Source organism: Triticum urartu, chromosome 2 (assembly GCF_003073215.2).
Source record: "Triticum urartu cultivar G1812 chromosome 2, Tu2.1, whole genome shotgun sequence".
NCBI lineage: Eukaryota > Viridiplantae > Streptophyta > Magnoliopsida > Poales > Poaceae > Triticum > Triticum urartu.
Genome location: NC_053023.1, coordinates 612,868,012 through 613,012,190, shown reverse-complemented (window position 1 = coordinate 613,012,190; position 144,179 = coordinate 612,868,012). Strand labels below are relative to the sequence as shown.

The 144,179-nt window shown below is 44.4% G+C and overlaps 2 protein-coding genes and 2 pseudogenes across 3 annotated transcripts; 2 read left to right on the top strand and 2 right to left on the bottom strand.

Annotated features, from left to right (window-relative positions):
- Positions 1-22,902: 22,902 nt before the first annotated feature.
- LOC125537510 lies at positions 22,903-24,212 on the top strand (annotated as a pseudogene).
- A 6,648-nt stretch (positions 24,213-30,860) lies between these two features.
- LOC125539181 lies at positions 30,861-32,221 on the top strand. Its single transcript, XM_048702551.1, has 3 exons — positions 30,861-31,172; positions 31,283-31,437; positions 31,837-32,221. The coding sequence occupies exons 1-3, from the start codon at positions 31,010-31,012 to the stop codon at positions 31,999-32,001; spliced, it is 483 nt and encodes a 160-aa protein (XP_048558508.1). The 5' UTR covers positions 30,861-31,009; the 3' UTR covers positions 32,002-32,221.
- Positions 32,222-33,399: 1,178 nt separating this feature from the next.
- LOC125539180 (probable inactive beta-glucosidase 14) lies at positions 33,400-46,292 on the bottom strand. Of its 2 annotated transcripts, XM_048702549.1 has the most exons (12): positions 45,997-46,292; positions 37,318-37,384; positions 37,127-37,185; positions 36,952-37,027; positions 36,782-36,856; positions 36,614-36,701; positions 36,271-36,523; positions 36,027-36,142; positions 35,428-35,680; positions 35,237-35,339; positions 34,464-34,572; positions 33,400-33,925 (listed from the first exon to the last, which is right to left on the bottom strand). In XM_048702549.1, the coding sequence occupies exons 1-12, from the start codon at positions 46,132-46,134 to the stop codon at positions 33,703-33,705; spliced, it is 1,560 nt and encodes a 519-aa protein (XP_048558506.1). In that variant the 5' UTR covers positions 46,135-46,292; the 3' UTR covers positions 33,400-33,702. The 2 variants fall into 2 exon arrangements, with proteins under 2 accessions (XP_048558506.1, XP_048558507.1); XM_048702550.1 differs by lacking the exons at positions 36,027-36,142; positions 36,271-36,523.
- Positions 46,293-48,008: 1,716 nt separating this feature from the next.
- On the bottom strand, positions 48,009-121,721 carry LOC125533780 (annotated as a pseudogene).
- Between the last annotated feature and the right edge of the window lie 22,458 nt (positions 121,722-144,179).

Here is a 144,179-nt window from a genome sequence, read left to right as displayed (position 1 = left end):
CCCCGTTCCCTTGAACGCTTCCGCGCGCGATCTACAAGGGTATGTAGATCCACTCCTCCCTCATTGCTAGATGACTCCATAGATTGATCTTGGTGACACGTAGGAAAATTTTGAATTTATGCTACATTCCCCAAAAGTGGTATCAGAGCTAGGTCTATGCGTAGTTTCTATGCACGAGTAGAACACAAAGTAGTTGTGGGCGTTGATTTTGTTCAATATGCTTGCCGTTACTAGTCTTATCTTGATTCGGCGGCATCGTGGGATGAAGCGGCCCGGACCGACCTTACACGTACTCTTACGTGAGACTGGTTCCACCGACTGACATGCACTAGTTGCATAAGGTGGCTAGCGGGTGTCTGTCTCTCCCACTTTAGTCGGATCGGATTCGATGAAAAGGGTCCTTATGAAGGGTAAATAGCAATTGGCATATCACGTTGTGGTTTTTGCGTAGGTAAGAAACGTTCTTGCTAGAAACCCATAGCAGCCACGTAAAACATGCAAACAACAATTAGAGGACGTCTAACTTGTTTTTGCAGGGTATGCTATGTGATGTGATATGGCCAAAAAGAATGTGATGAATGATATGTGATGTATGAGATTGATCATGTTCTTGTAATAGGAATCACGACTTGCATGTCGATGAGTATGACAACCGGCAGGAGCCATAGGAGTTGTCTTAATTTATTTATGACCTGCGTGTCAACATAAACGTCATGTAATTACTTTACTTTATTGCTAACCGTTAGCTGTAGTAGTAGAAGTAATAAGTTGGCGAGACAACTTCATGGAGACACGATGATGGAGATCATGATGATGGAGATCATGATGATGGAGATCATGGTGTCATGCTGGTGACAAGATGATCATGGAGCCCCAAGATGGAGATCAAAGGAGCTATATGATATTGGCCATATCATGTCACTATTTGATTGCATGTGATGTTTATCATGTTTTTGCATCTTGTTTACTTAGAACGACGGTAGTAAATAAGATGATCCCTCATAATAATTTTAAGAAAGTTTTCCCCCTAACTGTGCACCGTTGCGACAGTTCGTTGTTTCGAAGCACCACGTGATGATCGGGTGTGATAGATTCTAACGTTCACATACAACAGGTGTAAGATAGATTTACACACGCGAAACACTTAGGTTGACTTGACGAGCCTAGCATGTGTACAGACATGGCCTCGGAACACAGAAGACCGAAAGGTCGAGCATGAGTCGTATGGAAGATACGATCAACATGAAGATGTTCACCAATGTTGACTAGTCCGTCTCACGTGATGATCGGACACGGCCTAGTTGACTCGGATCATGTAATCACTTAGATGACTAGAGGGATGTCTATCTGAGTGGGAGTTCATAAGATGAACTTAATTATCCTGAACATAGTCAAAAAGGATTTTGCAAATTATGTCGTAGCTCGCGCTTTAGTTCTACTGTTTAGATATGCTCCTAGAGAAAATTTAGTTGAAAGTTGATAGTAGAATTATGCTGACTAGGTCCGTAAACTGAGGATTGTCCTCATTGCTTCATAGAAGGCTTATGTCCTTAATGCACCGCTCAGTGTGCTGAACCTCGAACGTGGTCTGTGGATGTTGCGAACATCTGACATACACGTTTTGATGACTACATGATAGTTCAGTTAAACGGTTTAGAGTTGAGGCACCGAAGACGTTTTAAGACGTCGCGAAACATATGAGATGTTTCGAGGGCTGAAATTGGGATTTCAGGCTCGTGCCCACGTCAAGAGGTATAAGACCTCCGACGATTTTCTTAGCCTGCAAACTAAAGGAGAAAAGCTCAATTGTTGTGCTTGTGCTTAGATTGTCTGAGTACAACAATCGCTTGAATCGAGCGGGAGTTGATCTTCCAGATGAAATAGTGATGGTTCTCCGAAGTCATTACCACCAAGCTGCTAGAGCTTCGTGATGAACTATAATATATCAGGGACATATATGATGATGCTTGAGATATTCGCGATGTTTGACACCACGAAAGTAGAAATCAAGAAGGAGCATCAATTGTTGATGGTTGGTGAAACCACTAGTTTCAAGAAGGGCAAGGGCAAAAAGGGATGCTTCATGAAACGGCAAATCAGCTGCTGCTCTAGTGAAGAAACCCAAGGTTGAACCCAAACCCGAGACTAAGTGCTTCTGTAATAAGAGGAACAGCCACTAGAGCAGAATTACCCTAGATACTTGGTAGATGAGAAGGCTGGCAAAGTCAATAGAAGTATATTGGATATACATTGTGTTAATGTGTACTTTACTAGTACTCCTAGTAGCACCAGGGTATTAGATACCGGTTCGGTTGCTAAGTGTTAGTAACTCGAAATAAAAGCTACGGAATAAATGGAGACTAGCTAAAGGTGAGCTGACAATATGTGTTGGAAGTGATTCCAATGTTGATATGATCAAGCATCGCACGCTCCCTCTACCATCGAGATTGGTGTTTGCGTTGAGCATAGACATGATTGGATTATGTCTATCGCAATACGGTTATTCATTTAAAGAGAATAATGGTTACTCTGTTTATTTGAATAATACCTTCAATGGTCTTGCACCTAAAATGAATGGTTCATTGAAATCTCGATTGTAGTGATACACATGTTCATGCCAAAAGATAGTAATGATAGTACCACCTACTTGTGGCACTGCCACGTAAGTCATATCGGTATAAAACGCATGAAGAAGCTCCATGTTGATGGATCTTTGGGCTCACTCGTTTTTGAAAAGTTTGAGGCATGCGAACCATGTCTATTGGTGTATATGCATGAAGAAACTCCATGCAAATGGACCGTTTGGACTCACTTGATTTTGAATCACTTGAGACATGCAAATCATATCACATGGGCAAGATGACTAAAAGCCTCGTTTTCAGTAAAATGGAACTAGAAAGCAACTTGTTGGAAGTAATACATTTTGATGTGTGCAGTCCAATGAGTGCTGAGGCATGTAGTGGATATCGTTATGTTCTTACTTCACAGATGATTTGAGTAGATGTTGAGTATATTTACTTGATGAATCACGAGTCTGAATTATTGAAAGGTTCAAGTAATTTCAGGGTGAAGTTGAAAGATCGTCGTGACAAGAGGATAAAATATCTATGATATGATCATAGAGATGAATATCTGAATTACGAGTTTGGCACAGAATTAAGACATTGTGGAAATTGTTTCACAACTAATACAGCCTGGAACACCATAGTGTGATGGTGTATCCGAACATCATAACTGCACCCTATTGGATATGATGCATACCATGATGTCTCTTATTGAATTACCACAATAGTTTATGGGTTAGGCATTAGAGACAACCACATTCACTTTAAATAGGGCACCATGTAATTCCGATGAGATGACACCATATGAACTATGGTTTAGAGAAACCTAAGCTGTCATTTCATAGAAGTTTGGGGTTGCGACGCTTATGTGAAAATGTTTCAGGCTGATAAGCTCGAACCCAAAGCGGATAAATGCATCTTCATAGGACACCCAAAACAGTTGGGTATACCTCCTGTCTCAGATCCGAAAGCAATAAGGGATTGTTTCTAGAATCGGGTCCTTTCTCGAGGAAAAGTTTCTCTCGAAGGAATTGAGTGGGAGGATGGTGGAGACTTGATGAGGTTATTGAACCGTCACTTCAACTAGTGTATAGCAGGGCACAAAGAGTTGTTCCTGTGGCACCTACACCAATTGAAGTGGAAGCTTATGATATTGTTCATGAGACTTCGGATCAAGTCACTCCCAAACCTCGTAGGATGACAAGGATGCGTTCTACTTCAGAGTGGTACGTAATCCTGTCTTGGAAGTCATGTTGCTAGACAACAATGAACCTACGAGCTATGGAGAAGCGATGGTGGGCCCGGATTCCGATAAATGGCTCGAGGCCATAAAATCCGAGAGAGGATCCATGTATGAAAACAAAGTGTAGACTTTGGGAGAACTACTTGATGGTCGTAAGGCTGTTAGGTACATATGGATTTTAAAAGGAAGACGGACAATGATGGTAGGTATCACCATTAAGAAAGCTCGACTTGTCGTTAAGATGTTTTCCGACAAGGAGTTGACTACGATGAGACTTTCTCACTCGTAGCGATGCTAAGAGTCTGTTGGAATTATATTAGCGATTACTGCATTATTTATGAAATCTTGCAGATAGGATGTCAAAACATTGTTTCCTCGACGATTTTCTTGAGGAAAGGTTGTATGTGATACAACCGGAAGGTTTTGTCAATCCTGAAAGATGCTAATAAGTATGCAAAGCTCCAGCAATCCTTCTAGGGACTGGAGTAAGCATCTCGGAGTTGGAATGTATGCTTTGATGAGATGATCAAAGATTTTGGGTTTATACAAAGTTTATGAGAAACTTGTATTTCCAAAGAAGTGAGTGGGAGCACTATAGAATTTCTGATAAATATATGTTGTTGACATATTGTTGATCAGAAATAATGTAGAATTTCTGGAAAGCATATAGGGTTATTTGGAAAGTGTTTTTCAATGGAAAGCCTGGATTAAGCTACTTGAACATTGAGCATCAAGATCTATAAGGATAGATCAAAACGCTTAATAGTACTTTTAAATGAGCACATTCCTTGACATGATCTTGAAGGTGTTCAAGATGGATGAGTCAAAGAAGGAGTTCTTGCCTGAGTTGTAAGGTATGAAGTTAAGACTTATAGCTCGACCACGGCAGAATAGAGAGAAAGGACGAAGGTCGTCCCCTATGCTTAAGACATAGGCTCTACAGTATGCTATGCTATGTACCGCACCTGAAGTGTGCCTTGCCATGAGTCAGTCAAGGGGTACAAGAGTGATCCAAGAATGGATCACAGGACAGCGGTCAAAGTTATCCTTAGTAACTAGTGGACTAAGGAATTTTTCTCGATTATGGAGGTGGTAAAAGAGTTCATCGTAAAGGGTTACGCCGATGCAAACTTTGACACTAATCCAGATTATTCTGAGTAGTAAACTGGATTCGTATAGTAGAACAGTTATTTGGAATAGCTCCAAATAGAGCGTGGTAGCTGCATCTAGGAGATGACATAGAGATTTGTAAAGCACACACGGATCTGAAAGGTTCAGACCCGTTGACTAAAACCTCTCTCACAAGCAAAACATGATCAAACCCCAGAACTCATTGAGTCTTAATCACATGATGATGTGAACTAGTTTAGCGACACTAGTAAACTCTTTGGATGTTGGTCACATGGCGATGTGACCTGTGAGTGTTAATCACATGGCGATGTGAACTAGATTATTGACTCTAGTGCAAGTGCGAGACTGTTGGAAATATGCCCTAGAGGCAATAATAAATTAGTTATTATTATATTTCCTTGTTCATGGTAATCGTTTATTATCCATGCTAGAATTGTATTGATAGGAAACTCAGATACATGTGTGGATACATAGACAACACCATGTCCCTAGTAAGCCTCTAGTTGACTAGCTCGTTGATCAATAGATGGTTACGGTTTCCTGACCATGGACATTGGATGTCGTTGATAACGGGATCACATCATTAGGAGAATGATGTGATGGACAAGACCCAATCCTAAGCATAGCACTAGATCGTGTAGTTCGTATGCTAAAGCTTTTCTAATGTCAAGTATCATTTCCTTAGACCATGAGATTGTGCAACTCCCGGATACCGTAGGAGTGCTTTGGGTGTGCCAAACGTCACAACGTAACTGGGTGGCTATAAAGGTATACTACAGGTATCTCCGAAAGTGTCTGTTGGGTTGGCACGAATCGAGACTGGGATTTGTCACTCCGTGTAAATGGAGAGGTATCTCTGGGCCCACTCGGTAGGACATCATCATAATGTGCACAATGTGATCAAGGAGTTGATCACGGGATGATGTGTTACGGAACGAGTAAAGAGACTTGCTGGTAACGAGATTGAATAAGGTATCGGGATACCGACGATCGAATCTCGGGCAAGTGTCGTACCGATAGACAAAGGGAACTGTATACGGGATTGATTTAGTCCTTGACATCATGGTTCATCCGATGAGATCATTGTGGAACATGTGGGAGCCAACATGGGTATCCAGATCCCGCTGTTGGTTATTGACCGGAGAGTCATCTCGGTCATGTTTGCATGTCTCCCGAACCCGTAGGGTCTACACACTTAAGGTTCGGTGACGCTAGGGTTATAGAGATATTAGTATGCGGTAACCCGAAAGTTCTTTGGTGTCCCGGATGAGATTCCGGACGTCACGAGGAGTTCCGGAATGGTCCGGAGGTAAAGAATTATATATAGGAAGTGCTATTTCGGCCATCGGGACAAGTTTCAGGGTCACCGGTATTGTACCGGGACCACCGGAAGGGTCCCGGGGGTCCACCGGGTGGGGCCACCTGCCCCGGAGGGCCACATGGGCTGTAGGGGGTGCGCCTTGGCCTACATGGGCCAAGGGCACCAGCCCCTAGAGGCCCATGCACCAAAGGGACAAGAGGAGGGGAGAGTCCTAAAAGGGGAAGGCACCTTCGAGGTGCCTTGGGGAGGATGGACTCCTCCCCCCTTGGCCGCACCCTTCCTTGGAGGAAGGGGCAAGGCTGCGCCCTCCCCCTCTCCCTTGGCCCTATATATAGTGGGGGGAAGGGAGGGCAACCATACCTAAGCCCTGGCACCTCCCTCTCCCTCCCATGACACATCTCCCTCCTCCCGCAGTGCTTGGCGAAGCCCTGTTGGAATCTCGCTACTTCCACCACCACGCCGTCGTGCTGTTGGATCTCCATCAACCTATCCTCCCCCCTTGCTGGATCAAGAAGGAGGAGATGTCACTGCTCCGTACGTGTGTTGAACGCGGAGGTGCCGTCCGTTCGGCGCTAGGATCATCGGTGATTTGGATCACAACGAGTACGACTCCATCAACCCCGTTCCCTTGAATGCTTCTGCGCGCAATCTACAAGGGTATGTAGATCCACTCCTCCCTCGTTGCTAGATGACTCCATAGATTGATCTTGGTGACACGTAGGAAAATTTTGAATTTATGCTACGTTCCCCAACAGCGATTCGGCACCCCGAACCGGCTCACGATGCCCTTGATGAACTTGACCGCGGAACCCGCAGGAATGGTGTGGACAGCCTCCACTTCAGCCCACTTGGTGAACTTGTCTACAGCAACATAAAGGTAGTGGTAGCCCCCTGGCGCCCGAGGAAACGGACCCAAGATGTCGAGCCCCCAGACTGCGAATGGCCACGAAAGGGGGATAGTCTGCAAGCCCCCTGCCGGCTGATGGATCTGCTTGGCGTGGAACTGACAGGCCTCACAAGATTTCACTAGTTCAACGGCGTCATTGAGCGCGGTGGGCCAATAAAACCCACTGCAGAACGCCTTGCCGACGAGGGTCCATGACGATGAATGATGTCCGCAGTCCCCGCCATGTATATCTTCCAGTAGTTCCTTCCCTTGCTCCCTGGAGATGCAGCGCGGGGATACATCGTTTGGTCGCTTCCGGTAGAGCTCTCCATCTCTGATGCAGTATGCCGTGGCCTGGCGTGCCACTCGCTCTGCTTCCTCCTCCTTCTCCGGCAGGGTCCCTTGCGTCAAGTAGCTCCGGAGATCTGTGATCCAACATTCCTCCTAAGGTTCCATCGTCAGGAGCAGGCGTGCTCCTGAGGCTGGGCCACAGGCTGGAGCTCCGGAGGTAGGTGGCTGGGGGAGCTCCTCCCGGGGCTGAGCCGTGTTTGATAGTGACGACAAGGCTAAAGTCTTGAAGAGTCGTTCCTCGAAAACGCCAGGCTCCTGAGGTAACCGCCTGGACGCGCGTTTGGCAATGTCATCGGCCTCTTGATTGGTTCCACGGGGCACATGCTGCAACTCCAACCCCCAGAACTGCTTCTCCATCCTGCGGACCTCTGCAAGGTAGGCCTCCATATGCTCATCCTTCAGCTCGTACACCTTGTTGGAGAAATTGACAAGGAGCTGTGAATCGCCCTTGATGGTGAGGCGTTTCACCCCCAGGGCAGCTGCGGCCTTCAAGCCTGCTATTAAACCTTCATACTCCGCTATGTTGTTGGAGACCTTTTCGCCTTGCTGGAAACAAAGCTGCATGGCATAATAGAGTTTGTCCTGGGTGGGCGATATAAGCACCGCCCCAGCCCCTGCGCCGTGTCTGGAGAATGCCCCATCGAAGTACATGACCCAGCCTTCTGGAGCCTCGCTTCCCGGGGACAGGGACCGATCCTCGTCGGCCTTGAGGCCTGGCGCCTCCGTCCATTCTGCCACAAAATCCGCTAACGCTGCTCCCTTGATGACTCTGGTCGTGCTGAATTCGAGCTGAAACGCTTGCAGCTCTATGTTCCACTCAGCGACTCTCCCAGCTGAATTGGGGCTCCTGAGCACCCTCTCCAGGGGGTATGACGAGACGACCTTGATGGGGTGACCCTGAAAATAGTGCCACAGCTTGCGCGAGGCCATCAGTAGCGCGAGGAGGAGTTTCTGGGGCATAGGGTACCGCGCCCTTGCATCCCGCAACACTGTGCTGACGAAGTACACTGGGTGCTCAACGAGGTGGAGTGCGTTAGTGCTGGCGGCTTCCTTTGGAGACCATGGCGCCTCTTGAGACAATGAGGCCTCCTGAGACTGGCCACTTGGGAGAGGGGCCTCTCCTGCCTCTGGTGCACCCCTCTGCGGCGGCTGGTCCTCATCAGCTGTCGTGGCGGCTTCTGTGGGCCTTCCTCGTACCAGCTCTGCCTTATCCCGGGCTGCTGCCACGGTTTTGATTCGACGCTCCTCTCTGACTGCCACCAGGGCTGCGCTGGCGGAGTAGGGAGTGGCGGCGAGGTAAAGCACCAGGGGCTCTTGAGGGCGCGGAGCCACCATGACCGGTGGGCTGGTCAGGTATTTCTTGAGATCCTGGAATGCCTTGTCGGCCTCTTCAGTCCACTCGAAGGGCCCCTTTTTCTTCATTAGCTGGAAGAAGGGTAGCGCTCGCTCCCCCAACTTGGAGATGAAGCGCCCTAGCGCGGTCACGCGCCTCGTGAGCTTCTGCATTTCTCTGAGGGTCTTTGGCGGGCTCATGTCTTCCACTGCCTTGACCTTCTCCGGGTTAGCCTCGATGCCTCGGTGAGACATGAGGAAACCCAAGAGCTTTCCCGAGGGGACTCCGAACACACATTTCTCTGGGTTGAGCCGTAGGTTCACTGCGTTGAGGCTCACGAAGGTTTCCTCCAGGTCTTGTATCAAGGTCCTGGCCTCCTGAGATTTTACCACGATGTCATCGACGTAAGCTTCAACATTCTTCCCGAGCTGCGGGCCCAAGGTGATATGCATCAGCCGCTGAAAGGTCGCCCCTGCGTTACGCAGCCCAAATGGCATGCAGGTGTAGCAGTACACCCCACATGGGGTTAGGAAGGCTGTCTTCTCGACGTCTTCAACCGCCATCTTGATCTAGTGATACCCAGAGAAGGCATCCAGGAAGCATAGCAGGTCGCATTCCACAGTGGAGTCGACGATCTGGTCGATGCGGGGGAGCGGGAACGGATCTTGCGGGCATGCTTTGTTGAGGTTGGTGAAGTCGACACACATGCGTTCCTTCCCTCCCTTCTTTGGCACAACGACAGGGTTGGCCAACCAATCTGGGTATCGGACCTCGCGAATGACCCCAACGGCCTCTAATTTGTGGGTCTCTTGGACGATGAAGGCCTGCTTTTCTGTGGACTGCCGCCTGGCCTTCTGCTTCACAGGGCGCACGTTGGGGCATACGTTGAGGTGATGCTCGATTACACTCCTGGGGATCCCTGCCAACTGGTCTGGCTCCCAAGCGAATACCTTCTTGTTTGCGCGCAGGAACCCGACCAGGGCCTCCTCCTGCTCGGGTTTGAGGTGGGCGCCTATGGTGAAAGTGGCGTTGGTGGATCCGTCCTCATCGACGGGTATCTGCTTGGTTTCTGCCTTGTCTTGGGTGAACAACTGTTTCTTCTTGGCGGGCGCAGCCCCCTTGGGCTCGAGGGCCTCCAAGGCGGCGGGCTGTGCCAACGCTGCTGCCTTGAAGACGAGCTTGAGCACCTGCAGAGCGTCCCCAGTGTCCCCGTGCACGGTGAGGACACCGCTGCTCCCGGGCATCTTCATGAGGTTGTACGCCGGGTGCGTCGCGGCCATGAACTGGGCCAGCACCGGGTAGCAGAGGATGGCGTTGTAGGGGAGGCCGATGGGGGCGATGTCGAAGTCAACCAGCTCCATGCAGAAGTTGTCGTAGGTGCCGAAGGTCACTGGGAGCCAGATCTGTCCCAAGGAGCCGGACGACCTGCCCCCAACGCCTGAGAAGGGCCGGCTGGGCTGCAGCCGTTCCAGGGGTATGCAGAGGAGGTTGAAGGCCTCGACTGAGAGCACGCTGAGGCCTGCCCCGCCATCGATGAGAGTTCTGGTGACGGCCACCTGGCAGATGGTGGGGGTGCACAGCATGGGGAGCGCGCCCGAGCAAGCCGAGTTGGAGGGGTGGTCCTCCGAGCTGAAGCTCAGGCTGGTCTCGGGCGCCGCCCGATCCAGGGGAGCCCCCTGCCGCGTGGAAGCGGCGCTAACCCGGCGGATGAACGGCTTGATGTGGTAACTTGTAGGCGGCGCCTGCGAGCCTCCCAAGAGGGCCACGACGACTGGGGGTGTCGGTGCAACGCGATAGGCGGGGTAGAGGTTGCGGGGGCCCATGGGCGCGCGGAGCGCGCAGGACGAAGAACCAGCTGGGGCGAGCGAGGGAGTTGCGGTGCGGCCGTCTTGGCGCACGGATGGATGCTGAGACGATGCTTGCCGCTCGTCCCCCGCCGGGCCGGTGGCGGCGTTGATGGCAGGTGACGGGGAACGACATGGATGCCCGCCGACAGGGGCCGTCTGGGCGACGCGGGAAGCGAGTGCGGCCCGGCGCTCGGTGCGGGCCCGATGAGCGTCAGACATGGGCGTGACGGTCGGAGGAGAACAGGGCGGTGGAAGACGAATTCCGGCGCACCCCTACCTGGCACGCCAAATGTCGGATTTCAGGTTCCGGCAGACCCTTGAGGTTCGAACACTAGGGTGCGCGCGGAGATTTCGCCTCCTACCTACCTGCACCTCTCCGCCATGCTAAGATCTAAACCAAGGAAAGAACAACACAAGAGACACAGGGTTTATACTGGTTCGGGCCACCGTTGTGGTGTAATACCCTACTCCAGTGTGTGGTGTGTGGATTGCCTCTTGGGCTGATGATGATGAACAATACAAGGAAGAACAGCCTCGCGAGGGTCTGTTCTTGGCTGAGGCGATGAACTGTTGGGAGGAGTTCAGCCACCTTTCTCTCTCTCTCTCCCCTGCTGTGTGGGTGGCTGGTCCTATTTATAGAGGCCCTGGTCCTCTTCCCAAATATTGAGCGGGAAGGGAGCCAACAATGGCGGGCTAATTTAAAGGGGGACAGCAAGTATCAGCTATCCTGACAAAAGTAGTCTTTGCCTGCGCAAAGCTCTGGTGATGACGCCGTCTTGGGCTCCACGATGACCTCTGTCTCGTAGTCCTCCTGGTCTTGGTCTCGTTGCACCGAAATGGCAACCTTTGCCTGATGCCTCGGTACTCCGCGGCTGCGCTTGCCCCCTTTGCACCAAGGAGGAAAGGAGGACGTTGCGCGGGCTGGCACCCGCCTGGCGCCCTGAGTTGTCATGGCTTGCGTCATGGGCACCTCGTGAGGTACCCCGCCTTGATCTCTCCGCCTCCTCATGAGCCAGCCTGACGAGGCCGTGCCTGAGGAAGCTTCGCATCGTCCGTCCCGCGAGGCTTGGCCCCTCGTGAGGGTCTTGGGTTTGTGTTGGTGAAGATGGGCCGTGCTGGGCCCCCCTTTGAGCCACGCCGCAGGCCGTAGGCAGGCAAGTCTGGGGACCCCCATTCCCAGAACGCCGACAGGATGCCCTTAAGCGACCACCCCTACCTCCGCCACAATCCAACTATGACCATTGTATTGAAAGGACATATGATGAAGCGCGGCGGTCGGGAAGTACTACGAGAACTGCAAGATTAGAAGCAAAAGGAAGAAGTGGGAAAACAATTCCCCAGCTCGGCTTACAGGAGAAGCAGTTGTGCCCCCCGCTCAAGGTGTCTAGCGATATTGCTAATCATATGGGGCTACTGCCCGGTACCACTCTTGGTGATTACGTGGGCGATGATGTATAGTTTGAAACGGCTGACGTAGTAGAGATCTTTAGATACGAGCATGTGAAGCCTCTCCTGATATCAAGTAATCATTTTCTTTGCCTGGCAGGGTTTGGAAAAAGTTCACCGGAACGGTTCCGGGTCTGTAGAAGGAGCTGCGATTTACACACCCCAAAGTAAGTAGTACCAGCTAGTTCCGCGCATCTCTCATTGATTCTAGTTTCATCAATACCATTTTGTTGGGGAACGTAGTAATTTCAAAAAAATTCCTACACACACGCAAGATCATGGTGATGCATAGCAACGAGAGGGGAGAGTGTCGTCTACGTACCCTCGTAGACCGTTCGCAAAAGCGTTATATCAACGCGGTTGATGTAGTCGTACGTCTTCACGTCCGACCGATCCAAGTACCGAAAGCACGGCACCTCCGAGTTCTGCACATGTTCGGCTCGGTGACGTCCTCGCCTTCTCGATCCAGCAAGAGGGGCGAAGTAGTAGATGAGTTCCGGCAGCACGACGGCGTGGTGACGGTGTTGGTGAAGAACAATCTCCGCAGGGCTTCGCCTAACACTATGAAAACTATGACGGAGGATAAACTAGAGGGGACGGGGTTGCCGGCACACGGCTTGGTGTTTCTTGATGTGTCTTTGGTGCTAGCCCTACCCCTCTATTTATATGTTGAGCCCTGGGGTCGAAACTTGGAGTAAAAGCCTCCTCAAAGTCGGTTTCACCCGAAAGGCAAGAGTCCTTCTCGGACTCCAGGGCTAGACGCCAGGGTTCCCGGCGTCTACCCCCTAGACGCCAGGGTTCCTGGTGTCTAGCCTCTGGTCTCCGCAAAACTTCCTTTTGCACTTTCCAAAAGCCTCGTGGGCTTTCCCCTTTGGCCCAGATAAAGTGTTCTCGTGCCCAAACATTTCGGGAAACATCCGGAACCCCTTCCGGTGAATTCCGGAACCCTTCCGGAGATCAAACACTACTATCCCATATATCAAACTTTATCTCCGGACCATTCCGGAGTTCCTCGTCATGTCCGTGATCTCATCTTGGACTCCGAACAACATTCGGTCATCAACATACATAACTAATATAGTACTATATCGTCAACGAATGTTAAGCGTGCGGACCCTACGGGTTCGAGAACTATGTAGACATGACCGAGACACCTCTCTGGTCAATAACCAATAGCGGGACCTGGATGCCCATATTGGCTCCTACATATTCTACGAAGATCTTTATCGGTCAGACCGCATAACAACATACGTTGTTCCCTTTGTCATCGGTATGTTACTTGCCTGAGATTCGATCGTCGGTATCTCAATACCTAGTTCAATCTCGTTACCGGCAAGTCTCTTTACTCGTTCCGTAATACATCATCCCGCAACTAACTCATTAGTTGCAATGCTTGCAAGGCTTATAGTGATGTGCATTACCGAGTGGGCCCAGAGATACCTCTCCGACAATCGGAGTGACAAATCCTAATCTCGAAATACACCAACCCAACAAGTACCTTTGGAGACACCTGTAGAGCACCTTTATAATCACCCAGTTACGTTGTGACGTTTGGTGACACACAAAGTGTTCCTCCGGTAAACGGGAGTTGCATAATCTCATAGTCATAGGAACATGTATAAGTCATGAAGAAAGCAATAGCAACAAACTAAACGATCAAGTGCTAAGCTAACGGAATGGGTCAAGTCAATCACATCATTCTCCTAATGATGTGATCCCGTTATTCAAATGACAACTCATGTATATGGTTAGGATACTTAACCATCTTTGATCAACGAGCTAGTCAAGTAGAGGCATACTAGTGACACTCTGTTTTTCTATGTATTCACACATGTATTATGTTTCCGGTTAATACAATTCTAGCATGAATAATAAACATTTATCATGAAATAAGGAAATAAATAATAACTTTATTATTGCCTCTAGGGCATATTTCCTTCAGTCTCCCACTCGCACTAGAGTCAATAATCTAGATTACACAGTAATGATTCTAACACCCATGGAGCCTTGGTGCTGATCATGTTTTGCTCGTGGAAGAAGCTTAGTCAACGGGTGTGCAACATTCAGATCCGTCTGTATCTTGCAAATTTCTATGTCTCCCACCTGGACTAAATCCCGGATGGAATTGAAGCGTCTCTTGATGTACTTGGTTCTCTTGTGAAATCTGGATTCCTTTGCCAAGGCAATTGCACCAGTATTGTCACAAAAGATTTTCATTGGACCCGATGCACTAGGTATGACACCTAGATCGGATATGAACTCCTTCATCCAGACTCCTTCATTTGCTGCTTCCGAAGCAGCTATGTACTCCGCTTCACACGTAGATCCCGCCACGACGCTTTGTTTAGAACTGCACCAACTGATAGCTCCACCGTTTAATATAAACACGTATCCGGTTTGCGATTTAGAATCGTCCGGATCAGTGTCAAAGCTTGCGTCAACGTAACCATTTACGATGAGCTCTTTGTCACCTCCATAAACGAGAAACATATCCGTAGTCCTTTTCAGGTATTTCAGGATGTTCTTAACCGCTGTCCAGTGATCCACTCCTAGATTACTTTGGTACCTCCCTGCTAGACTTATAGCAAGGCACACATCAGGTCTGGTACACAGCATTGCATACATGATAGAGCCTATGGCCGAAGCATAGGGAACATCTTTCATCTTCTCTCTATCTTCTACAGTGGTCGGGCATTGAGTCTTACTCAACTTCACACCTTGTAACACAGGCAAGAACCCTTTCTTTGCTTGATCCATTTTGAACCTTTTCAAAACTTTGTCAAGCTATGTGCTTTGTGAAAGTCCAATTAAGCGTCTTGATCTATCTCTATAGATCTTGATGCCCAATATGTAAGCAGCTTCACCGAGGTCTTTCATGGAAAAACTTTTATTCAAGTATCCCTTTATGCTATCCAGAAATTCTATATCATTTCCAATTAGTAATATGTCATCCACATATAATATCAGAAATGCTACAGAGCTCCCACTCACTTTCTTGTAAATACAGGCTTCTCCAAAAGTCTGTACAAAACGAAATGCTTTGATCACACTATCAAAGCGTTTATTCCAACTCCGAGAGGCTTGCACCAGTCCATAAATGGATCGCTGGAGCTTGCACACTTTGTTAGCTCCCTTTGGATCGACAAAACCTTCCGGTTGCATCATATACAACTCTTCTTCCAGAAATCCATTTAGGAATGCAGTTTTGACATCCATCTGCCAAATTTCATAATCATGAAATGCGGCAATCGCTAACATGATTCGGACAGACTTAAGCATCGCTACGGGTGAGAAGGTCTCATCGTAGTCAATCCCTTGAACTTGTCGAAAACCTTTTGCAACAAGTCGAGCTTTGTAGACAGTAACATTACCGTCAGCGTCGGTCTTCTTCTTGAAGATCCATTTATTCTCAATTGCTTGTCGATCAACGGGCAAGTCAACCAAAGTCCACACTTTGTTCTCATACATGGATCCCATCTCAGATTTCATGGCTTCTAGCCATTTTGCGGAATCTGGGCTCACCATCACTTCTTCATAGTTCGTAGGTTCATCATGATCTAGTAGCATGACTTCCAGAACAGGATTACCGTACCACTCTGGTGCGGATCTTACTCTGGTTGATCTACGAGGTTCAATAATAACTTGATCTGAAGTTCCATGATCATCATCATTAACTTCCTCACTAATTGGTGTAGGTGTCACAGAAACCGGTTTCTATGATGAACTACTTTCCAATAAGGGAGCAAGTACAGTTACCTCATCAAGTTCTACTTTCCTCCCACTCACTTCTTTCAGGAGAAACTCCTTCTCTAGAAAGGATCCATTCTTGGCAACGAATGTCTTGCCTTCGGATCTGTGATAGAAGGTGTACCCAACAGTATCCTTTGGGTATCCTATGAAGACACATTTCTCCGATTTGGGTTCGAGCTTATCAGGTTGAAGCTTTTTCACATAAGCATCGCAGCCCCAAACTTTGAGAAACGACAACTTTGGTTTCTTGCCAAACCACAGTTCATAAAGCATCGTCTCAACGGATTTCGATGGTGCTCTATTTAACGTGAATGCGGCCGTCTCTAAAGCATAATCCCAAAACGATAGAGGTAAATTAGTAAGAGACATCATAGATCGCACCATATCTAGTAAGGTACGAGTACGACGTTCGGACACACCATTACGTTGTGGTGTTCTGGGTGGCGTGAGTTGCGAAACTATTTCGCTTTGTTTTAAATGTAGACCAAACTCGTAACTCAAATATTCTCCTCCACGGTCAGATCGTAGAAATTTTATTTTCTTGTTACGATGATTTTCAACTCCACTCTGAAATTCTTTGAAGTTTTCAAATGTTTCAGATTTATGTTTCATTAAGTAGATGTACCCATATCTGCTTAAATCATCTATGAAGGTGAGAAAATAATGATATCCGCCACGAGCCTCAACATTCATCGGACCACATACATCTGTATGTATGATTTCCAACAAATCCGTTGCTCTCTCCATAGTACCGGAGAACGGCGTTTTGGTCATCTTGCCCATGAGGCACGGTTCGCAAGTACCAAGTGATTCATAATCAAGTGATTCCAAAAGTCCATCAGTATGGAGTTTTTTTATGCGCTTTACACCGATATGACCTAAACGGCAGTGCCACAAATAAGTTGCACTATCATTATCAACTCTGCATCTTTTGGCTTCAACATTATGAATATGTGTATCACTACTATCGAGATTCATCAAAAATAGACCACTCTTCAAGGGTGCATGACCATAAAAGATATTACTCATATAAATAGAACAAGCATTATTCTCTGATTTAAATGAATAACCGTCTCGCATCAAACAAGATCCAGATATAATGTTCATGCTCAACGCTGGCACCAAATAATAATTATTTAGGTCTAAAACTAATCCCGAAGGTAGATGTAGAGGTAGCGTGCCGACCGCGATCACATCGACTTTGGAACCATTTCCCACGCGCATCGTCACCTCGTCCTCTGCCAATGTTCGCTTAATCCGTAGTCCCTGTTTCGAGTTGCAAATATTAGCAACAGAACCAGTATCAAATACCCAGGTGCTACTGCGAGCTCTAGTAAGGTACACATCAATAACATGTATATCACATATACCTTTGTTCACCTTGCCATCCTTCTTATCCGCCAAATACTTGGGCAGTTCCGCTTCCAGTGTCCAGTCTGCTTGCAGTAGAAGCACTCAGTTTCACGCTTAGGTCCAGATTTGGGTTTCTTCTCCTGAGCAGCAACTTGTTTGATGTTCTTCTTGAAGTTCCCCTTCTTCTTCCCTTTGCCCTTTTTCTTGAAACTGGCGGTCTTATTGACCATCAGCACTTGATGCTCCTTCTTGATTTCTACCTCTGCATCCTTTAGCATTGCGAAGAGCTTGGGAATCGTCTTATCCATCCCTTGCATGTTATAGTTCATCACGAAGCTCTTGTAGCTTGGTGGCAGTGATTGAAGAACTCTGTCAATGACACTATCAACAGGAAGATTAACTCCCAGTTGAGTCAAGTGATTATGATACCCAGACATTTTGAGTATATGTTCACTAACAGAACTATTCTCCTCCATCTTGCAGCTATAGAACTTATTGGAGACTTCATATCTCTCAATCCGGGCATTTGCTTGAAATATTAACTTCAACTCCTGAAACATCTCATATGCTCCATGACGTTCAAAACGTCGTTGAAGACCCGGTTCTAAGCCGTAAAGCATGGCACACTGAACTATCGAGTAGTCATCAGCTTTGCTCTGCCAGACGTTCATAACATCTGGTGTTGCTCCTGCAGCAGGCTTGGCACTTAGAGATGCTTCCAGGATGTAATTCTTCTGTGCAGCAATGAGGATAATCCTCAAGTTACGGACCCAGTCCGTGTAATTGCTACCATCATCTTTCAACTTTGCTTTCTCAAGGAACGCATTAAAATTCAACGGAACAACAACACGGGCCATCTATCTACAATCAACATAGACAAGCAAAATACTATCAGGTACTAAGTTCATGATAAATTTAAGTTCAATTAATCATATTACTTAAGAACTCCCACTTAGAAAGACATCCCTCTAATCTTCTAAGTGATCACGTGATCCAAATCAACTAAACCATAACCGATCATCACGTGAAATGGAGTAGCTTTCAATGGTGAACATCAATATGTTGATCATATCTACTATATGATTCACGCTCGACCTTTCGGTCTCAGTGTTCCGAGGCCATATCTGCATATGCTAGGCTCGTCAAGTTTAACATGAGTATTCTGCGTGTGCAAAAACTGGCTTACACCCGTTGTAGATGGACGTAGAGCTTATCAGACCCGATCATCACATGGTGTCTGGGCACGACGAACTTTGGCAACGGTGCATACTCAGGGAGAACACTTTTATCTTGAAATTTAGTGAGAGATCATCTTATAATGCTACCGTCAATCAAAGCAAGATAAGATGCATAAAAGATAAACATCACATGCAATCAATATAAGTGATATGATATGGCCATCATCATCTTGTGCTTGTGATCTCCATCTCCGAAGCACCGTCATGATCATCATCGTCACCAGCGCGACACATTGATCTCCATCGTAGCATCGTAGTTGTCTCGCCAATCTTATGCTTCCACGACTATCGCTATCGCTTAGTGATAAAGTAAAGCATTACAGCGCAATTGCATTGCATACAATAAAGCGACAACCATATGGCTCCTGCCAGTTGCCGATAACTCGGTTACAAAACATGATCATCTCATACAATAAAATTTAGCATCATGTCTTGACCATATCACATCACAACATGCCCTGCAAAAACAAGTTAGACGTCCTCTACTTTGTTGTTGCAAGTTTTACGTGGCTGCTACGGGCTTAAGCAAGAACCGTTCTTACCTACGCATCAAAACCACAACGATAGTTTGTCAAGTTGGTGCTGTTTTAACCTTCGCAAGGACCGGGCGTAGCCACACTTGGTTCAACTAAAGTTGGAGAAACTGACACCCGCCAGCCACCTGTGTGCAAAGCACGTCGGTAGAACCAGTCTCGCGTAAGCGTACGCGTAATGTCGGTCCGGGTCGCTTCATCCAACAATACCGCCGAACCAAAGTATGACATGCTGGTAAGCAGTATGACTTATATCGCCCACAACTCACTTGTGTTCTACTCGTGCACAACATCAACGCATAAAACCTACGCTCGGATGCCACTGTTGGGGAACGTAGTAATTTCAAAAAAATTCCTACGCACACGCAAGATCATGGTGATGCATAGCAACGAGAGGGGAGAGTGTTGTCTATGTACCCTCGTAGACCGTTCGCGGAAGCATTATATCAACGCGGTTGATGTAGTCGTACGTCTTCACGTCCGACCGATCCAAGTGCCGAAAGCACGGCACCTCCGAATTCTGCACACGTTCGGCTCGGTGATGTCCTCGCCTTCTCGATCCAGCAAGAGGGGCGAAGTGGTAGATGAGTTCCGGCAGCATGACGGCGTGGTGACGGTGTTGGTGAAGAACAATCTCCGCAGGGCTTCGCCTAAGCACTACGAAAACTATTACGGAGGATAAACTAGAGGGGACGGGGTTGCCGGCACACGGCTTGGTGTTTCTTGATGTGTCTTTGGTGCTAGCCCTACCCCTCTATTTATATGTTGAGCCCTAGGGTCGAAACTTGGAGTAAAATCCTCCTCAAAGTCGGTTTCACCCGAAAGGCAAGAGTCCTTCTCGGACTCCAGGGCTAGACGCCAGGGTTCCCGGCGTCTACCCCGTAGACGCCAGGGTTCCTGGCGTCTAGCCTCTGGTCTCCGCAAAACTTCCTTTTGCACTTTCCAAAAGCCTCGTGGGCTTTCCCCTTTGGCCCAGATAAAGTGTTCTCGTGCCCAAACATTTCAGGAAACATCCGGAACCCCTTCCGGTGAATTCCGGAACCCTTCCGGAGATCAAACACTACTATCCCATATATCAAACTTTATCTTCGGACCATTCTGGAGTTCCTCGTCATGTCCGTGATCTCATCTCGGACTCTGAACAACATTCGGTCATCAACATACTATATCGTCAACGAACGTTAAGCGTGCGGACCCTACGGGTTCGAGAACTATGTAGACATGACCGAGACACCTCTCTGGTCAATAACCAATAGCGGGACATGGATGCCCATATTGGCTCCTACATATTCTACGAAGATCTTTATCGGTCAGACCGCATAACAACATACGTTGTTCCCTTTGTCATCGGTATGTTACTTGCCCGAGATTCGATCGTCGGTATCTCAATACCTAGTTCAATCTCGTTACCGGCAAGTCTCTTTACTTGTTCGGTAATACATCATCCCGCAACTAACTCATTAGTTGCAATGCTTGCAAGGCTTATAGTGATGTGCATTACCGAGTGGGCCCATAGATACCTCTCCGACAATTGGAGTGACAAATCCTAATCTCGAAATACGCCAACCCAACAAGTACATTTGGAGACACCTGTAGAGCACCTTTATAATCACCCAGTTACGTTGTGACATTTGGTGACACACAAAGTGTTCCTCCGGTAAACGGGAGTTGCATAATCTCATAGTCATAGGAACATGTATAAGTCATGAAGAAAGCAATAGCAACAAACTAAATGATCAAGTGCTAAGCTAACGGAATGGGTCAAGTCAATCACATCATTCTCCTAATGATGTGATCCCGTTAATCAAATGACAACTCATGTATATGGTTAGGAAACTTAACCATCTTTGATCAACGAGCTAGTCAAGTAGAGGCATACTAGTGACACTCTGTTTGTCTATGTATTCACACATGTATTATGTTTCCAGATAATACAATTCTAGCATGAATAATAAACATTTATCATGAAATAAGGAAATAAATAATAACTTTATTATTGCCTCTAGGGCATATTTCCTTCACATTTATCACGCTTGATTATCAGTTTGATTGAACTCTATTCTCGTAAAGTGCTTGTGACAGGAAGGCGGGAATAATTTATGTGGATACTATGTTTGCGAGTTCATTCGCCACTCGACCTCTGAGCGGGGCTACTCTGACAAACAATATAAAGTACACAAACAATATTCACAATTTTATTTTATTACCATCAATTGTGTTGAGTTTCATTCTTCATATATATGTATTGACCCCCTTCTTTAAATTAGATCTGGAAGATGTGGAATGAACTCTATCACATGATCGCATACGAACAATTCAAGAGGAATTAGCGGGATTCTTTCTTGACCACGTCATACATGAAAAGGAAGAATACCATGTGGAAATTCAAATGGATTTTCGGTAGATGATGTCAGGGATTGTAGAGATGTTATATTGTATATATGTAGTAGCGTCGGATATATATACGAAAACTTGTTGTTCGACCAAGCACGGAGAAAGAGAGGTCACTTCTCTCTATATATGTTCATGATCATGATATTGTGTAATTAATGGTACCTTCATTTGATTACTAGCTACCATTTAGTTCTCTCTATATGTAGTAGCTACCGTCGACCAAGCACGAAGAAAGAGATGTCACTTCTCTATATATGTAGTAGCTATAACTAACACAATATGAAACACCTAAACCCTCCAAAACCCCTAAACCCCCCTTTAAAAAAAACCAACGCCTGGAAGTTGCTGACGCGTGGCTACCTTTTAGTCCCGGTCGGTGTTACCAACCGGAACTAAAGGTCCTCCTCCCTGGGCGCCCCACAGCGGCCACGTGGAACTCCTTTAGTCCCGGTTCGTAAGAAAACCGAGACTAACGGTTTTGGGCATTAGTCCCGACAGTTTTGTCCTGGATCCAGAACCAGGACTAAAGGCCCTCTGAAACCGGGACTAGTACCTTGTTTTCTACTAGTGGGACGAGTCTGGCCCATTGACAGTGATCAACCTTTCGTCGTCATCGGAGGAGGAGTTCACCTCCGATCAAGAGGGGACCCTGGCGTATTGGAACACAGTCGACACCGACTATGTGTCGGACGACTAGAGTAGTAGTGATCTTTTATGTTTGATCAAAGTAGAATGGTGAAGTTTGTGTTTAAGGTTTAAATCTATACAATGTTTAGATGTTTGTTTGAATTGATTTATGCAATATGCTTTCAACAACAATAATTTGTTTTTAGGGCATCTACTAAAGTTGGCAGTCTTTGGTATTGTTTAAAAACAGTTTTGTGTGTTGCAAAATTTACTTGAGCCATCTTTTGGTGCCCTATTGGAGATGCTCCAAAGGAATAAGTGTAGAAAAGAAGAACACGAAGTAGGATGAATGTACAATTGTATTTGATCTTTGGAACATGCATTTATACTATAAGCATTATATATGTCCAGAGAGCACGGTTTCATAAGTCATGCAAGCGACGGAATTGCGCGGGATATTCAGCTATACACCATGTTCAGTAGCGGGAAAATGCATTGTATTCGAAGAAGGCAGCCCTTGAAAACGGTCTAATTCAAACATGATACATACTACGCATGCAATTCTGGCACGTGAATCGAAATTGATATTTCGTGCACGTACACATTCGCTTGCGTGTTTCTTTCCGCATTAGTATATAGTAACAGATGGCGCCTTCTTAACCCTAAGGTTAAAGGTTGCCAAACTTGTTGTGTTTCTTTCCGCATATAACATAGTGGGGCCTCCTTACAGTTAAAGGTTACCAAACTAGCTTTGTTTCTAACTTCCTATATAAGGGGAGCAATGTCGACGGGGAAATGCACCAGACACTCTCCTTACGGTTTCACCGGTCCCTCCCCTCTCCAATCACCATTCTCCACCTGCGAAGCAATCCTACTTACGTGCTCATGGCCTCCGCTGGCGCTGATGAGTCGAGCAACGTCATGACAAGCGGCGGCTCCACCTACCGCCACAACGACCGCACGGGCTCTGAGTCCGGCGGGGCGGGCAGCCGTCCGTCGCCCCAGCACAAGCGTGTACGCGGCCCCGGCGATCTCCTCTTCGGACACGTCCCGTTCGTCGCCGCCGGCTCTGCAGGTCCGTCCTCTCCTCAACACCATCACCAACGCTGCACTAGGCAGCACTACGATCCGGCAACGACATGGAAGCCCCAGCCTGTTGTTGAGAGCCCGGTTTTCAAGAACACAACGATAGTAAATATGATGAGGCACATGAACTACGAGGTCGGGTCCGGCTCTGGCCTCGGCAAGCACGGCCAGGGCATCACATCTCCTGTGAAGGTGGTGAAGCGGCCAGAGAGCGCTGGTTTCGGTACGGTCGGCGCCGAGGGAGAAGGATCATACGACAACGGACTTCCCAACAAGGTCCCGGAAACCTTGCCGACCAAATGGGGAGCTGACCAGTGCGCGGACGAAATCTCTCAAGCGGTCTACAACGACTGGGAGATGGGCGACGCCGACGGATCGCGGCAGCAAGGCCGGGAGTTCTGCGAGAAAATCCTCGCTGAAGTGCGGGAGCTGCAAGATGATGCCCTGGACGACGGCGAGCATATGGTGGTGGACGCGGCGGAGGTGATCATCACGGTCGTGACGCTGGTGCACGAGAAAAGTGCATCGGGAGAGCTGACGGCGGGCGACCTCATCTTGGAGTTTTCAAGGCTGAGGAAGAAGTTCCCGGAGGAGTACCAGACGTACTGCCTCGCGAACATGGCGGGCGTGCTCGTGGCGCCGCTCATTCGCCCGGTGCTCCAAAGGTGGCAGCCTCTATGGGACCCGGCCATGTGGCTAGACGTGTTCGTCTTCCTGAAGAATTCACTGGACGACGGGTCGGCCATGTCGCCGTACGCGGAGCTCGTCTACGACACGGTGGTTCCGGCTATCCAGGCATCGGAGTTCAAGGCCACGGACTCCGAGCGGATGCGCCGCTTCCTGGCGCAGTGGAAGGACACGCTGCCTCCTTCCGCCGTGCAGCGCATCCTCGTAGAGCTCGTCATGCCGGAGCTGACCTCCGAAGTGGAGTCATGGGACCCGCGGGATGCCTGGCAGGCCGACTGCTGTCACCTCCTGCTTCGCCCGTGGATGCCGCTCGCCGGTCCACTGCTGGAGAGCCTGTGCGTCACCGTGAGAAGCAAGCTCGAGAAGGTGCTGCGGGAATGGGACGACGACAGCCACGCCTTGCTCTCCAAGTCCAACCTTAACCTGGTGGCGCCCTGGAAGAGGAAGACCATGTTCAGCCCGGCGAGCTGGGAGGAGTTCGTCGACGGGATCGGCGTCGTGCGGCACCTGGAACAGCGCCTGCGGAGCCTCCGGATCACGCCGCCGAAGCAGAATGACGACGCGTTCTGTGAGGTGATCATGAAGTGGGCGCCGCTCGCGCGGGCGGAGGACATGGTGCGGCTCATGGAGGCCGAGTTTTTCGGCAGGTGGGGCTGCTGGCCGCGAAACCCGCCACCCCAGAGAAGCCGTCGAGTGGTGCAACGGGTGGGGACGCGCCTCACGCCGGAGCTGCGTGAGGATGAACGCGTGCATTGCCCGCCTCGAGGCTGGCCATAGACATGGTCAAACCGTGCGGCGCAGGGGCTGGAGATTTAGCGGCCATGATGAAGTTGTGCTGGGCGCTTTCTGAACTTCGGATTCTTCTTTTTGTGGGAACTTCGGAATTTCTTTTTATGATTACAACATATAGTAGTGTAATTTGTGTGTGTGGGCATTATGTTATTTGAGAAAAAAATAGAGACATGAATGATCCAGACATCTTATTTACTTCAAAAGTCTGCCACTATGTATGCGTGTTGTGGTCAAATCTCAAATGCAAAACACATATTTTCTCTATCAAACTGCCAGTATCAAGTTTGAGTACAGATTTTTCTTATGCAAAGTTTTCTTCATTATAAGGCATGTATAGCTCAAAATCTCAGACCTTGCATACCACATTTCAGAAGAAAATGTAAGGCACCAAACAATGCAATGAACTCCTTCCAGAGCAAGTCTTATAGACAAAAAATAAGCAGAAAGCAAAAGAGATCGACGCAAGAAACCAGAGCGAGTCTTGTGATCCAACTCTAAGTAACCACTTCCACATCAACGAAAATGCATAGGAGCTCTAGGGTGCTACACCCCCCTATATTCAAAAATAATTTAGTAATTCAAAAAATTCAAAAATCCCGGAGCTTTTTATGGAATCAAACCTGACCAGGTATTGCACTCGTATAAAAAGATTTAAATAGGAAATGACTTTTATTGTATCCGGGGTCAAAGATTTCCCAAAAAATGCTAGAAACAAGTAGTATTCGTGCTATATTGTCGTCATAAATTTGTTTTTTTTTGCCCTGAAGACAACGAGAATTATTCCATGGCCAAACATTTTATATGAGTACAATACCTAGTCATATTTGGTTCAAAAATATATCCAAGATTTTTTTTGGCTTTTTTGAATTATTAAATTATTTTTTAATATAGGGGGTGGAGCACCCGAGTGCTCCTAATCCGCTTCCATCAACGAAAATGCATCTAGATACATCACTGCTATACACAATCCTCAACATATTGTACTCCCTCCGTCCGGAATTACTTGTCATTGAAATGGATGAAAATAGATGTATCTAAACTAAATACATCTAGATACATCCATATCTATGTTCAAGTATTTCCGGGCCGAAGGGAGTATAATATTATTACATGCAAATGTGCTGGGGGCTGGAGATTTAGGGCGCGTGAGAAGGCAGCTCATTGACTGGCCATGATAAAAGTTTGTCTGGGCGTGGGAAATTCTGCAAAACTATACTTCTGAACTTCGAATTCTTTTTATGATTATTATACATGTGTGTGGTATATATTATTTCTTGAGAAAAAACAGGAGACATATCTGCCACTTCTAAACTACCAAATTCTTTTTATATGATTATACATATAGTATATTATTTTTTTGTTGGGGTGTATGGGGAAAAAAAAGTGTGGTCAAATGCAAAACACATAAGTTCTCTCTGTTAAACTGCAATCTCAAGTTTGAGTACAGATTATTCCTATGCAAAGTTTTCTTCATTACAACTTACAAGGCATGTACTGCTTAAATATGAGAGTTTGCATACACATTTCAGAAGAAAATATACGGCACCAAGCAATAAAATTCCTTCCAGAGCGAGACTCATCGACATGAAATAGCAGAAAACGACATCCACATGAGCTGAATTCAGTTGATATCATTTACCATGGGATATTATTAACCATGTCGCAAATACCACCACAAGGGTTGCAAAACATTTTTGCCAATATGATCCTGACTCTAAAGTAACACCGGTGTCATTCCACATTCATATCCACATCCAGATCACTGATATACCATCACTAAAAATTATTAATATTACATTATTCTCAAAAAATTACATTACTATTTACATTTTGTTGCTTGCTTTATCCAATGTATCCAGCTTCATAATCATTACTCTATGCAAACAAGATCAGTCTCATGCTCATGACCTATTTGGATCGAAACCAGTCCGCTGATTTTCTCTAAAACAGATAAACAAGTTGGAGCATTCTTCATTACATGTATTAAGTAGAAAGAAACACTAGTCATTGCCAAATACTCCCTCTGTCTATTTATACAAGGCCACTTGCAACAGGGCATTGTTTTCTCTGAAGTACATTGCTGGATGTCTGGTAAACACTAAACCTGTGGAATTTGTCTGAAATAATAGCAGCTGCAGGAGATGATTACCACCACAGAAACCCTCCATTTTAATAATTTGGAGGGCTGGGAAACTTGCTGAGTTAAGCAGATGTTCACAAATTATTTTTTGCTCATGGATTTCCAGTGCCTGAATCTTTTGAAAGACCTGCGGCTTGCTAGCATGTCAGAATGGCAAGATGCTGAAGTGAAGGGGAATTTGTGGCTTCAGTTTCCTCTCCCATTGTTCCCAAACACACCATGTTTGTGAACTTCAGTATCTCCAACATAAGAAAGACTCTGTTATGCTGGATCCACGGCCACTGTAGCCAGTATCACCATATCTGTAAAAGAAACATTGATCTCACATTTTCTGCCTGCGAGTGATGGATCAAAAGATGTTCAAGACAAAGCAATTGACGAAGAAAGTCGGTTCATTACAATTCTCACAAGCATTCAACAGTAAAAAGGAAGCTAAGTATGTAACGATTCCCATGCAATAAGGAAAACCGAGGGCAGAAAGACCAATGATAACTAGTTACTCGTGGTCACTATGATGTTTAAGAATATCTAACATAGCATAGATGCCTCAACAGTCATCAGCATATATGAGTATTTGTCTTTGATCTTATGAGCTTGATTTTCTTTTATCTTTGATCTGGATGCTATCTTCTATAAGTATATGCACTCAAGCAATATTCTCAATTCATGAGATGCGTAGGTCACATCTAACCCTCTAAGCTTGACCAAGTCAACAGTTCTGCAACTACCTGAATCACTACCAACCTTGAGCATGCACATTCTTTGGGGATTTGATAATTCCCCAATTCCACATGGCATGCAGAAGTTCAAACTATCCAGGTATAGTTAAAGATGCAATATATCAGCGAGGAACTTCACCCTGTGAGCTGATTCGCTAAAACAGTTGGGACATCTGACCTTCATCATATGCAACTTGACTTAGCTCTGGCAGTGGCAGACACTTGATTTTGGTGTTCTCAGGAGTCAAGATGAGGTACATAAGATGTATCTGTTCACCAATAGAGTGTGGCAGGCCCTATGTGTTTCTATTACTCTAACCGGGAGTACCCAAAGACACAAATGACTTGAACAGATTACCGGGCAAGTTTATGCGCTACTATCATTTTCTTCAACCTTTCTATTAAGTAAAATAAATTTGTCATCATGTTGTAAACAACCAACAAGGTCCACAGGCAAGAGAGATTTGATTCTTTAATATTGGTTTTGGGATGCACGAAGTACAGGTTCACTGTAATGAGCCTCCTTTGGAGCTAATGATACGTATCAAAGATCTTCATCTACCTTGCACAGCATTGTAATTTCCTCTAGTCTAGCATACTCCTTGGTTGACACATATTCCACAAGCGATCATGCATGGCATAGTTGTCGTAGGAAGAAGTGCTAGGGTACCCTCTGAAGATTCTTAAAACAGCGTAAACCCTTAAAACAGGAATATCATTAGAGAATGTCCTCATTACCAAACATTAAAACATCATAACACCCACAAAGAGCATGATTAGCATTGATTGTCATTACCAAACATTAGACAAATTAAACAGTAGAAACATATAAATTGAAGAAAATATGGTTAGACGGTGCTGTCATAACCTAACATGAAGACAGGAAAGCATGAATTAGTAAAGCTACATAGGGAGATGCGTATGGCTAAGATAAGTAAATGTTGAGGCCATTCAGTTATAACCATATGGTGTGAACCTATGTAGCAGCAATAAAAATGCCAACTAATTCATTGGGTTGAAGAATGGATAGAACCAACATATGGAATATTATCAAAATGTGTCAATTTCAGTGGTGCTCATAATTACTACTCCCTCCGTCCCAAAATTCTTGTCTTAGATTTGTCTAGATACGGATGTACCTAATACTAAAACGTGACTTGATACATCCGTATTTAGACAAATCTAAGACAAGAATTTTGGGACGGAGGGAGTATCAGTGAGGACACAATATTAAATTCAAGGTCGGCCGCCTCGCGTTTTAGAACTATCTTGTATGTTTTTGTGGCACACCTCATGAACGCAAGGCGACCGGCCTTGTTCATGAGGTGCGCCTTCCAAGTAAAATAAATTTATCATCGTGTTTTAGAACTATCTTGTATGTTTTTGTGGCACACCTCATGAACGCAAGGCGACCGGCCTTGTTCATGAGGTGCGCCTTCCAAGTAAAATAAATTTATCATCGTGTTTTAGAACTATCTTGTATGTTTTTGTGGCACACCTCATGAACGCAAGGCGACCGGCCTTGTTCATGAGGTGCGCCTTCCAAGTAAAATAAATTTATCATCGTGTTTTAGAACTATCTTGTATGTTTTTGTGGCACACCTCATGAACGCAAGGCGACCGGCCTTGTTCATGAGGTGCGCCTTCCAAGTAAAATAAATTTATCATCGTGTTTTAGAACTATCTTGTATGTTTTTGTGGCACACCTCATGAACGCAAGGCGACCGGCCTTGTTCATGAGGTGCGCCTTCCAAGTAAAATAAATTTATCATCGTGTTTTAGAACTATCTTGTATGTTTTTGTGGCACACCTCATGAACGCAAGGCGACCGGCCTTGTTCATGAGGTGCGCCTTCCAAGTAAAATAAATTTATCATCGTGTTTTAGAACTATCTTGTATGTTTTTGTGGCACACCTCATGAACGCAAGGCGACCGGCCTTGTTCATGAGGTGCGCCTTCCAAGTAAAATAAATTTATCATCGTGTTTTAGAACTATCTTGTATGTTTTTGTGGCACACCTCATGAACGCAAGGCGACCGGCCTTGTTCATGAGGTGCGCCTTCCAAGTAAAATAAATTTATCATCGTGTTTTAGAACTATCTTGTATGTTTTTGTGTCTACTGTAGATCGCATAATGTGTACTGCCCATGTGCCCGAACATGAATCAGAAACATGGCATGCTTCCAAAACTGCAGAACCTCTTATCAACTAGAAGACCTTATATTCAAAATCAATGAAAATTAATGGCCCACCATTAGAATAGTATATCTTGATGATTTTTATGTAGAAACAGTATTCTGAGTAATAGTCAATTTAAACCAACTATCATCAGATGCTGGTCAAAGCTTCTCATGTGTGTGCCATCTATTTCAATATTCTGTTTGGTTGGTTTCTTGGCAGAAATGTTTAGCATCCCCATGGGATAGGTTCAATCAATATACACATAGTTCAGCTTAATCAATATATCAATAATGATTTATCCTCAGGAAGATATCCAGTGCCCAGTGGAAACCACCCTCTCCATGAAAACTCCGCTGTTTATAAGTAATAACCTCATCATAGATGCACATTTTAGAAGTTTTTAGTACTTGTACACATGATTTTGAGAGTTTTCATGAGAAGGTGGTTTTCACCAGATATTTATAAAGCTTTTATCCATAGGATGATTGGGATAAGCCCTTGCAGAAATAAATAGTAACCTAACAATACCTTTCCGCAAGATGGCCACCTCTGAAAACTCTTGACAACGCCATCAGAGTAGATGAAAGCAATATCTTCAGCACCATCTTGTGCCTTGTAGTCTTACGCACACCATCTGGCCCAACTATGCAGTTAGTTCATCTCAGGTCCTCCAGCGAGCTACAAGACGTCAAACTGTGGCAGGCCCAGACCCACATCTCATTTCAGGCTCGGAGCTGGCGTTCCTCTGATCCTATCATTGTATAAGTTCTGAACTAGAGTCATAGTCTTGCCCGCACGATGACATGTACAACGGAATCGGCACTGTAGCCGCTGGCTTCTTCAGAGCATAGCAAGATATAATCACCTGCCTGCTTGGCTCTTGTCTCTCCCCCTTCCATGAAGCCGTCATTTCGTCAAACAGCTGGTCTGCGCCAACGGGCTGACCACCTGACGCCTCTTCCCGTTGCTACTTCAGAGTGACAGAGCCGCAGCCCGCAGCAACGCTCAATGCCTTGCAAGCTCGCCGTCGAGGCGATGGGGGGAAGGAGGGGAGCAGCGAGCTGACCATGCGCTTCGACTTGCCGGCGCCGGTGACTGCGAGCTGACCATGCGCGAGCGGTGTGCCTGGCAAGTGGCAAGTGGCAACGGCTTGAGGACGATTTGTTTTGGGTGTAATTACCGGACTGACCCTGTCTCTGCCCGTGTGCCGTGGTACACCAGCCAAGGGAAAAAGATACTCCCACAGAAGACAAGCGTATTTCGGTTTCCTCGATTGCCCCCAATCCGTGGCTGCGCGTCCGCCGGTGGCCGGGGGTTCTAATCCGAGCGATTCCCAATCCCAACCGCCGCTGGAAGACCCCGCAGCTCCACGACAGCGCGGGCAGACATGGCGCCCGTACTACCTGCGCCGGCGGCGGCGGCGGCTCCTCCCACCTTCTGCCGCGTCTCTCTCCCGGCCCGCAGCGCCTTCCCCTCCTCCCCCGCCAAAAGCCTTCGCAGGTTTGCGGCCAGGAGCAGCGGCGGCGGCGGCCGTCCCGAGCCCAAAGCAGGTACATCCACCTCCTCCTGATGCGCCCGCCGTCCTTTGGATAGTTCGAGAGGGGCATTTCGGGCTGGGTCGCTTACTCCATCCCCCGTTGTTCTGCTGCTCATGTGCCAGGTGATGACGAGAGCAAGGCCGTCCTTGACGCCTTCTTCCTCGGGAAGGCCTTGGCGGAGGCGCTGACGGAGAGGGCCGAGTCGGTGGTGGGCGAGGTATTCAGCGTCGTCGGGCAGTGGCAGGCGGAGCAGCAGAAGCAGGTCCAGGAATTCCAGGTACTGCACAGCCGCGGCCCTTGCTTTGCTCCCCATGGTTAGTATACTAGTGTTTAGCTTTACCTTCAACCTGGCTACTGGACAACCAGATATGTTCCTAGGCCAGCTGATGGCAGATAGGCCTGTGAATTCTCAGTGCCAACTTAGTAAGTTCTTGTACATTCAGATGTCACACAACTAAAAACTAAATGATGTTATTCTTCTACATCCAGAAGTGCACACGCTTTAGCTTTTTGAGGTCACATAATCTAACTGCTTTCCATGATTAATCATCATTGTTGATCGATTCATAGTTTATAGCTACAATTTATTGTGGACATACTTTTAATTTTCTTCTCTTAACCTCAAAGAACTGCACTCACTTCTAAATTGCATTTTGGGGGATAATTGTAACTACAGGAGGAAGTAGTTCAGAGAGCCCAAAAGGCTAAGGAAAGAGCTGCTGAGGAGGTCGTTGATGATAAGGGACCAAAGACTCTAAAGGGACCTTCAACAACAATCGTGACGCCTGCACCTATGTCTCCTCCTTCTCCTAATATTCCCACACAGGCAGAACAGTTATAAGCGGCGATGAAGAGTTAGTGCTGCATGTAGACTCACTTTTGTGCTCCAAGAAAGTGATGAAATTCTCCTATGAGATATGTATTGATCAAGTTGTCCTTTCTTTGATAGTGAATATCCAGAATATCAACTAGAAAAATCTATGGTACAGGTTCCGAGATGGGTGGAATAAAAATCTGTTAGTTTGCTACAGATTCTGAAAATAATAATTTTATTGCCTGTATGATGTCGTTCTATATAATAATATGTTCTCAGGAAACAGCTTCAAAGAACCGTTACAACCAGAAACAATAGTTATCTTAATTTACATTTTTCTTTCTTGAGAAAACTTCACAAAGGACATGTGAAAGGGTGACTGTAGCAGTAGAACTCCAAACTTGGACTCCTACTCCCTTTTACTGGTGGCCTTTTGCATCTGGTTCTTGGTGTCTTTATTCTGTCAAATAAACTGCTATTCAGTTCCCAGAGAAATTATGTGTGCACTGTGGCTAACTGAATATTCTCTTCGAGAGAAGTACTAGCTGGATTATGTATGCAACACATTTGTGACATGTGCTTTCCGTGATTTCAAGAATTTGTGTTGTGTCATAATGCTTTAGTCCATTATGAATAGTTAAATACGTACATAGAATGCAGGTCTTCAAGGGAAGAGCAGAACTGCAGACTATCGCAGATTATGTTGGGCGTTCTTGCCTAAAATGCAATGTATTCCAACTGATGCACTGAACTTGCCAAAATCATTGTGAAGATAGACAACAGGTAATTATGCAACTAAAGTATTCTTATTATTTTTTTTACGTACTATCATTAAATTGTAACTATTTTTCTTATACTCCTTCCGTTCCTAAATATAAGTCTTTTTAGAGATTCCAATATGGACTACATACGGAGGGATCTCTAAAAAGACTTATACTCCCTCCGTTCCAAATTACTCGTCGTGGTTTTAGTTCAAAATTTGAACTAAAACCACGACGAGTAATTTGGAACTGAGGGAGTACATTGCATACCTGCAGAACCGCGGATGAGAATGATGTTGCAACTTCTAGTTTGCTTTGTTGATTCTTTTTTAGATGCTTATGTGATGAATTGTTGGAGTTAGAGCATAGGTATACAGCGTTGTTAGGAATTTGCAAAGTAAATTTTTATATGAATTTTCTCTAGAGTAGAACACACCATTGGTCGTGCAGTTTAGTCACACAAGTTGCAGAATATTTTAAACTGGTTAAATACTTCTGATAATAAAATGTTGCAGTTTAGGGTGCTTTATGCCAAACTCTGTTAGATACTCTCTATCTGATTGGGCAAAGGCTGCGCTATGCATGGTTTATTTATAAACATAAATATCTCTACATTCTTACGATAACAACCTTAATATTGATCATTTGTTCACACGCATAAAGATGTCTTGCAACTCACGACCTTGCATAGTATTCAGGCACGGGAAATAAGGTACGCCTTTACATGATATTCCTGACACATATGGATGGTACAAGCATAACCAACCAATCCCCCCCTTGAGCAACTGTGAACTGGCTCAGTGGCTAGGGGAGGTTTTAACACCCAATACGTTGTGGGTTCGAATCCTAACTTGCTCATTTGTTTCGCAACTTCTTAGTATCCAGGATTACAAATCGTGAGCTGAATATGTGAAATGTCATTCATATATTTAGATGATATTGACGCGCGGGCAGAACCATCAGTGGCTCAGGAAGTATAGTACTGCTGCAGCTGGGATCCATTTTGAAACTCTCTCGACACAAGTGAACCTTTGAGGAACTCCCTGAACCATTCAGCTGATAATTTCGGCGTCCTCTTCTGCGTCTTAAAGTCGACATGGTAGAGCCCGAATCTGTCCTTGTATCCCGAAGTCCACTCGAAGTCGTCAAGGATAGACCACACAAAGTAACCACGTACGTCAGCTCCTTTCCTTCAAACATTTCAACAAGGTTGGTTGGTATTCAGAGACTGATGCAATAGTAGCCATAATCATAATTTGTAGATAACATAAGAGCATATCATCAGCTAACATTTCAACAAGGTTGGTTGGTATTCAGAGACTGATGCAATAGTAGCCATAATCATAATTTGTAGATAACATAAGAGCATATCATCAGCTAACATTTCAACAAGGTTGGTTGGTATTCAGAGACTGATGCAATAGTAGCCATAATCATAATTTGTAGATAACATAAGAGCATATCATCAGCTAACATTTCAACAAGGTTGGTTGGTATTCAGAGACTGATGCAATAGTAGCCATAATCATAATTTGTAGATAACATAAGAGCATATCATCAGCTAAGGTCTACCATATGGTAGGGTCAGCCCTGCATTGTATCGAATTCCCTTTTGCGTTCTCAAGAAATGGTTAAACGGCCACAGAACATGCCGGGAACCCATATAATATTCTAGTGCAAACAGTTGGAAACCAGATCTATGCATGAAGCGTCCACAGCATATGTTACCTTATTGCCGAGACTAAATAAGTGAGGTAGCCACTGATGTAATCAATTCTTTCTGTGTCACCGGTAAAATCCTTAGCAGTCATGCTGCTATTGCTTGCTTGAGCATAACCTGAAAATGTGAATTAGCCTCTACATATTGTTACACACATTATTCTCTGTAACAGAACAATAATAGACAGACTAGTGATGCTCTTTTTTTTAAAAGGAAAACCGTAGGGGAGGCCCGACAGTCCATGATATGTACAAGCAGGTGTGGAGTTAACAAAAACCAGCATAAGACCGACAAGGGATGGTCACAAATGATGGGCTCTTAGCCTCTAAGAGAAACACATAGCTTACTTTGGTGTGACTACTATATGATTCAAAATCTCTGAGTTTTTTTAGAACACACATCTATTGCACGTCACGTTGTATTAGAGAAAAAGAACACCAAGAGGCAAGAGGTACAGCTGTCAAACAACCTAACCCAGATATGACACAAGAATTATACCATAAGAAACATAATCGTTGGTTGACTGTTATTCATGCATATAAGCCACAAGCAGGCCAGTCTCTACTAACACTAGCTCTGATATCATTAGATGTAATTCTGGAAGGCCAGACGAAAAAATGATTTGTTTCCGAATGAGATAAAATGCTCCGATTGTTTATGAACATGTAGACATGTGCCAAATAGGCAGTGTCCTACTCAGACGACACTCGTCAAAAGTGTATAACAAGTTCAAATACTAATTATTTAAGCTTCAGAATATAGAAAAGACAGAGAGTCACACCGTTTTCTGTAATATATGTTGGGGTGTTGTTGTATCTTTGTTTGTAATACATGACCGCCTTTTCCATCCCATGTGGAACATCATAGAAGAATGGTGCTCCTGTCTGCATGAGTGAGACAGCAATCACTATTTGTTATTGTTCTTTTATTAATGACTTAACATGAATCAGTATTTAGCAATCTCATGTTTACCTCTTTACCGATAGGCACCCCATCTCGTTCTACTAAACTTAACACTCGCGCATCCCCATCCATAGGATCCATTTCACATGGTGAAAAGATGCAGTCCTTCGCATACCATGTCGAATAATGATTTAGTCCAATAAAATCCAGTTTGGTTGCATGTAGTTTCTTCTTCTGCTTTAATGTGAACTCAGGTAGGGTTGGACCCAAGATTTTGCGCATCTCTGCAGGATAATCACCAAGAATTATAGGGTCCAGAAACCTATCAAAAACAAACAAAACAGGTAAAGTAAGAAGGTAGTAATTGAAGATCATATTTATTTTGTTCCAAGAAATAATTGAAAAATAAATCTTTCAAAGTTCTGTTACAGAAAAGAGAGTCAGTTTCTCTGCCTCCGTGTAGTGAAACAAAAAATCATGGTGTTGCTGTGAATTATATCAGCCTGTTGGCCTGTTTGTTTGTATTAGACACATTTATTATCTTGTTTAAGAACACACTTGTTCTGAATTTATGAGGAAACAAAATGCTAATTATCCTGCAGCTATCATCTTATTGGATAGTATAGTATAGTACCTATTCACAAAAAAGAAGAAGGATGGTATAGTACCATGGAACATTGAAAGATATAGCCCGTTCAACTGCTAGTTGGTCGATTGTGGTATTTCGCAATGGTTCATACCATCTTGCGCTGACAGCAATTCCAATATATCCACCTTGTCTCTCCTATTAAGTGGCATAGATATTAAACCATACTAAAAATCCTCAGTTGATGGTGTTATATTATTAACTTCTATGGGAAAAAACACACGAGGTGATGGTGTACTCGTATCCAAGAAGGATCTAATTTGTACCTGATAGTTATTTCTGTAAATGCTCACAACGTTTGCGTGTGAAAGTATCATATTGTGACCTGCTATGTATGGCTCTATTGAAGAATTTCCAAAGGCACAATTCCCAAACGGCTCCGAACAATGACCAGGAGGGAACCATCCATTCAAATAAGAAAATTTTGCCAATAAGTTAGGCTGATTCATTGTAAGCCAGAATTTCACTCGATCGCCAAACAACTTGAAGCATATGTTTGCAAAGTAACCAAAGTCCTTCCTGAAAAGCACTTGGAAGTATGATAATTTAAGTTTTTCTTTTTTAATTCAGAGAAGTAAAACAAACTGAGGGGCACAGACATAGACATACTGGATTTCTGGACTCAACCATCCACCATATCGCTCTTCAAGCTCATGTGGAATGTCGTAATGAAATATTGTAACAAATGGTTGTATGCCTGGTTATGCATGCCATTAACAAATGCATATTAGAACCTTAAAAAAATTCTCCCGATGCCTGGAATTTTCTGTTAAATACCTTTGTGCAGAAGAGCATTGATGATGGCATTGTAGAATGCTACACCATCTGGATTTACATGTCCAAATCGGCCTCCTGCAGCAACAAACAATTTCTGGGACAGTCTATATATAACTTTAACAAATAGCATAATCCCTAAGAAAAGCAAATTACATTGAAGTCAAACTCACTTGGTAGAATTCGTGCCCATGCTATGGAGAATCTATATGAGTTCACTCCCAAGGAATGCATCAACTCGATGTCTTCCTGAAGTAGGGAAAAAAGTTATTCGTTAGTCTGCACAAGATGAATTGGAATAGAGATGCATCGAACAGTATCAACAGTATGCTTTAGCAGAAAACATACCATGTAACGATGGTAGTGATCAGCAGCAATATCACCATTGCTTCCATCCTCAATTGTGCCTGAACCACGGGATAAGCAAGAAAGGAAGAAAGACAGGTAAGAAGACATATAAAGAAATCAAGTTATTACAAGATAAAAGTGAACTATGTCTAGATTGAAACTGTGCAGTAATATGAATTCTGAATCTTCACCTTGCTTGTGGGTGTAGACATCCCAATTACTTAGGCCTTTCTTACCCTCCAAATATCCACCTTCAATCTGATGTTTGGAAACAACATGCTATCAGCAAACACTTGAGGTTGCCTAAAAGAGGCCGGTGTATTATGTAACTAGATAGCTCACATTACGAATTATAAATAAAAATTTAAAATGCACCAAAAGTCCAAAAGAGTGTACAAATTTCCCAGGCCTTTCCCAGCAATCAGAACAGAAGATTTTTCGTTTCTCACATCAAAAAATTGGTATCCCTTGACAATTGAGGGCGTTATTCATATCAGATTTGTTGATGTTCACCAGAGAGCCTGATAATGCGAACATTAGGTGTGCATTCCCGCTAAAAAGTTTTTTGCAGGGAAGTGATCATTCTCGCTAATTTTACAACCACTTCCAACAATCCATCAATGGACGACCTTGCACCGCATTTTCACGGGGAAGACGATAATCTTCTGGCTCTCGGAAACTTGGAAATCTAGATAAACTATGCTCCAAATTTTGAAGAAATAAAGTAAATCACTCAACTTGAAGGCCTCCGCTTTAGCAGATGCTTGCTCCCTCCTCCAATGCGCCTACCTCGTCGGTAGAGCAGGGCAGCCTCCTCCTCATCCTAGCGGTGATGGCTTTTCCTATTCCGCGCATAGGGTGTTGCTGGTCAAGCAAACGCGCACTCCGGTGTTGATGGCTTTTCATAATTTGTAAACATTTTTAAAAATCCGGGAACACTTCTCAAATTCATAATTTTTAAAAAAATTAATGTTTTTTTAAATCCATAAACTATCCTTGATTTTTTTAAATGGTGAATGTTTTTGAAATTCAGAAAAAATTCCAAAAACATGAATAATCTTCTAAATTTTAGAATCTGTGAATATTTTCCGAATTAGTGAACATTTTTAGAGGGGAAAATCAGGCATGGCAAACGGTTTGCTACACTAATGGCTAAGAAAACAGGAAATAAACTATTGTTAGGAAAGATAATGGGTCGAGCAATTAATGGGCGACCCATGGTGGGAGCGCCAAGGTGCACATTTGCTCCCTAGTAATGCCCTATGCACGGACTATGTGCTTCATCATAATGGTATCATGGCCCGCGCTGTCGTCCGCCATGACCGGAGCTCCGCCTCCACAAGCTCCTAGTGGCGCCCACGCCCCCTGCGCGCCCCTGGCCGAGCCACAGCCGCAGCGCCCAGCGCCCGTCTGCATCCGCCTGCTGCTGCTTTGGCCAACGCTGCCTAGCGCCGCTGCAGCGTCTCCGGCTAACTGCTGCTCTTAAAACTGCTCTGCCGATGCTTGCATTTGCTCTCTGTAGCCTGCTGCTTGCTAGCGCTACCGCCGCCGCTGCTAGTCAAGGCCGAAGCCCCGACAGCGCCCCCAACCCCACTCCTCGTGCCGCTGCGCCTCGCCGCGGCCCCGGTTTGCCGCGCCCGGGGCCAACGCCCGCGCTCCCCCTTCTCCTGGGGCTCTACTCGCCGCGGCGCCCGACGGATGCCCGCACCCGGTAGCCCGCCCCAATTGGCCTCTGGGCCAATGACAGTGGGGCCCAGCCCCTTAAAAATAGAAACAAAAATGTAAATAAAAAAGTATATAATTAATTAATTAGTGAATTAATTAACTTTATTAAAACTAGTTAATTAACATAATCACTTAGGTTAGTTAACAGGACAGGCAGGACTCACATATCGGTTTGACCAGTCAACGGTCAACGTTGACATCTGACGTCATGATGATGCAATAATAATTTTTTGAATTAGATTAAATCAATTAATAAAATAATATAACATAATCAGTAATTCGGATGAAAATACTTTATATATGAAAGTTGCTCAGAACGACGAGACGAATCCGAATACGTAGTCCCTTTGCCAGCCACACGTCCCTGGCATAGTGAACATGCAACTTTCCCCCTCCGGTCCGTTTGTCCGAAAATGTGAAACATCGGGAATACTTTCCTGGATGTTTCCCTCTTTCGCCGGTAGCACCTAGTACTGCGTTAGGTCACCCCTAGCACCGCGTATTGCCATGTTATGTTTTGTGATACTTTGATTGCTCTGTTATTTATTGTGTTCCCCCTCCGTTACTTCTTTCCGGTAGACCCCGAGACCGCGGTTGAACCAGTGATCGACTATTTCACCTTCGAGGGTTCATTTCTGTCTGCAGAGCAACCAGGGAAGCCCCCCCTGATCACCAGATATCGCCTATTCCTTTCCTCTACTGCTTGCATTAGAGTAGTGTAGCATGTTACTGTTTTCGGTTAATCCTATTCTGTTGCATAGCCTGTCATTGTTGCTACAGTTGTTGATACCTTACCTGCAATCCTAAATGCTTAGTATAGGATGCTAGTTTATCATCAGTGGCCCTACATTCTTGTCTGTCTGCCATGCTATACTATCGGGCTATGATCACTAGGGAGGTGATCATGGGTATATACTATATATCTTATACATGATACATGTGGTGACTAAAGACGGGTCGGCTCGTAGAGTACCCGCGAGTGATTCACGGTTGGGGGCTGAAAGGACCTTTGTCTGACGGCCCTCTGGGTGAATCTTTGTGGCGGAGCGACATGGCAGGTTGAGACCACCTAGGTGAGAGGTGGGCTTGGCCCTGGTCGGCGTCCGCGGATACTTTAAATAACAGTCTTAACGAGATCTTGGTATTTGATCTGAGTCTGGTCACTGGCCTATACGCACTAACCAACTACGCGGGAACAACTATAGGCACTCGACATCGTGGTATCAGCCGAAGCCTTTTTGACGTCGCCGACTGAGCGGCACGCGCCGGGTTGGACTGGAACGCTTGCTCTTGTATTAGGGAGGCTAGGTCTGCTTCCGGCCGCGCTCGCAACGTGCAGGTGTGCAATGGGCGATGGGGCCCAGACCCCTGCGCGCATAGGATTTAGACCGGCGTGCTGAACTCTCGGTTGTGCCTAGGTAGGGCTGCGGCGTGTTGATCTTCCGAGGCCGTACATAACCCAGAAAAGTTTGCCCGGCCAGAGGGATCGAACGTGTTGGGTAATGTGGTGCACCCCTGCAGGAAAGTTTATCTATTCGAATAGCCGTGTCCGTCGGTAAAAGAACGACCTGGAGTTGTACCCTGACCTTATGACAGCTAGAACCGGATACTTAATAAAACACACCCTTTCAAGTGCCAGATACAACCCGGTGATCGCTCTCTAACAGGGCGACGAATAGAGGATCGCTGGGTAGGGTTATGCTATGCGATGATACTTGGTTAACTTACCATCTACTCTCTTCTACTGCTTCAAGATGGAGGTTGGCGGAAGCGTAGTTTTCGATAGGACTAGCTATCCCCCTCTTATTCTGGCATTCTGCAGTTCAGTCCACAGATACTATCCATTTCATTGATGCCAATGCATATGTAGTATAGATCCTTGCTTGCGAGTACTTTGAATGAGTACACACGGTTGCTTTGCTCCCTCTTTTCCCCATTTCCTTTCCTCTCGGTTTGTCGTAACTAGATGCTGGAGCCCAGGAGCCAGACGCCACCGTCGACGACGACTCCTACTACACCGGAGGTGCCTACTACTACGTGCAAGCCGCCGCCGACGACCAGGAGTAGTTTAGGAGGATCTTAGGCAGGAGGCCTGCGCCTCTTTCGATCTGTATCCCAGTTGATGCTAGCCATCTTATGGCAACTTGTTTAACTTATGTATGTACTCAGATATTGTTGCTTCCGCTGACTCGTCTATGACCGAGCACTTGTATTCGAGCCCTCGAGGCCCCTGGCTTGTATGACTTATTTATTTTTAGAGTTATATTGTGATATCTTTCCGTGAGTCCCTAACCTTGATCGTACACGTTTTGCGTGTATGATTAGTGTACGATTGAATCGGGAGCCCTCGAGGCCGCTGGCTTGTATGACTTATTTATTTTTAGAGTTATATTGTGATATCTTCCCGTGAGTCCCTAATCTTGATCGTACACGTTTGCATGTATGATTAGTGTACGATTGAATCGGGAGCGTCACAAGTAAACAACCCAGATCATGAGTTAAGGGGTACTTCTTCTAAAGGTCACTTTCACCTTTTCAGACGTTGACAAATGGCGTACTACATGTGCGCAATTTGTTGTAATTTGAGAGTTTTTTTTATAAACTCATTTAAAATGTTTAATATTTTGAACATACGTCCAAATTCCGAACCATTTTCACGGTTAGATTTATCGCGTCGATCTTCGACGCTAGATCCCATGTTAATAGGTTTCAATGAACTTTTTTTTTCACAAAAAAATCGGATGAAATATAACCAGAGCGGCAAGAATGTTTTTTCCTTCATTTTTTCCCTTTCTGAAAAGCACAACTATGCTTCTCGCGGAAGCAAATTCATGCTTCTCGTGAAAATACATATTTTCCCTTTCTGTGAGGCACAACTATGCTTCTCATGGAAGCAAATCTGTGCCTACACGAGGAACAAATCTGTGATTCTAATGAAAACAAAAAAAACGCATTTTCTTCCTTTATGAGAGATACAGCTTCTTGCGAAAAAAATATGTGTGTCCACGAGAAGCGTATTTGTGCTTCTCATGAACGCAAAAAAACATGCTTTTTACCTTTTGCGAGAGGTACAACTATACTTTTCGAGGAAGCAAATTTGTGCTTCTCTTGAAAGCAAAAAAGCAAGTTTTTTCCATTTTCCAAGAGGCACAGTTGTGCTTTCTCGCGAAAGCAAATCTATAGTTCAACGAGAAACAAATATGTGTTTCTTGTGAAAGAAAAATATTTTTTTAAAAGCATAACTGTGCTTCTTGTGGAATCAAATGTATGCCTCCATGAGAAGCAAACATATGATTCTCGTGGAAGCAAAAATAAACCGTGTAATTTTTTCTGGAAATGTTAACTGGCGTACGTCAACCAAGAGCCAGGTTCTAGTGAACCCTCTTTCTCCCGTTGGACTTTTGTTGCATGAATCTTGACACATGAGCGAAGACACGTCAAACTTTCTAAAGTGTCCACTGAGGCACAAAAGCCGAACTATGGCCTTTCCAAAACCTCACCATCAAACCAAACTAGTTATGTTCCCGAGTCTACATCGAGGGGACTTGGGATCGAATACTAGTCTCAGCCTTTCTCATATTAACATGACAGGTTTTATTTTGTTAAGAGGATGTTTTCTCAGTTAGTTACATGGTAGTTTTAGTAAAAAAAAAATAACATGGCAGTTTTTATTTTTACGAAGATGATTTTTCACTTAGGTACATGACAATTTAACTAAAAAATTAATATGACAGTTTTTATAATTTTTTGTACGTGGCATTTTTTATTGTAAGAGGATGGCATTTTTATTATTAATAACATGACGTTTTTATTGTAAGAGGATGTCATTTTTATTATTAATAACATGACATTCTTATTGTAAGAGGATGGCATTTTTATTATTGGACTATGGCAGTTTTGTTTATAAGAGGATGGCAGTTTTGTTTATAAGAGGATGGTATTTTTAGTTTTATAATAGGATGGCATTTTTTAAAGAGAACGATATTTTTTATTTTGATATGTGGCATTTCTATTATTTTTAAAAGGGCGGCATTTTTAATTTGAGGGGATTGCATTTTTTATTACTGCCAACTTTTCCTGATTTTTGTTCATGGCATTTTCTCATAAAAAACAATTTTAGTGGGCTTTGGGCCAATTGGAGGTCGCCATGGCCATCCAGCTGGCGAATGAGCGAAACATTCGCTCGAGGACCTCTCCCCTAGCGAATGGAAACGTTCGCTGGAGGATCCCTCTCAGCTGACGTCTCCCTAATATGGGGGTCCTCTTTTTGAATTGTTTTATTTAAAACCTAGGAAAAACAAAAATTCATTTTTTTTGAAAAAAACCCATCTAAAATCCGAAAACGCATACAGAAAAATAAAATAAAATTCTGAGGAAGAGCCTAGCACGCGACACGTGGCGGTGGCTGGACACATCACTTTGCGCTTCCGGCCCAATAAAATGACCCTTGCGGGGTCCCGCATGGTACCCCTTGCTATCCAAAACGGCGGGAGCTCCTAATTGCTGCTTTAAGCGCCACCGAGCGAAACCGGCACTCACGCCTTCACTAGCGTGGGCCGGCCCATTTATGCTCTCGTGCGAGCAGGAGCTGCTGCGTTTGATAAAAAACCAAACCTGACTCGTTTGCTCAGTCAACAATCGACCCTGTTGATAGCTGACAGTTGACTTTCAAGAAAAAAAATCACTAAAGTCGAAAAAAGTTCACGAATTAAAAAAATCATGAATATAAAAAAGTTCATGAGTTTGAAAAAAGTTTGCTGATTTCAAGAGAAAAGTTCACGGATTTTGAATAACTCAATGATTTTTAAGAAAGTTCACAGATTTGAAAAAATTTCATTGACCTTCAAAACAGGCTCACAATTTTGAAAAAAATGTTCATGAATTTGAAAAATATACACAATTTTGAAAAAAGTTCATCAACTTTGAAAAACAATTACCGACTTTCAAAGAAAGTTCAGCAATCTTGAAAAAAAAAGTTATCGATTTTGAGAAAAAAGTTCATCAATTCTAAAAAAAGATCACAAATTTTCAAAAAGTTCATCAATTTTGAAAAAATTTAATGAACTTTTTAAAAAATAATCACGAATTGAAGAAGAAAAAAGGGAAGAAAGGAAGAAAACAAAAGAAAGAACAGAAACAGGAAAAGGGGAGAAATTATCACAACAGGTGTTGTGTTCTAGCTGGTTAGTGCAGCTTATCTACGAACAAAAGATCATGAGTTCGAATCACCGTGGCGCGCATGCTTCTCACCGTTTGACAGAGAAAATAAAGTTAAACGGGTTAGCCCACACAAAAGGGGGAAGGGGGCTATGCGTTCGAAATCACTAATTAAGGAGTACTCATCGCAAAGATCACTCCCACCTTCTCAAGTTGTAACAAGTGACGCGCCGCATGTGTATCACTTTGTCGAGAGTTTTTCCTTTTTTTCATACATCCTTTTATTCAAAATATTTTATCTCTTAAACCGTGCGTCTAAATCTCGAACTGATTTCATTGTTGAGATTTCTAGCCATGCTTATAGGTTTTGACGATTTGTTTTTCACAAGAAAAAGGACAAAAAAACCTAACTGGGAGCACGATTTTTTTCTCTTTCTAAAAGAGGCACGGCCGTGCCTCCCGCGGAAGCAAAAAAAAAATAAACGTGTTTTTTTCGTTTTCGAAAGGCACGGCCATGCCTCTCGTGAAAGCACAACTGTGCCTGTCGCGAAAGCAAAACCATGCCTCTCGCAGAAGCAAAAAAAATGCGTTTTTTTTCGTTTTCAAAAGGCACGGCTGTGCCTCTCGCGAAGCAAAACTGTGCCTCTTGCAGAAGAAAAAAAGAAAATGTGTTTTCTTTTTCATTTCTGAGAGGCACGGTCGTGCCTCTCGTGAAAGCAAAACAGTGCCTCTCGTGAAAGCAAAACCGTGCCTCTCGTGGAAGAAAAAGAACGTGTTTTTTTTGTTTCTGAGAGGCACAATCGTGCCTCTCTCAAAAGCAAAACCGTGCTTCTCGTGGAAGAAAAAAGCACGCATTTCATGCAAAAAAAATTTAATTTTTCCCAGAAGCTAAGGTCCAGTGAAAGGCCAGAATATACAAAAAAACCAAAAAAACCATTTAAAAAGCCGATAACACGTGCGAAAATAAAATTAAAGAAAATGTTCAGAACACGACACGTGGCGGGTGGCTAAGAGCGCGCCAAGTAACGCTGATCGTTGTGGGACTCCCGAAGGATCGCTCGTCAACTAGTTGCTTGCGGAAACTATATGAAAAAGGGCGCGCGCCCTGCTTTTGGGCCTCAAGTATTTGCGAGATATAAACAAGTTTCAGGTACAAGTGGAATCAGACTGTGCTGCTGACGTTGCGGCTGTGAATACAGAAGAAAGAAACAAATCTAAGTGGTGGGCTACTTATGAAGAAGCAAAGACTATAATGCGGGATTTCAGTTCGTGCATGGTGAGTAAAATTGGAAGAGAGTGCAATGTGTCCGCACATGAGATAGCAGCTCATGCTAGAGCTCATGGAGATTTTTATATACTGCAGCATGTGCCACTGAATGTCCTACATGTAATTGAGAATGACTGTAGACTTGCTATGAATGAATGAATGAGAAAGCTCTCTTTCCCCTCAAAAAAAAAAAAGGGCGCGCGCCGTTTAGGACTCACCCAGTTTGGCTCGGGTTGGGTAGACAAATTGGAATGGGCTACATAGCTCAACTGGGGTTTGGTTGGGTACTCTGATGTTGGATGACAGGACCCAGCCCATAGACAGGGCCGGGCCAGCCATTCTTTTACGAGTGTTTTTTTTTTCTTTTTGAGTTGCATTCCTTTACAAGCTGATGTGCAGCTAGATACCCAAAAAATAAATGTGCAGCTAGATATTTCTTCATCAGCGAGTTGTTCTATAGGGAAGCTATAGACACTACGGAGTTTTTTTTTTTTAAATGTATGGGGTTGCCTCTATCGAAGACGATGCTAGATTTCTTGAGGACTTCCCCAAATGGGCAGTTAAAATTTTCTTGAGCAACGTAGTGTGTAACGATTGCAATTAAACGCCTACTGATTACTGAATGTTTGGAAAAGAAGAGGATGCATCAAGTCATCCAAGTAGCCCCAATCGAGAAAAGAGGAGGACGCAGCCACTCGGTGCACAATTCGGGTGGGGGTACCTGGTAGGCAGCGGTGGATGTCCCAAACAGGAAGCTCGTCGGAGGAGGGAACTGGCCGCGATGGATCGCCGAAGCACGTCGGAGGAGCAGGTGAGCAGACAAGAGCAGGAGAAGCCACAGGGCCGCCTCGCGCGCCATCCGTCCACGGCCGGCGCACCCCCTCCAATGTGAGCTGCCTCCGCTCTCAAACCCAGCAGGCAGCAAGTGTGTGGAGTCTATTTTGGGGCGAGGCGATTGTAACGTCTAGGGTGTAGACTCATGAGACGGAGGGACGATGCACATGTTACGCCCACAGACCGGCAAATGTTGCGCCTGTGCGCACAGTCAAACAATGACCCTTGTAGGCGGCATGGTAACGACAGGCAGGTAAGGTGTTGTGCTCGCCTAGACTGTGTGTTGATTAAGCTGCCGCAACGACGTGTTTTGTTTTCTTTATAAGGTATATATAAGGCGATTTTTTTTATCAACTAATCGAGATCAAGACGTTTTACTCCGAAATGGTCTGGACGTGTACGGATATTTTTCAAGTGTTCACACGAAAATCATTAATTAAGGAGCATTTTTTTGCAAAGGTCATTCCTATCCCTCAGATTGCGACATGCAGCGCATTGCGACATGTGCGTCTTTTTTTTCGTTTCCAAGAGGCACGATCGTGCCTCCCACGAAAGCAAATCCGTGTCTTCACGAAAAGTAAACCGTGTCTTTCGCAGAAGGAAAAAGAAAAGAAAACATGTTTTTCGGAAGCAAATCCATGTCTCTCGCGAAAGAAGAAAAAAAACGCGTTTTCCTCATTTTTGAGAGGTACGGTCGTGCCTCTCGCAGAAATCAATCTGTGGCTCTCACAGAAGGAAACAACAGAAAACGTATTTTTTTCATTTCCGAGCGGCACGGCCATGCTTCTCGCGGAAGCAAATTCGTACCTCTCGTGGAAGCAAATTCGCGTCTCTCACGGAAGCAAAAGAACGTGGTTTTTTTTGCGCAAATTTTTTTGTCCAAAAGCGAGGGAGGCGGCGAGGGTGGGGAAGCTCAAGCACAAGCAAGACCGCGTCGTCCGGCGATTGCAAGGCTTCATCGTCATCTCCGATTTCTCCTTCTCCGACGGGTCGGACGGCTCCGACATGGACCCACCTCCTGCCGCGGACTCCTACAGTTACGCCGGCGACCGGAAGGGCAAATGCCGGCAAGGAAAGTGGTGAAGATCCGTCTTTATTTCAAGTTTTAAGTTGTAGTTTGAACTTGTCTGCTATATTATGTATTATGTGAACTTTGCCTATCTTTCATGATCCGACTGTGATCTTTTGATGAACTGATTGTGCATTTGTATGTCCGCTCATGATCTACGTAGTTCTTATCAACGTTGTATGGTTTAGTATGAATATAGGGGACGGAATATGAGATACGTGGGTGTGGAGACGCAGATATAGGGAATGCCCGGCCAGTGTCCGCGGACGCGCCGGCGTTTGAGGGGCTGGGTTTGCTGAGTCCGGCTGTAGATACTCTTACCCCAAAGTGATGACAATCTCCAGAGTTTGTAGTATACACCTTTAGAGCATATCCAACAGACATGCGGTAGCGCGGCACGCTAAAAAAGTTTTGTAGCACCGAAATAGTGTTTTGCGCGCGGGAGGTTTACCCACAAAAACATGGCGTCTAATGCGGCGGCCTCACATGCATCTGCTCGCGCGAACAATCCAACGCCCCAAATTTGCAGCACCGGAGACCGCGCTCACACCCATGCGCTAAAGTTTTTTTTAGCGCGCTCTACTTTACAGCGCCTGCTGGAGCGCTTTTTTTTGCCTCTGGCGCACAATAACGCTGGGGTTTAGCGCGTGTGGTAGTTTTGGGCGCCTGTTGATATACCAGGCAAAGACACTATTAGGGAAGTGTTGGAACGATGTGTAGCAAACTAGGAGTATCTGTTTTTTTCCTATAAAAAACAATATCTATATTCACTGGATCCGACAGTTTCATTTCAGGGGTAACCGGATCTGACAATATAATGGTTGCAAGCATCACGAATCTGCTCTTAGCGTCTGTGCTTGGTCGACCGGTCTAGAGCCCGTGAGGAAGTCTCGGTACCACTTCCCTGACATCTTTGGAGTCCTCTCTTGCATTTCAAAATCCACGTGATAGATCCCGAACCTCACGGTGAAACCGAAACCCCACTCGAAGTTGTCCATGAGGCTCCACACGAAGTAGCCACGCACATTTGCACCTCTCCTGTAATAAGCATGCCAGATGTTCCGGTGGATGTTGTGTCAGAAAAAAAGGTAACACATTCAGAATGCAGAGTTGCACGCGCTGATTCACATTTCTTCAATCTCCTTTTTTACTACATATGCTACTGAATGATTTACTATTTTTAGTAAGGTTTATGGTCTATTAAAGGTGCCACCGGTAGATAATGGAGTAAATTGCAAAAAACCACCACATTTGGGGACGCGAAATCAAAAAACCACCACCTTTCGTTTTTTTGCAAAAAACCGCCACTTTTGTGCTAACAGTTTGCAAAAAACGCTGATTACTCGATCAGTCCCGTTTGAGGGCAAACCTGACGTCCAGGGCCCGCTGTCAGGTGCCACGTGGCCTGTGTGCACACGGCGCCCATCAAGCGCCGTTAGACGGCGCAAGACAAACTGGTCGAACCCAACCGGGTCAGCCATTCCCCACTCCTCGCCTGTCGGACCCCGCCGCTCCCGCCCCGCCGTCGCACCTTGCCCCCGCCGCCGCCGACGGCGACCACAGCAGCCATGGTTTCCTGGAACGACGGCGAGACTAGTGACTCGTCTATTTCTCTCCCCTCGTACGAATCGGAGCCCTACGTGAGTTTTCCTCTCTGTCAGTTAGGGTTAGGGTTCTTCCCGAATTCAAGTTTGATTTCACCGATTTGATTTTGTATTTGACTGTCACGTTCTTCTCTGGTTCTAATAATGTAGATACCACGGACCACTGTGGATCCCGAATGGTGTGGCATTGTTTCTGGAGGCCCGATCTGCAGTCATAAGACGCCGGTGGAGAGGGGAGTTGCATTTCAAAGCATCCACACCGCCGTAGGTTTTTGGGGTGTTCGGAGCAGGTTAGTAATTGTTAACTGTTAGTGATTATGTATACAACTCTGTTTTGCCTTCTACTCCTTACTGTTAGCAGTAGATGTTAACTGAAGAATTAGGATTGTTAACTGAAGCAATAGATGTTACAAGTGGTTTATTTAAATAAATTATGAATGGTCAAATCCTGAGTAATTATGTTTAATTGGCATGGTTTCTAGCTGCTTGTAGCAAGTAGTACACGCATAATTATGTTTGTTAACTATATGAACTGCTTAAATCCTGAATAAATGATTAGAATTTTTGTTGTAATATTTATTTGGTTAATCAGGGAGGTTACAGCTGTGGTCTTGTTGAGTGGGTTGACCCAGAATGGCCAGAGCCACTTAAGAATGCCCTGCGCAAGCTTTGGGATATGTATGAGCAGAGCCAAGAGCAGATCAAGGTTAAAGAAGATGTGATTGCCCTGCTAGAAGAAGAGAAGCGTCTGTTGCAGGCAAAACAAAAGAGTGTTCAGGAAAGTGGCGCTGATCAGGTTGCACCTGATGCTAATGAAATCAAGACTGATCTTGAGAAGGAGAATATGTCACTGAAGGGAGATGTAGAGCTGCTGAAGAAGATCCAGGCCACTCAGGCTGAACTCATTAGCAAATGGAGGAAAGATGCACATGTTGATGAAGTCAATCAGCAGAAGAAAAGGCTTGAGTTTGCCATATCTGACCTTTTAAAGGATGGAGAGGCCAACAAGTCTAAGCTGAAGAGAATCAAGGCTATATGTGATGAGTGATTGCAATAATTATGTATGGTGCTTATTTATAATAGTAGGATGGCACTGCTGTAATAGAAGGAGGGGGTTGGAAAATTATGTATGGTGCTTATTTATGGTACTTGTTGTAATCCAAGATTTGGTATTTGATGGCACTGGTTCCATTTTAATCTGCCATGTGATGCTACTTGTTGTAATCCAAGATTTGGTATTTGATGGCACTGGTTAAATTTTAATCTGCCATGTGATGCTACTTGTTGTAATTCAAGTTTTGGTATTTGATGGCACTTGATAAAGTTAATATGAATTATGATGGTACTTGTTAAAGTTTAATATGAATTTTGATGGCACCGTCGAGGATGCCACCAACTCATGTAGGGTTAACCCTACCCCTCGGCAACCGTCGAGGATGGCCTCAACTCATGTAGGGTTAACCCTACCCCTCGACAACCGCCGAGGATGGCCTCAACTCATGTAGGGTTAACCCTACCCCTCGACAACCGTCGAGGATGGCATCAACTCATGTAGGGTTAACCCTACCCGTCGACAACCGTCGAGGATGGCATCAACTCATGTAGGGTTAACCCTACCCCTCGATAACCGTCAAGGATGGCATCAACTCATGTAGGGTTAACCCTACCCCTCGACAACCGTCGAGGATGGCATCAACTCATGTAGGGTTAACCCTACCCCTCGACAACCATCGAGGATGGCATCAACTCATGTAGGGTTAACCCTACCCCTCGACAACCGTCGAGGATGGCATCAACTCATGTAGGGTTAACCCTACCCGTCGACAACCGTCGAGGATGGCATCAACTTATGCTAAAATCTAGCAACACCATGATCATTTCAGCATGGTCATTTAAGCAAGATAAAGTATCATATGGATCGTAATAACAGTGCATAACATCATATGGATCATAATAACAGTGCATAAAGTATCATAACAACAAGATCGTTACATGAGTTTCTTGCTCCATAACATCAGACCAACATAAGTTGTTCCAAAATAACAAGTTTAGGCAGACCAACATCAGACCAACATGAATAATGATCAACAAGGAAGCATTAGCTCCCTGAAGCATAAAAGTAATCTCTGAGCCTGGATGGTTTTTTCCTCTGTCTTGGTGGCAAGAAGGGTGCTGCTGGGGTAGCTGCTGCTGTTGAAGCTCTCCTTGTTGCTGCACCAGATGTGCTTGCCCTTGCTGCTGGAGGTCTTGAGCTGCTTGCCCTGCTTGCTGGAGCTCTTGAGCTGCTTGCCCTGCTTGCTGGAGCTGCTGAGGTAGCTGCCCTTGGTGGTGCTCTCCCAGCTGGTGATCCAGCAGATGGAGCTACAGCAGAAGATGGTGCAGCCCTTGGTGCAGAAGATGGTGCACCCCTGTTTTCCTGCAACAAGAATAAAATGGCAGATCAGAGCATTAATGGTACAATTTGGAAATCTATCTAGGGTCACATGTAATGCAAGGTACCTTGTGTTTGTTCTTCCTAGCAACAAGTGCTGGCTTCAAAGCATCCTCACAATTTGTGTATCTGTGGCCCTGCTTGCTGCAGTTACTGCATGTAATTGTCCCCATCCTTGATGTTTCCTTAGGTTTAGGCACTTCAAACCTGCCCTTCCTCCTCTTTGTTTGTTTCCTACCCTTCTTCTTATGGAAAACAGGAGGGTCAATGTCTCTTGTAGCAGTTTTTGTCCATAGATCAGGTCCAGGAACAGGGTATATCATTGGCTTGTAGGCTTCCAAATACATTTCCTTCTTAAAGAACTGATGCACAAAATCTTCTGAATGCTGTTTGGATTTATAAATTGCAGAGACAGCATGATTGCAAGGTATGGCTGTCATGTCCCATTTTCCACAGCCACAAGTCCAATCCTTTAAATTGACTGCATATGATTTCTCCCCACTATTGACTTGATACAAATCTGGGCCTGCCATCAAAGCTTTGCAGTTCCTAGCCCATTCCTTGGACTGTGCCAGTTTTTCTAAATATGTAGGGGTAATTGTCCATCTAGCAATCTCTCCCCCAATTCTCTTTTCATTAAACTTGACCATCAACTTAGACCTTACTCCTTCAAGCATTGTTTTAATGGGTTTTCCTCTAATATCTAAAATCATCCTGTTGAATACCTCACTAATGTTATTAACTACTAGGTTAGTTTTACAATTCTTGTCCATAGCATGTCTAGCCCATGTTTCAACAGGAATTCCCTTTAACCAAGCCCAAGCATCCTCACTTTCTTTCCTCATTTCTTCCATTGCAACATTAAAACCATCCTCAGTGTATGAATATGCAGCTGCATCCATATATTTCTTAAGTTCATCTCCTCTAAACCCAGCATTTTGGAAATTTGCATAAATGTGCCTTAGACAATATCTTTGTGGGCAGTTGGGAAAAATGTGTGTTATGGCATTAAGAAGGCCCTGGTGAAACAATTAATACCTAAGTTAAGATGCTAACTAGGTGGTCAAACTAAGGTTGCAAAGAATAGCAATCTAAGGTTAAGTAAATTTGCAAATGGAGCAACTCACCTTCTGCCTGTCTGAGATTATTGTGTAGTACCCAAACTGTCCACATTCTCCACCAATAGCAATCTTTAGTTGAGTTAAAAACCATGACCAACTTGCGGTGTCTTCCTTTTCAACCACTCCAAAGGCCAATGGAAAGATGTTATTGTTTCCATCTCTGCCTGTAGCAGCCAATATTTGTTGTCCTGTATTCAGCTTCACAAAACATCCATCCAGACCTGAAATCAACATGGTTTAATAGAATGCAGCAGAACAAATTAAAAATGCAATGAAAGAGAATAAATGAAGTGGAATAATTCTGACAAGAACATACCAATGAAAGGTCTACACCCTTTCAAAAATCCTTCTATTTGTGCTCCAAGACACATGAAAAGTCTATGAAATCTTGGATTGGGACTAGGGTGCTCTCTCACAACTCTTGTGGTGACAATGCATCTGCTCCCAGGGTTGGTGTCCAACACAGTTTGTAGATAGTCTCTGATCCTTGTGTATTGTGCTTCTTGATCACCTTGGACAACTGAAAGAGCTTTCTGCCTTGCCCTATAGGCCTTGTTCTTTCCAACCTCCACACCAAATTTCTCCTTTGTCTTCTCTATGACAGTTTCAACTCCTGCTCTAGGATCTGTCCTCATGCTATCCTCAATTGCTTTTGCTACAAACCTTGTTGGAACCTTGCAGTTCTCACCAGATGGAGCACAGGTGTGCTCTAGTTGCAATTTCCTAATACAGAAAGTTTTTTCATTACCAATTACAGAAGCAACCATGTGAAAGGGGCATCCTTTCTCAACACAGTCAACTATAATCCTGTCTTTGTTGTTTCTGTGGTAATGAAAATTCCTCCTTTGAGTCACATGCAAGTTAACCAAAGCTCTTCTGAACTGGTACACATCCAGAAAACACAAATGCCAGCAAATTTGCTCCTGTGGGGTTAACCTGCTCTCATCATACCATTGTCTGGCCTTCCTCTTCTTTGCCCTGGATTTTCTACCATTTGAGGGCAAATAAACCTCCACTTCTACATCAGAATCATCTGGATGTGGTTGATATATATCTTCATCACTTGAGGGGATATAGTCAGCCTCAAGTGCAGATTGAGAGCTGCAATGAGATCTACTTGTTGGGCCCCTCCTCACTGGCAATTTAAGCAAAGGTTCTGGTGGAACAAATTCCTCTTCCTCCTTAGACTCACAGAACAAGTCCTCTGGCTCTGAATCCCCTTCAAATTCTCTTTTCCTCTTCAAATCTTTTATTTTCTGGTGGAGATCAGCATCATCATCCACTTCCTCTCCAGCTATATAATCAGATTCTGAACTCTCATCATCATCTTCAGAGCTGTCAGCATTTGTAACTTCTTTCTCCACAAACATTTCCTCCTTCTCCATTTGAACTTCTTGCACTACTGGCATGTCATCAGCAAACTCATTGAGAAATGCATCTAGCTCATTGACACCTGCAATGTCCTTCCCCTTTCTCACATTGCAGCTCTCCTGAGTGAAAAGGTAATCTCCAATAGAATCTTGTGTATAAATACTTATAGTAGGAACAGAGCACTCTGCTCTTTCACTGGACTGACTTGGATAGAGCACACCTGCATCATCTATATCAAATACTTTAGGTGAACCAATCTCTGAAATAGGTATCTGCTTCTCAACTTCATCTCCATTGTTGATGTGCAACTGTGGCCTAAGTGATGTTCTTCCTTTCATAACTGTGATAGTGATACACCTTTTCTCCTCATATAATTCCAGCATTTCTTCTACATCTTCAGTACATTTAATCAGCTGCATTCCTTCAATTCCTAAACCATCTTCCTTCACATAGTACATGGAGTCCTTCTCATCATACCCCTCTGTCCCAATAAGAGCTAAAAGATTGATGTACTAATGTTGCGAATACGTGTAGGTGTTGGGGAACGTAGTAATTTCAAAAAAATTCCTACGCACACGCAAGATCATGGTGATGCATAGCAACGAGAGGGGAGAGTGTTGTCTACGTACCCTCGTAGACCGGAAGCGGAAGCGTGACAACGCGGTTGATGTAGTCGTATGTCTTCACGGCCCGACCGATCAAGCACCGAAACTACGGCACCTCCGAGTTCTAGCACACGTTCAGCTCGATGACGATCCCCGGACTCCGATCCAGCAAATGTCGGGGAAGAGTTCCGTCAGCACGACGGCGTGGTGACGATCTTGATGTTCTACCGTCGCAGGGCTTCGCCTAAGCACGGCTACAATATTATCGAGGTGGATATGGTGGAGGGGGCACCGCACACGGCTAAGGAACGATCTCAGGATCAACTTGTGTGTCTAGAGGTGCCCCTGCCTCCGTATATAAAGGAGACAAGGGGGAGGGGCCGGCCAGGAGGAGGGCGCAGGAGGAGTCCTACTCCTTCCGGGAGTAGGACTCCCCCAATCCTAGTTGGACTAGGATTCCGAGGGGGAAAGAGGAGGGGGGCCGGCCACCTCTCCTAGTCCTAATAGGACTAGGGGAGGGGGGAGGCGCGCAGCCATCTGGGCAGCCCTTTCTCCACTAAAGCTAAGGCCCATATGGTTCCCGGGGGGTTCCGGTAACCTCCCGGTACTCCGGTAAAATCCCGATTTCACCCGGAACACTTCCGATGTCCAAACATAGGCTTCCAATATATCATCTTTATGTCTCGACCATTTCGAGACTCCTCGTCATGTCCGTGATCACATCCGGGACTCCGAACAACCTTCGGTACATCAAAATGCATAAACTCATAATAACTGTCATCGTAACGTTAAGCGTGCGGACCCTACGGTTCGAGAACAATGTAGACATGACCGAGACACGTCTCCGGTCAATAACCAATAGCGGGACCTGGATGCCATATTGGCTCCTACATATTCTAGAAGATCTTTATCGGTCAGACCGCATAACAACATACGTTGTTCCCTTTGTCATCGGTATGTTACTTGCCCGAGATTCGATCGTCGGTATCCAATACCTAGTTCAATCTCGTTACCGGCAAGTCTCTTTACTCGTTCCGTAATACATCCTCACAACTACATTATGTTGCAATGCTTGCAAGGCTTATGTGATGTGCATTACCGAGAGGGCCCAGAGATACCTCTCCGACAATCGGAGTGACAAATCCTAATCTCGAAATACGCCAACCCAACATTACCTTTGGAGACACCTGTAGCTCCTTTATAATCACCCAGTTACGTTGTGACGTTTGGTAGCACCCAAAGTGTTCCTCCGGCAAACGGGAGTTGCATAATCTCATAGTCATAGGAACATGTATAAGTCATGAAGAAAGCAATAGCAACATACTAAACGATCGGGTGCTAAGCTAATGGAATGGGGTCATGTCAATCAGATCATTCAACTAATGATGTGACCTCGTTAATCAAATAACAACACTTTGTTCATGGTTAGGAAACATAACCATCTTTGATTAACGAGCTAGTCAAGTAGAGGCATACTAGTGACACTCTGTTTGTCTATGTATTCACACATGTATTATGTTTCCGGTTAATACAATTCTAGCATGAATAATAAACATTTATCATGATATAAGGAAATAAATAATAACTTTATTATTGCCTCTAGGGCATATTTCCTTCAGTCTCCCACTTGCACTAGAGTCAATAATCTAGATTACACAGTAATGATTCTAACACCCATGGAGCCTTGGTGCTGATCATGTTTTGCTCGTGGAAGAGGCTTAGTCAACGGGTTTGCAACATTCAGATCCGTATGTATCTTGCAAATCTCTATGTCTCCCACCTGGACTAGATCCCGGATGGAATTGAAGCGTCTCTTGATGTGCTTGGTTCTCTTGTGAAATCTGGATTCCTTTGCCAAGGCAATTGCACCAGTATTGTCACAAAAGATTTTCATTGGACCCGATGCACTAGGTATGACACCTAGATCGGATATGAACTCCTTCATCCAGACTCCTTCGTTCGCTGCTTCCGAAGCAGCTATGTACTCCGCTTCACATGTAGATCCCGCTACGACGCTTTGTTTAGAACTGCACCAACTGACAGCTCCACCGTTTAATGTAAACACGTATTCGGTTTGCGATTTAGAATCGTCCGAATCAGTGTCAAAGCTCACATCAACGTAACCTTTTACGATGAGCTCTTTGTCACCTCCATATACGAGAAACATATCCTTAGTCCTTTTCAGGTATTTCAGGATGTTCTTGACCGCTGTCCAGTGATCCACTCCTGGATTACTTTGGTACCTCCCTGCTAGACTTATAGCAAGGCACACATCAGGTCTGGTACACAGCATTGCATACATGATAGATCCTACGGCTGATGCATAAGGAACATCTTTCATATTCTCTCTATCTTCTGCAGTGGTCGGGCATTGAGTCTTACTCAACTTCACACCTTGTAACACAGGCAAGAATCCTTTCTTTGCTTGATCCATTTTGAACTTCTTCAGAATCTTGTCAAGGTATGTTCTCTGTGAAAGTCCAATTAAGCGTCTTGATCTATCTCTATAGATCTTTATGCCTAATATGTAAGAAGCTTCACCGAGGTCTTTCATTGAAAAACTCTTATTCAAGTATCCCTTTATGCTATCCAGAAATTCTATATCATTTCCAATTAGTAATATGTCATCCACATATAATATCAGAAATGCTACAGAGCTCCCACTCACTTTCTTGTAAATACAGGCTTCACCGAAAGTCTGTATAAAACCAAATGCTTTGATCACACTATCAAAGCGTTTATTCCAACTCCGAGAGGCTTGCACCAGTCCATAAATGGATCACTGGAGCTTGCACACTTTGTTAGCTCCCTTTGGATCGACAAAACCTTCTGGTTGCATCATATACAACTCTTCTTCCAGAAATCCATTCAGGAATGCAGTTTTGACATCCATCTGCCAAATTTCATAATCATAAAATGCGGCAATTGCTAACATGATTCGGACAGACTTAAGCATCGCTACGGGTGAGAATGTCTCATTGTAGTCAACCCCTTGAACTTGTCGAAAACCTTTTGCGACAAGTCGAGCTTTGTAGACAGTAACATTACCGTTAGCGTCAGTCTTCTTCTTGAAGATCCATTTATTCTCAATTGCTTGCCGATCATCGGGCAAGTCAACCAAAGTCCATACTTTGTTCTCATACATGGATCCCATCTCAGATTTCATGGCTTCAAGCCATTTTGCGGAATCTGGGCTCACCATCGCTTCTTCATAGTTCGTAGGTTCATCATGATCTAGTAGCATGATTTCCAGAACAGGATTACCGTACCACTCTGGCGCGGATCTTACTCTGGTTGATCTACGAGGTTCAGTAGTATTTTCATCAGAAGTTTCATGATCATTATCATTAGCTTCCTCACTAACTGGTGTAGGTGTCATAGAAACAGTTTTCTGTGATGTACTACTTTCCAATAAGGGAGCAGGTACAGTTACCTCATCAAGTTCTACTTTCCTCCCACTCACTTCTTTCGAGAGAAACTCCTTCTCTAGAAAGTTTCCGAATTTAGCAACAAAAGTCTTGCCTTCGGATCTGTGATAGAAGGTGTATCCAATAGTTTCCTTTGGATATCCTATGAAGACACATTTCTCCGATTTGGGTTCGAGCTTATCAGGTTGAAGCTTTTACACATAAGCATCGCAGCCCCAAACTTTCAGAAACGACAACTTTGGTTTCTTGCCAAACCATAGTTCATAAGGCGTCGTCTCAACGGATTTTGATGGTGCCCTATTTAACGTGAATGCGGCCGTCTCTGGAGCGTATCCCCAAAACGATAGCGGTAAATCAGTAAGAGACATCATAGATCGCACCATATCTAGTAAAGTACGATTACGACGTTCGGACACACCTTTACGCTGTGGTGTTCCGGGTGGCGTGAGTTGCGAAACTATTCCATAATTTTTCAAATGTACACCAAACTCGTAACTCAAATATTCTCCTCCACGATCAGATCGTAGAAACTTTATTTTCTTGTTACGATGATTTTCAACTTCACTCTGAAATTCTTTGAACTTTTCAAATGTTTCAGACTTGTGTTTCATTAAGTAGATATATCCATATCTGCTTAAGTCATCTGTGAAGGTGAGAAAATAACGATATCCGCCACGAGCCTCAATATTCATCGGACCACATACATCTGTATGTATGATTTCCAACAAATCTGTTGCTCTCTCCATAGTACCGAAGAACGGCGTTTTGGTCATCTTGCCCATGAGGCACGGTTCGCAAGTACCAAGTGATTCATAATCAAGTGGTTCCAAATCTCCATCAGAATGGAGTTTCTTCATGCGCTTTACACCGATATGACCTAAGCGGCAGTGCCACAAATAAGTTGCACTTTCATTATCAACTCTGCATCTTTTGGCTTCAACATTATGAATATGTGTGTTACTACTATCGAGATTCAACAAGAATAGACCACTCTTCAAGGGTGCATGACCATAAAAGATATTACTCATATAAATAGAACAACCATTATTCTCTGATTTAAATGAATAACCGTCTCGCATTAAACAAGATCCAGATATAATGTTCATGCTCAACGCTGGCACCAAATAACAATTATTTAGGTCTAATACTAATCCCGAAGGTAGATGTAGAGGTAGCGTGCTGACCGCGATCACATCGACTTTGGAACCGTTTCCCACGCGCATCGTCACCTCGTCCTTAGCCAATCTTCGCTTAATCCGTAGTCCCTGTTTCGAGTTGCAAATATTAGCAACAGAACCAGTATCAAATACCCAGGTGCTACTGCGAGCATTGGTAAGGTACACATCAATAACATGTATATCACATATACCTTTGTTCACCTTGCCATCCTTCTTATCCGCCAAATACTTGGGGCAGTTCCGCTTCCAGTGACCAGTCTGCTTGCAGTAGAAGCACTCAGTTTCAGGCTTAGGTCCAGACTTGGGTTTCTTCTCTTGAGCAGCAACTTGCTTGCCGTTCTTCTTGAAGTTCCCCTTCTTCTTCCCTTTGCCCTTTTTCTTGAAACTAGTGATCTTATTAACCATCAACACTTGATGCTCCTTCTTGATTTCTACCTCCGCAGCTTTCAGCATTGTGAAGAGCTCGGGAATAGTCTTGTTCATCCCTTGCATATTATAGTTCATCACGAAGCTCTTGTAGCTTGGTGGTAGTGATTGGAGAATTCTGTCAATGACGCAATCATCTGGAAGATTAACTCCCAATTGCATCAAGTGATTATTATACCCAGACATTTTGAGTATATGCTCACTGACAGAACTGTTCTCCTCCATCTTGCAGCTATAGAACTTATTGGAGACTTCATATCTCTCAATCCGGGCATTTGCTTGAAATATTAACTTCAACTCCTGAAACATCTCATATGCTCCATGACGTTCAAAACGTCGTTGAAGTCCCGATTGTAAGCCGTAAAGCATGGCACACTGAACTATCGAGTAGTCATCAGCTTTGCTCTGCCAGACGTTCATAACATCTGGTGTTGCTCCAGCAGCAGGCCTGGCACCCAGCGGTGCTTCCAGGACGTAATTCTTCTGTGCAGCAATGAGGATAATCCTCAAGTTACGGACCCAGTCCGTGTAATTGCTACCATCATCTTTCAACTTTGCTTTCTCAAGGAACGCATTAAAATTCAACGGAACAACAGCACGAGCCATCTATCTACAATCAAACATAAACAAGCAAGATACTAATCAGGTACTAAGTTTCATGATAAATTTAAGTTCAGTTAATCAAATTAATTAAAGAACTCCCACTTAGATAGACATCCCTCTAATCCTCTAAGTGATTACGTGATCCAAATCAACTAAACCATAACCGATCATCACGTGAGATGGAGTAGTTTTCAATGGTGAACATCGTTATGTTGATCATATCTACTATATGATTCACGCTCGACCTTTCGGTCTCCGTGTTCCGAGGCCATATCTGTATATGCTTGGCTTGTCAAGTATAACCTGAGTATTCCGCGTGTGCAACTGTTTTGCACCCGTTGTATTTGAACGTAGAACCTATCACACCCGATCATCACGTGGTGTCTCAGCACGAAGAACTTTCGCAACGGTGCATACTCAGGGAGAACACTTCTTGATAATTTAGTGAGAGATCATCTTATAATGCTACCGTCAATCAAAGAAAGATAAGATGCATAAAAGGATAAACATCACATGCAATCAATATAAGTGATATGATATGGCCATCATCATCTTGTGCTTGTGATCTCCATCTCCGAAGCACCGTCGTGATCACCATCATCACCGGCGTGACACCTTGATCTCCATTGTAGCATCGTTGTCGTCTCGCCAAGCTTGTGCTTCTACGACTATCGCTACCGCTTAGTGATAAAAGTAAAGCATTACATCGCGATTGCATTGCATACAATAAAACGACAACCATAAGGCTCCTGCCAGTTGCCGATAACTCGGTTACAAAACATGATCATCTCATACAATAAAATTCAGCATCATGTCTTGACCATATCACATCACAACATGCCCTGCAAAAACAAGTTAGACGTCCTCTACTTTGTTGTTGCAAGTTTTACGTGGCTGCTACGGGCTTAAGCAAGAACCAATCTCACCTACGCATCAAAACCACAACGATAGTTTGTCAAATAGACTCCGTTTTAACCTTCGCAAGGACCAGACTTAGCCATACTTGGTTCAACTAAAGTTGGAGAGACAGTCGCCCGCAAGCCACCTATGTGCAAAGCACGTCGGGGAAACCGGTCTCGCGTAAGCGTACGCGTAATGTTGGTCCGGGTCGTCTCGTCCAACAATGCCACCGAACCAAAGTATGACATGCTGGTAAGCAGTATGACTTATATCGCCCACAACTCACTTGTGTTCTACTCGTGCATATAACATCAACATAAATAACCTAGGCTTGGATGCCACTGATGGGTTTCGTAGTAATTTCAAAAAATTTCCTACGCACACGCAAGATCATGTGATGCATAGCAATGATATGGGAGAGTGTTGTCTACGTACCCACGTAGACCGACTGCGGAAGCGTTGACGCAACGTAGAGGAAGTAGTCGTACGTCTTCCCGATCCGACCGATCAAGCACCGAAACTACGGCACCTCCGAGTTCGAGCACACGTTCAGCTTGATGACGATCCCCAGACTCCGATCCAGCAAAGCGTCGGGGAGGAGTTTCGTCAGCACGACAGCGTGGTGACGATCTTGATGTTCTACCGTCACAGGGCTTCGCCTAAGCACCGCTACAATATGATCGAGGTGGAATATGGTGGCAGGGGGCACCGCACACTGCTAAGGGACGATCTCAAGGATCAACTTGTGTGTCTAGAGGTGCCCCTGCCTCCGTATATAAAGGAGCCAAGGGGGAGGGGGCCGCCGGCCAGGAGGAGGGCGCAGGAGGAGTCCTACTCCTACCGGGAGTAGGACTCCCCCCCAATCCTAGTTGGACTAGGATTCCCCGAGGGGGAAAGAGAGAGAGGAGGGCCGCCACCTCTCCTAGTCCTAATAGGACTAGGGGAGGGGGGAGGTGCGCAGCCACCTTGGGCTGCCCCTTTCTCCTTTCCACTAAGGCCCATGAAGGCCCATATGGCTCCCGGGGGGTTCCGGTAACCTCCCGGTACTCCGGTAAAATCCCGATTTCACCCGGAACACTTCCGATGTCCAAATATAGGCTTCCAATATATCAATCTTTATGTCTCGACCATTTCGAGACTCCTCGTCATGTCCGTGATCACATCCGGGACTCCGAACAACCTTCGGTACATCAAAATGCATAAACTCATAATAACTGTCATCGTAACCTTAAGCGTGCGGACCCTACGGGTTCGAGAACAATGTAGACATGACCGAGACACGTCTCCGGTCAATAACCAATAGCGGGACCTGGATGCCCATATTGGCTCCTACATATTCTACGAAGATCTTTATCGGTCAGACCGCATAACAACATACGTTGTTCCCTTTGTCATCGGTATGTTACTTGCCCGAGATTCGATCGTCGGTATCCAATACCTAGTTCAATCTCGTTACCGGCAAGTCTCTTTACTCGTTCCGTAATACATCATCTCACAACTAACATATTAGTTGTAATGCTTGCAAGGCTTATGTGATGTGCATTACCGAGAGGGCCCAGAGATACCTCTCCGACAATCGGAGTGACAAATCCTAATCTCGAAATACGCCAACCCAACATGTACCTTTGGAGACACCTGTAATGCTCCTTTATAATCACCTAGTTACGTTGTGACGTTTGGTAGCACCCAAAGTGTTCCTCCGGCAAACGGGAGTTGCATAATCTCATAGTCATAGGAACATGTATAAGTCATGAAGAAAGCAATAGCAACATACTAAACGATCGGGTGCTAAGCTAATGGAATGGGTCATGTCAATCAGATCATTCAACTAATGATGTGACCTCGTTAATCAAATAACAACACTTTGTTCATGGTTAGGAAACATAACCATCTTTGATTAACGAGCTAGTCAAGTAGAGGCATACTAGTGACACTCTGTTTGTCTATGTATTCACACATGTATTATGTTTCCGGTTAATACAATTCTAGCATGAATAATAAATATTTATCATGATATAAGGAAATAAATAATAACTTTATTATTGCCTCTAGGGCATATTTCCTTCAATAAGGTCCTTTCCAAATTGTCACAGCCATGGAAATGAAACCGAACATCCCATATGTCATCATCCAGACTGCAAACACAAAACAGAGCACATCATATTACGTTAACAATATATTCAGCTCATTGTAATTCAGTTAACAGTACATTACATCAACACCAAATAAGTTAACTGACAATTCAATCTACTCTAAATTCAGTATATACCATATTCACATAAATGTAGTTAACAGTACACTGAAGCAATACCAAATCAGTTAACTTATATTTCTCTCCAATTTAAGTTTTCAATATTGCAGAATCAATAAATTGATTAAATTCAGTTCAGTTAACTGAAATCTAGTGAACCAAATTACAGTAATTATCCTCAACAAAAAATTTGGACAGCTTGTTCACATCTGAAACCAATATTTCTAAACCCTTGTTCCTAAACTGTAGAAATAGCGACACAGATTTATAAACCATAGTTCGTAAACAGCAGTGACAACACAAATTTATAAACCATAGTTCCTAAGCAGCAGTGGAAACCCTAATTTCTAACACATAGTGCAAATAAATGTACAGACAGCGACACCGAACTCACTCTACGCCGCCGAGACCAGAAGTGAAGTTGTGGCTGTTATGCGGATTCGCCTTCCAGAGCTGCGCCAACCTTGCCACCGCTGACATCTCGATGTCGTAGCTGCCGGGTTCCTGGGGGCGCTCATCTCCAGCGTCGCACGCGGCCGCACCAGGGACGAGCGTGCGTGCACACTGAACGTGGGAGAAAGATTTGTCCCCGTCGTCGAGGGAAGAGGAGTTCCCGCGGTCGTCCCTGCCATCTCCGGCAGAGCCGCCGCCGCCGCCGTCGGCGGCCATGGGTGAACACGACGGGGGTGAGCGGGAAGGAGGCGGCGCGGTGGGATTTGGGGGGAGTGGGGGGAATGGTCGACCGGGTTCGACCCGGTAGGGTTTTCTCTTGCGCCGTCTAACGGCGCTTGACGGGCGTCGTGTGCGCACAGGCCACGTGGCACCTGACAGCGGGCCCTGGACGTCAGGTTTGCCCTCAGACGGGACTGATAGAGTAATCAACGTTTTTTGCAAACTGTTAGCACAAAAGTGGCGGTTTTTTGCAAAAAAAAAAAAAACGAAAGGTGGTGGTTTTTTGATTTCGCGTCCCCAAATATGGTGGTTTTTTGCAATTTACTCGTAGATAATGTTAATGTGCATGATGATCGCAAATGGTTGCACATCTCACCTGACTGCTGAAGAGATACATGTGAGATAACCCTGCAGGTAGTTCACCCTTCCAACGTCATTGATCAAATCCTCCGTACTGTTATCGCTGGACTGCGAGTAGCCTGGAATAAATAAGGCGTAAGGGAACACATGGTCTTTGCAAACATGCAGAAGCAAATTAGGAGGCGCCGGAAACTTTTCAATCTTCAGGCATTCTTCTGAACGCATTGTGAATTCCTAATTGCCCTCCCTTGCCAGTCACCATTTTCAGTAACGTACACAGGCGTGTTCTCGTATCTCTGACTGACATACTTAACGATCAGCTCCATACCTTCCGGAACATCGTAGTAACCATGGAATGCAGTCTGCAAGGTTGATCACCATATAAACAAACATGTCAAAGAGAGAAGAGAATGTATAGGATGGTAACGGATGGAGGCAGTTCTTACTGGTCTTCCAATTGCCACACCGTCCCTTTCACCTACAGCTTGGACCAGCGCATTTCCCTCGTAACTCTTAAGGTCGCATGGAGAAGAGACGCAATCCTTGGCATAGATTGCCGTGTAATGGTTTACCCCAATAAAATCCGCCTTGTTCTGCAGTAACCTCTTCTCCTCGGAGGTGAACTTTGGTAAGTTTGATGACAGCATCTCACGCATTTCTCTTGGATAGTCACCAAAGAATAACGGATCCAAAAACCTGTAGAAGAAAAAGGAACATTAAAAATGTCATAGTACTAACAAAATTTTTTTGGGTGTAAAGCTATTGTGAACATTAAAAATGCCATGCTTCATGTTCTTTTTTTGCGGGAAATGCTTCATGTTGCACAGAAGGTGAAAGAAGGAAGGACCTACCAGTCCACCTCAAAGGACAACGCCTGTCTTGCAGCCAGGATATCCTCTGTGGAGTTGGTCAGCGGCTCATACCATTTCATGGCGATGACGATCCCGATCGAACCGCCTTGGGTTGCCTAGCATGTATCAGAAGTTCAGAACAGCTAAGACAAAGGCCCACTGAAATGGCCATCCAGTGCCAATAAAGCCCTCGGCGACAGAGCAAGTATGTCTGTTGGGTTCACCTGATAATTCCTCTTGTAGTTGTCGACGGCGGCGGCATGTGACATGATCATGTTATGGGCGGCGACGTAGGGCTCCCGATGAGAGTTGCCGCTGTTGCAGTTCCCGAACGGCCGGGAGCAGTGCTTGGGCGGGTAGTGGCCCAGCATGTAGGCGAACTTGGTGAAGAGGTTGGGCTCGTTGAGCGTGGTCCAGAACTTGACCCGGTCGCCGAACGCTTTGAATCACACGTTCGCGTAGTAGTCGAACTCCTCCCTGTGAAGGAACAAAATTAGTTTCGAGAGAGCTTAGTTAATTACTAGACCGCCAAGACCGTGACCGTGGCTAAGTCAAGCCACAGGGAGCAGAGCATGGTGCTTATGGACAAGGAAGAGGAGGGGTTTGTCTTTGAAGATCCAAGTCCGCAAGTCCGTAAGGATTACCGATGGTCTGCTGCAGGTAAAGTCTGTTCTCCCCATCCGATGAAGATGTCAGTAGTTGAGAAGACAATGTCGAGAGCTTGGGGTCTGCATAAAGAAGCTAAATTTGCGGAGATCGGCCCGAATATCTTTGAAGTGCACTTTGGATCAGAGGGTGACTACAGGCATGCCATTTACAATGGCCCATGGCAGTTTGATTTTAGTGTCCTGGTGATGAAGAAGTATGAAGGAAATAAAAGACCGTCTGAGATGATCTTTGATAAAATTGATGTGTGGGTAAGGATCTTGGATCTGCCACCGGACAAGAGGACGGAAGTGTTTGGTAAGGCCTTGGGAGATTGGTTGGGAGAGACAGTCAGAGTTGATGTGGATAAAGATGGCATTGCTAGAGGTCAGTACTTTCGTGTACGGACTAAGATCTCTGTGTTTGAACCGTTGGTTAGGGGCATCTATCTGAAGAAGAAGAAGGATGATAAGGAGAAGACATGGTTTGACTTTTACTATGAGAAAATCCCGCATTTTTGTCTTGACCGTGGAAGACTTGTTCATGAGGGGGGGGGGGATGTGAGCCCCCAGTTGACTCGTCGTTTCAATGGGGGGGGGGGCTGGCTTAGGGCTTCTCCACGGAGGAACAACTCAGGCAAAGAGGGGTCGAAAGGAGGAGGGACGTGTAGCAATAACAGGCAGGGTAGCTCTCACGCTGGTGAGGTGGCTAACAACAACCCCGTGCATTCCAGAGCTAGGGACGTGCCTACAAAGAGGAATCTGCAGTCTAAATTCTCACGTACCTCGGACGGTCACACTGGCGATCGCTCAAAACAAGGGGGTGGTGAGGTAACTAGTCCCAGCAGAGCTAGAGGCAAGATGGAAACGAGGCGAGGGCATGACCTCAGGGACAACCTTGAAGCTAGGAGGGAGAAGGAGATGAGGAGTAAGCTCATGGAACAGCGCCCGGGAAGCCAGAGAGGTGGCCACATGGAGGCGGGGCGCGAATGGAGGGAGCAGGAAAGAAGCAATGATTATAGCAGGATTCACGTGGGGGGTGGCTCTAACGGGCGCCATGCAGAAGCGGATCGGGTCGACCCACTGGGGGGGCGACATGCATGGGACCCTAGGCCGACGTCATGGCTATTACGTGAGAAAGGAGAGGTTAGACTATCGTCAGAGATACCAATCGGAGCCATACACGTGGAGGGATGGTGGCAGTAGAAAGAGGGGGCCGAAGCAGGTGTGGAGAGCGAAAGGTGAAGTAGAAGTGAGGAGTGGGGAGGATGAGTTAATTCGTGATACAAGGCAGAAAACTGCCTCAGTGTTTGATCGCATCCGGGACAGAGACGATGAAGCGTCGGACCCTGGTGCTCAGGGACGCCGAACACAATGAATCTCCTTGCCTGGAACTGTCGGGGATTGGGGTTGGACTCAACAGTTGGCGAACTTCGAGATCTTATACGATCTCACAACCCAGCGGTGGTTTTCCTTTCAGAAACAAAAAAATCAGCGAGAGCGATGGAGCGTTTGAAATGGAGTTTGGGTTTCACTAGTGGAGTTGCTGTGAGTTGCAATGGAAGAAGTGGGGGTTTGGCGTTGTGGTGGAGGGATCATGTTCAGGTTAAGGTGAGGCCATGGTGCCAATACTTCATTGATGCAGAGGTGGTTTGGGAGGGTAAGCTCCATAGAATCACTAGATTCTATGGGGAGCCTAAAATGGAACTTCGTAAAAAATCACGGGATGCCATTCGTTTCTTGCGTGCCCAAGACAATCTACCCTGGCTTTGTGTTGGTGACTTCAACGAGGCCCTCTTCCGCGTGGATCAAGTTGGGGGAAATCCAAGGTGTTTCAATCAAATGAAGGATTTCAGAGACTGTCTTGCCGACCGCGGCCTGGCTGATCTCGGTTTTACTGGGTACCCCTATACATAGGACAATAGAAGAGATGGACAGGATAACATTCAGGTCCGGTTGGACCGTGCTACTAGCAACGATGGTTTCTTAGGAATATTTCCTGAGATGTCTGTGGAGCATCTGCTTTCTGAAGAATCGGACCACCAAGCCCTCCTAGTGCGGATAATGGAGACGGCTCCAATTCGTACCGGAGTGGGGGACAGACCGTTTAGGTTTGAAGAAGCCTGGACCCGTCATGAGCAGTACGAGACGATGATCGCATAGGCTTGGGAAGCATCAAGCACAGGAGAGGAAGGAGTGAGGGCGGTATGGGAAAGACTGGGAAGAATGACGGGGTCTATTCAGCGGTGGGCGAGAGAGGTGTTTGGTTCAATCAGAAGGAAAATAAAACAGTTGAAAGCACAACTATTGGAAGCAAAGGAGCGAGCGCTCAAGTCTGGCTATCAACATGAGGTCCGGGAATCGGAAGAGCAGCTAAGGGAAGTGTATGAGAGAGAAGAAATAATGTATAGACATCGCTCGAGAGTGGATTGGCTTAAAGCGGGAGATAAAAACACTAAATACTTTCAGAACCGGGCTTCGCATCGTAAGAGGAAGAACACGATCAAGGCATTGAGGCGGGCAGATGGAACAAGATGCACAGTGGATGAGGAGATGAGAGCTATGGCAGCATCATTCTATGAGGATTTGTTCACTTCGGAGGGGTCGGTAGGGGCGGAGGAGGTGCCGCAGAATATCCAATGGGCAGTTACTGAGGAGATGAACACAACACTGTCCGCACCGATTTCGGACTCTGAAATAGAGACGGCTCTATTTCAGATGGGTCCGACTAAAGCTCCGGGGCCGGACGGGCTCCCCGCGCTCTTTTATCAGCGACACTGGTCATTGCTTCGTGATGATATCTGTGGGGCAGTTCGTGATTTTCTGAGTGGAACAGCTACCCCAGAGGGTTTTAATGCTACAGTGATTGTCATGATTCCTAAGGTCAACTCTCCGGATTTGCTATCCCAGTTTCGGCCGATTAGTTTGTGTAATGTGCTTTATAAGATTGCAACAAAGGTTCTTGCCAACAGGTTAAAAAGCATCCTGCCAGTTCTTATCTCGGAGGAACAGAGTGCTTTTGTGCCGGGGCGCCTCATCACGGATAATGTTTTAGTTGCTTATGAGTGTGTTCATGCCATTCGCCATAGGAAGAGGAAAAAACCTCTATGTGCAGTCAAGCTAGATATGATGAAAGCCTATGATCGAGTGGAATGGGACTTCCTGCAATAGATGATGGAACGGTTCGGTTTTGCCCCGACATGGATAGTAATGATTATGCGTTGTGTGACGACAGCGAGCTTCTCGGTTAAGCTGAATGGTGCCTGCTCTAGGTGCTTCTTTCCACCCCGAGGGCTTAGCCAGGGTGATCCTCTATCACCATATTTATTCTTATTTTGTGTTGAAGGTTTTTCTGCGCTTTTGAGGAGAGCACAGTCAGAAAATAAAATGAAAGGTGTTACATTTGGGAGCACTGGCCCCCATATTACCCATCTTTTATTTGCCGATGACATCATCGTGTTCTTGGAGGGATCCCCGGAGTACCTACAGATTCTAAAGGAGATTTTGGTAACATATGAGGCGGCTTCGGGCCAGAAGGTTAATCTGCAAAAGTCATCAATCTTTTTTGGCAAAGGATGTTAGTGTGACGTCCGGATAATTAGGCTACAGTAATCCCGCATTAATGATGCCACGTCACGCGGTCACTGTTGTTAAACTCGCGTTATTTCAAAATTGATTCAAATTCAAATTTGGATTTAAGTCAAACAATAAAAGTTTCCAAACATTAGAACTAAAATGCTCTAAACGTGCCAAATAATGCATAGGTAATTATGGTGAAGAAACCCCATTTTTATAAAATGTTTAAATACCCTTCGGTGAATAAAATAGTAGCAAAAACCAATATTTAAATGTTTTTATAATTAACAAAATACTAAACTAAATTGTTTTGGGTAAAACCTTTTGTTGTAGTGGGTTTTAATGTATTACTAAATTAGGGATCATTTTAATATTAGATAAAAACTAAATGAGAAAGAAACTAGAAATAAAATAGAAAGGAAATAAATAAAAGAAAGGTAAAATAAAACAAAAAAGAAGAAAGGGAAAAGAACCCCCGGGCTCCGGCCCAGTTGGCCACAGCCGCCCGAATGGGCCGGCCCACCCCTGCACCCCATAACCTCCACCACTCCCCCATTCGCCCACCGACACCCCACTCCTCCCCCCCGAAATATCTCCCCCTCTCTCCCGATTGGATCGGGATCGAGAGGAGGAGGCCGCCGCCTCGGACCGCCATCGCCCGCCGCCGCCTCCACCTCGTCTGTCGTCGCCTGGAACGCCGCCTCGGCCACCTCGTTGTCTACCCCGCTTGCCTGCCTCCCCCTAAGCACGTCGTCCCCAACCTCCCCCCCGAGCATCATTGCCCCGTCCCTACGAACCCGACGTGAGCTGCGCCCCTCTCTCCTTCCTATGTTCCCGCTCATCGACCGCGGCCGCGGCCGCGCGTGGCTGTGCCCTCGCGTGCCCCTCTGCCGCTCCCCGCACGCAGTCCTGCTCGCCAGCGCCCCTCCTTCGTCCGGCCGCGCCCGCCCCCGCTCTTGCCTCTGCTCGCCACGACCGCCCCTCTCCCTCACCCCGCGGTCACCGCGCTCTGCCTCCTCCGTGACCACGCCGCTAGCTCGCCGGCCGCGCCCTCGCCCCTGCTGCTTGCACGCTGCGCTGCTGCTGCGGTTGCGGCGACGGCTGCTACGGCCTCGCTCCGCCCTGCCGCCCGCACCCCCTGCTGCAGCCGCGCCCGCACCACTGCGCCCGTGCTCGCGCCGCCCGAGCCTCGCCTCCGTCGCCCTGCTTCCACTCCGCCACGGCCTCTCCCCCGTCCACGGCCACCGGGACCAAGCCGCGCGCCTGCCTCCGCCACTCGCCTGCGTAGCTTCCCCTGCCTGCGCCGTCTGCCGTCCTGCGCCCGCGGACTCACCTTCCTGCTCGCCCATGGCGTCATGCAGGCTCTGCCATCGCCAGCGACCTCGCCTCGCACCGGGCGGGTTGCACGCCAGCGCCTGGTGCCCATGCGCCTGCGCCCGTAACCACTGCCTAGCGCCCGTTAAGGCCTATGGGCCAATGACATATGGGCCCCGCCCACAAAACGATTAAAAAAGAATTAAAAATATAATTAATTAATTAATTAATACTGTTTAATTAATCTAATTAACTAGTTAGTTTAATTAAACAGTAATTAGATTAGTTAAACCCTAATTAGACTAAACAATCAATGACGAACGGGACCCATGCGTCAGTTGACCAGTCAACACCTCTATTGACTGCTGACGTTAGCGTGCACTGTTCTGGATAATGTTGAATTATAATAATTAAATAAATGCTAAAATTAAATTAAATCTTTTTAAAATTAATATAAAATAAACCGTAGCTCAGATGGAAAAACTTTGTAAATGAAAGTTGCTCAGAACAACGAGACGAATCCGGATACGCAACCCGTTCGTCCTCCACACATCCCTAGCATAGCGAACACGCAACTTTCTCCCTTTGATTCATCTGTCCAAAAACGGGAAACACTAGGGATGTTTTCCCGGATGTTTCCCCCTTCATCGGTATCACCTCATACCGCGTTAGGGAACCCCTAGCACTGCTACTTGTCATGTCATGCATCGCTATGCATCTGTTTGCATTATATTCATTGTTTCTTCCCCCTCTTCTCTCCGATAGAATACGAGACTGATGCCGTGGCTGGTGCCCCGATCGACTACGCTGTTGACGACCCCTCTTTCTTGCCAGAGCAACCAGGCAAGCCCCCCACTTGATCACCAGATATCGCCTATTCTTTCTCTACTGCTTGCATTAGAGTAGTGTAGCATGTTACTGCTTTTCGTTAATCCTATTCTGATTCATAACCTGTCATTGTTGTTACAACTGTTGATACCTTACCTGCAATCCTAAATGCTTAGTATAGGATGCTAGTTTATCATCAGTGGCCCTACATTCTTGTCTGTCTGCCATGCTATGCTATCGGGCCGTGATCACTCGGGAGGTGATCACAGGTATATATTATATACTTTATACATATTACATGTTGTGATTAAAGTCGGGTCGGCTCGTTGAGTACCCGCAAGTGCTTCCGATGTTGGGGGTTGAAGGGGCAGGTGGTTCCACCCAGGTAGTGGTGGGCCTGGGTTCCCGACGGCCCCCGACTGTTACTTTGAGGTGGAGCAACAGGGCAGGTTGAGACCACCTATGAGAGAGGTGGGCCTGGCCCTGGTCGGCGTCCGTGATTATGTCAAAATAACACGCTTAACGAGATCTTGGTATTTGATCTGAGTCTGGCCACTGGCCTATACGCACTAACCAACTATGCGGGAACAGTTATGGGCACTCGACGTCGTGGTATCAGCCGAAGCCTTCGTGACATCAGCGACTGAGCGGCGCGCACCGGGTTGGACCGCGTAACGCAACTTCCTTTGTAATGGAGGTTGCTAGGTCTGCTCTCCGGCCGCCCACGCAACGTGCAGGTGTGCAATGGGCGATGGGCCCAGACCCCTGCACCATAGGATTTAGATCGGCATGCTGACCACTCTGTTGTGCCTAGGTAGGGCTGCGACGTGTTGATCTTCCGAGGTCGGGCATGACCCAGAAAAGTGTGTCCGGACAAAGGGGATCGAGCGTGTTGGGAAATGTGGTGCACCCCTGCAGGGAAGTTAATCTATTCGAATAGCCGTGATCTTCGGTAACAGGACGACTTGGAGTTGTACCTTGACCTTATGACAACTAGAACCGGATGCTAAATAAAACACACCCTTCCAAGTGCCAGATACAACAGGTGATCACTCTCTCACAGGGCAACGAGGAGAGGATCGTCGGGTAGGATTATGCAACATGATGCTACTTGGTGAACTTACAATCTACTCTCTTCTACATGCTGCAAGATGGAGGCGGCCAAAAGCGTAGTCTTCGACTGGACTAGCTATCCCCCTCTTATTCTGGCATTATGCAGTTCAGTCCACATATGTGATACGTCTCCGTCGTATCTACTTTTCCAAACACTTTTGCCCTTGTTTTGGATTCTAACTTGCATGATTTGAATGGAACTAACCCGGGCTCACGCTATTTTCAGTAGAATTACCATGGTGTTATTTATGTGCAGAAACAGAAGTTCTCAGAATGACCTGAAACTTCATGGAACAAATTTTCTGAAAATATAAAAAATCCTTGCAAAAGATGAAGGCCAGGGGGCACACCACCTGTCCACGAGGGTGGGGGTGCACCCCCTACCTCGTGGCCCGCCTGGAGCTCCTCCGACCTCAACTCCAACTCTATATATTTGGTTTCGGGGAGAAAAAAATCAGAGAGAATAATTCATCGCGTTTTACGATACGGAGCCACCGCCAAGCCCTAAAACCTCTCGGGAGGGCTGATCTGGAGTTCGTTCGGGGCTCCGGAGAGGGGAATCCATCGCCATCGTCATCATCAACCATCCTCCATCACCAATTTCATGATGCTCACCACCGTGTGTGAGTAAGTCCATCGTACGCTTGCTGGACGGTGATGGGTTGGATGGGATCTATCATGTAATCGAGTTAGTTTTGTTAGGGTTTGATCCCTAGTATCCACTATGTTCTGAGATTGATGTTGCTATGACTTTGCTATGCTTAATGCTTGTCACTAGGGCCCGAGTGCCATGATTTCAGATCTGAACCTATTATGTTTTCATCAATATATGAGAGTTCTTGGTCCTATCTTGCAAGTCTATAGTCACCTATTATGTGTTATGATCCGTTAACCCCAAAGTGACAATAATCGGGATACTTACCGGTGATGACCGTAGTTTGAGGAGTTCATGTATTCACTATGTGTTAATGCTTTGTTCCGGTACTCTATTAAAAGGAGGCCTTAATATCCCTTAGTTTCCATAAGGACCCCGCTGCCACGGGAGGGTAGGACAAAAGATGTCATGCAAGTTCTTTTCCATAAGCACGTATGACTATATTCGGAATACATGCCTACATTGCATTGATGAACTGGAGCTAGTTCTGTGTCACCCTAGGTTATGATTGTTACATGATGAACCACATCCGGCATAATTCTCCATCACCGATCCATTGCCTACGAGCTTTCTATATATTGTTCTTCGCTTATTTACTTTTCCGTTGCTATTGCTATCATCACTACAAAATACCAAAAACATTACTTTTGCTATCATTACCTTTTATAATCGTTACCACTACTATCATATTACTTTGCTACTAAACACTTTGCTGCAGATACTAAGTTTCCAGGTGTGGTTGAATTGACAACTCAACTGCTAATACTTGAGAATATTCTTTGGCTCCCCTTGTGTTGAATCAATAAATTTGGGTTGAATACTCTACCCTCGAAAACTATTGCGATCCCCTATACTTGTGGGTTATCAAGACTATTTTCTGGCGCCGTTGCCGGGGAGCATAGCTCTATTCTTTGAGTCACTTGGGATTTATATTTGCTTATCATTATGAAGAACTTGAGAGATCCAAGAACCAAGATTTATCCCTCAACTACGAGGGGAGGTAAGGAACTGCCATCTATCTCTGCACTTGATTCACCCTCTGTTTTGAGTAAGCTTGCAACACCTAAACCTGCTTCTACTATTCGTTCTGATATGTCGCATGTTATTGATGATGCCACTTTTGCTATACATGATACTTATGATGAAACTACTTCTTTGCTTGATACTACTGTGCCACTTGGTGAATTTCTTAACGAACAACTTGCTAGGGCTAGAGAAATTGAAAATATTGAATCTGATAATACTGATGGAAGTGATGATGAAGACTTGCCCGTTATTCCTAAGGGTTATGTTTTTGATAAAGAAGCTTCTTTAGATATTTTAGCTTGCAAAGATAGATACGAACTCAATAGGTTATTAGCTAAATGGAATCAACAATCTCTAAATGCTAGAATGAAACCTGACCCTGCTTTTGCTACATCACCTATCAGTGTTACTGATAAGGATTATGAATTCTCTCTTGATCCTGATATAATTACTTTGGTTCAATCTGATCCTTTTCATGGCTATGAATCTGAAACTGTTGTGGCACATCTTACTAAATTAAATGATATTGCCACCCTGTTCACTAAAGATGAGAGAACTCGTTACTTTTATATCCTTAAAATATTTCCGTTCTCATTAAAGGGTAATGCTAAGATATGGTTTAATTCTCTTGATCTTGGTTTTGTGCGTAGTCCCCGGGATATGATTTATTACTTCTCTGATAAATATTTCCCTGCTCATAAGAAACAAGATGCTTTAAGGGATATATATAATTTTGTGCAAATTGAAGAAGAGAATCTCCCACAATCTTGGGGGAGGCTTCTCCAATTACTTAATTCTTTGCCTGATCATCCTCTTAAGAAAAATGAAATACTTGATATCTTTTATAATGGACTAACCGATGCCTCCAGAGATTACCTGGATAGTTGTGCTGGTTCTGTTTTCAGGGAAAGAACACCGGATGAAGCTGAAATTCTATTGAATAATATGTTGACAAATGAAAATAATTGGACACCTCCGGAGCCAATTCCTGAGCCTATTCCTAAACCAACTCCGAAGAAGAGGGGTATTCTATTTCTCAGTCCTGAAGATATGCAAGAGGCAAAGAAATCTATGAAAGAAAAAGGTATTAAAGCTGAAGATGTTAATAATTTACCTCCTATTGAAGAAATACATGGTCTTAATTTACCGCCTATTGAAGAAACATATGATCTTAATCCTTTACCCATTGAAGAAACTCATGGTCTTGATAACCCGACACAGGTAGTAAAGGTAAATTCTCTCTATAGATATGATAAAGCTGAAATCCCATTTACTAAGTTTGCTAGCCCATGCTTAGATGAGTTTGATAAATTTATGGCTAAGCAAGAAGATTTTAATGCTTATTTTGGTAGACAGTTGAAATACAATTCAAATATGCTTGAACACTTGGGTGATTATATGGCTAATGTGAAAGGTAAACTTAAACTTATTAGTAAACATGCTTCTATGGTTACCACTCAAGTAGAACAAGTACTTAAAGCTCAAAATGATTTGCTCAACGAATTGAATAGTAAGAATAATGATAATGCTGTTAGAGTTATGACTAGAGGTGGTAAAATGACCCAGGAACCTTTGTATCCTGAAGGCCACCCTAAGAGAATTGAGCAATATTCTTAGAGAAATAATATAGATGCACCTAGTCCTTCTAAAAGGAAGAAAAAGAAAAATGATAGGACTTTGCATGCTTTTAGTGAACCTATTACTGAAACACCTGAGAATCCAAATGATATTTCTATTTCTAATGCTGAAACACAATCTGGTAATGAACCTGAAACTAGTGATAATGTCAATAATAATGTTCATGATGATGCCCAACCTAGTAATGATAATGATATAGAAATTGATCCCGCTGTTGATCTTGATAACCCACAATCAAAGAATCAACGTTATGATAAGAAATACTTTGTTGATAGGAAACACGGTAAAGAAAGAAAACCATGGGTTCAGAAACCCATGCCTTTTCCTCCCAAACCAACCAAGAAAAAGGATGATGAGAATTTTTAGCGCTTTGCTGAAATGATTAGACCTATCTTTTTGCGTATGCGATTAACTGATATGCTCAAAATGAATCCTTATGCTAAGTATATGAAAGATATTGTTACAAATAAGAGAAAGATACCGGAAGCTGAAATTTCCACCATGCTTGCTAATTATACTTTTAAGGGTGGAATACCAAAGAAACTTGGAGATCCCGGTGTACCAACTATACCATGCTCCATTAAAGAAACTATGTTAAAACTGCTTTATGTGATCTTGGAGCTGGTGTTAGTGTTATGCCTCTCTATTTATATCGTAGACTTGATTTGAATAAGTTGACACCTACTGCAATATCTTTACAAATGGCTGATAAATCAACTGCTATACCTGTCGGTATTTGTGAGGATGTTCCTGTTGTAGTTGCAAACGTTACTATTTTAACGGACTTTGTTATTCCTGATATTCCTGAGGACTATAGTATGTCTATTATTCTTGGAAGACCCTTTTTGAATACTGCAGGGGCTGTTATTGATTGCACTAAAGACAATGTCACTTTTCATGTTAATGGTAATGAGCATACGGTACACTTTCCGAGGAAACAACCTCAAGTTCATAGTATCAACTCTATTGGAAAAATTCCATCGATTATATTTGGAGGTTTTGAATTTCCTCTTCCTACTATCAAGAAGAAATATGATATTCTTATTATTGGGGATGTGCATATCCCCGTTGAGGTAACGTAGTGTTATTCGAAATTTCTCCGGTTCCATGTTATTCGGAATGAGTTCATTAACAAGACTTGATCAACCTTGTTAGTGGATTCCTTTTGATGATCATGAGATGGATGAAACTAGAAGGCACAACCTTCTATACCTTCATTTTACTTTCTGTTATTTATATTAAATAAAATAAAAATAGTATTTTCTGTCTGTTATCTGATTATCCGTGCAATATAAAAATACCCTGAAAATAAAAGTTCTCCAAATGCCCTGAAATTTAAATATGATTTTTCTAGAATATTTGATAATATTTGGCATTGAGAACACAGCAGGGGGGTCACCCACCTGCCCACGTGGGTGGAGGGCACGCCCCCTGCCTCGTGGGCCCATGGTGACCCTCCTCCACTTATTCTTGCACCCACACACTTCTTCTTCCTCCCACAAACACGAATATACAGCTCCAGCACGAGTTCTAGCTCATCTTGCTGCCATTTTCGATCTCCTTGCTCAAAGCACCTCTCACAAAACTGCCTGGAGAGATTGTTCCTTGGTATGTGACTCCTCCATTGGTCCAATTAGTTTTTGTTCTAGTGCTTTATTCATTGCAAATTTTTGTTGCTTACGTGACCCTATTCTTGAGCTTGCATGTCAAATTTATATCGTCAAAAGTAGTTTTGATGCATGATATAGGCCCTAGGCACTTGTAGGAGTAGTTGCTATCAATATTATTGAGTTTGGTTTACTTTTATCTTGAAGTTACTAAAAATTTGAGAATTTTTCAGAAAATAATGAAGATACTTTTGAGGGGCTCATCGAGCCGAAGCTCGAAGGAAAAGGCACCGAAGCCCAAGTATAATCTGCCTTGCACCGCGAAGGTTCGGTCGTGTGAATGGCCTTCCGATGATTTCTTGAGAGTAGCTGAGATTTATGAAGATTTTTATGAATTGGCTAAGAATGCAGGCCTCACCACTTTCCTCCATGACCAACGCGATCAATATCTCTTACTCACAAATATCTTTGTGCAAAACTTTCATTTCCATTCTAGGAGCTCACCACCTACGGTGGAGTTTTATTTATATGATGAGCATAAGGAGATGTCACTTTATGATTTTTGTCGGGTTTGTTTGGTCCCTTTCGAGGGCACGACAGAGGAACCACATTGCAGCGATGTGGATGGGTTTATTGATATCATAATTGTAGGGGAAACGAGGAAGGTTTCTGATGCACGAATAACTAGCATACATTTTCCTGTTTTGTACTATTTTGCATTATTTTCTAGTCGTTGCTTAATTGGTCACGGAAACTGTGGAAACCTTAGTGTTCCTGATATTATCATTTTGCTCCATGGCTTATTCAGTGATAACTCTGTTAGTATGGGCGGCATTATTGCTAAACAGTTAAGTCTGAACCGTACAAAGGGTCCCATCTTTGGAGGCATCTATGCTTCACGCCTAGCTGCACATTTTAATATACCTATTAGGCATTATGAGAAGAAAGAAAAAGTGTTGCCTCGTGTTTATTTAGATTATAAGAGTATGGTAGCACATGATTTTATTGTTAAGAATAGGGAAGGAGAGCTTAAATACAAATTGTTCTTTGATAAACATCATCCTGAGACGATTACTCTGCCTGCTCCTTCCTTGTTTGGTTTATCTGCAGGCCAGTACCTTGTTCCGTTAGAGGCTATTCACGCCTATCAGAACCCAACATCAGCCGCAGAGCCAGAGCCGGAACCACGAGTTGATCCTCCACGACAGTCTAATTACCAGTGGGATCCGGAGATGATTGCCAACCAGTGGCAATCGGAGTCTTCTTCATCGCAGTACGACCCCAACTACTATTATGGATAGCCGCCAGGCCAGCCGTGGCCATAGACCAACTTAGGCCAAAAGCCTAAGCTTGGGGGAGTACGTATTTCTCACCGACATTACATTTATGTTCACACACTCATTACTAGATGTTGGTGCTCATAGTTTTTCATTGTATCATCCATGCTAGTTTATTTTCCTTTTTTATGCTTTCTTCTTATGTGTTTGATAAACCTTAAGAAAAACCAAAAAAATTATTGTAGCTTTTAATTAGTTTACTCTCCATGCTTGTAGTAGTAATTAAAAAGAAAACCCAAAAAGATTTCCTGTTCTTCTTTTGCTTGTCGGGAACTCTCCCGTGTAAATAGTTTTATTTCTTTTCTTTTCTTTGGGGGTCGATAGGAGAAGACCATAATTAAATTGTTGAAGTGGCTCTTATATGCATTATTGTTGATCTGACAAAAGAGCCCATATTGCCTTGTCTTCTTTTGTTTATTGAATGCCTGCAGATTCCAGCTTAGTCCAATGCACGCGCACTCTTATTATTATACACATCATTCGGTCGTGCAAGTGAAAGGCAATAATGATGATTATACGATGAACTTATTGATATGAGAAAATCTGGTATGAACTCGACCTCTTTTGTTTTTGTAAATATGATTAGTTCATCGTTCCTGATTTAGCCTATTATGAATAAACATGTTTGCAATGACAACTAGAGATCATAGTTCTTGTGCCATGCTTGATTAGCTAGGAGCTTATAATGGTTTACCTTGCGTGCCAACATGCTATTAAAATGGTTGTGATGTGGTATGATAGGGTGGTATCCTCCTCTGAATGATTTAAGTGACTTGACTTGGCGCATGTTCACGCATGTAGTTGAAACAAAATCAACATAGCCTTCACGATATTTATGTTCATGGTGGATTATATCCTACTCATGCTTGCATTCGGTGTTATTAATTTTAATGCATGTTCATGACTGTTGTCGCTCTCTAGCTGGCTGCTTCCCAGTCTTTTGCTAGCCTTCACCTGTACTAAGCGGGAATACTGCTTGTGCATCCAACTCCATAAACCCCAAAGTTATTCCATATGAGTCCACCATACCTACCTATATACGGTATCTACCCGCCGTTCCAAGTAAATTTGTATGTGCCAAACTCTAAACCTTCAAATAAATATCCTGTTTTGTATGCTCGAATGGCTCATGTATCAACTAGGGCTGTCCGTAACTTCCATGTTAGGCGGGTTATTCTCAAGAGGAGTGGACTCCGCTCCTCACTCACGAGAAAGTGGCTGGTCACCGGGATGCCCAGTCCCATGCTTTATGCAAATCAAATCAAAATAATTGCAAACAAAACTCCCCCTAGGACTCTTGTTAGTTGGAGGCACTCGTTGTTTCGAGCAAGCCATGATTGATGCTTGTTGGTGGAAGGGGGAGTATAAACTTTACCATTCTGTTTGGGAACCGCCTATAATGTGTGTAACATGGAAGATATTGCCATCTCTTGGTTGTTATGTTGACAATGAAAGTATACCGCTCAAAATATTATTCATCTCTATTTAAAAACCGAGCTCCGGCACCTCTACAAATCCCTGCTTCCCTCTGCGAAGGGCCTATCTATTCACTTTTATGCCGAGTCATCATCTTCTTATTAGAAAGCACCAGTTGGAGAGCACCGCTGTCATTTGCATTCATTACTATTAGTTTACATTGAGTATGACTTGACTGGATCTCTTTTACCATGAATTACAATGTCTAGTCAGTCCTTGGTCTTTAAAGGTGCTCTGCATTTATGTTTTGCGGTCTCAGAAAGGGCTAGCGAGATACCATCTTGTTATATCATATTATGATTGTTTTGAGAAAGTGTTGTCATCCGAGATTTATTATTATTGCTCGCTAGTTGATTATGCCATTGATATGAGTAAACTTGAGACCTAAGCGTTATTGTGAATGTGGTTAGTTATAATCTTTGCTGAAAACTTGAATGCTGGCTTTACATATTTACAACAACAAGAGCAAACAAAGTTTGTAAAAGTTTTTCTTTATCACTTTCAGTTTATCAACTGAATTGCTTGAGGACAAGCAAAGGTTTAAGCTTGGGTGAGTTGATACGTCTCCGTCGTATGTACTTTTCCAAACACTTTTGCCCTTGTTTTGGACTCTAACTTGCATGATTTGAATGGAACTAACCTGGACTGACGCTGTTTTCACCAGAATTACCATGGTGTTATTTATCTGCAGAAACAGAAGTTCTCGGAATGACCTGAAACTTCATGAAACAACTTTCCAGAAAATATAAAAAATCCTTGCGAAAGATGAAGGCCAGGGGGCCCACCACCTGTCCACGAGGGTGGGGGGCGTGCCTGCCCACCTAGGGCGCGCCCCCTACCTCGTGGGCCCCCTGGAGCTCCTCCGACCTCAACTCCAACTCTATATATTTGGTTTTGGGGGAGAAAAAAATCAGAGAGAAGAATTCATCGCGTTTTACGATACGGAGCCGCCGCCAAGCCCTAAAACCTCTCGAGAGGGCTGATCTGGAGTCCGTTCAGGGCTCCAGAGAGGGGAATCCTTCGCCATGGTCACCATCAACCATCCTCCATCACCAATTTCATGATGCTCACAACCGTGCGTGAGTAATTCCATCGTAGGCTTGCTGGACGGCGATGGTTTAGATGGGATCTATCATGTAATCGAGTTAGTTTTGCTAGGGTTTGATCCCTAGTATCCACTATGTTCTGAGATTGATGTTGCTATGACTTTGCTAAGCTTAATGCTTGTCACTAGGGCTCGAGTGCCATGATTTCAGATCTGAACCTACTATGTTTTCATCAATATATGAGAGTTCTTGATCCTATCTTGCAAGTCTATAGTCACATATTATGTGTTATGATCCGTTAACCCCGAAGTGACAATAATTGGGATACTTACCGGTGATGACTGTAGTTTGAGGAGTTCATGTATTCACCATGTGTTAATGCTTTGTTCCGGTACTCTATTAAAAGGAGGCCTTAATATCCCTTAGTTTCCGTAAGGACCCCGCTGCCACGGGAGGGTAGGACAAAAGATGTCATGCATGTTCTTTTCCATAAGCACGTATGACTATATTCGGAATACATGTCTACATTACATTGATGAACTGGAGCTAGTTCTGTGTCACCCTAGGTTATGATTGTTACATGATGAACCGCATCCGGCATAATTCTCCATCACCGATCCATTGCCTACGAGCTTTCTATATATTGTTCTTCACTTATTTACTTTTCCGTTGCTATTGCTATCATCACTACAAAATACCAAAAACATTACTTTTGCTATCATTACCTTTTATTATTGTTACCACTACTATCATATTACTTTGCTACTAAACACTTTGCTACAGATACTAAGTTTCCAGGTGTGGTTGAATTGACAACTCAGCTGCTAATACTTGAGAATATTCTTTGGCTCCCCTTGAGTCGAATCAATAAATTTGGGTTGAATACTCTACCCTCGAAAACTGTTGCGAGCCCATATACTTGTGGGTTATCAATATGTTATCCCTTTTCCATTTAATACCAATGCATGCATATGTAGTGTAGCTCCTTGCTTGCGAGTACTTTGGATGAGTACCCACGGTTGCTTTGCTCCCCCTTTTCCCCCTTTCTATACCCGATTGCTGCGACCAAACGATGGAGTCCAAGAGCCAGACGCCACTGTCGATGACGAATTCTACTACTCGGGAGGTGCCTACTACTACGTGCAGGCCGCTGACGACGACCAGGAGTAGTTTAGGAGGATCCCAGGCAGGAGGCCTGCGGCTCTTTCGATATGTATCCCAGTTTGTGCTAGCCTTCTTAAGGCAAACTTGTTTAACTTATGTCTGTACTCAGATTTGTTGCTTCCGCTGACTCGTCTATGACCGAGCTCTTGTATTCGAGCCCTCGAGGCCCCTGGCTTGTAATATGATGCTTGTATGACTTATTTTATTTGTAGAGTTGTGTTGTGATATCTTCCCGTGAGTTCCTCATCTTGATCGTACATGTTTGCGTGTATGATTAGTGTACGATTGAATCGGGGGCGTCACAAGTTGGTATCAGAGCCGACTGCCTGTAGGAATCCCCTTCCACACTCCTTGGTGGAAGTTGAGTCTGGTCGATGAAAACTGTTTTACTAACATGGCTGTGCGGCCCATGGGCCCACGTCGCCATTGGGTGGTATTAGGATCTTTTACTTCTCGTCTATACTCTGGGACTCTGATCTCTCTCCTATTCGGGTTAAATGATTTGCTAACTCTAACTCTAGGTTCTCGTAAATACTTTCTCCCAGAGATCCCCTCGGTCCGAACGATCGACTGGTTCAACAGAAGATTCCAACAATACTCTCAGATGTTCTCCCGAGACTTGTGCCATCACTTTTGCAATTCCATTCCATCGATAAACCCTATGGATAACCACGTATACTTTCCATTCATTCAATCATCCTCTGTTGATCTTTTTATTACAAGATACCTTGAAATTCTCTCTATTGTTGTTCCGAGAATACTGTGTGCCTACTGCCTTACAATTCCTAGCCACATGAATACCCTTACGGATAATTCCTCGCACTTATCGAGTATCCGCTAATTCCCAGTTGTTCATGTGTTTCACCTAGGTCTTCGAAATACCATTCGATCTTCTGAAAATCCTGAGCAGGATATTCCTCTTGAAATTCTTGCCTACTTGCATTATGGTTAATTCCATATGTCTAGTAGTCCTCGTTGACATCCCTTGTCCTTGCCATTTTGAGCCTAATGAATTATTGTCTGTGAATGCATGCAATCATTAATTGAGCCTTATAAGTTATCCTTCCAGGTCAGGCATCATTTTAAACATGAGCTGGATCTCGACCAATCAAATTGCCATCTATTGTACCCCTAAGGCTATTCTACCTATCCTTCCCTAATTAGAGCTTTGCTTCTGAACCCTTTTCTTGGAATTCATAATTCCTTTGCATTTGAGCTTTGAGTTAGTCAGTTGTTTCTATAATCTGATCTCCTTGCATTCTTTCTTCCTCTGATTGAGTACCGATGCTCACATCAGATCCCTTGTGGACCACCAAACCCTTTGTCGGAAATTTATCCGACAACATCCTTCATATTTAATAAGCTTGTGCGCTTTTCCTCGGCTACATAATGCCTTTTGGTAAATCGTGTCTTATGCCTTTGGAAACTTGTATCCTATGCTTTGTCAACCGTGCTCCACTTTTGAGCTTGTATTAATTACTCCTACAGTTTGTCGTATATGTTCCTAAGATGCCTCGATGGGTTGAACATATGCCTTCCCTAATCTATGTGATCCCAAGAGTTATGCGGGTATACCCTACTGATGCTTCGTCAGATAACTTTTAAACACTAGAATTTCGAAAACGGGAGGTTAATGTAAGGTTATGCATTGAAGAAGTGGGAGTCGACCTTGAACTTTGTGTTCATGCCCATGGACACGATGTAGATCCTATCGTGGAAGCTTCTTGTAATAATAATTACTTCCTTGATATAATATCATATGGTATCGGTGGATTGATCCTTTGCAATCGTGGTTCCGACCATATTTTTTCCTTGATACCATTTCTCGGACAAGTTTAAGTACTTGTCTTCTGTGGATCAATACACCAGTCCAACCTTTACTTTGATCTTTCGTCGAGTATTACACTCTGGTATCTCGAGAATATCACAGAACTGCATAACTTCTTATGAGTTCTTCATCAACTATTATTCTCATCGATTCCATCTTTCCAACGGGTTCTGAGTTGTTAGAACCCCTCAAGGACACCGACAACTGAATCGAGTCTGCAATGCGATTCAACAACTCTTAGTAATCTTCATTGCTTACGAGTTTGTACTCGATCGTATCATTCCCAGCTGATTGACTACATCATCGTCGTCAGGCTGACTGCTTAACCATTCTACCTATGTCCTTCATCCTCGGGACACAATCCCGATAGTGCTCTACGAATATATCGAACTTTCACCATCATATTGTTTGTTTTGAGAGACAATTCTGAATTCTGAGATAGTATCTTATCTATGGATATAATATCCTTTTGCTTCACCATTCCCTTGGCTTCATGTCGTCACCGAGCGATTGCATCTTCATGGAGCCTCTCGACAAAATTTGTCATGATCACCATCAGCATTCTGAGCTCTTCCAGGATATCAATCGAACCCATAATGACAAATACCATCCTTGCCCTCGACGATTTGTGTTATCATCGACCACTTTATTGCCTTCCGTTCAACACAAACTTGTTCGTGTTTCGTGATATACCTTGAGATCCTTGCTATCCAACATATGTTCTTTACCTTGGAGTATTACCATCTTTTATGTCAAGAATGTCGTGAGAATTTCACCATCTCTTAAGAATTCTTGGTACAAGTGATACTTCTTGCCATATCTGTTCATTCCTTGGTCCCCGTGTTGTTTCTAACCAGAAAACCGACAATTGAACTATGATGTGTGACTTCAAAACTTCTAGCAACCCTATTGCTTTGAAGTCAATGGTCGATATTTCATTCTTAGACCATTGGTTATCGAATCACCATTCTAACATTGATCATGCTACCTAAGCCCATATTTCGGGTGCACCTTTCAACCAATGTTTAACTGTGTATGTTTTCCTCAAGCATACCTCATTATATCATTTGATGTGACAAATGTTATCTCCTTGTTCACATAAGTGTGGAAATCCATCTTTTGAAAATCTCAATGAATTGTCGCTGAGATCATCAGCCACCTCCTCATACTCTCCTTGGTTTAATGATGAACTCTTGTGTCGGAACTCGCTCCCATAGTTCATTTCTCGAGAATCTTACATTGTCATCTCGTCAATTTGTGTTGCGCCTTTTCTCCTCAGGCATACTAAGTCCGAGTTATCCTGACACCAATCAGATATGAATCTTGGTCAGATATAATGGTTGGAACATATTTCCAATAGTTATAACATTGGTCTTTATGTGACCCGGTAAGGTGATGTCGTGCCTAACACACCTGGCCGGAGGCCCTATTATTATAGCTTCCTTTTTAGGAAGGATATCCATTCTTCTGTGAGGAAGTTGTAAAACTTATTCTACAAGTTGTTCCTGATGGATCCTTCGTCCATCCAAATTCTGAACCTTACTTGATGACCATGTCAATACTATCTCGAAGCATGTTTGAGGTACTCCGATTTTCAACAAGAACATTTGAAGCCCAATGCTAAATGTTTCCTGCTCAATTATCCAAACACCGCTATATGGGTAATGTCATGAAATTTCTCTCCCATACCTAAAGAATTTTCTACATTATATCCTGCCATGGATATCATGCTCTGTTTGTCGTTGAGAAGGTATACCCTGAAATATGTGTTTAAACACATTGGCCTTTCCATTGTTCTATTTAATATGATGATCACCTTTTCCTTTCCACAGTTTTGTTTAACCTTACTGGTGACCTATATGATCTAAGCAGTAATATCCTCCTGCTTATGTAAAACACCTTGGTCTACAACCGTGTCAGTAAGACCCTGTTGCTTTTGTTGATAGCATTCCGGTAACCCCCGATGGACGAGAACTTTGCCTATTGGTCTGCCTCGTTCAATGAGCAGGAAAATGGTTCTCTTCGTCCCTCGCCCTTGGTACCGATGTTGTTGCCGACATAACCGACAGACTATCCTCTGACATGCCTTGCTTTCATGATCGTGCAAGACGTCACCGCCCTTCCTGCTTTTAACCCAAATGGTGGGCCTATAACCCACAGTTCCACAGGATCGAAACCTGACTCTCCTGTACACCCCTGGTCCCAAAGTTATTCCTCGCGCGTGGCCTCGTGTGTAATTCACGAGCCACCTTCCGATGAGATCGTCAATCTGGTATCAGACGCAGTACTTATTCCCATTGCTCTGAACCCCTTTCGCACTTCGCTTCAGGCAATGAACGATTGCCTATGCGCTTGAAAGTTCTATTTTGCACCTTCTTACTTTGCTCTCGATATTGTCTTAAATTTCAATTCGAGAGTTACTTTCCGCCACCTTCCTCGTTGTTGTCTACCAGATAGTCTACCCTGCAGAGGTCCATTCTTCCGGTATACCCCCTTAATCTTTCGTTAGTATGATGAAGACTCCGAAGGAAGGATGGCCACTTCATCATGATGACCTCGAGCAGAGAAATGAAGACATCACCAAAAGGGATCAACTACTTTGGGAAGAGCAACCAAGACCGAGAAGATTCGTTAGAATTTCGTAACCAGACGTTTCCCCCTTAGTCCCCCTCTTAAATCTCGGGACAAGATTTCTTGTAGTGGAGGAGAATTGTGACGCCCGGATAATTAGGCTACAGTAACCCCGCGTTAATGATGCCACATCACACGGTTACTGTTGTTAATCTTGCGTTATTTAAAAACTGATTCAAATTCAAATTTGAATTTAAGTCAAACAATAAAAGTTTCCAAACATTAGAACTAAAATGCTCTAAACGTGCCAAATAATGCATAGGTAATTATGGTGAAGAAACCCCATTTTAATAAAATGTTTAAATACCCTTAGGTGAATAAAACAGTAGCAAAAACCAATATTTAAATGCTTTTATAATTAACAAAATACTAAACTAAGTTTTTTTGGGGTAAAACCTTTTGTTGTAGTGGGTTTTAATGTATTACTAAATTAGGGATCATTTTAATATTAGATAAAAACTAAATGATAAAGAAACTAGAAATAAAACAGAAAGGAAATAAATAAAAGAAAGGTAAAATAAAACAAAAAAAGAAGAAAGGGAAAAGAACCCCCGGGCTCCGGCCCAGTTGGCCACAGCCGCCCGAATGAGCTGGCCCACCCCCGCACCCCATAACCTCCCCCACTTGCCCACTCGCCCACCGACACCCCACTCCTTCCCCTCGAAATATCTCCCCCCTCTCTCCCGATTGGATCGGGATCGAGGGGAGGAGGTCGCCGCCCCAGACCGCCATCGCCCGCCGCCGCCTACACCTCGTCCGTCGTCACCTGGAACGCCGCCTCGGCCACCTCGTCGTCTACCCCGCTGGCCTGCCTCCCCCTAAGCACGTCGTCCCCCCCTCCCCCCCCCCGAGCACCACTGCCCCGTCCCTATGAACCCGACGTGAGACACGCCCCTCCTCTCCTTCCCCTGTTCCCGCTCGCCGACCGTGGTCACGGCCGCGCACGCCCCCTCTGCCGCTCCCCGCGCGCAGTCCTGCTCGCTGGCGCCCCTCCTCCGTCCGGCCACGCCCGCCCCCGCTCTTGCCTCTGCTCGCCACGACCACCCCTCCCCCTCACCCCGCGGTCAACGCGCTCCGCCTCCTCCGTGCCCGCGCCGCTGGCTCGCCGGCCACACCCTCGCCCCTGCTGCTTGCGCGCTGCGCTGCTGGTGCGGTTGCGGCGGCGCCTGCTACGGCCCCGCTCTGCCCTGCCGCCCGTATCCCCCTGCTGCAGCCGCGCCCGCACCACTACGCCCGTGGCCGCGCCGCCCGGGCCTCGCCTCCGTCGCCCTGCTTCCACTCGCCACGGCCTCTCCCCCGTCCACGGCCACCGGCGCCAAGCCGCGCGCCTGCCTCTGCCGCTCGCCTGCGCAGCTTCCCCTGCCCGCGCCGTCTGCCATCCCGCGCCCGCGGACTCACCCCCTACTCGCCTGCGGCGTCATGCGGGCTCTGCTGTCGCCAGCGACCTCCCCTCGCACCGGGCGGGTTGCACCCCAGCGCCTGGTGCCCACACGCCCGCGCCCGTGCCCGTAACCACTGCCTAGCGCCCGTTAAGGCCTATGGGCCCCGCCCACAGAAAAATTAAAAAAAGAATTAAAAATATATTAATTAATTAATTAATTAATCATGTTTAGTTAGTCTAATTAACTAGTTAGTTTAACTAAACAGTAATTAGATTAGTTAAACCCTAATTAGACTAAACAGTCAATGACGAATGGGACCCACACGTCAGTTGACCAGTCAAGACCTCTGTTGACCTCTGACATCATGCTGACGTCATGCTGACGTCAGCGTGCACTCTTCTGGATAATGTTAAATTAAAACAATTAAATAAATGCCAAAATTAAATTAAATCTTTTAAAATTAATATAAAATAAACCGCACCTCGGATGAAAAAACTTTGTACATGAAAGTTGCTCAGAACAACGAGACGAATCCGGATATGCAGCCCGTTTGTCCGCCACGCATCCCTAGCATAGCGAACACACAACTTTTCCCCTCCGATTCATTTGTTCGTAAACGCGAAACACCGGGGATATTTTCCCGGATGTTTCCCCCTTCACCGGTATCACCTCATACCGCGTTAGGGCACCCCTAGCACCGCTACTTGTCATTGATATGTCTCCATCGTATCTACTTTTCCAAACACCTTTGCCCTTGTGTTGGACTCTAACTTGCATGATTTGAATGGAACTAACCCGGACTGACGCTGTTTTCAGCAGAATTACCATGGTGTTATTTATGTGCGGAAACAAAAGTTCTCGGAATGACCTGAAACTTCACAGAACAACTTTTCGGAATATATAAAAAATCCTTGCAAAAGATGAAGGCCAGGCGGCCCACCACCTGTCCACGAGGGTGTGGGGCGCGCCCCCTACCTCATGGTCCCCCTGGAGCTCCTCCGACCTCAACTCCAACTCTATATATTTGGTTTCGGGGAGAGAAAAAATCAGAGAGAAGGATTCATCGCGTTTTACGATACGGAGCCGCCGCCAAGCCCTAAAACCTCTCGAGAGGGCTGATCTGGAGTCCATTCGGGGCTCCGGAGAGGGGAATCCGTCGCCATCGTCATCATCAACCATCCTCCATCACCAATTTCATGATGCTCACCGTCGTGCGTGAGTAATTCCATCGTAGGCTTGCTGGACGGTGATGGGTTGGATGGGATCTATCATGTAATCGAGTTAGTTTTGTTAGGGTTTGATCCCTAGTATCCACTATGTTCTGAGATTGATGTTGCTATGACTTTGCTATGCTTAATGCTTGTCACTAGGGCCCGAGTGCCATGATTTCAGATCTGAACAAATTATGTTTTCATCAATATATGAGAGTTCTTGATCCTATCTTGCAAGTCTATAGTCACCTATTATGTGTTATGATCCGTTAACCCCGAAGTGAGAATAATCGGGATACTTACCGGTGATGACTGATACGTCCATTTTGCATCATGCTTTTATATCAATATTTATTGCATTATGGGCTGTTATTTCACTTTATGTCACAATACTTATGGCTATTCTCTCTTATTTTACAAGGTTTACATAAGGAGGGAGAATGCCGGAGCTGGAATTCTGGGCTAGAAAAGGAGCAAATATTAGAGACCTATTCTGCGCAACTCCAAAAGTCCCGAAACTCCACGGAACGTCTTAAAATAAATAAAGAAAAATCCTCGCCAAAGATGAAGGCCAGGGGGCCCACACCCTGCTCATGAGGGTGGGGGCGCCCCCCTACCTCGTGGGCCCCCTGGTGGCTCTCCGACGTCCATCTTCTCATATATGAAGTCTTTCGATGAGAAAAAAATAAGAAGGAACTTTTCGGGACGAGACTCCGCCGCCACGAGGCGGAACCTTGGCGGATCCAATCTAGAGCTCCGGCAGAGCTGTTCTGCCGGGGATACATCCCTCCGGGAGGGGGAAATCATCACCATCGTCATCACCAACGCTCCTCTCATCGGGAGAGGGCAATCTCCATCAACATCTTCACTAGCACCATCTCATCTCCAAACCCTAGTTCATCTCTTGTATCCAATTCTTGTCTCAAAGTCCGGGATTGGTGCTAGTAGGTTGCTAGTAGTGTTGATTACTCCTTGTAGTTGATGCTAGTTGGTTTAATTGGTGGAAGATCATATGTTCAGATCCTATATGCATATTGTTACCCCTCTGATTATGAACATGAATATGCTTTGTGAGTAATTACGTTCGTTCCTGAGGACAAGGGAGAAGTCTTGCTATGAGTAGTCATGTGAATTTGGTATTCGTTTGATATTTTGATAAGATGTATGTTGTCTAGCCTCTAGTAGTGTTATGTGAACATCGACTACATAACACTTCACCATTATTTGGGCCTAGAGGAAGGCATTGGGAAGTAATAAGTAGATGATGGGTTGCTAGAGTGATAGAAGCTTAAACCCTAGTTTATGCGTTGCTTCGTAAGGGGCTGATTTGGATCCACATGTTTCATGCTATGGTTAGGTTTACCTTAATACTTTTGTGGTAGTTGCGGATGCTTGCAATAGAGGTTAATCATAAGTGGGATGCTTGTTCAAGTAAGAACAGCACCCAAGCACCGGTCCACCCACATATCAAATTATCAAAGTATCGAACGCGAATCATATGAACTGATGAAAACTAGCTTGACGATATTCCCATGTGTCCTCGGGAGCGCTTTTCCTATTATAAGATTTTGTTTCGGCTTGTCCTTTTCTACAAAAGGATTGGGCCATCTTGCTGCACTTTATTTACTTTTGTTACTTGTTGCTCGTTACAATTTACCCTATCACAAAACTATCTGTTACCACTTACTTCAGTACTTGTAGAGAATACCTTGCTGAAAACCGCTTATCATTTCCTTCTGCTCCTCGTTGGGTTCGACACTCTTACTTATCGAAAGGACTACGATAGATCCCCTATACTTGTGGGTCATCAAGACTCTTTTCTGGCGCCGTTGCCGGGGAGTGTAGCGTCTTTGGTAGGTGGAATTTGGTAAGGAAAAATTTATATAGTGTGCTGAAATTTACTGTCACTTGTTACTATGGAAAGTAATTCTCTAAGGGGCTTGTTCGGGGTATCTTCACCCCGTCCAGTAGAGCAAAGATTTGCTCCTCAACCTACTGAACCTATTGAAAATGAAACTCCTTTTGAATTTCCTTCGGGTATGATGGAAAACTGCTAGCTAACCCTTTTACAGGAGATGGTACAAAGCATCCTGATGAGCACTTAATATATGTGGATGAAGTTTGTGGATTATTTAAGCTTGCAGGTATACCCGATGATGTTGCTAAGAAGAAGGTCTTCCCTTTATCTTTGAAGGGAGACGCATTGATATGGTATAGGCTATGTGATGATATGAGATCATGGGACTATAAAAGATTGAAGCTGGAATATCATCGGAAGTATTACCCTATGCATCTTGTTCATCGTGATCGCAATTATATATATAATTTCTGGCCTCGCGAAGGAGAAAGCATCGCTCAAGCTTGGTGGAGGCTTAAATCAATGTTATATTCATGCCCCAATCATGAGCTCTCAAGAGAAATGATTATTCAAAATTTATATGCTCGGCTTTCTGATAACAATCGCACCATGCTCGATACTTCTTGTGCTGGCTCTTTTATGATGAAGACTACTGAATTCAGATGGAATTTATTGGATAGAATTAAACGCAACTCTGAAGATTGGGACCTCGACGAAGGTAAGGAGTCAGGTATGACACCTAAGTTTGACTGTGTTAAATCTTTTATGGATACCGATATTTTCCGTAAGTTTAGCACTAAATATGGACTTGACTCTGAGATAGTAGCTTCTTTCTGTGAATCTTTTGCTAGTTATGTTGATCTCCCTAAGGAGAAGTGGTTTAAATATCATACTCCCATAGAAGTAAAAGTAGCTGCACCTATTAAGGTTGAAGAAAAGACTGTCACTTATAATGATCCTATTGTTCCTACTTCTTATGTTGAGAAACCACCTTTCCCTGTTAGAATAAAGGATCATGCTAAAGCTTCAAACGTTGTTCGTAAAAGCAATATTAGAACTTATACACCTCCTGAGAAAGTTAAAGTAGAACCTAATATTGCTATTGTTAAAGATCTCTTGTCTGATAATATTGATGGGCATGTTATTCAGTTTGAAGGTGAAACTGCTAGAATTGCTAAACCTTGTGATAAAGATAAACATAGACCTGTGGTAGGCGTGCCTGTTATTTTTGTTAAAATAGGAGATCATTGTTATCATGGCTTATGTGATATGGGTGCTAGTGCTAGTGTAATACCTATTGACTTATACGAAGAAATTAAGAATGAAATTGCACCTGCTAAGTTAGAAGATATTGATGTCACAATTAAACTTCCCAATAGAGATACTATTTCACCAATTGGAATTGTTAGAGATGTTGAAGTCTTGTGTGGGAAAACTAAATATCCTGCTGATTTTCTTGTTCTTGGTTCCCCACAAGATAGCTTTTGTCCCATTATATTTGGTAGACCCTTCTTAAATACTATCAATGCTACCATAGACTGCACAAAGAATGTTGTTACTATTGGCTTGGATGATATGGTTCATGAGTTTAATTTCTCTAAATTTAGTAAACAACATCGTGAGGAAGAATTACCTAGTAAGGATGAAATTATTGGTCTTGCTTCTATTGCCGTACCTCCTAGTGATCCTTTAGAACACTATTTGCTAGACCATGAAAATGATATGTTCATGAATGAAAGAAGAGAAATAGATGAAGTATTATTTAAACAGGAACCTATTCTGCAACACAATTTGCCTGTTGAAATTTTAGGGGATCCTCCTCCACCCAAGGGTGATCCCGTGTTTGAGCTTAAACCTTTGCCTGATAATCTTAAATATGCTTATCTTGATGAAAAGAAGATATATCCTGTTATTATTAGTGCTAACCTTTCAGAGCATGAAGAAGAAAGATTATTGAAAACTCTGAAGAAGCATCGTGCTGCTATTGGATATACTCTTGATGATCTTAAGGGCATTAGTCCCACTCTATGTCAACATAAAATAAATTTGGAAGCAGATGCCAAACCAGTTCGTGATCCTCAACGACGTCTGAATCCTAAAATGAAAGAAGTGGTAAGAAAAGAAATACTAAAGCTTTTGGAGGCAGGTATAATCTATCCCGTTGCTTATAGTGAGTGGGTAACTCCTGTCCATTGTGTCCCTAAGAAGGGAGGTATTACTGTTGTTCCTAATGATAAAGATGAATTGATTCCACAAAGAATTATCACAGGTTATAGGATGGTAACCGATTTCCGCAAATTAAATAAAGCTACTAAGAAAGATCATTACCCCTTACCTTTTATTGATCAAATGCTAGAAAGATTATGCATACATACACACTATTGCTTTCTAGATGATTATTCTGGTTTCTCTCAAATACCTGTGTCGGCTAGAGATCAATCAAAGACTACTTTTACATGCCCTTTTGGTACTTTTGCTTATAGACGTATGCCTTTTGGTTTATGTAATGCACCTGCTACCTTTCAAAGATGCATGATGGCTATATTCTCTAACTTTTGTGAAAAGATTTGTGAGGTTTTCATGGACGACTTTTCCATCTATGGTTCCTCTTTTGATGATTGCTTGAGCAATCTTGATCGAGTTTTGCAGAGATGTGAAGAAACTAATCTTGTCTTGAATTGGGAAAAGTGCCACTTTATGGTTAATGAAGGTATTGTCTTGGGGCACAAAGTTTCTGAAAGAGGTATTGAAGTTGATAAAGCCAAGGTTGATGCTATTGAAAAGATGCCATGTCCCAAGGACATCAAAGGTATAAGAAGTTTCCTTGGTCACGCTGGATTTTATAGGAGGTTCATTAAGGACTTCTCAAAAATTTCTCGGCCTCTGACTAATTTATTGCAAAAAGATATACCATTTGTCTTTGATGATGATTGTGCAGAAGCATTTAAAATACTTAAGAAAGCATTAGTCACTGCACCTATTGTTCAACCACCTGATTGGAACCCACCCTTTGAAATTATGTGTGATGCTAGTGATTATGCTGTAGGTGCTGTTCTAGGGCAAAGAGTTGATAAGAAATTAAATGTTATTCATTATGCTAGTAAGACTCTAGACAATGCTCAAAGAAATTATGCTACTACTGAAAAGGAGCTTTTAGCAGTTGTATTTGCTTGTGATAAGTTCAGATCTTATATTGTTGATTCTAAAGTAACTATTCAAACTGATCATGCTGCTATTAAATACCTTATGGAAAAGAAAGATGCTAAGCCTAGACTTATTAGATGGGTTCTCTTGCTACAAGAATTTGATTTGCATATTGTTGATAGAAAGGGAGCTGAGAACCCTGTTGCAGACAACTTGTCTAGGTTAGAAAATATTCTTGATGACCCACTACCTATTAATGATAGCTTTCCTGATGAACAATTAAATGTTATAAGTACTTCTCGTAGTACTCCATGGTATGCTGATTATGCTAATTATATTGTTGCTAAGTTTATACCACCTAGCTTCACATACCAGCAAAAGAAAAAGTTTTTCTATGATTTAAGACATTACTTTTGGGATGAACCACATATTTATAAAGAAGGAGTAGATGGTGTTATTAGACGTTGTGTACCTGAGCATGAACAGGAACAGATCCTACGCAAGTGTCATTCCGAGTCTTATGGAGGACACCACACTGGAGATAGAACTGCACATAAGGTATTGCAATCTGGTTTTTATTGGCCTAATCTCTTCAAGGATGCCCGTAAGTTTGTCTTGTCTTGTGATGAATGTAAAAGAATTGGTAATATTAGTAGATGTCAAGAAATGTCTATGAATTATTCTCTTGTTATTGAACCATTTGATGTTTGGGGCTTTGATTATATGGGACCTTTTCCTGCCTCTAATGGATACACACATATTCTAGTTGCTGTTGATTATGTTACTAAGTGGGTAGAAGCTATTCCAACTAGTAGTGCTGATCATAACACTTCTATTAAAATGCTTAAGGAAGTTATTTTTTCGAGGTTTGGAGTCCCTAGATATTTAATGACTGATGGTGGTTCACACTTTATTCATGGTGCTTTCCGTAAAATGCTTGCTAAATATGATGTTAATCATAGAATTGCATCTCCTTATCACCCTCAGTCTAGTGGTCAAGTAGAGTTGAGGAATAGAGAGCTGAAATTAATTTTGCAAAAGACTGTTAATAGGTCTAGAAAGAATTGGTCCAAAAAACTTGATGATGCATTATGGGCTTATAGAACTGCATACAAAAATCCTATGGGTATGTCTCCGTATAAAATGGTTTATGGAAAAGCATGTCACTTACCTCTCGAACTAGAACATAAGGCATATTGGGCTATTAAAGAGCTCAACTATGATTTTAAACTTGCCGGTGAGAAGAGGTTATTTGATATTAGCTCACTTGATGAATGGAGAACCCAAGCTTATGAAAATGCCAAGTTGTTTAAAGAAAAAGTTAAAAATGGCATGACAAAAGGATACAAAAGCGTGAGTTTAATGTAGGTGATTATGTATTGCTATACAACTCTCGTTTAAGATTTTTTGTAGGAAAACTTCTCTCTAAATGGGAAGGCCCCTATGTTATCGAAGAGGTCGATCGTTCCGGTGCCATAAAGATCAACAACTTCGAGGGCACGAATCCGAAAGTGGTAAACGGTCAAAGAATTAAACATTATATCTCAGGTAATCCCATAAATGTTGAAACCAATATTATTGAAACCGTAACCCCGGAGGAATACATAAGAGACACTTTCCGGAATGTTTCAGACTCCGAAAAGGAATATGTATGTGGTACGGTAAGTAAACCGACTCCAAAACAATTTTAAGGCAATATTTCTCCGTTTTGGAATATTTATAAAATAGAAAAATAAGTAGCAGTTCGGGAAGGACACGAGGGCCCCACGAGGGTGGTGGGCGCGCCCCCTACCTCGTGAGCACCTCGTGTGCCTTCCGGACTCCGTTTTCTTGCACGATACGTATTTTGGTCGGTAAAAATTCATTATATAACCTCCCGAAGGTTTTGACTCCCGTATCACGCAAATCTCTTCTGTTCTTGTTTCGGGCTGTTTTCTGTCAGGGTTTTCCAGGCTAAGCATCATGTTGTCTCCCTCCTCCAACAATGGTGACAACGATGCTTTGCTAATGAAGATAGATCCGAAGAGGAAAGAACCCACGAGGGTCAGCAAGGATGAAAGGATCAAGAAGGCCACGGAGGATCAAGCTCCGGCAGCAAAAGACATCCTTCAACTAAATCATAACCTTCTTACCCCAACTGAGATCGAAGCTTTCAAGATGATTGAGTTAGCTCGTATACAAAACAAGTATCTCACACAAGAAAATATTTTGTTGAAGGAGCATATTGTCGCACTCAAGGGCATTATTCGCAAGCTGGAGGACCTCTTACGCTTGATGTGTGATTATCCGTCACCTCCACCTTCTTCACCGACAAAGGAGACATAATCACATGGGTATGGGCACTCCCCTTGGCACTGCCAAGCTTGGGGGAGGTGCCCCGGTATCGTATCACAATCACAACTCCTATCTTTACCGTTTTTCTTAGTTCGATCCTATTAGTAGTATCTTGATCTAGTAGAATAAAGTTTATGGCATGATCTAGTTTTGAGTTTTGCTTTATGGTCTCCCTTTGTAATCGAGTCCATGAGCTATATATAATAAAGATTAGTGTTGAGTGAAGAGCTTGATTATTTTGCCATGATCTTGGGTGAATAAAAGAAAGAGAAAAGGAATAAAAAGAAACAAAAAGTTCATATTGATCTTATTGAGAGTAATGACTTCACATAGAAAGAGTATGATGATTAAAAGTTGTTGGGAGTTGGCAAACATAGCTTTGGTCATTGTTGCAATTAATAGGAAGTAATAAGGAAAGAGAGGTTTTCACATATAGATATATTATCGTTGACATCTTTTATGATTGGGAGCACTCATTAAAATATGACATGCTAAAGAGTTGATTTTGGACAAGGAAGACAACGTAATGAGTTATGTCTCTCTTATATCTGAGATAAAGTATGTTTTCATGGATCCTCTAACTTGTTGAGCTTGCCTTTCCCCCTCATGCTAGCCAAATTCTCAACACTAAGTAGAAATACTACTTGTGCTTCCAAAATCCCTAAACCAGTTTTGCCATGAGAGTCCACCATATCTACCTATGGATTGAGTAAGATCCTTCAAGTAAGTTGTCATCGGTGCAAAGCAATAAAAATTGCTCTAAATATGTATGATTGATTGGTGTGGGAGAAATAAGCTTTATACGATCTTGTGATGTGGAAGTAATAAAAGCGACGGACTGCATAATAAAGGTTCATATCACAAGGGGCAATATAAAGTGATGTTCTTTCGCATTGAGATTTTATATATCCAACCATAAAAGCGCATGGAAACCTCTGCTTCCCTCTGCGAAGGGCCTATCCTTTATTATTATCTTCTACATTATGCAAGAGTCATGGTGATCTTCACCTTTTCTTTTTCATTTTATCATTTGGCAAGCTCGGCATGTTGGAAAGAACATGATATCTATATCTAATTGGATGTAGGGGAGCATGAACCATTATTGTTGACATTACCCTTGAGGTAAAAGGTTGTGGGGCAAAACTATAAGCCCCTATCTTTCTCTGTGTCCGATTAAAACTCCGTAACCACAAGTATCGCGTGAGTGTTAGCAATTATGGAGGACTAAATGATAGTTGAGTATGTGGACTTGCTTTTTAGCTCTGACATAGACTCTTTCTGATGTTATGATAAATTGCAATTGCTTCAATGACTGAGATTATAGTTTGTCGGAGCCCAATAAGGTTTATGATTTATACTTTTGCATTGTGAATAGATCATCACTTGAACATAAGTAATCATATGACAAAATCTATATATGTTGTTGTTATGAGAATAATCATGATGCCTTCATGTCCGTATTATATTTTTATCGACGCCTCTACCTCTAAACATGAGGACATATTTATTGTTATCGGCTTTTCGCTTGAGGACAAGCGAGGTCTAAGCTTGGGGGAGTTGATACGTCCATTTTGCATCATGCTTTTATATCAATATTTATTGCATTATGGGATGTTATTTCACGTTATGTCACAATACTTATGGCTATTCTCTCTTATTTTACAAGGTTTACATAAGGAGGGAGAATGCCGACAGCTAGAATTCTGGGCCGGAAAAGGAGCAAATATTAGAGACCTATTCTGCGCAACTCCAAAAGTCCCGAAACTCCACGGAACGTCTTAAAATAAATAAAGAAAAATCCTCGCCAAAGATGAAGGCTAGGGGGCCCACACCCTGCTCATGAGGGTGGGGGCGCCCCCCCTAGGGCGCCCCCCTACCTCGTGGGCCCCCTGGTGGCTCTCCGACGTCCATCTTCTCATATATGAAGTCTTTTGATGAGAAAAAAAATAAGAAGGAACTTTTCGGGACGAGACTTCGCCGCCACGAGGCGGAACCTTGGCGGATCCAATCTAGAGCTCCGGCAGAGCTGTTCTGCCGGGGATACATCCCTCCGGGAGGGGGAAATCATCACCATCGTCATCACCAACGCTCCTCTCATCGGGAGAGGGCAATCTCCATCAACATCTTCACTAGCACCATCTCATCTCCAAACCCTAGTTCATCTCTTGTATCCAATTCTTGTCTCAAAGTCCGGGATTGGTGCTAGTAGGTTGCTAGTAGTGTTGATTACTCCTTGTAGTTGATGCTAGTTGGTTTAATTGGTGGAAGATCATATGTTCAGATCCTATATGCATATTATTACCCCTCTGATTATGAACATGAATATGCTTTGTGAGTAATTACGTTCATTCCTGAGGACAAGGGAGAAGTCTTGCTATGAGTAGTCATGTGAATTTGGTATTCGTTTGATATTTTGATAAGATGTATGTTGTCTAGCCTCTAGTAGTGTTATGTGAACGTCAACTACATAACACTTCACCATTATTTGGGCCTAGAGGAAGGCATTGGGAAGTAATAAGTAGATGATGGGTTGCTAGAGTGACAGAAGGTTAAACCCTAGTTTATGCGTTGCTTCATAAGGGGCTGATTTGGATCCACATGTTTCATGCTATGGTTAGGTTTACCTTAATACTTTTGTTGTAGTTGCGGATGCTTGCAATAGAGGTTAATCATAAGTGGGATGCTTGTTCAAGTAAGAACAACACCCAAGCAACGGTCCACCCACATATCAAATTATCAAAGTATCGAACGCGAATCATATGAACGTGATGAAAACTAGCTTGACGATATTCCCATGTGTCCTCGGGAGCGCTTTTCCTATTATAAGAGTTTGTTCCGGCTTGTCCTTTGCTACAAAAGGATTGGGCCATCTTGCTGCACTTTATTTACTTTTGTTACTTGTTGCTCGTTACAATTTATCCTATCACAAAACTATCTGGTACCACTTACTTTAGTACTTGCAGAGAATACCTTGCTGAAAACCGCTTATCATTTCCTTCTACTCCTTGTTGGGTTTGACACTCTTACTTATCGAAAGGACTACGATAGATCCCCTATACTTGTGGGTCATCAATGACCATAGTTTGAGGAGTTCATGTATTCACTATGTGTTAATGCTTTGTTCTGGTACTCTATTAAAAGGAGGCCTTAATATCCCTTAGTTTCCGTAAGGACCCCGCTGCCACGGGAGGTAGGACAAAAGATGTCATGCAAGTTCTTTTCCATAAGCACGTATGACTATATTCGGAATACATGCCTACATTACATTGATGAACTGGAGCTAGTTCTGTGTCACCCTAGGTTATGATTGTTACATGATGAACCGCATCCGGCATAATTCTCCATCACCGATCCATTGCCTACTAGCTTTCCATATATTGTTCTTCGCTTACTTACTTTTCCGTTGCTATTGCTATCATCACTACAAAATACCAAAAACATTACTTTTTCTACCATTACCTTTTGCTAATGTTACCACTACTATCATATTACTTTGCTACTAAACACTTTGCTGCAGATACTAAGTTTTCCAGGTGTGGTTGAATTGACAACTCAGCTGCTAATACTTGAGAATATTCTTTGGCTCCCCTTGTGTCGAATCAATAAATTTGGGTTGAATACTCTACCCTCGAAAACTGTTGCGATCCCCTATACTTGTGGGTTATGAAGACTATTTTCTGGCACCGTTGCCGGGGAGCATAGCTCTATTCTTTGAGTCACTTGGGATTTGTATCTGTTTATCATTATGAAGAACTTGAAAGATCCAAGAACCAAGATTTATCCCTCAACTACGAGGGGAGGTAAGGAACTGCCATCTAGCTCTACACTTGATTCACCTTTTGTTTTGAGTAAGCTTGCGACACCTAAACCTGCTTCTGCTATTCGTTCTGATATGTCGCATGTTATTGATGATGCCACTTCTGCTATACATGATACCTATGATGAAACTACTTCTATGCTTGATACTACTGTGCCACTTGGTGAATTTCTTAACGAACAACTTGCTAGGGCTAGAGAAATTGAAAATATTGAATCTGATAATACTGATGAAAGTGATGATGAAGACTTTCCTGTTATTCCTAAGGGTTATGTTTTTGATAAAGAAGCTTCTTTAGCTATTTTAGCTTGCAAAGATAGATACGAACTCAAGTGGTTATTAGCTAAATGGAATCAGCAATCTCTAAATTCTAGAATGAAACCTGACCCTGCTTTTGCTACTTCACCTATCTGTGTTACTGATAAGGATTATGAATTCTCTGTTGATCCTGATATAATTACTTTGGTTCAATCTGATGCTTTTCATGGCTATGAATCTGAAACTGTTGTGGCACATCTTACTAAATTAAATGATATTGCCACCCTGTTCACTAAAGATGAGAGAACTCGCTACTTTTATATCCTTAAAATAGTTCCGTTCTCATTAAAGGGTGATTCTAAGATATGGTTTAATTCTCTTGATCCTAGTTGTGTGTGTAGTCCCAAGGATATGATTTACTACTTTTCTGCTAAATATTTCCCCGCTCATAAGAAACAAGCTGCTTTAAGGGATATATATAATTTTGTGCAAATTGAAGAAGAGAGTCTCCCACAAGCTTGGGGGAGGCTTCTCAAGTTACTTAATGATTTGCCTGATCATCCTCTTAAGAAAAATGAAATACTCGATATCTTTTATAATGGACTAACCGATGCCTCCAGAGATTACCTGGATAGTTGTGCTAGTTCTGTTTTCAGGGAAAGAACACCGGATGAAGCTGAAATTCTATTGAATAATATGTTGACAAATGAAAATAATTTGACACCTCCGGAGCCAATTCCTGATCCTATTCCTAAACCAACACCGAAGAAGAGGGGTCTTCTATTTCTCAGTCCTGAAGATATGCAAGAGGCAAAGAAATCTATGAAAAGAAAAAGGTATTAAAGCTAAAGATGTTAAGAATTTACCTCCTATTGAAGAAATACACGGTCTTAATTTACCGCCTGTTGAAGAAACATATGATCTTAATCCATTACCTATTGAAGAAACTCATGGTCTTGATAACCCGACACAGGTAGTAAAGGTAAATTCTCTCTATAGATATGATAAAGCTGAAATCCCATTTACTAAGTTTGCTAGCCCATGCTTAGATGAGTTTGATAAATTTATGGCTAATCAAGAAGATTTTAATGCTTATTTTGGTAGAAAATTGAAATACAATTCAAATATGCTTGAACACTTGCGTGATTATATGGCTAATGTCAAAGGTGAACTTAAACTTATTAGTAAACATGCTTCTATGGTTACCACTCAAGTAGAACAAGTACTTAAAGCTCAAAATGATTTGCTCAATGAATTGAATAGTAAGAATAATGATAATGTTGTTAGAGTTATGACTAGAGGTGGTAAAATGACTCAGGAACCTTTGTATCCTGAAGGCCACCCTAAGAGAATTGAGCAAGATTCTCAGAGAAATAATATAGATGCACCTAGTCCTTCTAAAAGGAAGAAAAAGAGAAATGATAGGACTTTGCATGCTTCTAGTGAACATATTACTGAAACACCTGAGAACCCAAATGATATTTCTATTTCTAATGCTGAAACACAATCTGGTAATGAACCTGAAACTAGTGATAATGTCAATAATAATGTTCATGATGATGCCCAACCTAGTAATGATAATGATATAGAAATTGAACCCGCTGTTGATCTTGATAACCCACAATCAAAGAATCAACGTTATGATAAGAAAGACTTTGTTGCTAGGAAACATGGTAAAGAAAGAGAACCATGGGTTCAGAAACCCATGCCTTTTCCTCCCAAACCATTCAAGAAAAAGGATGATGAGAATTTTGAGCGCTTTGCTGAAATGATTAGACCTATCTTTTTGCATATGCGATTAACTGATATGCTCAAAATGAATCCTTATGCTAAGTATATGAAAGATATTGTTACAAATAAGAGAAAGATACCGGAAGCTGAAATTTCCACCATGCTTGCTAATTATACTTTTAAGGTGGAATACCAAAGAAACTTGGAGATCCAGGTGTACCAACTATACCATGCTTCATTAAAAGAAACTATGTTAAAAATGCTTTATGTGATCTTGGAGCCGTTGTTAGTGTTATGCCTCTCTATTTATATCATAGACTTGATTTGAATAAGTTGACACCTACTGAAATATCTTTGCAAATGACTGATAAATCAACTGCTATACCTGTCGGTATTTGTGAGGATGTGCCTGTTGTAGTTGCAAACGTTACTATTTTAACGGACTTTGTTATTCTTGATATTCCTGAGGACGATAGTATGTCTATTATTCTTGGAAGACCCTTTTTGAATACTGCAGGGGCTGTTATTGATTGCACTAAAGGCAATGTCACTTTTCATGTTAATGGTAATGAGCATACGGTACACTTTCCGAGGAAACAACCTCAAGTTCATAGTATCAACTCTATTGGAAAAATTCCATCGATTATATTTGGAGGTTTTGAATTTCCTCTTCCTATTGTCAAGAAGAAATATGATATTCTTATTATTGGGGATGTGCATATCCCCGTTGATGTAATGTAGTGTTATTCGAAATTTCTCTGGTTCCATGTTATTCGGAATGAGTTCGTTAACAAGACTTGATCAACCTTGTTAGTGGATTCCTTTTGATGATCATGAGATGGATGAAACTAGAAGGCACAACCTTCTGTACCTTCATTTTTACTTTCTGTTATTTATATTAAATAAAATAAAAATAGTATTTTTCTGTCTGTTATCTGATTATCCGTGCAATATAAAAATACCCTGAAAATAAAAGTTCTCCAAATGCCCTGAAATTTAAATATGATTTTTTTCTAGAATATTTGAGAATATTTGGCACTGAGAACACAGCAGGGGGGTCACCCACCTGCCCACGAGGGTGGAGGGCGCGCCCCCTGCCTCGTGGGCCCACGGTGACCCTCCTCTACTTATCCTTTCACCCACACACTCCTTCTTCCTCCCCAAACACGAATATCCAACTCAAACCCGAGTCCAAGCTCATTTTGCTGCCATTTTCAATCTCCTTGCTCAAAGCACCTCTCACAAAACTGCTTGGGGAGATTGTTCCTTTGTATGTGACTCCTCCATTGGTCCAATTAGTTTTTGTTCTAGTGCTTTATTCATTGCAAATTTTTGCTGCTTAGGTGACCCTGTTCTTGAGCTTGCATGTCAAATTTATATGGTCAAAAGTAGTTTTGATGCATGATATAGGCCCTAGGCACTTGTAGGAGTAGTTGCTATCAATATTATTGAGTTTGGTTTACTTTTATTTTGAGTTTACTAAAAAATTTCAGAATTTTTCAGAGGAAGAAATATGCTTAGGAAAATGTTCCAAGGTGGTTCTTCAAGGAAGCAAGGACCCAGGCTTGCAATGCGTGATGCTGATGAAGAGACACCAAGAGACGCTCCAGTGCGTCCTTGTGAATGGCCTTCGGAAAATTTTATAGATCGAGCGGGCATAAAAGAAGAATTTAACGCATATTTGCGTACGCCGATCTGGTGAGCTTCGAGGAAGAAAAGTGCAGCCAGTATCATCATCTCACTAGTTCCTTTTGAGGAGGTTTGAATTTTCATCTTCACGTAATTCTCCAACTATCCTGTTTGATCTGTATGAAATTCTTACACTATGGACTTAGAGGATTTTACCACTGCTTGCAAACTTCCACAATGGGGTAGTATCAGGGATCCTCGCAAATCTGAATTTAGAGATTTTCTTGCTAGTATAACTGTGGGAGAATCTAGAGATATAACACAAGCCACTATAGGGAGCATTCACTTTCCTGCTATACATTATTTTTCTCTCTTCATAGGTAGATGCATTAATGTTAAAGATGAGGCATGTCACATGTGTGTTCCTGACCTTAGTATTCTTAGGAGTGCTGTGTTAGGAGATAAATTTTATAATTTGGGAGCCATTGTTGCACGTAGGTTGCATCTTAATAGATTTAATGGATACTTCTTTGGTGCAATTTATGCAACCCGCATAGCTAATTTTCTTGGTATAGCCATACACGAAGATGATATTGAATTACCCCTGCTTACCTAGACTTTAATGCTATGGTTCACCACCAGTTTGTAAAGAGGAATGAATCACCTCTCCAGTATCGACTAATCTTTGACAGACGCCGTGCTGTCCATATTACTCTCCCTGCTCCTGCCTTCTTGGATTATCACGCAAAAGGAATACATGTTATTACCAGAGAGGAGGCAGATGAGTACGAGAGGAGGGCGGAGGCCGCTCGTCGCCACACTGTAGCTTAGGAGGCAATAGCCGCTGCATCGCAGTATGACCCCAACTACTATTATGGATATCCGCCAGGCCAGCCGTGGCCATAGACCAACTTAGGCCAAAAGCCTAAGCTTGGGGGAGTACGTATTTCTCACCGACATTGCATTTATGTTCACACACTCATTGCTTGATGTCGGTGCTCATACTTTTTCATTGTATCATCCATGCTAGTTTATTTTCCTTTTTTATGCTATCTTCTTGTGTGTTTGATAAACCTTAAGAAAAACCAAAAAAATTAGTTGTAGATTTTAATTAGTTTACTCTCCATGCTTGTAGTAGTAATTAAAAAGAAAACCCAAAAAGATTTCCTGTTCTTCTTTTGCTTGTCGGGAGCTCTCCCGTGTAAATAGTTTTATTTCTTTTCTTTGGGGGTCGATAGGAGAAGACCATAATTAAATTGTTGAAGTGGCTCTTATATGCATTATTGTTGATCTGACAAAAGAGCCCATATTGCCTTGTCTTCTCCTGTTTATTGAATGCTTGCAGATTCCAGCTTAGTCCAATGCACGCGCACTCTTATTATTATTCACATCACTCGGTCGTGCAAGTGAAAGGCAATAATGATGATTATATGAACTTATTGAGATGAGAAAAGCTGGTATGAACTCGACCTCTTTTGTTTTTTGTAAATATGATTAGTTCATTGTTCCTGATTCAGCCTATTATGAATAAACATGTTTGCAATGACAACTAGAGATCATAGTTCTTGTGCCATGCTTGATTAGCTAGGAGCTTATAATGGTTTACCTTGCGTGCCAACATGTTATTAAAATGGTTGTGATGCGGTATGATAGGGTGGTATCCTCCTTTGAATGATTTAAGTGACTTGACTTGGCGCATGTTCACGCATGTAGTTGAAACAAAATCAACATAGCCTTCACGATATTTATGTTCATGGTGGATTATATCCTACTCATGCTTGCATTCGGTGTTGATTAATTTTAATGCATGTTCATGACTGTTGTCGCTCTCTAGCTGGTCGCTTCCCAGTCTTTTGCTAGCTTTCAGCTGTACTAAGCGGGAATACTTCTTGTGCATCCAACTCCATAAACCCCAAAGTTATTCCAGATGAATCCACCATACCTACCTATATACGGTATCTACCTGCCGTTCCAAGTAAATTTGTATGTGCTAAATTCAACCTTCAAATAAATATCCTATTTTGTATGCTCGAATAGCTCATGTATCAACTAGGGTTGTCCGTATCTTCCATGTTAGGCGGGTTATTCTCAAGAGGAGTGGACTCCGCTCCTCACTCACGAGAAAGTGGCTGGTCACCGGGATGCCCAGTCCCATGCTTTATGCAAATCAAATCAAAATAATTGCAAACAAAACTCCCCCTGGGACTCTTGTTAGTTGGAGGCACTTGTTGTTTCGAGCAAGCCATGGATTGATGCTTGTTGGTGGAAGGGGGAGTATAAACTTTACCATTATGTTTGGGAACCACCTATAATGTGTGTAGCATGGAAGATATCGCCATCTCTTGGTTGTTATGTTTACAATGAAAGTATACTGCTCAAAATATTATTCACCTCTATTTCAAAACCGAGCTCTGGCACCTCTACAAATCCCTGGTTCCCTCTGCGAAGGGCCTATCTATTTACTTTCATGCCGAGTCATCATCCTCTTATTAAAAAGCACCAGTTGGAGAGCACCGTTGTCATTTGCATTCATTACTATTAGTTTACATTGAGTATGACTTGACTGGATCTCTTTTACCATGAATTACAATGTCTAGTCAGTCCTTGGTCTTTAAAGATGCTCTGCATTTATGTTTTGCGGTCTCAGAATGGGCTAGCGAGATACCATCTTGTTATATCATATTATGATTGTTTTGAGAAAGTGTTGTCATCCAAGATTTATTATTATTGCTCGCTAGTTGATTATGCCATTGATATGAGTAAACTTGATACCTAAGCGTTATTGTGAATGTGGTTAGTTATAATCTTTGCTGAAAACTTGAATGTTGGCTTTACATATTTACAACAACAAGAGCAAACAGAGTTTGTAAAAGTTTTTCTTTATCACTTCCAGTTTATCAACTGAATTGCTTGAGGACAAGCAAAGGTTTAAGCTTGGGGGAGTTGATACGTCTCCGTCGTATCTACTTTTCCAAACACCTTTTCCCTTGTTTTGGACTCTAACTTGCATGATTTGAATGGAACTAACCCGGACTGACGCTGTTTTCAGCAGAATTACCATGGTGCTATTTATGTGCAGAACCAAAAGTTCTCGGAATGACCTGAAACTTCACGGAACAACATTTCAGAATATATAAAAAATCCTTGCAAAAGAAGAAGGCCAGGGGGCCCACCACCTGTCCACGAGGGTGGGGGGCGCGCCTGCCCCCCTAGGGTGCGCCCCCTACCTCGTGGGCCCCCTGGAGGTCCTCCGACCTCAAGTCCAACTCTATATATTTGGTTTCGGGGAGAAAAAAATTAGAGAGAAGGATTCATCGCGTTTTACGATACGGAGCCGCCGCCAAGCCCTAAAACCTCTTGGGAGGGCTGATCTGGAGTCCGTTCGGGGCTCCGGGGAGGGGAATCCATCGCCATCGTCATCATCAACCATCCTCCATCACCAATTTCATGATGCTCACCGCCGTGCATGAGTAATTCCATCGTAGGCTTGCTTGACGGTGATGGGTTGGATAGGATCTATCATGTAATCGAGTTAGTTTTGTTAGGGTTTGATCCCTAGTATCCACTATGTTCTGAGATTGATGTTGCTATGACTTTGCCATGCTTAATGCTTGTCACTAGGGCCCGAGTGCCATGATTTCAGATCTGAACCTATTATGTTTCCATCAATATATGAGAGTTCTTGATCCTATCTTGCAAGTCTATAGTCACCTATTATTTGTTATGATCCATTGACCCCGAAGTGACAATAATCGGGATACTTACCGGTGATGACCGTAGTTTGAGGAGTTCATGTATTCACTATGTGTTAATGCTTTGTTCCGGTACTCTATTAAAAGGAGGCCTTAATATCCCTTAGTTTCCATAAGGACCCCACTGCCACGGGAGGGTAGGACAAAAGATGTCATGCAAGTTCTTTTCCATAAGCACGTATGACTATATTTGGAATACGTGCCTACATTACATTGATGAACTGGAGCTAGTTCTGTGTCACCCTAGGTTATGATTGTTACATGATGAACCGCATCCGGCATAATTCTCCATCACCGATCCATTGCCTACGAGCTTTCCATATATTGTTCTTTGCTTACTTACTTTTCCGTTGCTATTGCTATCATCACTACAAAATACCAAAAACATTACTTTTGCTATCATTACCTTTTGCTACCGTTACCACTACTATCATATTACTTTGCTACTAAACACTTTGCTGCAGATACTAAGTTTTCCAGGTGTGGTTGAATTGACAACTCAGCTGCTAATACTTGAGAATATTCTTTGGCTCCCCTTGTGTCGAATCAATAAATTTGGGTTGAATACTCTACCCTCGAAAAATGTTGTGATCACCTATACTTGTGGGTTATTAGTCATGTCATGCATCGCTATGCATCTGTTTGATATTCATTGTTTCTTCCCCCTCTTCTCTCCGATAGACTACGAGACTGACGCCGCTGCTAGTGCCCCGATCAACTACGCTGTTGACGACCCCTCTTTTTTGCCAGAGCAACCAGGCAAGCACCCCCCCTTGATCACCAGATATAGCCTATTCTCTCTCTACTGCTTGCATTAGACTAGTGTAGCATGTTACTGCTTTCCGTTAATCCTATTCTGATGCATAGCCTGTCATTGTTGTTACATCTGTTGATACCTTAACTGCAATCCTAAATGCTTAGTATAGGATGCTAGTTTATAATCAGTGGCCCTACATTCTTGTCTGTCTGCCATGCTATCCTATCGGGCCGTGATCACTCGGGAGGTGATCACGGGTATATATTATATACTTTATACATATTACATGTTGTGACTAAAGTCGGGTCGACTCATTGAGTACCCGCAAGTGATTCCGATGTTGGGGGTTGAAGGGGCAGGTGGTTCCACTCAGGTAGTGGTGGGCCTGGGTTCCCGACGGCCCCCGACTGTTACTTTGAGGCGGAGCGACAGGGCAGGTTGAGACCACCTAGGAGAGAGGTGGGCCTGGCCCTGGTCAGCGTCCGCAGTTATGTCAAAATAACACGCTTAATGACATCTTGGTATTTGATCTGAGTCTGGCCACTGGCCTATACACACTAACCAACTACGCAGGAACAGTTATGGGCACTCGACGTCGTGGTATCAGCCGAAGCCTTCGTGACATCAGCGACTTAGCGGCGCGCGCCGGGTTGGACTACGTAACACAACTTCCTTTGTACTCAAGGTTGCTAGGTCTGCTCTCCGGCCGCCCATGCAACGTGCAGGTGTGCAATGGGCGATGGGCCCAGACCCCTGCGCCATAGGATTTAGACCAGCGTGCTAACCTCTCTGTTGTGCCTAGGTAGGGCTGCAGTGTGTTGATCTTTCGAGGCCGGGCATGACCCAGAAAAGTGTGTCCGGACAAAGGGGATCGAGCGTGTTGGGAAATGTGGTGCACCCCTGCAGGGAAGTTAATCTATTCGAATAGACGTGATCTTCGGTAACATGACGACTTGGAGTTGTACCTTAACCTTATGACAACTAGAACTGGATGCTAAATAAAGCACACCCTTCCAAGTGCCAGATACAACCCGTGATCGCTCTCTCTTAGGGCGACGAGGAGAGGATCGCCGGGTAGGATTATGCTACACGATGCTACTTGGTGAACTTACCATCTAATCTCTTCTACATGCTGCAAGATGGAGGCGGCCAGAAACGTAGTCTTCGACAGGACTAGCTATCCCCCTCTTATTCTGGCATTCTACAGTTCAGTACACATATGTTATCCCTTTTCCATTTAATACCAATGCATGCATATGTAGTGTAGCTCCTTGCTTGCGAGTACTTTGGATGAGTACTCACGGTTGCTTTGCTCCCCCTTTTCCCCCTTTCTATACCCAATTACTGTGACCAGACGATGGAGTCCAGGAGCCAGACGCCACTGTCGATGACGACTGCTACTACTCGGGAGGTGCCTACTACTACATGCAGGCCGCTGCCGATGACCAGGAGTAGTTTAGGAGGATCCCAGGAAGGAGGCATGCACCTCTTTCGATATGTATCCCATTTTGTGCTAGCCTTCTTAAGGCAAACTTGTTTAACTTATGTCTGTACTCAGATTTGTTGCTTCCGCTGACTCGTCTATGATCGAGCTCTTGTATTCGAGCCCTCGAGGCCCCTGGCTTGTAATATGATGCTTGTATGACTTATTTTATTTGTAGAGTTGTGTTGTGATATCTTCCCGCGAGTCCCTGATCTTGATCATACATGTTTGCATGTATGATTAGTGTACGATTGAATCAGGGGCGTCACAGTCAAGATACCACTAAAGAAGAGCTCAAGTCGGTGTTGGGTGTGTCCTCGGAAGCACTAAGTGAACGGTACATCGGTCTCCCAACACTGGTTGGATGATCGAAAGAAGGTACATTTCAGTATGTCACAGAGAGCTCGAAAGTAAAATGTAGCGGATGGAAGGGTTTGGGTCTGTCTAAGAAAGCAAGGGAGGTTCTCATCAAGTCTGGTCTCCAATCAGTACCAACTTTCACCATGAGTTGTTTCTACCTCACAAAGAAAACGTGCCGGAATCTGAATTCTATCTCTTCGAAATTCTGGTGGGGGGCAAAGGACGGTGAGCGAAAGGTACATTGGATCTCCTGGCAGAAAATGTGCACTTCCAAGCGGGATGGATGTATGGGGTTCCATGATCTGGTGGCATTCAACCAGGCCCTACTAGCAAAACAAGCCTGGCGAGTGCTACAATGCCTGGAGGCTTTGGTGGCGAGAGTGCTCAAGGCGCGTTACTTCAAAGACGATTCCATCCTGAGTGCGACGTGCCCTTTGACAACCTCATACACTTACATGAGTATTCTGCACGGGAGAGACCTCCTTAGAGAAGGGATAGTTTGGCAAATTGGGGACGGCTCCAATGTTAATATACATCACAATAACTGGATTCCGAGGAACGGTTCCATGAAGCCACTTGGTCAGATCTATATGCCAGGGGTGACAAGGGTGGCTGACCTCCTTGAGGCGGATGGTAAAACATGGAACCGAGACCGGGTCTTCGAAATGTTCTCCCCGGATGATGCAAACGACATCCTACATATTGTGGTGGGTGGTGTGGGCATTGAGGACTATCAAGCGTGGAACCACATGAAAAATGGAGTTTTTTCGGTACGTTCTACATATCATTTGAGAATGGCCATGTTGAGAACGAGCTCTAGACGGCCGGAGTCTTCTAGCTCAGTGAACAAACATAAGGGGTATATGGCACTATGGGACACCAACGCACCGGGGAAGGCCAAAATTCATCTATGGAGACTGGTTTCAAATGGATTGGCAGTTGGGTCGGAGCTACACAGGAGGAGGACTAAGCCTGGAGTCTTTTGCGCCGTATGTGGTCATGAGGAAACCATTATTCATCGGTTTTGGTCGTGTCAACACTCTATACAGTTTTGGCAGCTATTTCGCTCGGAGATGGGAGATATGGTGGCGATCCCACCATGCTAGTTTGACTCCCAGGGAGAAGTAGCGCGCTGGCTACTGCAGTGTCTAGCGGAAGCATCTGACAACGCGAGACATGCGATGGTGCAACCGCTATACGACCTTTGGCTTGCCAGGAACGAGGCGCAAGATGGAAAGAGGATCAAGGCACCACATGAAATATTGGCCACTATGTTGATGCACATGGAGGAGTGGAGGCTGGCACATCCCACTTCAAACAACATTCAGACCCGTCAGCCACCACAGCCATGGGAACCGCTAGCCGAGGGGTGGACCAAGGTTAACTCAGACGGTGCAACGTCAAAATTGGGAAGCAAGGCAGGCGGAGGTGCTGTGCTTAGGGACCATATGGGGGCGTTCAGAGCGGGGGTGTGTCATCTTTTTCCGGCATCGCTGATCCCGAGGTAGCAGAACTTCTGGCCTGCAGGCGAGCTCTCGAGGTGGCGAGTGATATAAATGTGCAAAGAGTCCATGTGGAGTTAGACTCCAAAGGAGTGGTGCGTATGCTGCAGAATCAAGCAAAGGAGCTATCAAGTGACAGGACCATTAGTGGAGGAGATCAAAACGATGCTGTGATCTTTTGATGAGTTTAAGATTTCGTGGGTTCGACGTTCAGCAAATGTTGCCGCGCATAAGTTAGCTAGAGTAGGTGTGGGTGATGAACTTTGTAAGGTTTGGTTGGGGGCTCCCCCAGACTTCGTTCTTTCTGTTTTGTCGGATGAGATTCCGAACTTCGTAAGTTAAATAAAGCGGCAACTTTTGACCCTCAAGAAAAAGAAGTCGCATGCAGGTACCTCATTCCGGCACCCAGCCAACCGCCATACCGGGTCTCCAGATCATGCGGCAGATCGAAGTGATGCAGCGTCACGAACGGCTCTATCCCTGCTTGACATTTTTGGCAATTATTAGTACAACGTGCGTTTTAGGATTCCTCTTGGTTGAAGATTACCACTAGCATGAGTTGAATTTGCTGCAGATTAAACTCTACGTTTAATTAAAGAGAAGGCCAAACTTTGGGTCAAAGCGGGTGTGAAGAAGTTAAGGAATTTAAATTTGGGAGAGTAACAACATTGGTTGTAACGGCGTCGCTGTAACACAAACTCATTCTTCTCCTTAATTAATAGATGAGGCAAAGCTTATGCCACCGTTTCGAAAAATATCTGCTGCAGATGTGTGGCGTGTGGGACTACCTTTCTCAAGGAGCGCAGCGATCAGGCGGTCATAGAAAGCGATGGCAGCTGAATTAACTCCTCCAAGCCAGCCTCCTACGAGGACGATGTTAATGCCCCATATGTAACCTGCCATATTTGTATTCCAACTCTTGCCATTTTCGGCACTAAGTTATGATATTTCCTCGTTGTCGGGTTTTTGTCTCCGTGTTGCTTTTGTATTTGTCATGCATCTCATATCATGTCATCATGTGCATCGCATTTGCATACGTGTTCGTCTCATGCATCCGAGCTTTTCCCCATTGTCCGTTTTGCATTTCGGCGCTCCTATGTCCTCCGGTGTTCCCTTTTACCTCTTTTCGTGTGCGGGTGTTAAACATTCTCGGATTGGACCAAGACTTGTCAAACGGCCTTGGTTTACTACCAGTAGACCGCCTGTCAAGTTTCGTGCCATTTGGACTTCGTTTGATACTCCAATGGTTAACCGATGAACCGAGAAGGCCTAGTGTGTGTTGCATCCCAACACCTCTCCAAATTGGCCCCAAACCCAGCTAAACCCCCTCCATCATCTCGTCCGTTCGATCATGATCGCGTGGCCGCAAACCGTGCTCAATTTGGAGCCTCCTAGCCCCCTCTACCTATAAATAGAGACTCTCCCCCTAAATTTCGGATCAAAACCTAGATCCCTCTCCCCTCCGCGCGGCCGGACGTGTCCGCCCGCCGCCGCCACGTGGCACGCCGCCATTCTCCCGGCCGCATCCCTCCACCGCCGGCCCGCCGAGCCCAGGGCGGGCCCCCGAGGCCCACGCCGCCCCCGCGCCTCCCCGGCTCACTGCGCCGCCCGAGCGTCGCCCCGCCGCCGCAGCAGCTCCGGCGAGCCCGCGCCGTCTCCACCCGCGCCGGCGACCGCGCCCGCGGTCCCCTTCCTCACCGCCGCGCCGCCCAGACCCCAGATCCGGCCGGTCCCGTCCATTCCGGCCACCTCCGTCCACTCCAGCGCGTCTCCGGCGAGCCCCCTCTGATGAACCTCAGAGACCGTGCCTGATCTAGATCTGGAACTCGAGGGTTGACCTAATTTTTGCCCTAAGTCCCAGTAATTTTTAGCATTTTTCATCATGCCATAACTTTGCATCCGTGGCTCCGTTTTGGACGTGTAGCATATCAAATTGTTTGCCTCGACGAGTACTTCATTTCATTCCATTGCACCATGTTCATTTGAGTTCATATTGATGCCTTAAATGCTGTTGCAAGAGTGCTATGTAATGTTAGTTTCAGTTTTTATCAGAGATTGGACTTTTGTCATTTTTGGCATGTTTAAGGTGTGCCTCCTATGAACTTGAGCCCTACATGTGTTTTGAAGTATGCCATGCCATCTTTACAGGGGTGTATGCCATGTATTTTGTGATCTTTGTGGTGACTAGCACAAGCATGCAAAGTAGCTCTCGTATTGTTGCTAATTTCAGGGATTTAGAAATCTTCTAAGTTTTTGCCCTGTTAATATTTTTATACCATGTATTCTTGTTGCTACAGAGTGATCCATGCCTCTTTTGAGCATGTTCAGTAAGGATCATTTTGAGATATGGTTATGCTCTATCCATCCATGTCTTTTTTGAAATTATGGAGCACCCTATCATGACTCAATCGAGCTCTACTTTTGCTATGAAATGTTCCTGGCAGATTGTTACGTGTTAAGCAATTTTGCCGAGATTGTTGTAGTTGATCCGTGCATGCCATGAGGTTGTTCTTGCCATGTTTAGCTTCTATGCCATGTCTACTTGCTGGGTGTATGCTTAGTTTGTTAAGCAATGCCTTGTGGCGAGTGCATCGAGCTCGTAAACATGCCTACGTGAATCTATTTTGCGATGTTCCAGTTTTATGTTAAGTCTGAATCTGTTAACGGAAGTTGCTATGTTCACATGGTTGCCACTGTATTTTCTGATCCCTTTTGGCTTATGGTCAGTAAGGGACTTTTGTAGTATGCTTTGAGTAGCTTCATGCCATGCCTTGCTTTTCCATGATATGTTCCTGTAGCATGTTGTTATCTTGTTCTAAACATTGCTTCCTGATGTTAAATTCCTGACATGTTATTTTCTCTAAGTCTGTAACCTGTTATCTTTTGCACTTTTGCCATGCTTGTTTGAACCTGCTATTGAGTGAATTAGCCATAGCTCAGTGTTCATCTTTTGTCAAGAATCTTGAGTGGATCCCTGCCATGTACTTTGGTGTTGTGTTAGAGTGCAGTAGCTTGTTGTTCTTGATGCATTTAGATGGCCTCGTGATGTTATCGCAGATCGGTGCCATATTTGTTTTGCTTGCCATTTGCACACCGTGCATCTGATTCCGGTGATCTTTATATCGATTTCGACCGAAATCAACTCATCATTCCAGTGGCACTCTTGGTTTTCCAAGTTGAGGCCAGTTTCAGTCTTTCCTTTCCAAAACATGCATATGCATCGCATATCACATCCCGCATATCATGCCATGTCTTGCATCATGTTGTTTGCGCATTGCACCGTGGTTGATTGTGTCTCCCTTTGCTTGTGTTCTTGCTTTGGGTAGAGCCGGGAGACGAGTACGTGATCGAGGAACCCATTGAGTACGCTTACGAGGATCAAGCTAAAGTCAACTCGGAGAACTTTGCAGGCAAGATGACCATACCCTCAAAATCACTTCTATCTTTGCTTGCTAGATGCTCGCTCTTTTGCTATGCCTATGCTACGATACCTACCACTTGCTTATCATGCCTCCCATATTGCCATGTCAAACCTCTAACCCACCTTGTCATAGCAAACCGTTGTTTGGCTATGTTACCGCTTGCTCAGCCCCTCTTATAGCGTTGCTAGTTGCAGGTGAAGATTGGAGTTTGTTCCTTGTTGGAACATGTTTATTGTTGGGATATCATTATTATATCTTGTCTATTTTAATGCATCTACACACTTGGTAAAGGGTGGAAGGCTCGGCCTTATGCCTGGTGTTTTGTTCCACTCTTGCCGCCCTAGTTTCCGTCATACCGGTGTTATGTTCCTTGATTTTGCGTGCCTTACACGGTTGGGTTATAATTGGAACCCCTTGACAGTTCGCCTTGAATAAAATTTCTCCAGCAAGGCCCAACCTTGGTTTTACCATTTTCCACCTAGCCTTTTTTTCCTTGGGTTTCGCAGACTCAAGGGTCATCTTTATTTTTAACCCCCCCCGGATCAGTGCTTTTCTAAGTGTTGGTCCAAACTGAGCGATGTCCGGCGCCCCCTGGGCAACAAGGGTCTATGCCAACCCGACGTCTTGCCCATCCGGTGTGCCCTGAGAACGAGATATGTGCAGCTCCTATTGGGATTTGTCGGCACATTCGGGTGGCTTTGCTGGTTTAGTTTTACCATTGTCAAGATGTTTTGTAACCGGGATTCCGAGTCTGATCGGGTTGTCTTGGGAGAAGGAATATCCTTCATTGACCGTGAGAGCTTGTGATGGGCTAAGTTGGGACACCCCTGCAGGGTTTTGAACTTTCGAAAGCCGTGCCCGCGGTTATGGGCAGATGAGAATTTGTTAATGTCCGGTTGTAGAAAACCTGAAACTTAACTTAATTAAAATGAATCAACAGAGTGTATGGCCGTGATGGTCTCTTTTCGGCGGAGTCCGGAAAGAGAACACAGTCTCGTGTTATGCTTGACCATAGGTTGTTCTAGGATCATTTCCTGATCATAGTTTCTCGACCGTGCCTTGCCTTCTCTTCTCGCTCTCATTTGCGTATGTTAGCCACCATATATGCTAGTGCTTGCTACAGCTCCACCTCATACCTTTTACCTTACCTATAAGCTTAAATAGTCTTGATCGCGAGGGTATGAGATTGCTGAGTCCCCGTGACTCACAGATTCCTTCAAAACTAGATGCAGGGACCGATGATACCATCCCAGGAGATTCGACTGAGCTCAAGTGGGAGTTCGATGAGGACTCAGGACGATACTACGTTTCCTTTCCAGACGATCAGTAGTGGAGCCCAGTTGGGTCGATCGGGGACATTATGCATTTGGGGTTGTCTTTATTTTGGTTCCGTAGTCGGACCTTGATTGTATCTGGATGAATGTAATGTTATATTTCACTACTAGGGAAAAGCCTAGCAGCAGCGCGGGTTTTGGGTGTATCAGTAGCGCGGGTGCCCGCGCTACTGATACGGCGCCACAGCTAACTTGTAGCAGTAGCGCGTGTTGACACACGCTACTGCTATACATGGTTAGCTGTAGCGTGTGTTGCAAACAACGCTACTACTAATTAGCTGTAGCGGGTCTTATATCCCGCGCTACTGCTATTACTTTCAAAAACAAAAAAAAATTCTCGATCCCGTGCGTGTTGTCAATGGTAGCAGTGGTTCGATCTAGCGATGTTTGGCGTCGCAGGAGGCATGAACGGACAGCGGAAGACCAGATCCAGCAGTGGCTGTTGGAGAGGGCCCGTTTCTATGGCAGAGCTAGGCCGCGGCGTGGGACTCCTCTTCCTGACCATGCCAGATAGCTCCGGGTGGTCCATGGCGACGACCTGCACGGGCATGAACATGGTAGGGTGAGTCAAACCAGAGGGAGAGAGAGGAAAGGAAAACTGAGGAAGAGAGGAAGGTGATGTAGGGAGCAGCGGAGCTAGTCACCGATGGTGAGGTGCTCCAGTGTGGTGGCACGGGGCGGCGGCCTCCTAGACGTCGGTGGAAGACCGGCGAGCTCCTAGACGCCGGTGGCGTGAGGCGGCGGCCTCTTTCGGCGCCACGGAGATGGATGGGCGCATGGGTAAGAGGTCCATGTGAGAGCGTATGGAAAGTGAGAGGAGAGAATGGTGGAAGAGAGGAGGGATTTGGGAGAGGAGATGGGGATTCGGCTGAGTATATGGCGACTTCACCTACCTCGTACTTATTAGTAGCGAGGGGTATAAAACCGCGCTACTACTATCAACTTAGTAGTAGCGCGGGTTTATACCCCCCACTACTACTATGGCATGTGTCGGGGGGCACGGTAGAGACCGCTTAGTAGTAGCGAGGGTTAAAACCCCGCGCTACTACTATCAACTTAGTAGTAGCGAGGTTTAAAAACCCGCGCTACTGCTAATTAGCAGTAGCACTTCTTTTTGTGCCGCGCTGCTGCTAAAATTCTATGTATAAGGTTTTCCCTAGTAGTGTTTATGCATTGTGTGACGTGGCGATTGTAAGCCAACTATGTACCTCTTTTCTTATTCAGTACATGGGTTGTGTGAAGATTACCCCACTTGCGACATTGCTTACAATGCGGTTATTTCTCTAAGTCGTGCTTCGACACGTGGGAGATATAGCCGCATCATGGGCATTACACGATAATTCAACGACAGTTAGTTAGCTAAGCAATAAAACCTGAACACTAATAAACCGCAAAAACTCATTAGTGCTATTTGTGTACTGGTTCTTCTTTGCATGCGTACTTGGTAGGAGTCTCGCCCATGAGATCGAGAATATGTAGGAGTTGACACTTGACACCCAGATCATGCATGATCTCCACGTCTTCCTGCTCAACAACAAGGTAGTGTCAATGGTTACATGCATGGGCAAGCACAGTAAATTAAGAGATGCGTAATCACATGACAAGTACTACTTGTGATTGCTTGTTGGGCTAATCAACTCTGTACCATGAAACGGTGGTAATGGTCGTCCGCCACGTCCCCGTTCCGCCCATCGTTGATCTCCCTAGCTGTAGCAAACCAAAACATTTTGAGAGCAAAGAAGCTTTGCCTAGCTTTTAAAATAGAGGATCACATGACGCGTTACCTGATATTCTTTCAGAATATATGCAGATCCGCACGACAGAAATTGCCATATAGAACACGGATAAAACGCAAACAATTCTATGGCCACTCGCACTATTATCCGCAGACTGTTGCTGCAGTTGTGGCATCGCTGTCGCATAAGAACGCACGCCTACTGAATAGGTGATATATTCAAATCCCACTTGGAAGAGAAAAGAAAATGCTCCAGAGAGCGACGCCGTTTCTTTCCAAGTTATCCTATAAGCTCGAGGAAAAGGCGATGTGTTTGCCCGGCACACCTGCATCGGTGACAGTGAAATGGGTGCTGGCCTCCGTATCTTTCCGATGTCCGGCCTAGGGATCTCACTACTCAAACCTGAATCTTTCAAGGTTAACATTTTCGGACCCTAGCAGTACTACGACATGGCTGGCTTATGTTTCTATCTTGCTGATAATTTGCCAGCAATGAAGTAATCTAGCTTCATGATTACCGTACATGGTAAATTAATCAGTGAATTGTTATTTACGGCCTTATGAGCTATCGCCATCTGATATCTTTCTGCTTCGGAGAGCGTAAGCATCAGTTTGAGCTTTGTCCTAAGCAACAGGGATGAATCGGAGAAAGGCAAGAAAGAAGAAAACCATGGGGGAGATGATCGCTTAGAGCATTTCCAGCCGCGCCCCAACAGGCTCCCTCAAACCACTTTTTTAATGCCGGCGTGAAAAAAACGCACCATTCGCGTCTCCAGGACGCTAAAAATTGTCGGTTCGGCCTTTTTTTTCGCCTGGCGGTCACAGGCCGAACCCGGCGCACTGGGGAACAGTTAGGGGCTCCGGAGCAAGGGAAAAGCGTGGCTGGCCCACACCGTCAGGGAAAAAAGTTAAGGTTTTCTTCCCCGACTCGCCTCCCACCCTCCGCGCCCTCGGCCACCAGTAGCTATATCCCGGCGCCGCCGCCCGCCCTACACCGCTAGATAGCCATTCCCCGCTGGAAAAATAGCAGCGCTTCGCCGCGGCAGCCCCTCCAACAGCAGCTGGGCGTTTCCGGCCGCCGTTTCCGACCGCGGAGGCGCGGTTTAGCGGTGGGTACACGCCCACCGAGCGCAAGGTGTTCGGCGACTTGCCTGCCTCGGCGATGGACTTGGATAACGAGGAAGCGCTCGCCCCGCTGCTGGAGGAGGAAGCCGAGGCCGACGTCCAGGAAGAAGAGCATCTCATGGTGCTCGCCGCCCTCGCCCAGCTGCTGGCGAGCAATGAAAAGCCGCGGCGAGGTGGCTTGGCGCCTAGGCGGGTGAAAGCAAAGAACCGGCATCGTCTCGAAGGTTATTGCATGCTCTACTCTGACTACTTCGCCGATGCTCCACTTCACGACGAGAAAACATTTCGGGGTCGTTATCGGATGAGCCGAAAGCTCTTTCTCAGGATTGTGAATTCCATCCGGGAGTTTGACAACTACTTCAAGTGCAAGATGGATTGCACCGACGCTCTTGGATTCACCTCCATCCAGAAGTGCACGACAGCGATGAGGATGCTTGCATATGGAGCTCCCGGTGATTCACTCGACGACTATGGACGCATGGCCGAGTCCACCAGCGTAGAGTGTTTCTACAAGTTCTGTCGTGCAGTGGTGGCAGTGTTTGGACCACAATACTTGAGAACACCCAATGCGGAAGACACTGCTCGGATCCTAGCACAGAATGCAGCAAGAGGATTTCCTAGGATGCTTGGAAGCATCGACGGCATGCATTGAAAATGGAAGAATTGCCCATTTGCTTGGCAGGGGATATACAAAGGCGCCAAAGGCGGTTGCAGTATGGTGCTTGAGGCGGTGGCCACACAGGACCTCTGGATTTGGCACTCCTTCTTTGGTATGCCAGGAACTCACAATGACATCAACGTGCTGCAGTGCTCTCCTGTCTTTGCCAAGCTTGTTGAAGGTCATTCTTCTCCGGTGAATTTCGAGATCAATGGGCGGCACTACAACAAGGGGTACTATCTAGCTGATGGCATCTATCCGAGATGGTCGACATTTGTGAAGATGATCTCAAACCCTGTGTCAGGAGGCAAGAACGCCTGGTTTGCGAAGGTTCAGGAGGCTTGCAGGAAGGATGTCGAGCGGGCATTTGATGTGCTCCAATCTCGATTTGCTGTTGTCCGGTACCCCGCTCAGACCTGGTTGAAAGATCAAATGTGGGAGATTATGACTTGTTGTGTCATCTTGCACAACATGATCATCGAGAGCGAGCAAAAAGACCCAGTGTTTGACACTGAACCATACTACAGGCAGGGTCCTCTAGCCGAAGTTGATCACCAGCTATCGGCAACCTGGACTGCCTATCTCAGTATGCGTCAGGAGATCCGAGACCCATAGGTGCATCATCAACTGCAGCAAGATCTGATAGAGCATCTATGGAGGCTCAAGGGCGACGCCGGACGCGACGTGTAATGAAATATGAGTTTTTATTTGTTGAACTATATAATTTGTATTGAACTATTTGTTGTTGTACTATTTTGTTAATGTATTTAATATTTTTTGATGAAATATGTGATAAAAGAATTTTATGTGCATAATTGAACGCCGAACAACGGTGAACCACGTCGAATATAGGCCTATTGTCGCCCATATGGACCCTTTATTCGCCGAAATGTGACTGAAAAATGGGCCAATTTCGACGCCTGGGAGCGAGCTGGGGGCGACGACTGGGCGCGAAACTGCTCCAGCGCCGATTGCATTGCCGGCTCACACTCAAGGAGTGATTTTTATGCGTCTTGAGGGATCGAACGGCTGAAGATGCTCTTACACTGCGTGTGGGTGAAAACATCCCAGTTGCTGAGGCCCTTGCCGTCCTCCAGGTACGCGCCCTCGATCTGGATGCCGGAAATCACAGCACGTTGGGAACGAATGGCATCTCAGAGAGAAGTACGACGACGACGGTGAAGCCGGCCAAGCTCCACCAGTTACTAACCTGGTAAGAAGAGGTGGCGGCGCCGAAGAGGAACCCGGGCGGGAACTCGGCGCGGTCGAGCCCTCTCGCCGACGGCGCAAGGATCGCCAGCGCCGCCAGCATGATGACCATTGCCATCGCCGCGGCCATTTCCTCAAGGTAGCTAAGCTTAGCTAGAAAGGCGACGCCTGCCTCTTCGTTTCTACTCCCCTGGATCAGACCAAGCTTATTTAAAGGCAACAGCGAAGTGCGCCATGTCCCTGTCACCTGTCACTATATCTAATCATGCCTCGGGCCGCTGCCGATATACGAAGTGAGTACGTACGGCACCGCCGATATTTACCGCGCCGGCCGGCTCATCGTCACCGCCCACAAGGCCAGGCCAAGCTTTGGTCGGGGACTTGGGGTAACTGAGATCCACATGGTGCGCGCGAGAGCGACGTGTGAAGGGCGATAATGGATCCATCTCTGACGTACGCGCTGGCTTGGCGGACTAGACGATGCCCGTCGAATCAGCTCTACCAAAGCGCCGGGTCCTCGATGGATCCATCTCTGCTCTTGCTCGTGCGTCCTCCGATGCGTCGTCCGCGGGAAGAAACAAGCCGTCGAAAGCAACCTGACCGGCACACGACATGGTCGTCGCCTCACAGGGTAGGTAAGCACGGCTCGGCGCGCGCTGATCCCGTCTGGTCGAGCTCTGGTGCGGCTCTGGATGCTGCCGGTGGATTTGTGCGCGGCCCGGCGGCGACATGTGTGACTCACGTGGGGTTGGGCGGCGTCTCGCCAGAGTGATTTTGCGAAAGGGAAGACGTGGCCGCGCGTGGCGAGCCACCAACCCGCCGGAATCGGTTCATCTTTATTATTAAAGGAGAATCGAACGTCGTAATGGTTCGATCTCCCCCCATACGATCCCTGGTTCGACCTCCCCTCGTACGACCCCACGCTAGAAAAGATCGCAACCCACATTCGAGTATAGCGGGAAAAAAACATCTGGCACGATCTCCACCTCCTCCCCGACCTTCCCGTTTGCATCCCAGATCTCTCTCCCCAAACATGATCCGTCCGCACCTCTTCTCCCGGGACCACCCAGCGCCTCCGATGGACGCAGCAATCTCCGGCGACCACCCGACTCCTCCTCTTCCCGTGAGTGTGACTCCCCCTCTATGGCAATCTATTATGTGCCGCCCTGGCCATGGACTTTTCGCCATGGGCGCCTCCTTTTGCCATGCCCGCAAGGTATGCATGGTCGGGACCGGCACCGCACGGTGGAGACAGCGATGAAGGTCTAGGATGGGAGGCACGAGAGCTGCAGCGGTGGAGGCGGCGGCGGAGATCGAGGAGGAGTGCTCGGGGAAGTGTGTAGGGTGCTTGCCAGAATACCTACGTCGCCGATGGGCACCACCACTCTCCCCGGCGGGTTCAAGTCCGTCGTCTACTCCAGCGGCATCACCGCTGCCGCGCTCTACCGAGTCATGGCATCACCGCCCTCAACGACTCGTTCAGGCACGATGGGTGCAATGACTACCTCCACGGCGGGTGCCACGCCGTCCGCCCTCGACGACTCGTTCAGGCACGGCTTCCACGTCAAACAGTCCAAGCTCAACCTGGGAACTTCACCATCCGTCTCGGACACTGCCCAATCAGTACGTGCTTGCCATTGTCTTGAATTCTCACACCTGGACGGATTTGTACTCGGACGACGACTCACACCCGACATGTCTCCTCCTCCCTCGCTGCCGGTAGGCAACTTTACCTTTCTGAATTTCTTCAGCAATGTTAGACGCATGGTTAAACATGTGATTTTGGCTATGGCTAGCTTGATCATCTGTCATGTGTGATGATGCACAGCGCCCAATAGAGTCGCTCTACTTGTCTATATGCTTTCCGGAAGTTAATTTTGCAGGCACCCCTAATTTCTTGCTTAATGTGCTCAATTAGTTTTTGCGAAAAGGTGTGATGGAACCCGGGTGTCCCGACACCCGGTTATCTCGTCCGTTCGCCGAGTACAAGATTCGTACCAGTTACTTTTACAGGTGCAGAATCTTTACAATACCAGGCTACTTAGCAGGCTTTATTTAAGGAGACAAAGAGCTACGGGAGGTGAGACAAGGCTGGCAGGACTAGGCCTTGCAGCCCACGCGCTGCTTGTTGAAGTGACAGCACAAAAAGACGACGGTGCATGCGCTCAGCGGCCTCACATGAGATTCCCTTGAGTACACCAAGCTGATGGATGCGCCCATTCATACTACAAGAGATTCCCATTTGCCACCTCTCCGTTCAGCTTGCTTCCTCTCCTTTCAGCTTGCTCATTTAGCTTTGTCAGAAGAACGCATAGCCCCATCTTCTAGCTAGGTCACTGTTCAGCCACTAGATGAGTCAAAGCTCGTCGCATTATTTCACCCGACTAGCCAAAAGTTACCACTTTACCCGTATACACTGGACTGGATTTTTTATCCCGTGCCCATCGTTGCAATTTTTTACCCGGATGGGAAACAGAGAGGGTGGAAAGATTTGGGGCAAAATACTTTTTTTTGATGGGCAAAATACTGGATGGCCGAGGGATTTGATGGCGACACGTCCCGTCGTTGTTTTATATTCTAGCAGGCCATGGTCTCATCTGCCATGTTTTGTTTTCTAGGTGGAACCAGCCCACGAAAAGCAGCGCTAGACTAGGCCCAGCTTGTTTGTTTTTTTGTCCTTATGCATACGCTTAATGAAGCAACAGTTCTGCTAATGCTTCTGCTAGCTACAGTGTGACGCACAAATCTCGAGACATCATATCTGAATGAATGGTTGAGATAAGGGGGTGTCTAGGCACCCGGGAGCTGAAAATCCACTCTGTTAGTTTTTGTTGTATGTTACTTTTGATGGATGGATCAACATCTAACTTGGATTGACTTTTGTATGAACTCAAGGTGTACTTGTCAGCTACCTTGGAACTTGTCATCCTTGAATTTTTATCTGAAGAATTAGAACTACATACGAACTATGCGTCTGCCTCCTGTGTCATCATTGGTGCTGACCCGAACCAACATTTTTGCTACCATCTCGCTGCCCCTGGTACAACAACGACGGGGCAACTGATGCCTTGGCGAATTACGAGACGGACGACGAGGACGGCCCTCGATCAGCAACATTATTATCATACCATGAATTACTACTTGTTACTTTCGGTAAAATTCAGAATGATGTCTTTTTCTATCTCTTGTGTGGCGCAACACATGTGCGCAAGTCCTCTCTGCTGTAGCTAGATAATTGCATTCCCTACTTTTTTTTTGACTGGTAATTGCATTCCCTACTTGGGTAACATTATTTCCATTTCTAACTTTTCTTTCTACTTAATTGATTAATTCTCATGGTTATTCATTTATCTTTGTTTTTCCCATGAGCAGAGCAACTTCCTTGTGGATGACAAAAGAAATCAGTCCGCAAAATATTTTTAATTCATTCTTTCTACTAAGAAGTTTCACTTTTTTACTAATGCACATCAATTGGTAAGGATGAAACGATGCCGGTTTGCTTTACGTTGGTTATACATGTGCATACTTTGCTATGTTAGATCTAGGAGAGAGTTATTTTATTCGCCCACCCATCTCTACGTTTTTTTGGTAATGCTGATATGTTTTTTCATCTTCCGATCTAGGAGTACTTTGCTGCACTTGTGCTCTTGTTACTTTGTTTGCAGGTCAGCGGGACTGAATTTTTCATGTTAACACGAGTCATGGTAGTAGGCTATTGCGACACTTAACTGGGAGCCCCCCTAGCAGAACAAATTGAAAATGGTCCCATCCTCCTATCCATGCTTATCTTAAATACTTCGCTATGGTTTAATGTGTATTTTAATGTTGTAGCTTACTAGCTTTCTACTTTTGTGTACAGTTCCAATTCGGTTCAACCCATTTAGCTTGACTATAACTGAAAGTGGATAAAAGATATGCATCAGTTTGTCAAAATGCACACTGGTTATATTATGAATGAGTATATCTATCACCAGAGCATAAGCAAATATCTTACTTTTTTCATGAAGCAAACTCATATTATATTTATCACATTTCGATATTGGAGCAATGGTAGATTTGAATAGATGATTACTGTAGTCCACACCTGTCCTTAGCACTTGCGTTCGTGTGCTTCCTAATTTTTTGATCACAAAAACTGAGCTTACATTGTGGTTGTAGAGGTAGGAAAAAGCAATATATATTTGGACCGAGTGTGGTTTGCTTTACAATTCCATATTTTTTTCATATGCTAAATAATTCCTCACCGTATCTTGGTAAACTATGCTGGAATAGGTCAATCGCAGTTGGCACACAAGAGCCTCACCTTTCAACTGAGAATGTTAATAGTGACATAGCCTGATCCATGGTGAGTGTAGATTCTGTACACTCTGCATCTTGATGGAAAGGTAAATGAAGTTGGGTGTTATTATGCACACACATGATCTGCTAAGCCTATTTTTTAGCATGTGCATTCTTTTTAGTTTTGTAAATTTTATTTTGAATGCCGTCTTGGTGCAAGGAAATTTGCAAATATCTATTGCTTGTTCATAGCAATGTGGATGGTGCATTATGCAAATGTTATTTGGTTGTGTAGTTAACTATATGGAATCGACGAGGATGAATGAATGGGGTTTTCAGATATAGATCTGTGTTTGATGCAATATGCATTTACATGAAACCTGTGAATCTAGCACATCATGTTGATATATGCACATTATTACAGGTGAGTCTATAGAGCGGTTGGATTGGTGGGGAGGCATGATAGACAGTGAGGGGTGGACGAAGAGGCAACATATGCCTGAGGAGAAGGAAGGCTCGTAAAAAAATAAGTAAAAAACAGGGGAGTTAGGAGAGGAATTTGGTACTGTATAGGGTTTCAGTACCATGCCGCAACGGACTGAGTTTCTCGGCTCCATCGCCACCATGATAACGTAAATATGCTAAGCATATTTTTGTTTGCATGTGCGTTATTTTAACTTTTCTAAATTTACTAGGAGTGCAGTTTTGGTGCAAGAAAGTCTGCAAATGTTTATATTGGTGGATGCCTAGATTATGGTTGGTTTGCAACATTTCAGTATGCATGTGACAGCTTATAGAGAATATAATTGCTTCACTTCAAATTGCATTTTTCTCTCCTTCCACTCTTAGATAACAGATATCATCCTAGCGAGGATTGTGATGACGTGTTAATACATTTGTTTCCAAGGCTCTTCTCTTTGTATCTAGCTTATCCCCTCAGTGTCTAGCTTCTTTTGTTTTGGTTACGGGTATTTTTGTTTGCACATCAGTTAATAGAAAACCAAAAGTAAAGTTACTAATGTATGCCTACTTTCAAGTCTGCTTTCAGAAGTACACAATGAAAGACTTTTTTTTCTTTTCTATTTTGACATAAATTGGTGTGCCTAACAGCTATGCCAAGTGTGCTTTGAAAAATACTGCACCCAACCTAACATGTAGGTTCCATGAATTTGGTATTTAGTTACAAAACTGTGCCAATACGGATTTGAGAATACACTATGACCTAACAACTTTCAACTGTATCTATTCCAAGTTGCAACTAAGATTTCCTTAATGTATACTGAAATGCCCCTTGTGCTAGATTTTCTATGATCGGTGGAGGTGAGGACTTGATGCGATGGAGATTTACTTTACGAGATTAGTTCCGATGTGTATGTGGGTTTAGTAGTGTGGTTGTTCTTGTCTTTCCTTCACTCCAAAAACTTGTGTTGTGCCTTTCGTATGTGGTTTTTCACTGATTTTTCTAATTAATTAGGAAATCTTTCTTGCCCCTTTTAAGGTGCTATATGACCAAATCTTAATATATTTCAATAGTTTTTTATACATTTTAAATTACAGGCATGTTCAATCAATATTTGCATGTCTAATTTTACTGTCCCGTGGCAACGCGCGGGTATTCAACTAGTCATCTTAGTTGCTGCAAGAAGCCAGAGTGATTATGACCATGCCCTAGGCTTTCCCCATGTGGCGTGAATTGAACTAGGATGAGGAGTGGCAAATTGAAGTGAATTTGTTTGTGTTGTAGTCAAGAGGATCTGATTGTCTGTTTTATTACACAACGAGTTACCCTTAATTGTGAAAAAAAACGAGTTACCCTTGGTTCTGTTTGTGCTGTGTGCCTATGCCATCGTTATTCTGTGTATTTTATTGAGCTTTACATCTATTAAGTTGTATCTTGATAGAGATGCATTGGATTCGCAAGTAGTTTTAGTGCTTTTCTAGATAACTCATCCAAGCAGTAAATTTGGATTAAGATTTACTTACTAAACTGTACGCAACATTGTCCATTGATAAACAAATAAACAAAAGAAAAGTCTACATTACAACCCTCAATTAACCATACAGTTTAAAATACCCCCCTCAACTCCAAAACCGGTTATCCCACACCCTTAACTTGTCATCTGGCAAAAATCAACCCGTGCTCACTTTTGACTGGTTTTGATTGTTTTGACCGGTTTTGACTGCATTGAGAGTTGACTGGGCAACACCACATCACCTCTTGACTGGTTTTGACGTCCCCAGCAGCTGATCGCTGACTGGTTTTGACGCTGCATGCGAACTGGTTCGCCGGGGACATGGCGGAGCTGATCGCTGACATGGAGATCAGGTCGCTGTTGCTGGAGACGAGCAGAAGGATCCTCAGGCGGGTGGCAGTGTTCGGCGTGTTCAAGCGCCACGCCGTCGGCCGTGGCCTACTCCGACTGCAGCTTCGTCTACGGCGAGATGCACCAGACACGAACCAAGCTAGCTGATTCCTTAAGTAGCTAGACTAGATCGATTCCTGATGCTGGCTAGCACACGCACGTATACAAGTATTACTAGCAAGTAGGCAGGTGTATGCTTTGTGAGGCTAGCTTCAAGTACGCACGAGGCACGACACGATGAAACAAACATGTGAGAACACGACGATGAGCGACACGCTCCCGTTAATCTTTTTATTGCTTTTTTGGTATACATCCGTGTTGGCACTCCCCTCCGAATATGGCACGCACGTCCTGGAAGCCAAAAAAATCACCAAAGTGACGTGGCAATGCAAACAACACGGTCTGCTAGTCAAAACAGGCCCCGTGTGAAAAAAACAGCTTCTAGCGGGTCAAGGAGGGGGGGGGGGGGGGGGTGGGGGGGGGGGGGGGGGGGGTGAGGGTGTAGAATGACTGATTTTGGAGTTGAGGGGGGTATCTTAAACTGTGTGGTTAGTTGAGGGTTGTAAAGTGGACTTTTCTCAATAAACAAAGAAAACAAGGTTCAGTGTGAACCTAGGCATAAAATTGCAACGTGATACGTACATTAGCTGTCGAAGAGACACGCATGCACTTTTGATTAGTTTCATATTGCGCACCTTTAAGTCTTTGGATTTCTGACAGCTTAAGACCATCCACAGTCCACTTAAGCTTACCATTTGGCAATACGTTATTTTCGGCCAATTTGCCAATTTCATTATCCTTAAACTTTAGAGCTTTCTATGGCTTCTTTTCGGAAGAAATAGCCTGTGCTTGCAATCTGCCAATTGCATCATCCTTCACCTTAAGAACATCTACACTCTGCTGCCTGTTGCATTGCACTATGAGCAGCTTCGCGATCTTTCAAGCTCATGGTTTGTCTTTTGGACCAACACCATAAGATCATCTATACCCTGCTGAAACTTTTGATCTTGTGCTTCCTCCCCTTTCTTATTCCTAACAAGCACGTTGTAGTCCTGCTGCAGTGTACTCAAATGGTTACTCACAAGTTCGTTTTCTGAGAGTAATGCAGAAACTTCCTCCTTTGAGCTCAGAACCTGATAAGCCACCTCGTAAGCATGCTTTAGTTGTCTTATTAATTCACCTGCCCGTGGTCTCTCACGTACGGCTTCAGTCCGTGACAACAGTAGTAGCTAGTATCAAAGAAAAGACCGAGAGGGATGGAAACCTAGCGAGGAAGGTAGCAAATCGATCCGTGTAACCTGGGCGTGTACTAAAGTTCCCTGTACTTTTTTGAGTTTAATCTGAGCATCCAACCAATTTCTGTAAGGTGGGCATTGCTTATACTCTATATATTATGAGTCCAATGTTTGCCAATCCCTATTTAATTCTCTGTTTGCTCCCTTTTTGATTCAAATCCATGAACGAATAAGTTCGGTCTCTCCCTGTTTAATTCAAGTCGGAAATGTTCATAAATGCTACTCATCAGTCAGTAAATGAACAAAAAGCCATGACTTATCTTTAGTCAGTTTTTGTCAATGAGTAAATTAGTGCTTGAAGATTACAATTGCTTCATATATAATACCAAATATATCAGTCAGCAACAGCTTCTGCCAAGCTGCTGGATCGACGCCGACCGCCGCCACGACCGACCTCAACCGCATGCACGCCATGGGCAACAACCATGGAGGCCGCACCTCCGGCGGCTCGCCTGCCAGTACCTCCACCAACATCTCCTCCATTTGAGTTAATTGCACGGAGATACCATAATTGTGGCAGTGCGTGCAGATGATACCGCTTTTCGTATTTTTTACAAGTCAATATCATATTTAGGGCAGTCTGTTACAAAATAGTCTAAACTGCATATAACAGTGTATTAATGGTGTGTCTAAACATTGGGGCCCGCCTGTCAAGTGCTGATGTGCCATGTACTTTTGCAAAAAATACCTTTACTTTTTATTTAGTCAGGCATTCATCTCTTGTTTCCCGGAAAAAGGGTCCTGCCAGAGAAAAACTGAACAAAATTCCGCACGAGCGCGCAGTTGCCTTGATTCAAACTTTCGCCGCGTTAATCCTGGCTCGCCGACGCTGCCACTGCCCTACTCCACCTTTTGCGTCAAAATGCACGCGTACTTCTTTTATAGTTTGAGTCATTTCGTTTTTCTCTTCGTATATGTTATTTTCGTGTATATTTTTTTTTGCGTGTCTCTTCTATCTTTTCTCAGATTTTGGGTATTCTTCGGGCCGTATGCATTGTGCGTATCGTGTATATATATATATATATATATATATATATTGTATATTAAAAATGTTCAATATATATATGATGTATGTTTTTATAATACGAAAAAGTTCATCATATATTTAAATGTTCATCTTATATTTAAATAATATAATTTTACATTAAAAAATATTCAATACGTACATTGAACGATGTGATGAACATTTTATTTAAATACGATACACTTTTGTAATATATGATGAACTTTTCAGTATATATGATGCAATGAACATATTTTGAATTATATGATGCGATGAACATTTTCTTAATATTGTATAACCTTTTTCAGTATCGTATTACATTTAATACTAAATTTTTAATATACACATTTTTGTAATATACGGTGAACGTTTTTGTAATTAGGAAAACACAAACAAACATATATGTTCAGACATGCGACGTATATGTTTTTATACACTTTAGACATATCCTAGCCCTTCGGACTCTTCCATTTTTTGTATATGTTTTTTTATTCAGATTTCTTTTATCTTCTTTCAGTCTTGGGTATTCTTCGGCCGTATGCCGTGTGCATATCATATACTGAAAAAGTATACACATAAATACACATTGTATATTAAAAAATGTTCAATATATACATACGATGAACGTTTGTTAATTGTAAATTTTAAAATTGTTGACAGTATTGAAAAAGGGTCCTACTTATATTATACAATTTTGCATGTTCTTATGAATCTATGAAAATGGTCCTATGCATATTGTATACTATATAATATACAGTATATGTAGATATCTGAAATTTTTCAATATACGTCTTGTATTATATAATTATAGGCACTGCCCATAATCTTGACAATACACATATTGTATATTATCTCTATAAATACACATCGTATATAGTTATTAGATCATTATACAATATATACGCGGTGACTAATTTTTGAATAGTACTCAGTGACTATAATTTTTTATGCAGTATATTACGTAATCATGGTCACTGCCAATAATGCGTATACTTTTCATTATACGATACACACAATGCATATGGCCCGTAGAATACCTAGGATCTGAAAAATGATAAAAGAAATCCGAAAAAGGACATATACGAAAAAAATGGAACAGTCAAAAAGGCGGGACATATCTATACTTACTAATAAAGAAATAGGTATTCTTAGTCCGTTTTATTATTTTATGAAAAACACCTTAATGTTACTGACATTAAACCCGCAGTACATATCAAATGTTTTTTAAAATACTTATATCTTCTAGACCGTAACTTCAAATTTAACATGTTATATATGAACTTTGATTAGAAAAATATGTAGAATCTGAATATGATATTATTTTACCTGTTGACAATTAAAAAACTATTTAGGCTGCGATGTTAATAAACAATGCATTATCCTTTTTTTCATATCGGTACTGATTCAGATTGGGGATGAACACCTCAGCAAAATCAGGATTGTACATGAAATTGAAGATAAATTTGCGAGAGACACCCAATAAATAAGGACATGCATGACAAGAAATAAAAGAAGGCCCCAATAAAGATGGGATGTCCACTATAATAGAAATAAAAGAGAAAATGCAGAGAAGATCCGATAAAGATGAGATGTTGCGCTATTCTCCTATATATAAGAAGAAGAAAAAGAGGGCATGCATGAAAAAAAAGTAAAAATGAGGCATGCATGACAAAAAATAAAATAAAAAAATAGGTATTCTTAGTCCGTTTTACTATTTTATGGAAAACACTCTAATGTTACTGACATTAAATCTGCAGTACATATCAAATGTTATTTTAAATATTCATATCTTCTAAATCGTAACTCCAAATTTAAGATGTTACATATGAAATTTGATTAGAAAAACATGTAGAATCTGAATATGATATTATTTTACCTGTTAACAATTAAAAAACTATTTAGGCTGCAATGTTAATCAACAATGCATTATCCGTTTTTTTCATACCAATACTGATTCAGATTGGGGACGAACACCTCAGCAAAATCAGGATTGGACACCAAATTGAAGATAAATTTGCTAGAAACACCCAATATATAAGGACATGCATGACAAGAAATAAAAGAATGGCCCAATAAAGATGAGATGTCCACTATAAAAGAAATAAAAGAGAAAATGTAGAGGAGATCCGATAAAGATGAGATGTTGCACTATTCTTCTATATATAAGAAGAAGAAAAAAAGAGGACATGCATTAAAAAAAGTAAAAATGAGGCATGCATGACAAAAAGTAAAATAAAAGACAAGTTTGATAAGATATAAATAGTGATGAAACAGGGACCAATACCTATGACATATATGGCAAGAAATAGTGATGAAATAGGGGCGCACAACCTGCGTCCACAGGAGACCATAGAAAAATGTTGTTTTCCATACAAAAATAATAATATTTTATGATTAAAAAATCATGTATCTTTTTTTAACACAAATCCTACATCTTTTTAACAACCTTTTTAACAACTCTTCATCTATTTAAGAATTATGCATGTGAAAAAAAGTGTTCAAGAGTTACCCTAAGTTGGTGATTCCGTAGTGGGCTAATGTGTCATCGTTTGTTTTTGTCTTTTTTTACTCGCCCGTAACAACACCCATTTCGAACATGGCATGAATAAATACATGATCATTTGTCCGTTTCTTTGTAGGGATTAAATCTACATGCAAGCCTGTTGAAATAGAACACCTGTAGAATCTTAAACTGCGCTTTTGTAGTTTAATACCATATTTGTTTGGACCGTAACTACAAATTCTCAGATTATAGACATTTTTTTTTATAAATTAAGAGTATGTGGTATTTTTTCTCTCATTGCAACACATGGGGCTTTTTACTAGTCAATAGTAATAATAGTATAAAAGACATGTGAATGCTATTTGCACAATTTGACGTAGTGGCGTAGTGGTCAGCGCAGCGCCCGTTCTCTTCGTACGGCACGACGTGGGTTAGATTCCTGTCCACGTGCATGCTGTTCACTTATCTTTAAATTTTCTTTTCTGCCAGGACCCTTCCTTGGGGAAACAAGGGATGGACTTATCTTTAATTTTTCTTTTCTGGCAGGACCCTTCCTTGGGGAAACAAGGAATGGGTGTGTGATTAAATAAAAAATGAAGGCCTTTTTTTTGTAAAAGAACATGCCACGTTAGCGCATCGTCAATTCACTGTTATACGCGGTTTAGACTATTTTGTAACAGACTGCCCCAAACACGGTACTGACATGTAAAAATTACGAAAAGTGATACTAATCCGCACACAGTGCCCCAATTGTGATACCTCCGTGCAATTAACTCCATCCATCTAGATCAGGGGCGTGACCTACAACACCCGAGGTTGGCAACAGTTTGGCCAAGGGCATTACAGTATCTCCAGCTGCGCCCCAACAGGTCCCAGGGCGACTTTTTTCATGCCGGCGCCCGAAAAAACCCCAGTCGTGCCCCCAAGACTCCGAAATCCGCCGGTTGGCCCGTTTTTGGGCCCTACGATCCCAGGCCGAATCCAGCGCATTGGGGCGCTTGGGGGCTTTGGGCGAAAGGGAAAAACCATGTCTGGGCCACACCGTCAGGCGAAAAGTCATCTTGCACGTCCAGATTCGCGCCCCCACGCGCACGTCCTCCCGCCGCCTTGCCGATCTTGGCGCCGCCCACCCCCCCATCACCGCTAGATAGGCCATTCCCCGCCGAAAAAGAGAGAGGGTTTCACCGCGACAACTTCTCCACCACCTTCCTGGACGAGTTTTCCGGCGCTCCGGCCACACAGGGCGGGATACCGGCGGCTGTGTGCCCACCACGCCCGCCAGGTGTTCTGTGATTTGTCTGCTCGGTAATGGACTTGGACGAGGAGGAGGTGCTCGCGGCACTGCTAGAGGAGGAAGCCGATGCCGATGTCTAGGACGACGAGCATCTCATGGTCCTCGCCGCCCTGGCCGGCCTCTCGTGAGCAATGCAAAGCCGTGGCGAGGTGGCTCGGCACCGGGGTGGCTGAAAGCAAAGAACCGGCATCGACTGGAAGGCTATTGCGTGCTCTACTCCGACTACTTCGCCGACGCTCCACTGCACGGCGACAAAGTCTTTTGGCGCCGTTATCGGATGGGCCGAATGCTTTTTCTCAGGATTGTGAATTCCATCCAGGAGTTCGACAGCTACTTCAAGTGCAAGAAGGATTGCACCGGCACACTTGGATTCACCTCAATCTAGAAGTGCACGACAACCGAGGATGCTTGCATACAGAACTCCAGGTGATTCACTCGCCGACTATGGGCGCATGGCCGAGTCCACGACCATTGATTGTTTCTACAAGTTCTATAGGGCAGTGGTGGCAGTGTTTGGACCATAGTACTTGCGATCACCCAATGCTGAAGACACTGCTCGGATCCTAGCACGGAATGTAGCAAGATGATTTCTTGGGATGCTTGGAAGCATCGATGGCATGCATTGGAAATGGAAAAAACTATCCATTTGCTTGGCAGGGGATGTACAAAGGCGCCAAAGGCGGTTGCAGTGTGGTACTTGAGGCGGTGGCCACACAGGACCTCTGGATTTGGCACTCCTTCTTTGGTATGCCAGGAACTCACAATGACATCAACGTACTGCAGTGCTCCCCTGTCTTTGCCAAGCTTGTTGAAGGTCATTCTCCTCCGGTGAATTTTGAGGTCAATGGGCGGCACTACAACAAGGGATACTACCTAGCAGATGGCATCTATCCGAGATGGTCCACATTTGTGAAGACTATCTCAAACCCTGTGCTAGGAGGCAAGAACTCCCACTTTGTGAAGTTTCAGGAGGCTTGCAGGAAGGATGCCGAGAGGGCATTTGGTGTGCTCCAATATCGATTTGCTGTTGTCCAGTACCCCACTCAGACCTGGTCCAAAAATCAAATGTGGGAGATCATGACTTGCCATGTCATCTTGCACAACATGATCATTGAGAGCGAGCAGGAAGAGCCAATGTTTGACACTGAACCATATTACAGGCAGGGTCATCTTGCCCAAGTTGATCACCAGCTACCGATAGCCTGGACTGTCTTCCTCAATATGCGTTAGGAGATCCGAGACCCACAGGTGCATCAACAACTGCAGCAGGATCTGGTGGAGCACCTATGGAGGCTCAAGGGCAACGCCTAGCTCGACGTTTGATGAACTATGAGTTTTTACTTGTTAAACTATTTGTTGAGCTATATAATTTGTATTGAACTATTTGATTTCTATTGATTTTCTGTGATGAACTATGTGATAAAAATAGTTTATGTTGAATTTGTGTCGAAGCACGCTGAATCACCGAATACGGGCCGAAATTGGTCAATTTGCGCTAACAGTGGGTCATTTTGCGCCGAAAATGGGCTGGAAAGTGGGCTAATTTGCGCCGAAAGTGGGCCGAAATCGGCGCCTGGGGGCAACCTGGGGTGGCGGTTGGGAACCGATCGTCCCCAAGCCGAAATTTTAGCCGGCGCGCCCCCAGGGCGGCGCTATTTCTAGCCCCTGGGGGCCGAACGAGTGGAGATGCTCTTACGACCACATCCTGACATCCACTGCCTTGGGCATAACCACCACTGTTTGCCTTCGTCGGAGCAAAGAATTATGAGCTCCCACATACACGGCTTAAGTGCCTACAGGTGTTGGTGTCGGTGTTTTAACTTTTGCTCATTCTTTTGTTTTGAACACGTGAATTTCTCTTGCTGGAGCGTTTCAGTGAAACGGAATTTTGTTTTGAAACTAGTCTTGAAGCTTACGATTTGAAAAACATAGGGGAATTATTTTGCTCTATGTTGTGTTAAGGTTCCTGCCCAACAGGTGTTTATTTTTATGCCTCAAAGGAAGCATGTGCTTTCTAGAATAAGCTCCATATATATATATATATATATATATATATGCATTGCTTGTGTTGACTGCTCCTAAATTCAAACACACTTTTGCAGGTTTATCAATGCATACTATACAATCGTGGTAGAATTAAAGTTTTTGATTAGTGTGATAAATGATTTCTGTAGCTGCATATTAGTTACAAAACATGACCTTGTGAAGAGACAAATTTCTAGCATTTTGGATAAGATCTAATGCTATAATTTTTGAAATAGGTCTCGAAAACTTTCTAATCAGATACTACTAGTGTATTGTTCTGTTTTACTGGACTAGATGACGTTGCTCACAAATATTAGACTATTATATGCAAACCCCTCTTTTCGGGGATGTTTTTGCTCTCACGGTTAGCCACTTGGGTGAAAGCAACTCATGGGCATTTGGTTTGTTGACGCGTGCATTTCTTTGGGATGTGGCGGGGTAGAAACCCATGTGTGGCTGTACATTTGTTTTGTAAATTTTTTGAACGTGTTTGCTTCATCATCATGTGGCTCTAGCATCTTGTTTTCCTTTTGTGCGCCGTTCTGGCATGGAAGCTGCTCTAGCGCCGTTCTAGCGTGCAATAGCTCAGGATGGCTTGGATATGTGGCAGGAAAAGTGTACGTGGGTGTTTGCATGGCATGAGAAGCACGTACATTGGGGAGTCGTCGGCGGTATGCGTCTGCGTCCAAATGCGAGGCGAGAGAGGCACGTAGTCACTTCAGTGCTGCATGCATGCGGCCGAGTGGGGACATGCGGCGTGGCTGTACTGAACACCAATCGGAACTGCCGGGAGCGGCGATCAGGCGATTCGGGCATGTGTCCAACGGCAAGAGGACAAGAGATATGGTTCGTGTGTATGGGGCGGTTCAAGCGCAGATTTTCTGTGTTTTTTGATTTGACAACGTCTCTTGCTTCCAACATTATATATGGTGCACGTCATTTGGATTGGTTGATGCATGTTGCCGTGATGGGACCACGTGTTGGCGTGCGTTTACTTGAGAGCGGTTGCTCCCAGGTTTCTCTCGGTCCTTCCAGTCTTCTCTCTCGCGCGTGATGGAATTCATCAAATCACACACTTCTCACTCCGTTCATAATCAGATGGAAAATTTCAGGGCGACTTTGTATGACTGTGGGTTGTGAGACTTAGGTTTTGAAGGGGACAAATTCACGTGGCGCAACCATAGTTAGACGGCTTCCAATTATATTAACGAGAGACTTGATCGAGCTGTGGCATCTGGAAACTGGTGTATGCAGTTCCATACCCATAAAGTGGTGTATGGAGACCCTTGTCACTCGGATCACAGACCAATTACTATAGTGGTGGAAGGATCAAACATGACAGTAGCAAGGGAAAACAGAGTATATACTTTCAGATTCGAAGCCAAATGGCTACAAGAAGAGGATTGTGAAGCGGCAGTAAGGAATGCTTGGGCTACATCAACACTAAGAGGTGAGAGTTGCTATATTGAAAAGCTGAAAATAGTAGCCCGTGACCTCCAAGATTGGGATACAAATATTCTAGGTGATCTACCAAGAAGAATAAAAGAACTGAAAAAGGAGCTAGAGAAGGAGAGGAGGGGAGAAATCAACCGAAAGATGGTTTCAAGAGAGCATTTTCTCAGAGATAAGCTAGACATATTAGAGCATCAATGGGATACATTTTGGCGCCAAAAAGCACATGTTAAATGGCTTCAAGAAGGAGATAGAAATACAACTTTTTCCCATGCCTTTGCCTTAGAAAGGAAAAAGAAGAACACACTGAAAGGGCTAAGAGCAGAGGATGGCTGGTGGATAGAAGGAAATGGTCCATTGCGAGAATATGTTGCAAACTATTTTTTTGACATCTTTTCTACCACTGTAAGACATGAGAATGAAGCAATCTTGAGAACTGTACAACCTAAAGTAACCGAGGAAATGAATGAAATCCCATGCGCTGAATATACAGAAGAGGAGGTAAAGACGACTCTGTTAATATTGGAGATTTGAAAGCCCCCAGTCCTGATGGAATGCCAACAATCTTTTTCAAACATTTTTGGCAAACTGTGGGTGAGCAGGTTACAAAAGAAGTCCTCAATGTGCTAAAAGGGGGGCAAATGCCTGAGAACTGGAATGACACCCTAGTGGTTCTCATCCCAAAGAAGGAGAACCCCGAGCAGATTAAAGATCTGCGACCTATCAGTTTGTGCAATGTAATATACAAGCTGGTTGCCAAGGTAATAGCCAATCGTCTAAAAATCATTCTACCTGATATAATATCACTGAATAAAAGTGCTTTTGTACCAGGACGTATGATATCAGATAATATCCTTCTAGCATATAAGTTAACACATTTTTTACAGCGGAGAAGAAAGGGATTGGTGGGGTATGTAGCCCTCAAGCTTGATATGAGCAAGGCATATGACTGCGTTGAATAGAGTTTCTTGAGGGATATAATGCACAAGTTGGGATTTAACAGAAACTGGATTCAAACGGTAATGAAATGCGTTACCACCGCCAGATACCAAATTAAGGTAAATGGTGATGTTACTGATGTAATAATCCCACATAGAGGTCTAAGGTAGGGGGATCCCTTATCCCCTTATCTCTTCTTGTTATGTGCTGAAGGCTTCTCATCCATCCTTTATGATGCTGAATAGAATGGGAGATTAAAAGGAATCAAGATTTTCCATGGAGCACCTAGCATCAGCCATCTTTTATTCGCAGATGACTCACTACTCCTAATGGAGGCGAATGCTAGCAATGCTCGTGAAGTAAACTACATATTGGACACCTATGAAGCTTGTTCAGGACAAATGATCAATACAGAGAAATCATCAATTCTATATAGCAAGAACACAAAACCTTGGCAGAAAGAGGAAGTAAGATAGATTTTACATGTTTCAGCAGAGGGCCTGTCATCTAAGTATCTAGGACTGCCAACCTACATTGGAAAAGCAAGGAAAAAGACCTTTGAGTATATAAAGGAGAAAGTGTGGAAAAAATACAGGGCTAGAAGGAGAAGATGCTGTCAAAAACTGGAATGGAGATACTAATTAAGGCAACAACACATGCAATACCGGTTTACACAATGGCATGGTTTGACATAACAAAGTCCTTGTGTGAGGAACTGAGTTCCATGATAGGGCGATACTAGTGGAGCTAGATGGATAAGCAAAACAAAATTCATTGGGTGTCATGGGAGAAAATTACTAAACCAAAAAAAGATGGCGGGCTAGGATTTAGGGACCTATACTCCTTTAATCTGGCTATGATAGCTAGGAAGGCTTGAAGAATATTGTAAAATCCGTCATCTTTGTGCGCTAGAGTCCTAACTGCGAAATACTACCCGAGAAAATCAATTTTAGAAGCTACCCCTAGCAAGGGTAGCTCTTATGTTTGGAGGAGTATACTCAAGGGGATTCAGCTACTAAAGAGGGGTATTATCTGGAGGGTAGGTAATGGAGAAAGTATTGAGATTTGGAATGACCCTTGGATCCCAAGAGGAATTACAAGGAGAGTTGTGACGCAAAAAGGAAGGAATCTGGTAACTAGAGTGTCTGAGTTAATTGACCCCAAAACCAATACATGGGATACACAACTTGTCCAACAGACCTTTCTACCTGAAGATGCAAGCTCAATATTGAAAATCCCCATCCATGAGCACGCAGATGACTTGCTGGCCTGGCATTTTCACAAAAAAGGTATTTTTTCTATGAAATCTGCTTATAAAGTAGCTATAGACACAAGAGATCGAGAAGCTTTGTCGGGTCTAACATCTTCCTCCACTGCAGCTGTCGGTGTCAAAACCGGTGGATCTTGGGTAGGGGGTCCCGAACTATGCGTCTAAGGTCGATGGTAACAGGAGACAGGGGACACAATGTTTACCCAGGTTCGGGCCCTCTCTATGGAGGTAATACCCTACGTCCTGCTTGATTGATCTTGATGAATATGAGTATTACAAGAGTTGATCTACCACGAGATCATAATGGCTAAAACCTAGAAGTCTGGCTTGTATGACTATGATAATGAATCTCTCTCCGGACTAAGCCCTCCGGTTTATATAGACACTGGGAGGATCTAGGGTTACACAAGGTTGGTTACAAAGAAAGCAATCTACATGTTTGGTCGCCAAGCTTTCCCTCCATGCCAAGGAGAGTCCCATCCGGACACGGGACAGTCTTCGGTCTTTGTGTTCTTCACAGCCCATCAGTCCGGCCCATGGCTAACAGGCCGGACGCCCGAGGACCCCTTAATCCAGGACTCCCTCAGTAGCCCCTAAACCTGGCTTCAATGACAAGGTATCCGGCGCGTAGATCTGTCTTCGGCATTGCAAGGCAGGTTCCTCCTTCCGAACTCCAAGATAGTGTTCGGACGAAACAAACGTGTCCGGATCTGCAACACACAGCCGTAGAGAGTATAATATTTCACGAATCCAATCTGCTGACCACTTTAGTAACGTGACGTCACGCTTGCCCGGTCATTATTTCGAACCGTTTCCCGTCGCACCATTAGTTTCGGGGTGTGGTTTTTGTTGGCACATCCCGTCGAAGCAGAGATCATCTCCCCTTATCGCGAGATTCTCATCAATACGAGCGTGGGTAACCCAACCGTCCCGCGGGAAAGATTCCTTAGGAATAGGCAGGTTCTCAGGCTTAGGAGGAGGCGTTCAATACCCGCTGCCTTTATAAAGGAACCAAGGGCCGTCTTTGTTATGCCAAACCTCTCTTCAGCCTTCCCAACCTCGAGTTCTAGCACCCAAGGTCCGACTTCATTGCTTCGAGCCTCCCCATCATGTCAGGATCCAGCCCTCAAGGCCGATGGGTGGCTTCCTCCGTTACAGAGGAGGATATTGCGAAGCTTCGGGCGGCCAGATACTTGACTGCGGAGATCCACCATAGGCTTCCTGCTCAAGGACAGGTTATTCCGACCCCCAGATCTGGCGACAGGTTTGTATTCATCTTCCACTTCCTCCGTGGGCTAGGGTTCGCTCTTCACCCCTTCGCCTGGGGGCTAATGTTTTATTACGGACTAGATTTTCATGATCTATCTCCGGACTCTTTCCTCCACATCTCTGCGTTCATCATTACATGCGAGGCCTTCCTTCGAATCCCCCCACACTTTGACTTATGGCTCAAGACTTTTAGTGTGAAGCCGAAGGTGGTCGACGGGGAACAGGCGGAGTGCGGTGGTGATGCAGTGAGCAAGCTAACCAACACTTTCTGGCCAAAAAGCTCTTTCACCGAAACCTCCAACCAATGGCAGCGAGAGTGGTTTTATGTCACGGAACCCCGTAGCACCAAGTGGTCAGCTATACCTGCATTCCGTTCTGGCTCCCCGCCACAACTTGCATCATGGATTAACAAGGGGCCGGACTGGGGATCAGTTGACGAAGTGCAAACTCTACAGAGCCGCATCCGAACCCTCCTTGAGAGAGACATCGATCTTGTCAACGTGATTCAAGTGATGCTAGTTCGCCGAATCCTGCCATGCCAGCGCAGGTCACGCTACATGTGGGAGCTTAATCCAGAAGGACCACGAACCCTCCAGCACTTCTTCGGCACTACGCACGAAAGGATGTGGAAGCTGTTTTTCGGGAAGCGAAAACATTGGCCGGACACTACTGAGGACGCTGGCCTTAACTGCCACCATCCGGACACCCCGGTAAGCACTTGTCTTCCGAACACTTTGTACTTACGCATACCGTAATATGGTACTGAGCAAACTATCTTCTTCTAGGGATAGATAAAGAAAGCGGAACTAATCATGTGTTCGCCCCCCCTGCCCGAAGGCCTAGCGAATCCTATCTTAACAAGGATGCTGGCCCTGGTACCATACCAGATGCCCGCGAAGGGGGGCAAGGCGGAGAGGACCAAAGATGGCCTCCATCCCGAAGGTGCATCGGACATCATGTCCGGAGGAATCAAGATCCCATCATCCAAAGACAAAAATGAGGGGGAGGTCAACGCCTCTTCCCCCCATGGAAAGAAAAGGGCCGCCTCCAAATATTGGGAGGAAAAGGCTCCTAAGCGAGGCAAGATGCCTCTGTCGGGCGACTCGAGCTTGGAGGACGTCGACGCACAGTCTCATGATGAGGACAAGCCTCAGGCCAAATCGTCAGTAAACAAGGATGTCTTAGACCTGTCTCGTTCTTTTTCTTGTGATGCCTGGAATATATTTTATTTGCAGTTCGGCACGCAGTCTTCTTCAACAATCCTTTTACTCGGGGGACCTTCTCCCAGAGATGATGGAAAGCGAGACACCTCCACCGGCCTCTCCACCCCATAGGGCGGATGACTTCGAGGTGCCGTCGCGGAGGGTATCCCCCGACCAACAGGTGGTGCGAGGGACAATGAAGATATTACTCGAAGGTGATACTTCGGTGGCCCAGGGTCCGGGGACCAGTAATGAAGGCCCCGAACAATCCGATCTACAACCGGATACGAATAAACGGATCCCTTCAAAGGGTGGCCATACTCCTACAGCAGCCTCCGGAGATCCAGAGGCGCCGGATATACTGACTAACATGCTGCAGCAGACGTCCGTCTCAGAGGAACATCATACCTTGATGGGCACGGTGGTTGAAAAGGTCCTGTCTGTGAAGCGCGGATTGAATGAGGACTTTGTGGGTCTGCTAAGAGGTTTCGAGGTTTGTACCGTAATATGTTCCATTGTGTTTTATTCACGAAATGCACCTGTGTATAGATAGTAGCCCCTAAGACTCTGATTGGCTTCCCTAGGGAGGCAATCAGAGGATCAAAAGAAATGCCCAGGGACTGACCTGATTAATTGGAACACAGGCTGTTTCTCCCCTGACGACTGCCCGGACTACGGATATTGTCGAGCTGCAACGAAAGCTTGATGTGGCAGGGGATGACATTGTGTTAATCAATAGGCGTCTTGATGAGTCGCAAGGTATGTATTCAGAGCAGTCCTTATACATACGTCTCTGTAATATAAGCGTGACGCTGAAAATTGCATACTGGGATATATATGGCTAGAGATGGTGACGCCGCCGTTGAGTTTCTTCGGGTGGAGCTGGCCCGGGCCAAGGAGTAGGCCCGGTTTAGTAATGCAGCTGTCGAAAAGGCGTCGGCTGAGATAAAGGCCGAATAAGCTGCTCGGCGCCAAGATGAGGAGAAAATATCCGCGAGGCGCTCGAACTAAAAAATGCTACTAGCCGCTGTGAATATCTTGATAAGGAGAATGAAGCCAAAACGACTGAACTTGACAAGGCCTTGCGAGAGGCGAGAGAAGCGCGGTTTGAATCCAGAGCAGCCCGTGAGGAGATCCGGCAAGCTGGGGAGATTGCGGCCGGTAAGCCCTTTTTGCTACAGACTAAGTTCGGCGATCCGAACTATGCTCAGCTTAACCAAGTGTGGACTTCTCCAGACGAGTTTTTAGACTTGCCGAAGAGTTCTTCTGATGCGGCGCAGTTTTACCAAGCGCGAGAGGGGTATACAATGGAGAAGCTTTTCTGGTCACAATTTGGCGCATCAAAGCGCCCTCTGTTGCTAAATGAACAGATGTCCCAATGGACCGAGCTTCATATGATATCCAGCGCTGCCATGAAGAACGTCATAATCCGGCTGTGGCCGACTGAGCCTATTCCGAATAGCTACTTCGGCTTGGTGCGGTGGCTTGTTGATGCGGCACACGTATCGACGCTGTTAAGCGGTCGGCGTGCATTGATGGTGCACGGATGGCCTTTGCCCGTGTCGAGACATACTGGGGGAAGATGAAGGCCATCGATGTTGCAGCGAAGAATCCACCCAAGGGCAAGCACCACCACGCACCAGAGCATTATTTTGACGACGTCTTAGAGGCTGCCCCCTTGATAGAGGGTCAATGCTCAAAACACATAATATTGGAGTGAGAT

Bases quoted from the DNA above. Each gene is read 5' to 3' on its own strand.
- LOC125539180 (XM_048702549.1), bottom strand. From the start codon at position 46,134: ATGGCGCGCGAGGCGGCCCTGTGGCTTCTCCTGCTCTTGTCTGCTCAC. The intron at 37,028-37,126 runs GTATGTTTTCTG...TCCCTACTTCAG, and splicing joins ATCACTACCATCGTTACATG to GAAGACATCGAGTTGATGCA. The intron at 36,524-36,613 runs GTATGTCTATGT...AGTGCTTTTCAG, and splicing joins TGGTTGAGTCCAGAAATCCA to GAAGGACTTTGGTTACTTTG.
- LOC125539181 (XM_048702551.1), top strand. From the start codon at position 31,010: ATGGCGCCCGTACTACCTGCGCCGGCGGCGGCGGCGGCTCCTCCCACC. The intron at 31,173-31,282 runs GTACATCCACCT...CTCATGTGCCAG, and splicing joins CCGTCCCGAGCCCAAAGCAG to GTGATGACGAGAGCAAGGCC. The intron at 31,438-31,836 runs GTACTGCACAGC...TTGTAACTACAG, and splicing joins AGCAGGTCCAGGAATTCCAG to GAGGAAGTAGTTCAGAGAGC.